Source organism: Peromyscus leucopus, chromosome 22 (assembly GCF_004664715.2).
Source record: "Peromyscus leucopus breed LL Stock chromosome 22, UCI_PerLeu_2.1, whole genome shotgun sequence".
In the NCBI taxonomy this organism is placed as follows: Eukaryota; Metazoa; Chordata; class Mammalia; order Rodentia; family Cricetidae; genus Peromyscus; species Peromyscus leucopus.
The window spans coordinates 23162876-23307054 of record NC_051081.1 but is presented as its reverse complement, the minus strand read 5'-3'; positions in this window follow the sequence as shown (position 1 = coordinate 23307054).

The following is a 144179-nucleotide window of genomic DNA, read 5'->3' as shown; positions in this document are numbered from 1 at the left end:
AAAGTCTAGGTGGTAGAAGCTTTCTAGTTAAGAGTATCATTTTAAAAGAAAACAGAACTGTTCACTGTTCTGATAACTGTGTCTTTTCCACTTGGCAGGGACCCTACGCCCCTTTCTGAGGTGTGTTATTATCTTGAATAAGTCATCTCTTGGCTTGTGGAATGGCAGCAGCTAGGAACAACAGTGGGGATAGTTCCTATGCATATATCTAAGTATGTGTTATTAAAAAACAGCACTTCATGTCTAACCTTAAGCTAAGTAATTTAAACCAAGTAAGTTGACTTCCCCTCATGTGTAATGTTAACTATAGAGTAAATACACAGGTTCTGAAAAAATATGTCTCTCTTAAATATTATATTTTAATGAGTTTTGGACTGAAATTTATCAATGCTTAAGGTATTAAAGAACTAATGAAATGCATTATTCTCAAATATTACAGTTTTCTGAGTATACTGTTTAGTTGGAAACAAACACACAACACGAAGAGGCTGAACATTGGTGCACACACCTGTAATCCCAGTACTTGACAGGCTAAGACAGAAGGATCCCCAGGTAGAAGATATCCTAGGCTATAATACAAAGAGCTGAACTCTAACAAACAAACAGCCACAATTCATGAGTCGAGTGTGTTGCTGAAGTTAGGATTTACAGTGATTTGGCTTCCTCTTTCTATCCCTTCTGGTATTTAGTTTCCCCATCTGAATCCTGGCAGGGTATTACCCTGTAGCTATCTTGGAAGGATACTGTTCCTCACTTTGGAGTGTACACGCATGCTCAGATGTCCATCAGTGTATCATTTTCACTGAGAGTCATGACTCCATGTGTGTATTGTCACTAGATTTTATTTATTGCAGAGATGTTTTTCCTGCTTACTTTCCAGTAATATATATTATATGTGTGTGTGTGCGTGTAAATATAAGGCATATATTACAATATTTTTTGTTGTTTTTAATAGAATTATAAGAACATTAATGATAACAGCATGTGGAATGAGCAGACAAGATTCTTAAGAGCATACTTAGATATTCATATATTATAATGAAGCCAATTCTGAGGCCATTTTTGTTTGGTAAAATCACAAGCCATTGCTACCCCATACATCTTTTCTTCAGATGATTAAAAAATAATAAAGATGATAGTCTGGCTTCACAGAATTAGACTGTGTTGGGAAAACTCCTTGTCTGACTTAAAAACTTCAGCAAATTTGTTAGGATCTAATGTTTTTAACCCGACCATGAGACAAGTAGTTTGTGTTGTTTGTGATCAAAGAGCCAGAAGTGACATGATGCTCAAGGCAAAAGGATGAATACCAACCTTTTTCTTCTCATAGTTTTCAGCTTGTAATTATCCCCAGAGCTTTAAAAAGTATATAATTGTGTGATTGCATAATAGCATAATTCCATTAAAAGTTACGAAAATCAAGCTTTGGTTTATTCACCGCTTTTTACATGAATATTGAAAGGAAGAAAAAGACCGCCATCTCAATCTCCCCTTCTCCACAGAATGGAAGTCACAATAAAGAGAATGACATTAAGTAAATGTGGCTGTTTGTGGCCCTTGCATATAAGGCCTTACCCTTTTGGAGTAGGGGGTGGGAGGGTGGGTCTGGGGTGGGGAGATGCTCAAGTGGAGTTGGAGGAGGGATGAGAAAGGGTTTGTGGTTGGTATGTAAAATGAATAAAAGATACTTAAATAAAAAAGTTTTTAAAAATGTAGTGGTTGGCCGGGCAGTGGTGGCACACGCCTTTAATCCCAGCACTCGGGAGGCAGAGGCAGGCGGATCTCTGTGAGTTCGAGGCCAGCCTGGGCTATCAAGTGAGTTCCAGGAAAGGCGCAAAGCTACACAAGAGAAACCCTGTCTCGAAAAAAAAAAAAATGTAGTGGCGCACACCTTTAATCCCAGCGCTGGGGAGGCAGACCTAGGTGGATCTCTGTTAGTTCGAGGCCAGCCTGGTCTACAGAGCAAATTGAGGAAAGGCACCAAAACGACGTGAGAGAGAGAGAGAGAGAGAGAGAGAGAGAGAGAGAGAGAGAGAGAGAGAGAGAGAGTATGTGTGTGTGTATTCCTTCAAATATTATTCTAAATATACAATGATTTCCTCCTAGGATCTGATTTTCACATGATCTCTACCTAAGCCCATACCCCATTTTGTTTTCAACAGCATTATCTCCTATTTCCTTTATGTAGAATATTAACAATAAGATCAATTCTGCTGGCAGCCTCTCTCCCATAACCGTCACAGTAAGTATTGCCAGGAGTATAACCAAAGAAAATATTATCCTGAGTACTTTTCTTATATTGAAGTTCTTTTTAGAAAAGACTGGAAAATTTCAAGTGTGTCAGGTCCCAAACTTATGTTTCTTGGGCGCATTTTTCTGGATAATAATGTAAGTTATAATGCATTCTCTTTCATTTTCAATTTACTTAGGATTATTTCTCCCTTTCCTTAATCTTGATAAATTTTATCAATTTTTATATTTAAAAATAACTTTAAATTTACTGATTTTTCTAATTTCTAATTTGTATCTGCTCTCATACTTATTTTATTCTTTGCTTCATTTGTTCTCAGATATTCATTTTTCTTTATCACTTTGAGATGTAAACTTATATTTGAGAGTTTATTCTTTATGTAGATATTTATCATTTTTGTCCTCTTTGAACTTTTTTCATAGATTTTGGTATTTTCTGTTTCCATCTTCATTCATTTCAGGAAATATTTTTTCCTTTTTTATTTCTTCTTAATTTTCACGTATTTTTATTTTCTTATTTCCTTCCTTTTATTGATTTATAATTTCATCCCTTTAGTTTCAGAAGAACACTAATATAATCAACATTTTTGAAAATTTAAAGCTGTGTTCTGTAGTCTGAAGTATCATCTGTCCCTGAGGACTTCAGAAGCCCTGGTATTTAACTATTGTTTTGATGAAAGTGCTCTATCTATCATCTATCTATTTATCTACCTATCTATCTATCTATCTACCTCTCTATCATCTGTATGTAAATATGTGTGTGTGCATGTATGCATGTTTGTGTGTGTGTATGTATATGTATGCAAGATCCATGTGGCCTAAAATATAATTTGTGTTTTCTTTTCAGTTTTAAGAGGAAAAACTATAGAACTTCATTGGATTTGGAATCTGTGATAGCTATAGAAGAATCTTGTATTTTAGTCTTAAAGTAAATTATATTTAATGTAATTTTGACTAAACTTCAAATTTTTGTACATTTCAGTTATAGGTCATTAAATAAATGATAATCAAGATACAACCCATAGACCAAGAGAAGTTAGGTATAGAGGAAGGAACTAGAGGGGCACATGGATCTCCCTGGGAGAGGGAAATAGAATAGATTTAATGGGTGGAAAGGGTTAACAGGATAGGACATGAATGGGAGGGTGAGGTAGGAAGTGGTGAGAAGATGGAATTGAGGGAGAGAATGCAGGGGGAGACAGCTAGAATTGAGGGACATTTGAAGGGTGGTATGGAAAACTGTACAGTAGAAACTTCCTAAAACATATGGAGGTAATCCTAAAGAAGTGTCCAAATAATGAGGGAGACAGAGCCCCAACAGGCCATCTTTTGTGACCAAATGAGGCTTCCAGTACTGGAACCAGGTTACATCCAAATGAGTTATTAACCAAAGGTGTACCATGAAGTGCCCCAAACAACCCATACTATTGCCAAGGCAATAGGTTGCTCTGTACAAAGTGACAGCAAGACTCCATTGCTGAAGACAACACCCACATAACTCATTGACATGGGGAGGTCAAACTGGTGCCTATACAGAACCTTCACCCCTATATTCTAGTGTCTTTGATGTGGGAAAGTACTCTGCAGACTACCTAAAGAGAAATGTAAACACCAACCCAGTCACAAATCCTTTGATTTAAAAATGGTGTCCTGAATGTAAAATATGCCAGAGCAACGGTGGCACAAAGCTTTGGAAGTAGCCAACCAGTACTGATTTGACTTAAGGCCCACTCTATGAGATGGAACACATACTTGATACTACTTGGGTGACCAAGAACCAGAGACTCAATAACCAAGGGGCCTTGGGTAAAACCAAATACTACTGGTCCAAAAAGAAAAATAAATTAACAATAAAATGACTCCTAATGATATTCTGCTATACTCATATGTCAGTGCTATATTCAGCCATCATCAGAGAATCTTCCAGCAGATGGGAACAAATGCAAAGACCCACAGCCAGGCATTTGAGAGAGAGAGAGAGAGAGAGAGAGAGAGAGAGAGAGAGAGAGAGAGAGAGAGAGAGAGAGCTTTGAACACATAGCTCAAAATAGGATGTTTCTATCAAATCCCTCCACTCAGAGCTCAGGGAACCCTATAGAAAAAGAGGCAGGAAGAATGTAAGAGCCAGAGGGGATATAGGACACCAGGAGAATAAAACCCTCTAAAAACTCATAGGAACTCATAGAAACTGAAGTATTAAGTGCAGGGCCAATACAGGTCTGCACCAGGTCCTCTGTGCATATATTATAGCTTTCAGTTTAGTATTTGTATGTAACTCTGGAGTGTGTTAATGAGTGGATCACCATTTTCCTTCTGTTGGTTTACCTTCCCCTACTTCAACATAATGGGTTTTGCTGTATCTTATAATATTTTATTTTGTTATGTTTGGCTGTTATTGCTTAGAAACTTGTTCTTCTCTAATGAGAGACAGAAAGACAGTTGATTCTGATGGGAGGGGAGGTAGGGAGGAGCAGAGGGAGGGGAAATTGTTATCAGGATCAGAATGAGATCAGAATTTTTTTTGTAAAGGGGGAAATGTGTACTCTAATGTTTGTTTAATAAACACTATTTTGTTTTTGTAATGTGTTCTGTAGCCCCATAAATCAATTTCAAAATGAGACTATCATATAATATATTAAACATCCCAAGGACCAGATATATGAATGTATTAAGATCTCCTCAACTGAAAGCCAATGACCCCTACAATTTTTTCTAAAATCATTGCGCATTAGTTATTTGTCAGGGAATAAATACTTACTGGTGAAAAAAAAAAAAAAACAAAGAAATTATGCTACTTGAGAAATTCAATTCTAGATGAACTGAAGGAATTAGTATATCTAGCCCATAAACATGGTCTGGATATACTTTTTATCCAAATACTTAATGATTCACCAGAGATTAATATAATATATACATCTTTATATTTATATTTGTGATCTTTGCTAAGCAAGAGTTAATTTACATGATTCCTTTCACATCCAAACCTGTAATTACTCAGTAACATAAGCTTCTACCTCCGGTCTTTTACCTAAATTTCTGTGGCTTTCATCATCTCATCATCTGTTATTAAATGCACAGAAAGAAGAAAATGAGTTATTTTATTTTATTTTATTTTACAATACAATTCAGTTCTACATATCAGTCACGGATTCCCTTGTTCTCCCCATCCTGCCCCCCTCCCCTTCCCACTCAGCCCACACCCCATTCCCACTCCTCCAGGGCAAATCCTCCCCCGAGGATTGAGATCAATCTGGTAGACTCAGTCCAGGCAGGTCCAGTCTCCTCCCAGGTCGCCAAGCGACCCTGCATAAGCCCCAGGTTTCAAACAGCCAACTCATGCAATGAGCACAGGACCCGGTCCCATTGCCTGGATGCCTCCCAAACAGATCAAGCCAATCAACTGTCTCACCCATTCAGAGGGCCTGATCCAGTTTGGGGGCCCCTCAGCCATTGGTTCATAGTTCATGTGTTTCCATTTGTTTGACTATTTGTCCCTGTGCTTTATCCAACCTTGGTCTCAACAATTCTCGTTCATATAAACCCTCCTCTTTCTCACTAATTGGACTCCTGTAGCTCCACCCGGGGCCTAGCCGTGGATCTCTGCATCCAGATCCCTCAGTCATTGGATGGGGTTTCTAGCACAACAATTAGGGTGTTTGGCCATCCCAACACCAGAGTAGGTCAGTCCCGGCTGTCTCTCGACCATTGCCAGCAGTCTATTGTGGGGGTAATTTGTGGATTTCTGTGGGCCTCTCTAGCACTTTGCTTCTTCCTATTCTTATGTGGTCTTCATTCACCATGGTCTCCCCCTATTCCTTGTTCTCCCTCTCTGTTCTTGATCCAGCTGGGATCTCCAGCTCCCCAAGCTTTCTTTTCCTCGAGTTTTGAAGTATTTGGAAAATGGCAAGGTTCTATGAATTTCTCCAACATCTTTGCATGAACAATTCAACTAAAATACTGCATGTAACTGGATATAGAACATCCACAGTGTGTGTTCTTGGCCAAAAGCCATCGTTCATCTATATTTTTCTCAGCTTTAAAACAGCTATGATAATTGTTTACCATTCTGTACCAATTATGAAAAATAGAGTGAGTATTAACATGCTTGATATTGAGGAGGAAGAGATGACTTGGCAGTTAAGAGCGTATATTGTGCTTACATAGGATCCAGATCCAGTTTTCAGCATCCATATGGGGGTTCACAAACACCCAAAAGTCCAGTTCTAGGGGGTTTTGATGTTCTCTTTGCTGTTCATCATAGGCAAGAAGTATACATGTGATGCACTTTCACACATAAAATAAAATGAATGAGTTAAATAAAAAAATTTAAATGCTTGATATTTTTAGATGGTCATTGCAATGCTTTTTTCTATTATCTTTCCCACCACAAATTATCCAATCCTTAGTATGACACTGCTGCATCTATCTATATCACACAATATATAAATTGTCTGTATTAACCAAACACCTTTCTCTGAAGTTGTTGTTTTTCTGCTTTGCTTCTAATATAATGTATCTATAACCAGGGAATAGTCTGTGCAAATTGGAAACATGATTGATAAGAAAAAATGCATATTGATAAGGACAAAATATACATGGCAAATATCCCATGACTGTAGTCTATCAAAAGATGCATTTGGACAAAGTCCCTAATTTTAAGAGTTTCATAACAAAACCAGTCATTCTTAATTTTCTAGTGAACATTACTGAAAATGGAGTGGTGCATAAGGGTGTCATGTCTATAAATGTAGGGCCATCAGTGTTTTCTCTCTTTCATGGAAATGTTCTACAGCTTGCGTGAGATAATCTTCCTAATAAAGTTGTTTTAAATAGCATAATGTTGGTTCAAAATTATGCCTTTTCTCTAATCAAAGCTGCATATTTTGTGCTGAAGCAACTTCTTCATCAGCTGATCCTGATAAACAACTTATCATTCAGATTAAGTGAGGGCTCTATATTAAAATTACAAAATTTTCCCAGAAGATGTAAAACTTTGCAATTTGGAGAAGGTTAATGTTGATTAGGTACAAAAAATGTTCTTGCTGATGTTATTTCTGTTACTTGTCCCAAACTGCAGCTTTTCTTAAAGCTTGTAGCTTGTGATTTTAGTCCTTGTTGAGCATATTGTCCACTGAATACTTTCCATTCATTTAACTAAGTCATTATTTCATTTAAACACAATATATTAAATGACTTGTTATCAAATCTCTTGATTGTTTCTTTTTTCTTTTTTTCTAAATACTAGATTATTCTTATATCTATTGAATATGTAATCACAACCATTCATTCAGGAGAAAGCCTTCAGACTGTAAAAATACATCAAATTTAAAGGAAGGCTCATTTTGACATTTAAACCTCAAGGAAAAATTAGTCTTTGCCAAGAATATTGAATTAGAAGCTTTCTTTAAAAAAAAAGTAATGCTGTTTGCTTTAAAAAAAGATACAAATCTGTATCTTTTATCTTTGTTTTATTTTGTATTGTATTAAAATTTTATTCTTATAACCCATCTGAATGTCGTATTGATAAAGCAAGTTCATTTCTGTTTCTGGTGTAAAAAAATTTTATGAGTCACCAAACAGTCTGAAAATCTTATTGACTATGTTTTCAATACAATTGTTCTTCCAAACTTTTTTCAGCAAGTAATTTTCTTGCAAATTTCACATATACATGGAAGTGTTTAAAATGATATAATACCAATGCATTCAAGACTACTTCTTACTTTCTCTTCTAGCAGGTTCTTATGTTGAGGTCCCTGATCCACTTGGACTTAAGTTTTGTGCACGGTGACAAATATGGATCTATTTGCAGCTTTCTACACATTGATATTCAGTTATGCCAGCACCATTTGCTGAAGATGCTTTCTTTTTTCCATTGTACACTTTTGGCTTCTTTGTCAAAAATTATATGTTCATAGGTGTGCGGGTTAATGTCAGGGTCTTCAATTCGATTCCATTGGTCCACATGTCGGTTTTTATGCCAATACCAAGCTGTTTTTTATTACTGTAGCTCTATAGTAGAGCTTGAAGTCAGGGATTGTGATGCCTCCAGAGGTTGTTTTATTGTACAGGATTCTTTTGGCTATCCTGGGTTTTTTGTTTTTCCATATGAAGTTGAGTATTATTCTTTCCAGGAATTTTTATATTCAGTATAAATATTCTGTATTTACTGATACATTTTATATATAATTTTTATATTCAGTATAAATAAATATTCAGTATAAAATGAAGCATTTTAAATATGCTTCACACTTAGCATTTTTGTGCATTATCGCTGGCATAGGTAGCAGCTCTACATCTTACTGACATAGAATCAGAAAGAACTGGTCAGAATTGAGTATATAAAACTCTAAAACAAGCTATTCATTCCAATAAAAGTCCAGTCATATTGCTTTAATTTTTAACTCTGGAAAAGGTTTAACAGTGACTCAGAACTTATTCAATATTTTTAAAAGTAAATTAATTTCTTCTTAAAATCTGTTAACAATTATATTTTTCTTAGATTAAATTTTAATTAAAGTCTCTTTTAAAATGAATTAGTTAATTTTATTATTGCTTTTTTGTAATTAAAGGAAAGTAATTATTTATGCAGATGTCTTACCTTATCTATCCAATTAAGAGAAATACATCTACTTACTAGATTAAAAGTTACATAGAGACACTTATGTCTCTAAGAAAAGTATAACTTGAAAATGTTCTGGGCTAGAATCTCAGTCTTCTATTAATTTAATAATACCTCAACTGTAATGTTAAATTTTTTATCTACACAAGAGATTTTAAATATAGCCACCTAGAAAATACAATTGAATTTTTGAAGATCATTACAATTTATAAGTTTCTAATAAATTAAAATATTCATTAGAAAGGGAGAGAATCATCAAAAATAACTGATAACATATTCTTGGAATGTGTAAAGTAGCAAGTATGTCTATGGATCATGAATTTTTTGGGCATTTATCTGGATGTTTTTAATCTCAGTGTTATCAATGTTTTACATTGAAGGTGTCAGTCAGGGCTTCAGTTAGCACCAAGCTTAATTGTTAAGGTTTGGATGTGAATTCTCCCCCAAAGAAACTTACGTGTTGAAGACTTGACCCCTGTTTTGGCTGCTATGGATATATAACTGGATCAGAAGGGACGTGGTTCATCAATAGATCAACCCATTGATCAGTTCATAATGAATAGACTATAAGAAAATGAGATTTATTGGAAGAAGTGGGTCATCTGGTGTGTATATTTGAAGAGTATATTTTGCTCTGCCTCCTTATTGTCTTTCTTTTGGCTTCCTAGATGACATGAGGTGATCAAGTTTAATTCGCCATGCCTTCTTCCCTCCATTATGCTCTGTCTCATTATCACCTTATTTGTAGTAAATGAAATCAGCAAGTCATGAACAGAAACCCCTGAAATCCAAATCTCAAATCAATCTTTCCCCCTGAAAGCATTTTTTTATTAAATCATCTTTACAACAATTCAGAGCAAATACTACAAATCTTTGAAACAACTGCCTGGATAATACTTAGATGTACTTTGAAATACTTCAGGTCTTCACCAGCCTCTACCTAGAATGACCAGTTTTTTTTTTTTTTTGCAGTGCCCCGGTGTACATGGGCAGCTGACAGCAGCAGTTTTATCTTCTCAAAGAGCAAGTCAGGAAGCGAGAGACAGTGTGCATGGATTTAAAATAAAGCATTGAGATTTTGCTTCAATTACCTCATCACAAAATGGCATCTCATTTATATCATTCTACATGTTTTTAATTTAAACTTAACTAATTTATTTATTATAAGCCACCCAACAAATTAGGTCCTGTACCACAGAAGCCATCAAGACAGGAGGTAGTGGAGTCAGAGATGACTATTAGGTATAAACAGAAGCAAGACAGTGAAGTCGGACCAAAAAGTGTTACACAAAGGGCAAAACTATCCATGATTTTAAGTTGTCATAATTACTGATCAGTGTTTTGGATTTATATAGGCACTTCTCTCATAACATTTTGGCTACTTCCCACCATCCAACGAAAAAAATATGATGAATTAAGAAAGTCAAATAATATGCTGCCAACTGTTCACTGTGAAAAATAATTATTTTATACTAATGTGGAATATAGATGATTACGTTGATGTTTTCCAAAAATCTGGTGCAAATCATTTAGTCCTTTGGATAAGATTCTTAGATCCTAGCCCCTATACTGCTCTATTTTATATTTGTTTCTGTTTTGATAAAGAAAACCATGGGGATTTTCCTATATGTTTCACATTTGAAATTCAGCTAGTGGGATTAGAATATCTTATGAAATAATTTGCGTCATAATTAGTTCTTATTATCTTACCTAGATAAAACAGAATATGAGTGGAGTTTGATGCCAATCACCTGTTCTACAATTTTAAAAATTCTATGGCAACATTTACATCCAAGCCCATATACATGCTTTCTGTGAGTTTCTATGTGCATTGTTGTTTATATTGCCTTGCGTTTGGAAAACAATGTTTCCTTCATGTTGTCATCTGCTTCTGGCTTGTACAGTCGTTCCACCCCATCTTGACAAAGATCCCTTTGCACTGGAGGGAGAAATGTGATATGAATGTCTCATTTAGGGCTGAGCACTCCCCAGATTTTTATTTTCTGCATGTCGATCAGTGGTGAGTCTCTCAGTGTTAATTACCATCTACTGCAAGGAGAAACTTCTCTGATGACAGATGAGAGATGTTCTGATCTATAGGTATAACAACAAGTCATTAGGAGTCATTTTAATATTACATCCTTCTTGGGGCCTAAGGCCTAGTTAGACACAGGTTCTTGACTCCTTTAACAGTGCCATGAATGAGTTCCATCTCATGGAGCAGGACTTAGATCCAATCAGAAAGTGGTTGGTTACTCCATGACATTTGTCCCACTATTGCACCAGTGAGCAAATCTTGTCAGGGTAGTTGGTTTTGTTGCCTCCAGGGTTCATATCTGGGTGAGACTGAAGGTTATTTTTTTCCTCTTGCAGGATGATTAATACCCTCTATGAACACTAGCCAGTACGATGAAGCTTCCAGTGAGTATCATCCAGCTTAATTTCTCCATGTGCAGTTCTCATAAAAACCTTAATACCATTCTTCACATAAAAATGTTAAAATTCATCATATGGAAGCACACACACACAAATGCAAACACACCACACATAAGAGAAAGTGAGAGAGAACCATGATTTTTATATATATATATATATATATATATATATATATATATATATAGAGAGAGAGAGAGAGAGAGAGAGAGAGAAGATAGATAGATAGATAGATAGATAGATAGATAGATAGATAGATAGATGATAGATAGATAGATAAACGTATATAACCCTGACAGCCACAGTAGTCCTAAGTAAAAAGAAGAATGCTAGAAATATTGCCAAACTCAATTTTAATTTATATACATAAGCAGTATAGCAAAGGCAACATGATATCAGCATAAAAGTAGACATCTAAATAACTAGAATACAAAGGGGTCCAGATACAGGTCTGCACAGTTATAGACACCTGGATGTTTAGCTTTACTAGAAGATGACAACCAGTAGACACTGACATTTTTATCTATCTATCTATCTATCTATCTATCTATCTATCTATCTATCTAATCCATCATCTATCTTCCAATCATCCATCATCTGTCTATATAAAGAGATAGAAATATCATCTATCAATCTATTAACATCTATCTATCACCTGTCTTTCTATCTATCTATTCATCCATTCATCACAGAGCCCTTCAAAATCGGGATTTTTATTTTGAGTGTCATTTTCGGTTCTCTAAACCTGCAGAGAATTGCTTGAAGCAGCAGTAGCCCACTTGCTCCCAGAAGTTCTGGTTCCTAACACCAGGAGAGGCCCCTTCTGCTAGCTCCAGTCCCTGGAGCTCATTGCTCACTGTACATATTCATATATCCTGGATTTGGGCCTAGGTTTTCTATAGATTACAACATTTCTGTGGGAAGGTAGAGTTAAGCAGAAGCTTTCTCTCTCAGTTTTAAACAGGATTGTACAAAATACTTAGATTTTCTACTCTCAGTATATCCATTTGATGCTGGCAAATGCCTGGACTCATAACCAAGCCTTCCTGACGGGGGCTTCCCCAACATTATTTTCATCTGTCCATGCATCTATTACCCCCCTTCTCTCCCTCTCTCTATCTGTCTCCTTCCCTCCCCTTCTCTTGCTGCAGCTTTTTTTGAAGTGTGATTGACACACATAAATTTAAGGGTATATTTCCTTCTAAGCACAATCTATCCCTGAATTTAAAAGTTCTGAATAAATTCAAAGCACTTATTTAAAAACTAGCAGTAATGCAGAACAAGGGCAGGAGATACTGTTAACAGCAGTATGCAGTTAATAAGCTCTGAGTGTTCACTATTGTTTCTTTACTTCGTTTCAATAGGAAGGAGACGAGAACTATGAAGGGAAAAATGCAGATCTTTTAGGTTTTGTGTGCCTGTTTGATTAGACGTTGTTTAAGAAAATGGAAGGTCTTGAAACTCACACTGCCTCTAAATCCATTTCCTTTCAGATGAAATCCTTTAATTTCCCATGTAATTGCTTGGAGTTAAACTGCATTTGTAAAACATATGACTTGGAAGAAGATTAGATTTTATTTTTGTGTAATCAGTTCCACCATGCCATCAGAGGAGGGTAAGAATTTAGACTCTGAAAAGTAATCATTTCAAATGGCACCATTAACTATATAAAATAATCAACACTACATATTCTTCACATCAGAGCTTCAAGACAAATCATTTTTTAATTCTGTAATGTACTTTATTTTGAGTCTCCAGGTGAATCTTTGCAACTTCCCATTCTTATACATATAGCTTTTCTCCATATAAAAGCTAGTTTTAAAGGTGCATGGTTCCTTCCTTACCTTGGGGAATAATATTTTAGGCTACATGAACATAAGGTCACATTCTAATTATGTAATTATTTGAAAAATTCAGAAAGAAGGGAGATGCATTAAATAGTGTACCATTAATTATGCCCATTTATCTTCACAAATCAATTTCCCAATCCTACATTTTGCTTTTAGTACAGGAAGATATCCAGTCATGTTTATATAAGTGCCCAGGTGTACTGTGGGTATGAATAAAAAGATAGATAGATAATAGATAAATAAATAGATAGATAGATAGATAGATAGATAGATAGATAGAAAGATAAAAATAGATACATACATACATACATACATACACACATAATACATACATAGCGGCGTTGGACACGCTTTAATAGCATCAGAGCAAGCAGCATCGTGATCGAGATAGACAATAGCTAGAAGAAAAAAAAAAAATTCGAAAAAAAAAAAAAAATAATAATAATAATATATACATGGATGGATGGATAGACAATAGATAGATAGATGATAGATAGATAGATGATAGATAGATAGATAGATAGATAGATAGATAGATAGATAGATGATACATAGTTACATATATGATAGATACATAGATACATATTAAAAGGATAGAGATATGCCTACTCTAAACTATGGTTCCTGACTTTCAGTAAATTGGTTTTGACCCTTACATTAATAAAGAGATACAGTCACCTTAGAAAAGACAAATACGGCCAGGCGGTGGTGGCACACGCCTTTAATCCCAGCACTCAGGAGGCAGAGGCAGGCATATCTCTGTCAGTTCAAGGCCAGCCTGGTCTACAAAGTGAGTTGCAGGAAAGGCACAAAGCTACAACCTGCCTCCTCAAAAAAAAAAAAGAAAGAAAGAAAGAAAGAAAGGAAGAAGGAAGGAAAGAAGGAAGGAAGGAAGGAAGGAAGAAAGGAAGAAAGAAAGAAAGACAAATATGAGTGGATAAAAGAAGCTGTATGACAAGATAAAGGACTACTTACTCAACATCTTATAAGATGATGAGTTTTAAGGTAGCACCTCAAATGCCCTCTGGTTGTATGAGTTGCTTTGGATGACGTCCTATTGCTGTGACAACATTACCCTGAGAAAATCAACTTGAGGAAGAGAGAGTTTATTCTGGCTCACGGTTCAAGGGTGCCCTCTGTCATGGCAGGAGCTTGGAGCATCTGCCCACATCACATTGACAAGTGGGAAGCAGGGAGCAATGAATGCATGCTGCTGCTTGGCTCCCTTTCTTTGATGACAAAATCCAGGATCCCAGCTGTGAAAAGAACCATACACAGTGGGCAGGTCATCCTGTCTCAATTAATGTAACCAACTTAATGCCCAACAGGAATTCTCAGAGACCAACCTAACCTTTATGGATGTGCCCCCAAAAACTGACTTATACGTCATTCCAGAATCTGTGAAGCTGACAATTATTGCTGACCATCATCAATAGGAAATCCATTTAAATGTTCATAAGAGTAAAACTCAAAATCCATTTTAAAACACTTTGTATTGAAATTCTGTCCAGAGGGAAGAATTTTAATGCAATCATGAGTCTATTGTAGTTTTAAAGAACACAAAACTTTCCTACAGAACTTAATTTTACCTGGTTATAAATCATAATGTTTAAATTTAGTAAATCAATGCAATGTCTCCAACCCAAAACTCAGTATTCCCAAACTACATCTGAGTGTTGCCTCTCTCCATCTCTATAAAATATGCATTCAGTAGCTAAAATCTCTCATTTATAGTTAGTTAATGTGCCTAGTTTGAAGCCTTTTCATATGAGAATTTGATTACAAATATACTTCAGTGTGGACAAATTGTAACTACTTTGCTTAAAGCAAGCAGGGGTAATGGTGAACCTTGTTGCATCCTACAAAGACAGTGTAGTGCAGAGAATCGGGCAATGGCTGATTAGCCTCTCATCTTGAGGTAAGAGCAGGAAAGACTTGGAGCCATTCTTTCAACAGTTCCAGTTTGTTTCAGAATTAGTCAATTAAAGAGCAATATTTTGAGTCCCCAGTGTTAATTTTATTCCTTAAATAAATGTTGACTTAGTTTCCACAGGACTTTAAGGTATCAGTGCCATCCTTACTCACATGACTGAAGTAAACACCCTATGAAATACTGTGATTTTTAGGATTTTTCAACTAGGAAGAGGTAAAACACAATCAAACTCAATCTCCCTGTTCAAATACATCTACTATTTCTGTGTCTCTTGCAATCCACCATAGAGATGGCATTAAGTGTGAATTAATTTAGAAATACACGAACTTCAATGTCACTTCTTCAACTCACTATTAATTGACTAACTGTAGGTGCAGTAGGTTGTGTTAAACTCTTTTTTTTCTGGTTTTCTTATGGTCTAAATAGACTCTGTTGATGAAAAGAATCACTACTCTAAGCTCAAAGAGGTTAAGGCATGGTTTATTCTAGAACCAAATAGACTGTGGCCAAGAAACACAAATTTACTCTGCTCCAAATTCTATGTTCCAACATGGTAATAATTTCAACAATATTTTGTAGGAACAGAACAAAGAAATGTATAAATCAAAACAACTTTAAAATATATTGATAGAAACATTACATAGGCAGGTACATCAAAGCAGGGAGTCTAACAATATTCTTAGCTTGGGGTTGGTGGCAGCTAGGGAGTCTGTTTGTACATTCCAAAGTGATTTACCTAATAGTCACAAGGCTGTTAAGTCACATGTATTAGTCTATACATTAGCTGACAATAAGTGCCCATTTAAGGGGTATGGCAGCCTTCAGTAATTTGTAATGAGCCTCTGGACCTTAAGCATCTTTGAACTTCTAATCATTCAATGATGCAATTTATAAAATTTGACTGGATTCTTTCCAGGAACCCTCATTCATAATGTGAATCTGTATTAACACCATTTCTTTGGTTGTGCCATGAATACTTTTCTCATAGGCAGGAAACACCATCTGTCTCCTGGTCTTCTGCTCATTGAACGTGAAGCCAGGACACGGGGGTCACTTGTTCTTGCTGCTTTAGCAATCACTCCCACAGAACGTATGACTACAGCTATCCTCGCCTCTGGAAAGTCAACTCCATGACTGGTGAATCATATCAAGTGGGAGACAGTAATGAGTGCACAATTACTGAAGATTCATGAGATTATTCATACAGATAGAACTTTTCAAATTCAAGCAGTGTAGATTAATTGAATCCTGCATTCAACCCTTGAACATCACTTTCACAATCTTGATGCCCTTCAACTGGACGCCTGGAGCTCGGCCTGGTGCTTGGCTGTGGATCTCTGCATCTGCTTCTGTCAGCTACTGGATGAAGGCTCTATGATGACAGTTAGGGTATTCACCGAAAGGTCATGATAGAGAAACCTACAGAGACAACCAATCCAATCTAGTGGGAACTCATGAACTTGAGTACAACAGCTGTGGAGCCTCTGTGGGACTGGACTAGGTCCTCTGCATAATCCAGACAATTGTGTAGCTTGATCTGCTTAAGGGGCCCCCAAGCAGTGGGATCAGGATCCATCCCTGGCGTATGACCTGGCTTTTTGGAGTGGGGTACCTTGCACAGCCTTGATGTAAGGGGAGGGGTTTGGACCTGCCTCTATTGAATGTAACAAGCTCTCCCCATGGGAGGCCATATCTTGTTGGAGGAGGGAATGGTGGGTGGGTTGGGGGAAAGCCTGTAGGGGCAGGAGGAGGGAGGAGAAGGGGATCTGTGGTTGGTTTGTAAAATGAATAAAAAAAATGCTTAATAAAAAACCATAAAGAAACAAAAGAGAAAATCACTTTCATATATGTATTAAACATAAATGTCATTTGCTAAAATCAATAAAGTAGTTTTTTTTTACCCCATTTGACCAATTTCAAGTTCATGTAAAGTACAGAGTTTGAAGCTATGATAGGTTTATGTTCTATGTAGACTCCACAAATACGTCTCATTAATGATCTGCTGGAAATTCTCCTTGCCCTTTACAAAACCTGAGCATTAAGAAAAAGAAAAAAGTGGGAGCAGTGTGCAAACCGCAGGTAAGCCAAATGCAATTTAACAGTGTGTGTTCGGCTTTTATGTTCTTAGTAAGCTAGAATTGATTTTAGCAATTATCCCAATTTTCCAGGATCCCTGACTTGAGGACTGTTTCTGCTCAAAACTGCCTTTCTTTGGTATTCTTTAAACATTAGCTATAAAATGTCAATAATATGACTCCCCCACCTAGACACAAAAGTTTCTGTCCATAGGTATCATATATTCCATTAGAAGGCTCTGCTTAGAAATGAAAATAAGGGTCTGGGTTTCATGTTGACTGAGAAGGGTTTTTTGGTTTTGTTTCGTTTTTTGAGAGTGATTGCCACCCAGACCCAAATTTAATCCATTGCTTGATCAAATTCATCAAACATAAGCAACTTGAAACCAGAAAATGATAACGGCTCACTTCAGACAGTAATTGTGCAGAACAAAGCTCTCCAGCTTCGCTCCTGCATTCATCAACACCCCCACAGACTTCCTGCCTCCTCCTGTCTACAAGGACACCCCACTCCTCCAAGCTCCACTGTCTTCATTCTTCCTGGGGTCTATTCCAGTTCAGTGCTCACAGCATCTGTCCTTCTCCAAGTACAGCTTAGCTTTACCTGGGTTTATCCTTGCTGACCATTGTGTCGGATTGTTTCCTCTTTGTTTTCTGATGTGAGTTTTTTTAGTCTCCAGTTTAAAGCTCTAAATTCCTTTTATGTTAAAGGTTAAGTGTTTCCAATCACAGGATTTATTTTTGCTTATATATGACGAGGTCAACAAATCAGGAGGCATAAGCCATTATGAAACAATTTGTTCTATAAATGGGCTTCCAGAGAAGAGGGCACACTGTACCATGGGGTCGCCCAGTAAGCCACGAGATCAGAAGGGACATAAGGAAGGAGAAAGAGATGAAGTGAACTGTGGCTGAATCTTTAATATGTTTCCATGGAAATGTAGGATAAAAGTATCCTTAACAATTGTGGCTCTGGAGATCAGTAAATTGTCCCTATTTGTCTGTACTTGTCCTTAAGGCAATTGGGACAAGGGAATATCGGCATAGAGTATGGAAGTTGAGAGAATTGCTTCATTGTCATACCAATCCATACTCTCCAGGTAGTTCCATGCTACTTCTGGAAATTAGCTAACTATGAGGATTATCCAATGAGGTCCCAATATATCAAAGCACCAGAAAATAAAATGTGTGTTTAGTTCACATATATTTCTGTTTTAATACTTTGCAGTGTTATGGAGCATTGTGAACAAACAGCACACCTGCAACAATAAAGTTAACTGCCTGTGGGGGAACACCTCTCTGCATATTGCTTTTGCTAGATGATTTTGAGACAGTTACCCGGCATGTTAACCTGGACAAATGCATCTATAAAACCAATAAAAACTACTACTACGTGCTTCTTATGTTAATGCTCCACCCCCAGCCAAAAAACCACCAAGAATACACATGTAAGTGAGCAAATGGCTTATTTAATCACTACAGTTACGGTTAACTCGGTGCTGAGAAACTGTGGGTTGTCATAGTGAGAGGGTATTAAAGAGCACTGATTACAGGTGTGGAGCTTGCTTTGGTCAAGTGATTTCGAAAAGTATCCAAACGTATGGCAGCTGGTATGAGTTTAGTGCTGTTGTAAAATGGCACCAATGTTACAATTGTGTATCTCGGGGGTTGGGAATTTAGCTCAGTGGTAGAGCACTTGCCTAGCAAGCACAAGGCCCTGGGTTTGGTCCTCAGCTCCAGGGGTGGGGGTGGGGGACAAAATAACAATTGTGTATCTCCATGACTCCTATCTATAGAGTAGGGGAAGAGAGTAACAGGAACATGAGAAGAAGCAGTGGCCACACACATTCACTGTGGGAGGGAGGTGTTTCCATATGTAAATATTTTTTTCTGTGTCTAACCATAGCCACAAAACAGTCCTACATTTTTGGTGATCCATCCTTGTCACAAAGGTTCCTTTGCTGTGAATCTGATTCTCAGGCAACACTGAAGCATTTGTAAGTGTTGTGTGACACAAACGAACATCTATTCCAACACAGATAGGGCACCAACAAAATGATGCCGTTCCACGATTGCTTTGAGGATCAATTAATTCAATGGGCTTGCTTATAGCAGTATAGGGGAGAACTTACTTGTGACAAAAATCTACTCTATCATGGGTGACAATGCACGAAGCTCACTCCACAGTTTCAGGAAGGTCAGTTGGCCAGAGTATCCTCACACGCAATTGATACTGACATTTTAACAGTGAAGAAGTGTTCTTGACCCTCAATAATTTACTTACCACTCTAAGTCTTAAGACCCTCTCTTTTCCCTCCAGGAGTAAATGCTTCAATTCCGGGGATGTAACCACACAGCTCCATGAGTGGTAGGCCAGCTCCTGGATTTCCGGGTAGAAGTAGATTCTTCTTTTTCACTATAATGTTTGAGGCACTAAACTTATGTATACATATGACATTTGGTGAATTCTTAGTATTGGTGGATATTGATATTCACACAGTCCCTATAAATATTGTATTACAGAGTTTCACAACTTGTCAAAGTGCAAAAAAATATGTGATAGTTGAGTGTTCAGCCAAAAATGGGATAACTACATAACCCTTCATCTCAAGACTCTGAGAACATCATAGAATAAGGGGTGGAAGGAATATAAGGGCAGAAGCATGAGAATGATTGTTTTTAAATGCTGTTTTTAAGGTTAAGATGTGGCCCTTGCCTCATGACCTTACTGCATCTGTGAGTATCTGCACAGAAACAGACCAGTCAACATTTAATTATGGGTGGGGGAGGGGTACCACCCTAGCTAAGGAGTTATTGACAGTTCATTGCTGCTGGGGAGTGGTAGAGCTGTCATTAATCCTAGATGTGGCTACTGGTAGGTTTTCTATGCTCAGTGGAACGCCCCACACCCATGAGCACTAACTAGACTCAAATGGTTTATAAAATAATATGAATATGGACTATATGGGATGTCTGGGTGAGTATGAGGAGAGAGTAAAGGGAAGACATCATCAACATACAGTGTATACATATACAAGATTTTCAAGCAGTAGATAAAATATCAAAACCTATAAATATTGTAGTAAGTAGTGCTGAAACATTCTTAAGGAAAATGCTGAGCTGTGTTCTTATGTCTGACCACAAAAACTCTGTCAATCAAATCATTTCATTTATATTTTTAGTACTTTAACATTAACTCATAGGTAAAAATACTACCAACGAAAAGATGAAAACTGTGGCCAGAGCCAGAAAGATAGAGCTCAACAAGCTCACCTTCAGTCATGACTGTAGACATTGACTGTCTTTCCTTCACACATACATTCCATGAAAAGGTAACAGTCTTGATTTGGGTATCACAAATAAATTCTATTAGAGAACTTCAAAATAGATAGTGCATATATATGGAGTTTGATAATACATATTATTGCTAATACTCTGAAGACTTCTTGAAAATAGCATTGTACCAAGACAAAATGGAATCCATCATTTGTTCATTTTTCTTATAGAAACCAAATTTGAACTCAGATCTATTAGATTTTTCAATTTTTTTTTTCAGATCAAACTTCACTTAAAATGAAAGTATGTTATTTTCACTTACTTAAGGGGCCTTTTCTTAAAATTGTGAAGGCGGAAGTAGATAATATCTCTAACATGTTAGAATGTACTCACATAACAAAGTAATTAAATGATAAGTGTAATGTTACTTTCTTAGAAATTATTAAGTAAATACAAACTATTGCAATTCAATCAGCATGCAATGGAATGCCTGCACATGTCTCTGATATTCTATAATTAAAGGATCTGTAATTATAGGAGTGACTAAGATATTTTCTTTTAGAAACTGCAGGAGGCCACTACCACTAATTCATTTAAGAGTTTATTGAATCTGGAAACAATATGGAAAGCTCTGGATTCTGAATGTTGGTTACTTTGTGAATTTGGGATACAAATACAGTACTGATGTTGCTCGAATTCTAAAATGGTATTTTAATAAAAAAACCTGGAGCCAGACATTGTGTAAATGCTGTAAGATCAGAGAGACAAAGGAACAAGCTACTGCCACATCTTACCTCTAAGACTCCTCAGGCTGAAAAAAAAACCTCAGTTTCTGTCTCCTCACACCTTATATACCTCTCTCTGTCCAGCCATCATTTCCTTCTTAGTACTGTGATTAAAGGCATGTGTGCTTCCCAAGCAAAGGCGTGAGATCTCAAGTGCTGGAATTAAAGGTGTGTGCCACCACTGCCTGGCTCTGTTTCTCTCCTAATCTGAATCAATCTCATGTAGTCCAGGGTGGCTTTGAACTCACAGAGATCCTAGTGACTTGTTCTGTTATCTGATCTTCAGGCAAATTTATTAAGGTACACCACATAGCACTACTAGTCAGAACAGGCACACTCTTGGTACTTGACTACCAATGGTAGTACTTCAAGTCCAGACACTGTTAAATTCTGATTATGTTGCCTTCTCACCTGTCATCCTGAGAAATACAAAGAACCACCTTTCAACATATGAATTAGCTAGAACTCAGGGTGCCCATTTTGACCTATGATGGACCTACATACACAACTTATGAATGCTATTCTTTGTCTCATTAGAGATTAGCTAAACATTTTTATCTCTACAAATAGATCCAGACCAAAGTCTGGTAAGCTTGATTTACAAATTCAGTAAATTTAAGCTTCTCTTGAGCATATCAGAGGTTCAACCTCAACCCTGAGCCAGAGTTACGAGAAACAATCTTCTTCATCATACATCCCTTACCTTGCTGATTATATACGTACATTCTACAATTAAGTGCCAGACACCAGGCTCTGTCAGAAAGGCTTTTTCTGCATGGCCTCTGAAACGCCTGGAGATAGGAAGGCTGAGCGTGTTCCCTGTATCATATGACCTCCTCTTGCTTGCAATAATCTTTTTAAAATTCCTTCCCTTTTTTCACCAAGTTGGGTTTGTTTTTCATTTGACATTTCCTATACTGTAACTTCCTGATGATAAAATAAGATTAAAAAACAGCACTTAGGAGTTAGAAGCAGGAATTGAAAGCCTGAGGCCAGTCTAGTTTACAAATTGAGACCTGTCCCAAAAGCACGCCAATGATTATCTTGGAAATATGTTATTTCCCTGCTGTAGTCTGGCATGATCATAAGACAAATGGGATTTTCTTAGAGTCATTTAATTCCTCTTAGCAAATTTGAATTTGAAAATTAAATTTATCCTTTCAAGCAACCGTCCATAAATCGCAGGAGGTTGCAGTATTGCATAATGTATTAGAATTTAATTCTTTGAAATTACAGCGAAGCAGACAACTTCATTTTATACCTCTTAAAGTGTAAACCAGAAAAAAAAAATAAACTGTTGAAATCATTTGAGAAAGTGAATGTGAGTGTTGGTATAAATTACATAAGGCTCAGCCTCTATAGATGTCCTTCTAAGTCATTACACTGTTAGGAACTGGCATTCATTCTTCAAGTGCTTGGTGCTGAGGACAAACTGAAACTTTGCTCACAAAAGCATAATAACAAAGTAGGCACCACTGATATAAGGGAGGAAGGAGATATTAACTGAACCCACAAAAATTCCAAATACTGGGCTAACTGCTCTCACGTAATTCCTTTTTATTTCTCTTAATCTTCCGAGACAGCAACTTTATTCTCCCAATTTCTGGACTATGAAGAATAAGAAGGAACCTACCACTAACTACCCTTTCTCACTAGCAAGAAGCAGAATTCAGATGTGAGACGTGTTAGGTTATTTGCTACAATTTGGATGAATTGCAGTTTTAAAATTTTCCGCAGTCACTCTCATCAAGAAAGGCTAATATTTCAGGTTGTAGAATATTGTTTTAAGATACGTTACATTTGTTTATGCTGTGGAACATTTCTTTTATGATGCAAACATGTGTTGCTTTCTTTTATGCTGCATTTGTTTAATTCTGTGAAGCTGTGTTACTTTGCCTGTCTAAAACACCTGATTGTTATAATAAAGAGCTGGATGGCCAATAGCAAGGCAGGAGAAAGGATAGGGGCTGGCAGCAGAGAGAAAAAATAGGAGAAATCTGGGAGGGGATATAGTAGCCTGAGAATGAGGAAGCCCCCCGGCCAGCCACCCAGCTACACAGAAAGACATGGAGTAAGAAGGAAAAAAAGATATATAGAATAAGAATAAAATCTCAGAGGTAAAACGTAGATGGGTAAATTAAGTAAGAAAAGCTGGCAAGAAACAAGCCAAGCTAATGCCAGACAGCCATAAGGAGCTGGATGTCAGGCCCCAAAAAGAGTAAAAAAAAAAAAAAAAAAAAAAAAAAAAAAAAAAAACTACAATTTTACACACAGATAAATTGATTTTAAGGAAATACACTGCAAACAAGAGGGCCTTGGCTAACAAATACAATTTGATTTTTGTTTACTTGAAGAAAAGAGTGCTATAAGTAGGAAAGGTATCTGTATTCAAAAATTATGTCAAATATTAAAATAATAAAAAGATGGACAGCTCATGAAGCCAGGGAGAAAGTATTGCTAGGACACTCTCCCTTGACATTTATTTGATGGAAGCTATCAAAATTATTTCTGTGGAAGTACAATTTCCTTCAAGCAAGGGGTGCTGTCTTTGTGACATAAAGAAAATTCTGTTTGTCATGACCTGTGTAGCTTTATTTAAAACAGTCATAAAATATTACAATAAAATATTTAAAAAATTAAAATAATCTAAGATGGATTTGATATGACCTTTGGTACTTATATATACATTTGCCTATATTAAATGTATTGTTTTAAGTATTAAATGTTTATAACTTCCTGAAAATATTACATGGTGGTATTTTATTTATACTGAAATGTGATTTTCATTGTATGTTAATAAATAAAGCTGCCTGAGAGTCAGAGCTATTAGAGCCATAGCAAGAGCGTGGTGGTGGCGGCGCGGCAGCTGCGGCGGCTGTGGCGGCTGCGGCGGTGCACACCTTTAATCCCAGCACTTGGTAGAAGAGCTAGGTAGATCTCTGTGTGTTCAGGGTTACAGCCAGCATTGGAGACATATGCCTTTAAGACCTGGAGGGCTGTCTTACAGGCAGTGATGAGGCAGTCACGTGTTTGGGTTTACAACCAATGAGAAGGCAGAACAGAAAGACTATTTAAAGACAGACACACAGGAAGTAGCTCTCTTTCGGACAAGTAGGAGCACTTCAGGAAGTAAGATTTTAGCTCTGAGCTCTGACCTCTCGGCTTTCTCTTTTACACTGGTTCTGTGGTTTTTTTTATTTTAATAAGACGGTTGGTTACATCTACAATATTACATTTTCTTCCCCTTTTCAGAAAATTGTGTTATATTAAAGAAAACTATTAAGACATTATGGGTAATGAAGGCTTGTTGATGAAATGGAACAAAAAAGAATAGAAATATAATGTTTAATTAAAAGCAGAAGGAATTTGTGAAATATTCACCAGCCTCTAGTTAATGTAAAAACAGGAGGATTAATGAGACATGGTCACATTTCATCTTCTAACGTTCAGGAACTATGTTCTTCCTACAAAATTTCAAGAATAAACTCTGAATTAATTACTAGACAAGAAGAAATTATTTGAACACCACATGCATAAATCACTTTGAAACTACACTATGTCAAGATGCTTTTAAAACTACATAAAATGCCAAGGATATCATATACTCTTGCTGTTTTTAGGTCAATATGCATGCTGTTATTCATATTTCATTCATACCTGACTTGAGCATGTTCATGGTCAGCTCGACATTGAAAAATCTTGTCCACGATATTACATAGCCTGAAAGTTACATAGTTCAAAACAACAGAAATTTTTTTCTTCCTCGTCTGCTTAACATCTTTATGCATCAAATTCCTGACATTCAGACAATGTTCAAAGATTGGAAGTATTAGAGATTGTGGAAATTTGTTCTTTATGTGCACAGTGGTGTACTTGTACTCTTGTTTAATAATTCTATGAGAATAAATATGGTCATTTTTTGATACTCAGGCCTTTCACAGGTAAGACAACACTCTATTGCTGAACTACACACAGTGTCAACAATACTTTTTAACTAAACTAAGGTTGTTTTGTCTATTCTATATTTCAACTCCTTCTCATAAATCAGCATTGTGGTATTTTTCTGGAGCAATGATGTACGAGTGTATACATATATAAGAATGTTTATAAAATACTTGAGACATTTAAAAAGGTCTCTGATATACAATGATGTCTTGGCTTTGTTTTTTATCCATTAACAATAGGAAAGTGCTATTCGTTTTGGTCTGCATCTTATCAATGAACTTAGAAATATGTGGGTTTTTTTTTGTTTTGTTTTTTTTTATATTTTATTTTATTTTTTATTTTATAATACTATTCAGTTCTACATAATAGCCACAGATTCCCTTCTTCTCTCCCTTCCTGCCCCCCTCCCCTTCCCCCGAGCCCAACCCCCATTCCCACCTCCTCCAGATCAAGGTCTCCCCTGAGGACTGGGATCAACCTGATAGACTCAATCCAGGCATGTCCAGTCCCCTCCTCCCAGATTGAGCCAAACGTTCCTGCATAAGTCCCAGGTTTCAAACTGCCAACTCATGCAACGAGCCCAGGACCCGGCACCACTGCCTAGATGCCTCCCAAACAGATCAAGCCAATCGACTGTCTCACCTATTCAGAGGCCCTGATCCAGTTGGGGGCCCCTCAGCCTTTGGTTCATAGTTCATGTGTTTCCATTCATTTGGTTATTTGTCCCTGTGCTTTATCCAACCTTGGTTTCAACAATTCTCGCTCATATAAACCCTCTTCTTTCTCACTAATTAGACTCCCAGCGCTCCACCAGGGGCCTAGCCGTGGATGTCTGCATCCAGATTCCTCAGTCCTTGGATGGGGTTTATGGCACAACCATTAGGGTGTTTGGCCATCCCATCACCAGAGTAGATCAGTCCCGGCTGTCTCTCGACCATTGCCAGCAGTCTTTTGTGGGGGTATCTTTGTGGATTTCTGTGGGCCTCTTTAGCTCTTTGTTTCTTCCTTTTCTCATGTGGTCTTCATTTACCATGGTCTCCTACTCCTTGTTCTCCCTCTCTTTTCTTGATCCAGCTAGGATCTCCCACTCTCTTTCCCTCAACCCTCGCCCTTCATTGCTCCCACTCATGTCTAGGCTGTTCGTGTAGATCTCATCCATTTCTCCGTGTCTTTTTTGGGGTTCTGTTTTCCAGGTAGCCTCACTGGTGATGTGAGTAGCAGTCCAGTCATCCTTGTTCCACATCTAGCATCCTCCTATGAGTGAGTACATACCATATTTGTCTTTCTGAGTCTGGGTTACCTCACTCAGGTTTTTTTTCTAGATCCATCCATTTACCTGCAAACCTCATGATGTCATTGTTTCTCTCTGCTGAGTAATATTCCACTGTGTATATGTGCCACAATTTATTTATCCATTCTTCAGTTGAAGGGCATCTAGGTTGTTTCCAGGTTTTGGCTATTACAAACAATGCTGATATATACATAGCTGAGCAAGTGCTCTTGTGGTATGATTGAGCATTTCTTGGGTATATGCCCAGGAGTGGTATAGCTGGATCTTGGGGGAGATTGATTCCCAATTTTCTAAGAAAGTGCCATATTGATTTCCAAAGTGGTTGTACAAGCTTGCATTCCCACCAGCAGTGGAGGAGAGTTCCCCCTAGTTCCACATCCTCTCCAGCGTAAAGTGTCTTCAGTGTTTTTGATCTTAGCCATTCTGACAGGCATAAGGTGGTATCTCAGAGTTGTTTTGATTTGCATTTCCCTGATGATTAGGGATGTTGAGCAATTCCTTAAATGTCTTTCAGCCATTTGAGTTTCCTCTGTTGAGAATTCTCTGTTTAGTTCTAAAGCCCATTTCTCAATTGGACTGTTGGTCGTTTCGATGTCTAATTTCTTGAGTTCCTTATATATTCTGGATATCAGTCCTCTGTCACATGTGGGGTTGGTAAAGATCTTTTCGGAAAAAAGAAAGCATCTTCAACAAATGATGCTGGCATAACTGGATATCAACATGTAGAAGGCTACAAATAGATCCATATCTGTCACCGTGCACAAAACTTAAGTCCAAGTGGATCAAGGACCTCAACATAAATCCAGCTACTCTGAACCTGCTAGAAGAGAAAGTAGGAAGGAGTCTTGAACGCATTGGCTTAGGAGATCACTTCCTAAATATAACATCAGTAGCACAGACACTGAGAGAAACAATCAATCAATGGGACCTCTTGAAACTGAGAAGCTTTTGTAGAGCAAAGGATACGGTCAACAAGGCAAAGCGACAGCCTACAGAAATATGTGTTTTATCTCACATAAGGAGGGAAATATTTTAAAAGATTGTGCCTTTGCTATATGGAGGTGTATTTCATAGAAAGTGAAAAAGGTGTATCCTACTGAAATATTTTATCCATTGATTACATTCAGTTGGCTTTTTAGATTATTGCTTTATGAGAATCTGCATAGTCTGATTACATGTTCTTTGTTTGAAATCAACATGGCAAATATAGTTATCAACCTTTTTAATTAATAGAAAATATTTATGTTTAATTCTTTGTTCAACGTAAGATGTATTTTTATATGGAATCTGGTACAAAGAATTAAAATTTACTCATTTTCCTCCATGAATGTACAATGTGCTTACATTAAAATAAATAAAATGAAAACCCCCAAACCCTGCACACCAGCTCAGTGCCTTCATTTTTATAAATCAAAGGACGACGTCTTGCATGCTCTGGACTTCCTGTATACTTCCTCTCAGTGTATGCCAATATATTCCAACAGCACACTGTTGTTAATCACTTTAGTTTTGTAGTACTTTGATATACTATGATGAAATGCCTTCAAATTGTTCTTTTAAATGTTGTTCATACATATTCCTTATACTAAGTAATGGTTTTCATAATGATCTTTTGATTCAAATGTATCATATTAATTGATAGTATTAACCACTCACTATCCTCTCCTGTCCCTCTCTACTTCTTCTGGTTAGTTTATACTGCCCATATGGTCTGCTCTTATGTCATATATATGAAATCTAGAGTTTTCATATGAGTAAAAACATAGTATTTGTCTTACTATGTTTAACTTATTGCAATTACTTTGATGATCATCATCTCTACCTATATTCCTAAAAATGGCATAATTACCTTTATTATGACTGAATAAATTCCGCTGTGTATGTATCTTCTCTTTTTATTCATTCATTTTTTTATGGACAACTAGGCTTTTGCTGTATTTTGGCTATTGTGAATGGTACAACAATGAACATGGTCATGTAGGAAGAACTAACATATTTACAAAATATATTTGGAAAATATAAAATGTTTTATTTCAGCTCACAATTTAAAGGCAGTCTATCATGAATGGACATAAGGGCTGCAGGAGCTTAAAACAAATGGTCTCACTACACACACTGTCCAAGAAAAGAGCAGTGAATGGATGTTGTTACTCAGCTCCCACTTGCCCATTCGTACAGTTCAAAATCCCAGATAGGGAATGGATTTTACCATGGGAGGTGGATATTCACACCTCAATGACTATAGTCCAGATGATACTCTACGAGCATGCCTAGAGGGTCGTTTCCCAGGCGATTCTAGATTCAGCCATGTTGACACTCTACATCAAAGATAAGAAGCCACTATAGAGTGTAACAAAGAAGACTTTACCGTACTTGAAAATATGAGAGCAAGCATGTGGGGGGCGGGGGGGGGGGGGAGGGAGAGAGCACAAGCCTGAGAGCAGAAGCAGCATACAGGAGGAATGGTACAAGACACTAGGTTTAATGACATGAGCCTGGGAATGCTTGTGTTCTGTTCACAGCTCTGCATTTCTGGCACCGAGATCATCAACACACACACACACACACACACACACACACACACACACACCACACACACCACACACACCACACACACACACCTGTTAAAGATACACGTTTTGATGAATTCTCAGGTCTTACTGTTTACTAGACTTATGATAACATATTTTATGAATGAGTATACAGCAATATTAATCAAAAAGTTCGCTGTTTAGGAAAGGTGGGTTGGCCAAAAAGATGACTAAGATTTGCCACATCTCTAAAACACTGGAGTTCAGTTGTGTTTTGATGGAATAAAATTATTTTTGGTTTCAGCCTTTAGGTAAGGCTTTTCTTTTCTTTCTCACTTTTCTGTGGTGAAATTATTATTTAAGAACCCTTTCTGTGGAAAACAATTGTGTCATGTGACGATATAAGATTTTAGAGATATCTGAACTTATTTTTAAAGATGAGAGTGTATTTCATTAGTTAATATAATAACTCACAATATAGTTTGAAAATACGAATAGCAAGTGATGCTTTATGTAACAAAATTTGGTGAAGTCCTGTGTATGTATTGGATTCCAGTTGGGGGTGCATTCACATTCTTGTCAGTGAATAGCAAGAAATAATTTCCCTGAATATTTGCCTTTGCATGACTCTCAAATTGTACATTTACACAGCAAAAAAAGTAAATATGGTAGGTAGTACTGAAAAGGAAAATTTCAAAACAAGATGAATTATCACTCACGTCTCCTAGTCTGTCAATTCCTACTGATCACTTCTGAGAACACAAAAGCATTTACAGTGAACAAGAAAAGTGGCTGAGCTCCAAGAGAACCTGTGTGCTTACTAGAAGACAAATGTTTTCCTAAAACTGACTCTCTCAGGGCAACTTTTCTGTACATGGTATCAGAATAATACTTCTGCTGTCGATGCTAACTATGTATAGGCATTTTCTTGTGAGAGATAAAGAAAGTCTATACTTCTCTTTAAAAACTGCAACAAACAAAATTGTTCAGAGGGTGGACTTCACTCTCTTATTTTTATTATTTAAAACTACTTTTATAGACCATCTGCACTGTACTATGCTTTTAATAAACATGGAATATGAAAGGTGTAAAATGTCATTGTTCTACCCGAAAGGAGTTTAAATGTTAAAGGTGAATGGGATGTGTAGCATGAAGGTAAAATTCTTCATAAAAGACAAGAGTGGATCTGTAAGATAGGAAGTGGTGTGGGAAGTACCACAAGGATAAAACCTAATCACCAAGACTCTAACACACATCACAATTTCTTATATTTCCTTTGTTTCACTATTTATTCCAATATACATCAATAATTTCTAGATTCAACTAGAATCAAATGGCATATCTATAAATATGAAACAATTCTGTAATTTAACTATAAAAATACTCTGCAGTCTTTACATTTTATTCTGTTGTAGTTTTTAATATTCCTATTCCTGTTTTCTGTTTTTAGGGGCATTTAAAAAAATGGGTTCTTCTCTCATACAATACATCTCCACCACAGTTTCCCCTCCCTCCTCTCCTCCCAGCTTCTGCCTACCTCCCTTCTCCCCCAGATCCATTCCTCCTCTGTTTCCCTTCAGAAAAGAGCTGCTGTCCATGAGACTATAACCAAACACAACAAGACATGATACATAAGACAAGGCAAAAGCCCTCATATCGAGGCTGGACAAGGCAACACAATAGGAGGAAGAGAGTCCCAAGAGCAGGCAAAAGAGTCAAAGACAACCTGCTCCCAGTGTTAGGAGGCCCACAAAACCACCAAGGCACAACATCTACACATCTACACAGAGGATTCCGTGCAGGTCCATGTAGGCCCCAATGCTTACCGCTTCAGTCTCTATGAGCCTGCTTACTTGACTAGGAGGGCCACATTCTCTTGTTTTCCATTCCCTCTGACTCCCATAATATTTCCTCCTTCTCTTCTGTGGAGGTTCTGAGCTCTGAGGGGAGGGACCTGACGGAGACCTCTAATTTAGACTCTTTCTGTGAATAATGTCTGGCTGTGGTTCTCTATACCCACTCCCATCTGATGCTAGAGGAAGCCTCTCTGATGACTACAGGACAAGCACTGGTCTATAAGCATAGCAGAATATCCATAGGAACCAATTCATTATATATTTTTTCTATTCTAGGTCTCTGGGCTATCCAGTCTCCAGTGCCTAAGCCATCCAAGCAGTGCTGGTCATGGGCTCCCTCTCGTGGCAAGGCCTCAAGTTAAACCAGGCACTGGTTGACCACTCCTGCAAGTTCTGCACCACCATCTGGCCCAGCACATGTGTGGCGAGATTGGTGTCCAGATTTCTCTTTCCATAGCCTGCAAAGTAACTTACCATGCTCAAAAGATTAGAATGTAGGGGTGAAGACTCCATGCAGGCACCAGCTCAACCTCTCTACATTCAGTGAACTGTATGGATGTTGTCTTAGAAATTCCCTGCCCTGACATAGGCTTGGATTGTTTGGGGATCTCCACAGGACCCATCTCAGCCAACAACTCAACCAAATGTAACCCAGTCCCACCAACAGAAGCCTTGCCTGACAGCAAAAGATGGCCAGTTCAGACTGCTTATCCTCTATTACTAGGAGTCCTCACCAGGGTCATTCTCATAGATTCCAGGAAGTTTTCATCTGACTAGGTTTATTTTTTAGTGGGAGATATGTGTTACAAATCTGTCTATTCTACTGTCCTTTAGCACAGTCTCAGATGACATATTCCTGGGAAGATATGAACAGACACCTACTTAGCCATACAGAGGGAGTATTCTCAGGTAAGGACAGCAGAAAGACCATTAAGTGGGTCTTTAACTTAAATAAAATTAGAGAGCTGTTGGTTATAGCCATAATATGTATCATTTCTGTAACCTTAGTGTTATTATGCTAACCTGGTTATTGCTGTGGCTCATCAGTTTCATAGCTGGGTGGAGCTTCTGGTTGATTCCCTGTTTTGGAGGCTTTCCTGGCACCTTCTGGGAGCACAGAAGCTAGTCCTCAGAGAGGAGACTTTCAAGTCTGCCTCAGATTAGGGCCCTTCAGACCCTGTGGCTTCAGTGCACAGTGTCTTCAGTACTTGATGAATCTTAATGAGCCTCCTTCAGTAACATCATGAGTCTCAAGGAACTTCCCTTAAGGACAGAATGTATCAAACCCAACTCAGAGGAAATTGCTACATAGCAGAGCAGTACTCAGAATCAATGAACTGTGGATTCTCTCCGACTCTCACTCTTCACCATTCCTTTGAAGGAATACTCAACAGTTCTTTGATAAACCCTCTCAATTGATTGTAGGAAAAGTATATTGCTCTTTCCTATTTCTCCTTCTTCTACATCCCCTTCCAATTTATGAAGATACTGCTGATGTTAATATGCTTACTTGCTGGATGACTATGGAATTATGAACTTATACACTTCATTACTTGAAAGTGAAACTATCAGTTCTAAAAATATCTATAAGATAGGGAGCAGAGAGACTTCCAAATATAAATTTACAGTTTGAATATTTGAACTCTCATTATGCTATGCTTTAATATGATAGTTATAAGAATTTACAGTCTTAATATTGTTGATGGATTCAACAAATAACTGATTTTGACATGTTGATAGCCTCATCAGGACATGAAGTGGCAAATTTTACACTTTGTGATTTCTGAGATTATGAATGTTTTGCTTATTTCATGCTAAAAGTGTGTAAATTGTTTATTATATGGTACAGTCTCACGATAACTGAAAAAGTCTCAAATAAATCAGTAACTATCTAGGCTATCTATACAAAATAAAAAATACAGTTATACATACCTTTGTACAAAAATATATATAAATACATACATATGACTGCATGTCCATTTATATCTATAATGTGTATGTGTGTGATTGATGGGCACATTTTAGTATGAACATAAACTCTGGTGCTCTGAGTTACTTAGACTCAATCATTTTCACAGATTTTTATTGTTTCTTTTTTATTTCTTAAGATAGTTTATTATTTTAATAAGGGTAGATGAAATTCATTTAGTAATTATATAAAACCCTAGAACATTGATCTTACATGTTCTCCCAGAATATGGAAATAAGAATTTTGATTTCTATTACTCTCTCAAAACAAATCTGTGAGGGCTTGCCTTTTCATGTTTTATAGCTTTTTCCAGAATTTGTGACTGGAACACCATGTAAGACACCCTCATGAATTCAAAACCCCTGCATTTAGAACCTCAGGGCTGAATCATTCTTTGTAGTTTGTAGTATCCCTGTGCACATGGGATTGATATCTACTAGGTACCAATAACATCACAGCTACAGTCATTGATAAATTCCTCCAGACATCACCAAATATACAAACCAGATCTTTTTGCTGCAGTGAGTGTTCAGCTTGACAGTTTAGTGAAGTTGGTACCTGCTGTGGGATGTCTTTCTGTACAGTGTGAATATGTGTTGCTCTGATTGGTTGATAAAGCTGCATTGGCCTATGGCAGGGCAGGATGGAGCCAGGCAGGAAAATCCAAGAGAGATAGTGAAAGGAGAAAGGAGAGGAAGGGGAGATGCCAACCTCCACCCAAAGAGCAGCAAGATGCCAACAGACTGGTAATGCCACAGCTGCATGGCAGCATATAGATTAATAGAAATGGGTTAAGTTATAAGAGCTAGCTAGCAAAAAATTGAGCCATAGGCTGTCCAGTTCCTAATTAATATAAGCCTCTATGTGTTTACTTGGGTCTGAATGGCTGTGGAACCAGGCAGGACACAGGAAAACTTCCAAGTACAGGTACCTGTCATGAAATTACCCTGGGAAAGTCATCAAGACTCTTGTCTTCAATAATGAGTCTATTACGTTTAATGACTGCATTTTACCATGGAAGTGACGATAAAAAAGTAGGTATCATAACAAAGACACACATTAATACAAAGCCTATATTTATACTTCCTAAAACAAAAGGGGTATATTAATTTGATATTGAATGAATTCTAAACAAATAATTCAAGTCAAATAATTAATTTTTCCTGAAATATATGTGATGTAAAGATGCATCCATTCAAGCCCTCAGGCTCCATAATTCTAAGATACTGCACAAGGCTGGCTTCCTGCCCTCCTAGAGAGGGTGATGACAGCATGGAATTTCATTGCTGTAGCTGCCCTTATTTCACAGTTGAAGACAAGAAGCACATGCACTCAGATCACTTAGGCTGCATGTAGACGCCACATGGTCCAGCCTGAAGGAATTACATATTTCTGGCCCATCATCCAGTCTACTAAAGTCCCTTTCACATCTGACTTCTGGCATGGCTGGCAGCCTCTGAATTAAGTTAACAAATCAATTTCAAGCTACAAATGCTTTTGGTAACTAGAACAAACCTCTGCCAGTTGACTGGCTCTGTGACGTGCCACAACATGACAGGCATGGTAATGTTGCCATCGGTGAGACAGGAAAGAGTTCACAGCGTTGAAACCCTTCGTAACTCTAATCACAACTGAGGAAATTTCTCTTCTATGCATTATTCTAGTTTCTCTGATCTGGAATATTCAAACAGTAAGCAAGCAAACCAACCAAAATCCCCCTTCTTCCCAAAACATTTAAGCTTCCATGTTCTCTGTTCAGAAAAAAATATAACTAAATGGCTCTGTTTGAATTGGTAACTTTTCCCCTTAAGTATACATCTCTGCTCTGGGAGAAAGTCTTGTGACATCATCATTACTGTTCTTATTTCTTAAGTAAGAAATCCAAGCACTGTCCTCAAAAATATCCTTCCTTCCTTCCCCTTATCACTTAGTGCAAGAATCCAACAGCCATAAAGAACTTCCCATTCCAATATTTAAATATTTACAAAATCTGTCTCATCCCTTTTTCTATACTGCTATTCCTTTCTTTGTCTTCTATCATAAACATCTTGACAATTATATTATTCTCTGTTATTGGTTGGTGTCTAGTTGGCTTTCCAACGCCATAAAACAAAAAAAAACTGAGTTCAACATACATATAAAAAAGACAAACTCAAAGCAGGAACTGAAGCAGAGGCCATGGAGGTACACTGCCCACTGGCTTACTCTCCTTCAATGGCTCAGCCTGCTTTCTTATACAACCCAAGTTCAACTTCCCCAGTTGTGGCACAGAACCTAATGGTCTGGGCCCTCCCACATCAGTCAGGAATCAAGAAAATGTTACATAGACGTGCCTACAGACAATCTGAATGAGACAAGTGCTCAGTTAAGGTGTTCATTCCCTAGTTGATAAAAAAAAACTAACCAGCACACTTAGCTATACACCATCCATCTGCTAGTCTGTGCTCTAAATAAGGACCATGTTTTAATTCTGATGAAGTGGATGAAGTGGTGTCTGTGAAGATCAAGACTTGTTAATTGAGAAACTGAAGGAGACCAGGTGCTTTTATCTCCTTATTCCACTGGAATGTCCACTAAGTAGCTGCTGAGTGAAAGCCTTTTTGGAGTATCTACACTGTGTGATGGCTTTTCAGTAGAGGACAAGTTCTTACCTAGTCTTCTCCCAAGCATGAGCTATGTGTGTGAAAGAGTTGTATATGCAAGAGCTGTGTGCTTGCAAGAGCTTGTGCATGTATGCAAGAGTGGTATGTCTGCAAGAGCTGAGTGTGTGTGCAAGAGCTATGTGCAAGAGTTGTGTTTGTGTATATGTATGCAAAAGCTGTGTGTGTAAGATCTCTGTGTGTAAAAGAGCTATGTGTGTACAACAGTTGTGTGTAAGAGCTGTATTTTTGTGTATGTATGCAAACATTGTGTGTATACAAGGGCTATATCTGTGAAAGAGCTGTTTGTGTGAAAGAGCTCTCTGTGTGTGTGTGTGTGTGTGTGCATGCACGCATGTGTGTGTGTGTGTGTGTGTGTGTGTGTGTGTGTGTGTGTGTGTTTAGATGCTAGCTTTGTTCAGGTGGTCCATATTCAAAGGGGACAGTCTTGGAGAAACAAACAAGGAATAGCCACAGAATCCATGCAACAATGTGTTTTACATAACTGAATTTTTCTTCTTATTCTTCAAAAACTGCATCCATTGAAATTGTAGGTCTGAGAACATGTCTGGCATAATGGAAGAATATAAGTAAACTGAGTCCTGAGACCCAGAATCTATTTCAGATAATTATTATCTGCTCTTAGCTGTTTAATCTCTAAGTAAAAATTGTACCCCCACTTAGAGATATAAGGAAATGTCAGAATCCAAATAAGCATCAACTGAATATGGCATATAATTATGCTTATTTTCTACTCTCTTAGAATTTGTTATGAACTGTGTGAGTTTTGAAATAGACAGTTTGAATTTGGATTTCAGATTCAAATCTCAAGTCAGAAGCATTTCCTAATATTTTCAGTGTATTTTCCCATTCAATATATCATTTAACTTTATAAAAATAGCAGTAGTATACACTTTTTATTCTTTTCAATAGTATGAAAATGGACTAGCACATAGCTGTTATATCATTTTATTCAGTTCCTATTGAATAAAGTGGTAAGAAATGACCAATACTGAAAAATACACTTTTGACAAAAACATCTGAGAGGCATTATGAGTAGTAATGGTTTATCCCAAATGGAAAATAGAATCATTTTCCATTTTTCTGCTGACACAGTTACCTCAAATTACCACTTCATGGAAGCAAGTCTTGGAAATGCTGAGTTTTACAGAAAAGGCCTTTAACTACAAAGGCATCATCCAGGGTCAAATACAGAATGTACAACATTCCCCTTGGAGCTGTGCAAATCATATCAGCTAAAGTTTTAATCCAAGAAGTTGAAAATCCTCCCAACTAGGTCTTTTATGCTTGAGGCAGTTCTGTACTTTGATTGACTGTACTGATAGTCTGCTCTCTCTGTTCTGTGTAGAAAGATGTGCAATGGGTAACGATCAGAGCCACCGCTGCCTTTCCTGACACATATGCTAAGTATATTAAGACTCATGTTTCACTTAAGGTGCATTGCCTGAAATTAACTGAATTAGAGATTCCATTATAGCATGTTTGGGCAAAGTTAGATACTGCATTGTATCATTGTTTTCAATTTCTCCAATACATTCACCATGCATTTCTGCTTATTTCTAGACATTTATGTTAGTCTCTTTTTTTTCAAAAACCATGTCAGCATATTCTGTTATATATGTATACTCTTGCATTAGGAATAATTTGTGAGAATTTGAAAGTCAGGAAGCTGAATGTAAGAAAACTTGCCTTTTAATTATTTCCTTCTAGTCCTGAACCCAAATCAGAATAATTTTTTCCTACTTACTAAGTCTATTTAATGTATTGGAGAGAATGAAAGAACTGAAAGTGTCACAAAGATTATAGAATACTATGCAGATCTAAACAGTATTTTTAATCAATATATTTATTCTACAGAGTGAAGATGGAATCATTCCTGGATGAGCAGATGAAATTATAGGGTAGAGAACAAGTGATTTACTTATGAGAAGACAAACATCACTGTGTGTCATGGTTACCATGGCTATGATGCTTGATCTCAGTGAACTTTTAACCCAACAGGACACAGACTGGTGTTGCCTTGTGTTTGTCACTACACATCTATGTATCTTGTCTATCTTTACTTAGCTTCTCATTTGAACCATATTATACACTTGTCTAATAACCATTTGGCTCTTGGTTTTGTATGGATGAAGAAAAGAGACGGCTGCTCTTCTAAAACTGTCTTTATGGAGTGAAAATGTTCTAAAGATATAGATAGTACAGAAACATGAGAAGATTCCCATTCTCCTACCTCGGCCTGCTTAGAGACAGTTTCTCAAAGCCCTCCCAGTATCCTGATCATTATCCTCATGGTTGCCCTGTTAATGACCACCAAGAAACTGGAAATTGGATAGCAGAGTCCTATGTTTATCCATCCAGATTGTTTGCACTGTCCAGGCTGACATTTCTTCACACACATTTTTAACTTTCTACATTAGAAGATAAGTACTGCCATCAGTAATCTAACTCTTTAACCACATACTCTATAACATACAAGAGTCTGATTTCTTAGCAAACTACCATGGATGTTTTTAATCATCATTCAATATGTTTTACTGACTGAACTCTGTAGCTAGAGTTTTCCTGCCTTGCCCACAGTCAGGACAAATCTGTCACCTGCCAGTCCCACAGCTGCTCAGACCCAACCAAGTAAACACAGAAACTTATATTGCTTACAAACTGTATGGCCATGGCAGGTTTCTTGCTAACTGTTCTTATATCTTAAATTAATCCATTTCCATAAATCTATATTTTGCCACGTAGCTTACTGGCATCTTCACATGCAGCTTGTCATGGTGGCAGCTGGCAGTGACTCCTTCTGCCTTCCTGTTCTTTCTTTGCTCCTCTCTGTTAGTCCCACCTATACTTCCTGCCTAGCCACTGGCCAATCAGTGTTTTATTTATTGACCAATCAGAGCAACAGATTTGACATACAGACCATCCCACAGCAGAACTCTAGATAAAAATATTGCATTCCTTCATAGAAATCTCTAGAACAAGGTGTTTCATTTTAATCTATACATCTCAGTTTCCTGCACTTAGTTTCATTTTAATGTAAAACAGTCTCTTTGTCATCACATTCTGTTCAGATTCTCTTTGAAACAGGAAAACAAAAGTCATTGGGAGGTTAGTTAGGAAAAAAAGTATTTTGTCTCAACATAGTCACAAATAATTAGACAGCTGAATAAATTCACCATGTGATCTGTGGCAACCTTGGCCTGAAAGCACAAGTCACCTGGAAGTTCTGACAGTCAGGGTTCAGGGTCAACGCTGCTATGGGTGTAAATGTGGTTTCCTCAAACTCATGTGCAAAACCCAAGGTCCTGAAGGATTGGTGTTTGCAGACACCTTCTGGGAACATTAGGCTCATAAGAGCAAACAAAGTCTTCATAAGTAGTTTGCATGTGATTCAAGGAGAAACAACAGTCTGAAAATCAAAAAGTGTCCTTGGGAGACCCCACATCTGCCAGTGTCTTTTATCTTGGAATTTCCAGCTCAGGCTAATGAGAAATGAATGTCTACTCTTCAAGCCATCTAGTCTACTATGCACTGTGATGGCAATCCAAGACATCCAAGAACAATAAAATTCCTCAAGCCCATCTTCTGCACAATGATAGCTTTCAAACCAGAGTGACATCACAGATTCCTGTCACTTTTAATTTCTCGAGGGTAGAACGAAAATTTCAAGGCATATTGAGTATTCAAAGAGAATAAATGTGCAGTGAATTTTGGTAACTCTGTACTCTGAACTGCAATCCAAAACAAGAATTAACATTTTTTTTCTGTAATTAGTCTACAAACCTTAGCAGAGGCAATTATTCCTCATGTGTATTGCCAGAGATTTTTAACCTCTAAGTAGGATTTAATAATGTTGAGTCTTTTGCTTGTTGTTTGTTTTCCTCAGTTTCTAAATCAACACAGTGACACATTATTTTATGTTTCAAAATCAGTATTTGGGGATTTTCTTCAAAATTGCTAAGCAGTGGTTCAGTGCATGGATATGTCAAAATTTCACGTCATCTTATTCTACCAAAGAGCAGTTGGCTCTCTTCCAGTTTCATGTTTATTATTAAGGGGCTTGCTGTCAATGTTGTTGAACATGTCATTTTGTGGACACAGGTTTTCATTTATGCTCAGACTAGGAATTCCTCTAGTGGGAAGTTATCACTCAAAGTAGGGTTCTCTAAGTCATTATTCCTCTGGGAGTGGGTTTGGCCAAGTCATTGAGTAGATGCTGTCATGAGTGTGACATGTTATATTGACAGTGAAATCTTTCATGTGGTATTTTATAAAATTGCATAAATATGTAACCTAGATAACATGTGATCTATATGATATAGACTTTTTAGAAAACTACAAACTCTTCTTTTAAATGCCCCATATGCTACCATTTATCGGAACTGTCAGTGCCATGAATTTATTGATCAAACAGAATTTTTACAGACTTTGATGAATTCATGTTAGCACTTGTTAAGTCTTACCTAAAAAAATCACTGCTTAATTTAAAGTAACAACAATGCTCAGCTAAATCCTTACTTAAATCTCCCACTTGTATAATTATTTCACAGCAATTAGTATAGAGGACAAAGTTGATCTTCTTTTCATGTGGATACCTATATGTTAGACTGTTGTTTGTTAAAATGCTTTCATTCCCCATTTAGTCTTGGAACCTAGTCATGTATGTATATTTGTGCACCTCAGTTCAATTCTTCTCAATTCTGTTTATCCTTTATGAATGTGCCTCTTCTTAGGCAACTTCCAAACATCCTTGCTGTTGTAGTTTTGGGCATCATGAAATCAGAAGTCAGGCATACAAAAAACTTTTAAATATTTTTAAATACTGTTTAGACTTTTCACATTCAGGTGCACATTTTACAATAAATTAGACAATGTCTTTAAATATTTAACCACTATGATTTGAGATTGTATTAAATATAAATATTAACTAGGAAAAATGGAGCTCTTAATAATATGGAGTTCAGCAATTTCTGTTCATTCTGGATTCATTTATTTAGGAGTGTGTGTGTGTGTGTGTGTGTGTGTGTGTGTGTGTGTGTGTGCAGACACATGTGCAGATTAATTTGCACATGAATCTGGAGATTAGAGGGAAGTCTTAGGTTTTGGCCTTCAGTGTAGCAAGCTTTCTTTTCAGACTATCTTTGGATTGCCAATCCCCACATAATGACACAGAGACTATTATTAATTATGTAAGCTTAGTCTTTAGTTTAGGCTTGTTTCCAACTAGCTCTTATAACTCAATTAACCCATATTTTTAAATCTAGATCTGCCATGTGGCTCAGTTACCTCTCCTCATGACAACTTACTCCAAGTCTGCTGGCAAAATTTGCTTGCCTAGATTCATCCCCTCAATTTGTCTATCTGCCTGAAATCACACCTATCCTCTCTGCCTATCTATTGACCATTCAGCTTTTTATTAAACCAATCAGAAGGCACCTTAGGCAAAGAAACATCTTTACAAGTGCACAAAAATATTATTTCACAACATTTCCCCTTTTTGTCTAAATAAAAAAGAAGGGGTTTAACTTTAACAGTAGTGTTATATATAATAAGAACAATTATCAAGTAAGAATTACATTTATACTCACAATGTCCAGTCCATATGCATTTGGTAAATTCATAGGAAGTACTGTATTATCCATCTTATCTTAGTGAGTCTAAAGTTTTATACCTAAACTACTTTCTTTCATTAACTTGTATTACCATCCCAAAAGTATCATTTTAGACCTTAAAAAAAAACTAAAGCTTTTATGTTTTTCAATGTTATAAACTTTACATCTCTTATGTAAGCTTCTTTTCTGAATCTGGTAAAAAGGAAAACTGTAAAACTAGAACTATCTATTCTTCAACACCATCAGAGACCCAAGAAGAATATAATATTACCTGAATAAACAAGAAATGCAGAGCAAGCACTTTCCAAAATTATAGAAATGACAGAAACAGCTGGCTGATTGGACACTCACCCAAGGTTCCTCTGCAATATATGATATCCTTCTTTGGCCTACAGCCATAGAATATCTGACAGACTTTTCCATGAATCAGGAATTTTGAAGGATTCTCCTACCTGTCTTGACAAAGTTTAGCAGTTGCTTTCCTTTGTGTCCTGCTTGTGCAATTTGGACAGCACACTGTCAGCAGTCAAGGAAAGGCAGCCTCTTTGCCCAGTGGCTATTTTTTTTTCACAAAGAAAACAAACTGCATGTGGAGGTTCTTTGGTGCCCATCATCCTTTCTTTGAAGTAGATTGGTGCTATCAGGAGCAGACATGTCTCACTATCATGAAAAGCCTTATGTTATTAAAACATCTTAAATGCCATATTCTGTAGGTCTCTAAAGTGCTTGAAGACCATTTATCCATATCTCTGTTTGACCTTGAAAACATATCTAAAGGACTACAAGTTTGATTGTTGCAGTTGACTAACTGCTAATCTGCATTTTTAATCATCCTAAATAGTTTTCAAAGATTAGAACTTTAAATCACATTTTTAATGAGCTGTATAGGTATAATACCTTAACAAAAATAACCTTAAGTTTGTATCAGTACACAAAAATCTATAACAACACAAAATATTTAAGACTAGCAGTTGCCTTTTTAGTTTAATAGTATATCCAATAACCTACTCTTTTATCCTATCATTCCCATATCCCCCTTTTCTTCTTCTTAGAATGATATCGCTGAATCTAACCCCCTTTGCTTAGTTTTTTTCCTGATCATGACCAATAACAACTTGCAACTAACCCTCCCCCCAAAAAATGGCAAAAATCCATAGCCCACCAAATGCCCAAAAACCACCTATCCAGCTTCTTGGGAATGTGGACATTATGTTCTCTGTTGTTTCCTGTTCTATAGGGGCAATAGAATATTTATGGGACCCTGAGAAAATTGGGATAATGGTCAAGTCCATGGAAAGCTAGCTGCATTATTTTTTATTTAGTCTCTGTGTTATGGGAAACTGTAGAGCTTATCTGAAGTCCTGGCTAGAGTAGTCTGTGAGGCTGGACCATCTCAGTCAACAGTTTTGAAGGTGTTCTGGATGCAGAATTTTGAGGAGACAGTAACAGAGGCATTCTGAGATGCTGAATTACCTGGGCTATTTTTTTCATTGATGTCTGATCTTTTTTTTTTTTTTTTGAAAACACACAAACTTTTAAAGGTAACATACATATTAGCATTAACATAAGTATGGAATGTGCAATGTGCTCAAGTCAGCTAAAGATGATTTTTCATTCTATTTTTGAGCAGGTAAAAGGCATCTGTCGACTTAATAAGTCCATTTGGACTGCATAACCAAACTACAATATAAATCTCTACCCATGCCATATGAAAGGATGCTGTGTAATAATAAGTCACGAGGACTCTGTAGCCAACAAGGTTTACATGTCTCATCCAGTCTCAAAGCTGTTCCCATGTTGAGGGATCAACATATAAGTTACTAGTCTTGTAGTTTTTTTTGTTTGGATTTGGCTTTGGATTTTGTTTGTTTGTTTGGTGTCTTCCCTCATGTTTGTGTCCAAGATTTTCATGAGCTCTCCCCAAATAAAATCTGATAGTTTAATTTTGAAGAAATCCATAGCTTTTTGCTTCCTGTAGGAACAAAGGCATAACCTCTCCCCCAGTGCAATGTATTTTCTGACTTCCATTCTGAAGTTAAGACAATCATAAAATGTATGTTGGTTTAATTTACTAGTTTTTTTTCTACATCCAATGATTCTCAGCAGCTTTTGCCCTTCACTCATCAGCATTCAAAAAATTTAAAGTCAACAAAACAACATACAGAATCCAGGGACCCAATATAGTTCCTATGTTTGGGAGGCATTATTATTATTATTTACTCTTTCTTTAAAGACTTTACTTTTATTATTTGTAAACTTTTTCCCCCTATAACTGTCTGTACCCATTTTCTTTTCTTTCTTCAGCATCTAAGTACACTTTTCACCAATTTGTACCTGTTTAAAGGTATGGATTTTTTTTGGTTGAGACCTGAATTTTTGTGCATCTGCATTCTTCTCTAACTGCATAAGCCAAGGCTTAAATAGCTAGGACATCCACCACGAGGCTCCACTTAGTACATGCCCCTAGCAGCTGGTTCTGCCCACTTCAGGTCCAGAGGCAGAGGCAACAGCCATGCCTAAGGGTCCCAGCTGTGCCTAAATGTCCCAGTTTCTGAGAAGTTGTTGTGTCTGCTTTCCAGAGCAACCCCAAATGTAGATGTATTTTCTCCTTGGGACCACCAGCCTACAAATAACAACACAGAGACTTATTACTAATTATGAAACCTTGGCCTTTAGCTTAGGCTTGTTTCCAACTGGCTCTTATAAATTAATTAACCCATATTTTTTTCATCTATGTTCTGCTACAAAGACTATTTACCTCTCCTCAGTATGGCACATCTGACTTTCTCTGAGTCTGCTGGTGAAATTCAGGTGTCTAGATTCCTCCTCTCAGTTTCTCCCTGTGCCTGGAAGTCCCGCCTATCCTCTCCTGCTCAGCAAATAGCCATTCAGCTTTCTATTAAACCAATCAGAAGGCACCTAAGGCAGAGACATATCTTTAAAGTGTAAAAAAAAGATTATCTTACAACACCTCAGGAGCTGTATACCTTGTATTTCTTGCCAGAGTTTCGCAATGGATATGGGGTTTAGCAATTAGCCTAAGCTGGATGGCCTGTGAGATCCAGGGAGCCTCCTGTTACTACCATCTCAGCACTGCAACTACAAATTTGTGTCACTATGAGTCTATTTTAGTGTATTTTCTTGGGATCAAACTCAGGCCCCATGCTTGGGTCCTGAGCACTTTACCAACTAATATAGGTCTCCAGTCTAGTTAGACATGATTATCGTAGCAGTTTTTAATTGTTTTTACTCTAATACATAGATCTTTTTCCATATTTTATACTTATTTACTTTGTGTGTTAGATTTAAATTTCTGTTTCTAAGTATTTACTTTTAATATACAAAATTGTTGTTCAAATGAACATGGCGCCCCTAGGCCCATAGGGAGTGGCACTATTAGGAGGTATGGCCTTGTTGGAGTAGGTGTGGCTTTGAGAAGGAAGTGTTTCACTGAGGGTGGGCTTTGAGGTCTCAGATGCTGAAGTCAGGCCCAGTGTCTCACTCTCTCTTCCTGCTGCTTGCTGATCCAGATGCAGAACTCTCGGTATCTTCTCTACCATGATGTCTGTGTGCACACCATCATGCTTCCTGACATAATGACAGTTGACTAAATCTCTAAACTGTAAGCCAGCCCCAATTAAAGGTTTTCCTTTCTAAAAGTTGACATGGTCATGGTGTCTCTTCACAGTGATAGAAAACCTAAGACAAACATTTCATATTCTGCATCATTGATTGTGCTAAATAACTCTATTGATTGTGTACAACTCTCACTTTGGGATAAAACCTCCAGGTGATGTTTGTTCAAATTACCAGTGGATATCCCTGAGCACCCAAAGAGGGAGAAAAACTGTAGCAGCACCCTTCACTGTAACAGTCCAATCATGCATCAGGATAGCTGTAGAAATGATAAACACCACAGATCAGTGAAATACAATCCAGGTGTTGAAAAACGAATGTTTTCCAATATTTTTCTCTTTAATACAGCTTATTAAAGTGTAAGCTTAATTTTTTATTGATTTATGTGTTTTATAACCTGTGTGTAATATTCTAAAAGTTTAAAAACATGGATAAAAGAGGTATTAAGAACTGCCTTGTAGCTCAAACCTAAAACCCCAAAGAGTGACTGAAGGAAGTCACATCTAACCAATGATGCTGCTCCTTGGAAACCGTGGGTTATGGAACAAAATTTCTAGTTCCAGGTATGAGATACTTCCATGGGAATGGCTCATGAAGAGTTCCCCTGCCCCAAACAATATATGCTTTTGTCAATCCTTTTGACTGTTTACCACAACTAAAGGATGAGATCATACAACATATACACCACTCGCCTTGGATGGAAGATGTAGAGAAAATAGGCTGGCACTGAGTAGATAACACTTCCATGCTGGTGAGCATTCAAAACACTGAGAGGGCTGAGCTGCCTTCCTGAGGAGGAAGGGTCCCATTTGTCTTGGCCAAATATGAACTTCATGAACCAGAAATGTACCTTCCAGGCAACATATTCCCACAATATTGAATATTATGATCCCCTTACTTGCTCCATTTCTAGTTGTGTGTTTCTTACCATGGTAGTTCTTCTTTATTTATGTAGAATATTTTATACAACATCCCCTTATCTGCGAATAATACATTTACTTCTTTAAATTCCATGCCTTTCATTTCTACTTTCTGGTTAGGAATCCCAGAGAATGTTTAACGGAAGTACTGGGAAAAGAATACTTCCCCTGTGTCCCAGCATAAAATCTTCCCATCTCTTACAGCCCACTTACTGCTTTCTGGGAGTGATGATGTAATGTGTCTTGCTTTGTAAACTGCACCCAGTAGCACTGCCAGTTTCCTGCATATTGAAGGATTCCTCTGCATGCTGAAGCTTGGACACTAGCCTTTGAGTTTCTCTGCCTCTAATGAAGGACTCTGGGCCCTAAGGGATTTCTCCTAGGCCTGGGATCTGCACCCAGCCTTTAGTAGTGCCCACCTTCCACTCTTTGAAACTTCAGAGATCTTCAGATAAAATGCAACTTTGCTTTATTTATTTCTTTTTTTTAATTGAAAATAGATTCTTCTCTCTGACCTCCCTACCACAGTTTCCTCTCCCTCCATTCCTCCAAGCTCTCCTCTACCTCCCTCTCCCCCAGATCCACTCCCCTCCATTTTCCTTCAGAAAAAAGCAAGGCTCCAAGAGATGACAGCCAAAAAGGACAAAAGAAGATACAATAAGACAAGCCAAAAGCCCTCGTATCAACACTGGACAACACAACCCAATTGGAGGAAATGAGTCTTAAGAGCAGGCAAAAGAAACAGAGATACACCTGCTCCCAGTGTTAGGAGTCCCACGTGAGCTAACAGCCAAAGCATATGCACACAGGACCCTGACACCATTCCTATTTGCCTTTTAACTTTACTTTCAAAACTTCTAAGCAAGATATGTTCTCCTTCCCTAACCTCAGTCTTAACAGCCAATGCCTTGTAGGTAAGGATGTCCTAGGAACCACAGAGGAGCTTCCTCTCAGCAATCAAACCCGTTCCTGTCAGTCTTCACTCTTTCTTGCTGTATTGTTCAAAGGCCCAAAGGGAATCACAGACAAGTGGAAGCAGCTTCCTCTTTACTTAGGGTTCCTCAGGAATTTCTCCACCAAGCCAGTCACACATAGCTGTTAAGAGTTTGACTCCTTTCTCCTCATTCCTGTCTATAGTGGGTCTTTCCTGTTCTTACTGATCTACAATGAAAAGGGCAGAGTTAAGTTTCCTGCCTTAGAAAAGCACTCATTACTTCCAGTAATTTAGTTCATTTGAATCTTTTGTTTAATCAGCTCTCTGCTGTACTTAACAACAGCATGGCTTGTTGGTTTACCAATCTTTCTCCTGTTACATGATAACAGAAAAAGAACAATCCTGTAAATTTTAGTGTCTGACCTGAACAATAGTTTTAAATGATTCATTCAACTTCTGAGCATATTCAAATAGGATTTGAGAAAGCACTCACTGTTTCTTTGGCAATTCAGAGGACCTTGAATCAAAAACAGGGACATGGGAAGAAGTTAAAAATCACATCATTCATTCGTTTCTAAATGCAAGCTTATGATCCCTAAAATAGGTGCTGCCCAGAACTGAAACACACCGTATTTTGCTTAAGAAGAACATCTTCAAAGTTGGAAGAGTTTCTACACTACTATGATTTAATAACTGTGTGATTGATTGTCACTAATTAACAATAATCCGATCCACATACATCCTGTAGAATGTTAAATGGTCTGACATTTCAATAAATGATTAATCCTTGGTTCTTCTTTTATATTTTCGTGTGTACACTACTACAAGTGCCAATCCTTTGGGGAAATGCAGGTTTGTTATCCACGAACTACAGAGGTCAAATCCAACAGCTAACATTGAAATAGAGTTCCACAGAAAGATAGCTAAAATACTAAGACACTGGTTTATGGGATTTCTTTTCTGGATAATTTCATATGTGATATCTTTGCCCATTATGGGATCTCAACCTTAGACAAAGAACTATAGGCAACAAAGTATTACTGAGAGAGAGAGGAAAGTAGCCTCCCCTTTCCAGGGATGAGCCCCCAACTAGTTACCTAATGCAAAGTGTTCAGCCCTGAAACTGTATGCAGAGAAACAAACAAAGGGAAAAATAAACTCAGCAGGTTAAGTTCACATGATTTGCATACGTTTGTGCATGCAACAATAATATCAAAGAAAAAGCAGCTGTCAATTTAGGAATGAGGAAGGGACCATCAAGGGGTTTGGAGGGAGAGTGCATGGGAAGGATTGGAAGAAGGAAGAAGAAAGGTGGATCTTTTCATTTAAAAAGGAATTTTATAAAGGAACCCTAAATATAGTGTAAGATATCGCCATGCCCTAATGTATGATGATGGGAATAATGAGAGGGCAGAAGTCAAACATTTGCCCTTCTTTCTGAGAATGGAGAAAGATGGAGAATAAGGCATAAGACAGACACACAGATGGTGTTGGCGAATAAGCCTGCGGTGTAGAAATGGTTTGTAGTCAGTGCTGCTCAATTTAGGGTATCTGCCATGCTTCCCAATATCACCATGTTATTGTACAAAAGCAAAAGCAAAACCACCCTGTCAGGCTTCCTCCCTCCTTCCTTCCCCACCACTTCTCTACTCGGAGTGTGTGTGTGTGTGTGTGTGTGTGTGTGTGTGTGTGTGTGAGAGAGAGAGAGAGAGAGAGAGAGAGCGGGGGGGGGGGAGTTTCTTCAAAATAAAAGGAGATAAACAAGAGTCTGTGCAGTCTGTCAGCATATTTTTATGCTATTATGTAGTAATTGCTACAGGCAAGACTTTTCAAGCTATCATAAACTGTAATTCATCACTAGGCAGACCTCAAAGGCACCTATAGTAGACGTTAAGATGGAAGTTACTTTTCAGTCTGCCCTCACTCTGCGTTTCTAGATTTGCTCAGGACAGTTCCATCTTTACACCGTAGAACACATAAACACAAACAGTGGTCACACAAGTATCAGTGCCCATGGACTAGAGCATCAGAAGACACCATGGATGAGCACCTGTATCCTGCTCTGTGATGTAGGTATTTGAGTCTGTCTTGGCCTCTCCTATAAACACTGACTTCATTATAAGAACAAAAGCATGGAGCAATGGTCCTTGAGATATTAAAAAATGTCATCAAAATATGTACGAAATACAACTAAGACTAATCATCTATAGTTTTTCTCCGAAAAAATTAACTTATTTTTTTCTATATATATGAGTTATATTTTGCCCTTTGAATTCTGATTGTGTGTTTTATGGAAAATACATTACATATTTATATAATTCATATAATTATAAGTACATATGAGATGCATTATTCCGAAGATCCTATTGATATCATTTTATGGAATGTATACATGATATCTAAATGATTATTACATGCTACCTGTATTCAAAGTAAATATCTGAAATAAGCATATAACATGTGACATGCATGATAAGTGCTTTATGAATACACTTTTTAATTGCCTGTGTATATGTAGTGTGATCCTAATTAGTCTTTTGGGTGCCATGTATACTACTTTATTTATTCAGATATGACAAAAATAAAACCTGTAGATTTGATTTAAATCTAAAGTCAACTGGGGCACAGTCTGATACGCACTGTCCCCTGTCAGTGAGTGGAGTAATTACCAGCTCACAAAGAAATCAGCTACAGTTCTGTAAATGTCTGTTCTTGTCATTACTATGAGATCTAAAAAACATAAAAATCCCAGAGCTTCTTTCTTCTTCTAGATCAAGGACTTGCTTGCTGCCTGTTTTGTCTTAATTTGCTTAATCTTTCTGATTTCCATGAGATAAATTGAAGTCAGTCACACTGAGAATTAAAAGAGTCTGATCTATGCAAATGGCTGTTTCTCTTTTGCTTACAAACAGTGACAGGTCTGATTTGGCTGTGTACATTATGTGGCAGACGCCATCTGCAGCTCCCAGTCATGTCACTTGCTTGATCCACAGGATTGAAGGTGTTTCTTTTGGCTGTTTTCTACCTTCAGGCCCAAATTCTGAGGATACAAATGTAAAGGCAAAGAATCAACGCAGCTTTGGATGCCTGGCTCATCTGTCATTTTATAATTCTGCTTCTACTTCTCAATTCTTTTTCTATGAAAATTATTTATTTGTGCTTCAGATGAAGTGTTTTGGAAGTCCCTAAGAGAACTGTAGGCTCTGTGTGCCTGCACGGCACTTTGTAACAATGTGAGCTTATCTCATGAAGTCATACCTCCTTAGTCCACACATTTGGTTTAATGTAACTCTGGCTGGAGAAATGGAAATAATATCTTACAATTCCCTTCCTGGATAAAGTAACATGCTATAAATCCTTTAACAAATCTCAAACCTTTTATGTAGTAAAGGATTGTCATAAGATCCTTAAAGTGTCCCAGTTCAGTTCCGAGAGAGTTCCTGTTTCAAGTGTGCATCCTCTCGAAAGCATGGCGCAGGGAAGGTCCTTGGTTTCCAGATGGCGATGCTTTCCTAGCTGAGTTGTGTATTCCTCATCATTTCTATACTGATCATCAATACTTCCAGCCTTGTCTGCAATAACAGTACCTATAAAGACAATACATTCCACACTGAGTCAGATGTCAGGGAAGAATCAATGGAGAGGGGAAGGAGGGAGGGAGGAAGGGAGAAAATAAAATAATTAGCTCATATTTCAAAAAGAGAAAGTTGATGGGTCCCTAAGTTTCCTAAACTCTGTGATTTCTTTTTGCAAAAATACTCATTTTCTTTTCTTTTCTTCAGAGTTTACTCTACTATGGCTTTAAAACCCATTTGAGGGACTCAGATACAAAGGAAGAGGCAGAATTAACTCTTACCTTAGAACATCTTAGGAAAAAAGTTTTAACTTTTAAGAGTGTTTCAGATCTCTGGATGAAATCACATTCTGTTCTCTGAAAATGCAGATTTGAACTTTTGATGAGAAGGCCATGGGGAAGATCTTCCCCAGGAACTCTCTTCAAGCAGTCTGTAAAAAAATGAGTTACATTTGCTTTAAACATGATCATAATACCAATGTAGCTCTCTTCTCTTCCAGCTTGGAATCACTTAATGTTCTTTCACACTGGCCTTAAATACAGAACTGCAGAAATTCCCTTGTAGAACCCTGTCCTCCCACTGGAACCAGTGCTCGTCTTAAAATTGGAGGTGGATAAATGAGTGAGGAGTTTTTACCAAGCAGCCAAATGATGAAGTATCCACCACTTGAAGACACATATAGGTTTTGTTGTTGTTGTTTGTTGTTTTTCTGTTTTCAAACTTCATGAGAAACACACAAGTCAGAAATCAAATCTGTGACCTCAGGTGATAGAGTTGATTGTAATCGGATAATGGAATGCAACCTCAGTCTTACACTGCACTAGGAGTTTGTCTTAGAGACTCAGATGACTACTGCTACCTCACACCATTCCTCTGGCTGGGGAGCAGATTCAGGAACAGATTCAATGTGATCTCTCTTCATATGTAGCCCAGCTGACCCTCAGTGTCAAGAACTCTGTTTTCTCTTTGTTTTTAGTTCTTTTGTGGTGTTTAACCCTAGATCCCATAACTAAAATCAATCTATCCACTATCACTTTCCCTCGAAGAGTTCTGTTTCAATTCCTTCATGACCACTTAACTACTAAATTGAAGGAAGATTTGAATTATCTCCAACATTGACTACCAGTTCCTCCCTTCCAACAGAGAGACAAACAGCAATAATTTTTTATTTCTTTAGAGAAAGATGTTTACTTCTTACGAACAAGGCCTGACTCCACTTCTGGGATAGGACTAAGAGTAGCTATTATCTTGGGATGGGAGTGCACTTTATAGTACTTTTTAAAAGATCTGGTTTACTGCATCAGTAGTTTATGTAACTATTTCCAGTTAAGTTATTCTGATAGTAGCCAAACCTAAAACAACAGGATATAGTGGCTTTATGGGCATGATTAATGTGGCACTGAAACACAACTATGAGTTTGGGCCTTGATTGTAACTGAAAGCATGAGGTTCAGTGTGCTTATATGTCCAAGTCACACAGTAAACAACAGAGCCAGAATTCAAACCTGGTTGCTGTAACTTAAGACTCTATCCACACATTGTCCTCCTAAGTTTTCTGAAACGCCTCAAGAGTAGCAACTTCCTGACAACAACCTCAAGTATCACTAGATCCTTTTTGCTCCACTTAATATAGACCTGTACATCTAAGATTTGAAAAATAAGATTTTAAGAAAACAATGCCCTTCTCCTATGAGGCAGGCCTATGACTGTTGATAAAGTAAGGCAAGGAAAGGTGCATGGTTCTGATTATTAATAGTTTATGAATTTTCTTTTTCAAGTGTGTGTTTATGAGCTGGTAGGACCCTCCACATTGTCATAAATAATACCACAGCCTCACTCTGCAAGCCTGCACCTTTGATTCTCATTCCCCTGTAACTTTAAAGCAGCTACTAAGAGAGCTCTGCAGTGCTAGGTTTCTGATTCATTTCAGGAGAACAGCTGGAGTCAACAACTCGAAGAGGCTTCCTTTCTTTTTCTTCCAGAATTACTTCTGTAATTATCGCTGTCTACTGTGGGCTGTGGAATATGTCTTTTTTACTCAGAATTGTAGGGGATTTTGCACAAGGTCACCATGTACCTAATTTAAGAAGTAATTACTAACCTCAATTTCTTCTTTTGTTCATACTCCTTAGGAAAATGTGCTCAAATGAAGTTATGTGATTGGCTTGCTAGAATCAGCCCTGATTCTCAGTCACCATTAAGCTGTGGATTCTTCTAAATTTCCTACTGAGCCATGGGGCTCAAAGAAAGAAAATATGAAATACTCGGTTGGTAAGGCAGCTCTCCATCCAAGTCCACTGTGACTGCCTCAGACACAATTGAGATATTTTAACTATAATAAAACACTTTTGCATAAGACAATATATTCAGACTCAAGAACTAATTGACAAGAAAATATTTATTATTCACTTATTAGAGCCTAACATTGTTAAAACTCACTATTCTTGTGTAATATCAGATTTTACAGTATGAACAGTCCCTGGAGGACTCGGGGCTTCTTCCCCACTAAATGAGAGTATGAGCTCAGAAAAAAAAAATAACTGAGCATCAATGTCTGCCCTTGATCCATACTACGGAAAAGCCCCTAGTGTGTAGAAAGAAATAGAGGGCTAGTAAACACCATTTGAACGAAGCCGGTAAGATAGGACATGAGTGTAGTCCTAGCTATTTTGAGACTCTAAATCATGAGGATCCCTGAAGTGTAGAAGGCTAGTGTGGGCCACATAACTCAATACAAACAGCAATAAACCATCTCTGAAGGTTTATGATCAGAATATGGACAAAAGCCCTGTAATCACATGAAATATTCCAGCATTCCGAAATGCCCTGGTTTGGAAGGTTTCTCCACTTAGTGTTTCAGACAACATGAAGTCACAAAGCCCACTGACATCATTCTCAAGGACCAGGAATCCCATGTTCTACCTTCATTCTTGTAGAATGAAGTCTGGGTGGTAAAGATGATCCATGTCTTAGGGACATTTGTTCCAGGGCTTTTCTTAAGTAACTTAAAAAAAAAAAAAACAGAGCCAGGAGGATTGAATTAAAATAATCTCTGTAGCCCAAAACTCCATGTGTATGTACATGCATCACTTCTGTGTGTGTGAAGAGGTGTGATATGTAGAAAAATGCTAATGCTGAATTACTGTTAATAACAGGAGAAAAGTAGCAGTCAAGTGATGATTTAGGACAAACATATATCAAAAACTTCTTGCCAATAATTGACTTTACATATTTTCAGATTTACATACACAGGGCATGGGGTGGGAAACAGACATATTGAAGGCTTTGATTGAGTTTTACTATTTATGTAAATCTATTTGCTTGCTCAATTATATGGAATTCTTACTTTCTAAATGTTAAACTAATGCTTATTAAAGTCATCCGGGTGTTTCCTGATTCTGCCTGTGTCATGTGTATGAAAGGAATATGATGCTAACAGTGTTTCAATCTACCCTACAGCCTCTCACCGCTCTCTTTGAAGTCATATAGACAGAGAGGAATCCTGCTATGTAAGGAGAACATGTGCAGGGTTGAGGTCACCTCTTTGTTTATTAGTGTGGGTTGGCTGAAGAGACTGGGTAGGTCCTGACATGAGAAAATCAGCTGTCCTTTGAGTACAGGACAGAGGAAAGGACTACCACTCCACAAGAGTAGCAGTGATTTCTGTGTAGGTTGTTGAGGGAACTCTTCTCTGCAAGAAAACAAAAATGGATTGCCAACACTGAATTCAGTCATACATCATCAACAAAGCTATTGATTATAAACAAGTCAGGCCATTGAGTATAGACTGAGAGCAGATGTCTAACAAATTCTGAACTCAAGAAATGCTGGCATGGTAAAATAAGTGAGGGGTTTTACTTTTTGTTAGTTTGTAAGTAGTTTTCAATGACAACTTATGTCAAGGTCTACTGTTTTCCCTACCTGGAGAGTCACCACAGGCTATCTTTGTCCATAGCAATTTAGAGACCAGGCCAATGGAGGAACTTTTACTCTGTTGCACTTTACCCCAAGGTCAAGTGAGCTAGCTGCCTGTCAGAGGAATTTGGAAAATTCCTTCCAATTTCTTAGAATTGCTACCACTGAACCTATTACAATCATTTTCCAAAACCAATATAGTTTTGAAGTCCTAGCTCTATTTCTAATCCCTACAGACTGCCGATAACTTACACTTTCTGTGTTCCCATCAAGCCCTACTGCTCTCACCAGATCCCTCAGATTCTACCGTTGCTATGTGCTGACCTATGCACGCACGCACACACACACACACACACACACACACACACACACACACACACACACACACAAGATGCTCTCCCCAAGAAAAAATGTAATAGCTAATAAAAACCCCAGTATAAGACATTAGAAAACTCCCTTCAACTTGTTGGTCAATGGAGTCAAAGAGACTCTCAAAATAATATATATAATAATATATATTTATATTAATAATATAATATCCATTGCCCCTGTTGTCTTCCAGAACTTGAAGACAAGAACTTTATGTTGACACCACACACTTTAGACACAGGACTTGGAAGAATGGGGACAGAAATGATCAGAAAGCCTCCTCCATGTGGGCTGGATCCCATTGTATCTGAAAGTAATCTGCAAGCAACCAAGGGAGAAAGGTAACCAGTAGACCTATACCACTGAAAAGCCTAAGAACCACAACAACTTGACTGCCAACATAACCCTTTTAGGCAATAGCAGGACCTCTAGCTCAGGGTTAATCAACAACCATCTAATTAGATTAAAGAGCTACACAATGGAGGGACTTCATGTCTGGTTTTGTAAACCTAGCCAACTAGTTATAGCTGGAGGAGTCACAGGCTACAGAAGAACCTACTACTATCATTTTCCAAAATCAATATAATTTCTAGTCATGTTCTACATACATATATCTTTAGACCCACAGATTTGTCTAGGTCTCACCTCTCATCAAGGAAGGTTCTTTTCTGCATCAGATGGAGAATATTAGTATTATCCACAACTAGAAAACACTATGGAAAATAAGAGGCTGTGGGCTGTCTAGCCCCAGCTAATACATTTGCAATGCAGCACATATTCCCAAGGCTCAGGGGAAACTATGGGAAAGGTTATAAGAAAGATTATAAGAGCCTCACAAAATGGTTGCCAGAACAGGACTCTCAAGACAACATCAGTTGGCAAGCCAATGGGAACAGGAAAAATTCACCTAAACCACTCCTAGATAAAGAAAGCCTCATGTGATCACTGGCTGCTGAGAGAGGGAGAATTAATCCCCTTTTAGGGATGCACTCCTACATAAGATGTTCAATCCCATATGGTCAATCATATATATCCATACAAAAAAAATCTGTGTAGATTCAGTTGGTTGTATATACATATAACAACAGTAATTAAAGGAAAGATATAAATTTTGGAAGGAGATCATATGGGGAGTTTGATCATATAGGTTGGGTGAGAGTGATATAGATATATTCTTCATGTATGACTTTCTCACAAAATACAATTAATACAATCATGTTGAGCTTGCAGTATAATTTGGATTTTGAATGTCTTCCCAGTCTCATATATTGAAGACATGATTCTTGGTGATATTGACAGATGATGAAATCTTTAGGACATTGGGCTTAATGAAAGGAAGTTAGGTCATTGGATGTGTGCCTTTGAAGGAGAGACTGGACTCTGCCATTTCCTGTGCCTTTTTCTGTTTTCTAATGGGCATGAGGTGAGTATGTTCCCTTGCTTAGTGTTTCTACCATTAAATTCTGACTAATCACAGGCAATGGGGCCAAGCACCAGTGGAGTGAATATGCTGAAACCATGAGTCTCAGAATTTCCATGTTGTAACTGATAATCCCAGGTATCTTTTCATAGTGACAGAAATCTGGTAGCAGCATGAAAAGTCTGGCTGTGGATACACGTAAAACATGCTGAGGATGTTTTCAGTGTAGACCAAAGTGATTTCGTTACCTTGGCAACAGAGTGTGCTGCAACAGCATTTGCGGAGAGATTAGTGTTAGGGTACATTTTCCCAATGTCCTTTGCCCATCAAAAACCCTAAGACATTGAAATGTCACTGAGTGAAGCTGATAGAAGCCCTGGTCTAGTAGTGTGAATGGTGGACTTAGCAGCTTAGCCTGAAATGAAGAACACAGGCAAGCACAAGAAGTAAGCTGCCTGGATTTGAATTTTAAATGACTTTGAATTTGAATTTTCAAAGAAAATGTTTTGAAATTACAGTATAATTCTAACATGTAACTTTTCTACTTTAATGGGTCTACAGGGATATATAATTCATGTATTTATTCTTTCGAGACAAAACAGTCAGTTCATCTCAGTGTTCCCTTTTTCAATGATACAGTCAATATATAGTCATTCCTTTCAGAATGAATTGTCAACAAATTTAGCCCCTGCTTTCTCCTGTTAAGCTTTTGCACACTGTGATGAAGAAAGGAACTCATTTATCCAGTTGGGAGTGGGGAGCACATTTGAAAGAAAAGGCAAAGTTTTAAATTCAGATTTGCATACCTCTTATACCACTTCCCTAACATTCAACCACCCTGTCTCTCCTGAGCAATTAGCCTCTCTTAATTGCTATTGGGCTTCAAAAAATAGTGGTTTTTACAGCAGGTTCCATGCTGTTATTGAGGAACAAAGACAGATTTAAAAGTATCTAAATCATTGAGTGTGCACACACGTACAGAGATGGACTCTGCATGACTTTCTTACTCTTAAAATAGCACTTCCTATTTTGCACTCGACACACCAACCATCTTTTCAGAGAAAATTTAAATACTACCAAACATGTTCATTTATAAATCTGTGCAATAAGTGGTGGGATTGTGTGATATCGCCACTCAAACTAGTGTGGAGAATTAGGTGAGGTTTTGCCACGGGTTCTGCAAAGGAAGTGACCTTCAAGTGCTTACACTAGTTCACATCGCAAAATGAAGATTAATCAATAAAGAAATGGCTTCTGGATTTTAATAATAAAATTCTGAGTCCAGCAAAAGGCCTTAGTGGGTAAAGGTGGCTTACTGCCTGACTACGAATCTGTCCATTAGAGTTCAATACCCAGATCCCATGTAAATGTAGAAGGAGAAGGACTCTACATAGTTTTCTTCTGATATCACACAGATACCATGATCTCACCCTTGCCTCTATCATGTACATACAAAAATACTAATAATGAATATAAATCAAGTTTAAAAAATTATAACATTCTTTTAGAAAAACCCAATAATAGTCAAACAACTGGCTAAAAGCTATGAAAACATACACATATGAGAACATTTGATCATGTTCCATAAGGATTTCATTATGATCTCTTTTGCATAGCACACACTCAGTAATGCCCAGGGAACATGAGTAGGATAGATAGTATCTTTCTGGAGTCATTGAAAGAAAAACAACATAAAAGGAAAATCTTTGCACTTGTGTTTAAGAAAAAGTGTCTAAAAATGGGCCATTTATTTGCCCATTAACTTTGTTAAAGTTATTTAGATGATTTCACAGGTCTAATCTGACCTTAGATATTAAACCATTTATTACTCCAGTCTTACTGAAGCATCCCATTTTTAAAATTCTTATTACACTATTTATATATACCCCAAAGTAGTCATTATTCACTCATTTATACACTTCTCTGCCTCAAGTAAGGAAACAGGCTACTTCTTTCCATTTTAACCTCTAGCTTTCTTTGTGTTTCGATCATATAAACTACCAGGTAGACCATTGAATATATTCTTAAATATTTAGATAAGTCAGTTTTCCTGATAGGGAAATACTTTTTTGCCAGCTTTCCATTACCAGAATGATAGAAAAGGATTTTCTAGGAACATACAGTAAACACAGATATAAGTCAATCATGCTATTACAACTTAACATAATGGTTGGACAGACAACACAATATTTGTAAGTATTAGAAAAAAAACTTAGCTGATGGTCAGTTTCTCCTAAAACCTAAAATAAATCTCAGAAACATTTCCTGCTCAAGATTTTTATTAGGCTCTTGGAGAAGGGCATTAGCTGAATGTCCTGTAAATCTTTCTGTAACTTAGAAATACTCAATACACTTACTGACTGGTAAAGTTAACTACCATTCAATGGTAAGGCTAAAAGCCTCTGCATGCATTCACATTTGAATCCAGTTTGACTTATTTTATTAAGAACATTTTTCTGCAGAGCTAGGGAATAGTTGTGTGGTTAAGAGAGCTTGCTGCCAAGTCATGAGGACTTGAGTTCAAATCTTCAGCACTGACATAGAAGTCTATGCACTGCCATGCAACTGTAACCCCACAAGCAATGTTGGGAGAGATAGGAGGAAAGCAGGCAGACTCAGTGAAATAGCCTGTCTCAAGTGACAGATGAGGACATTATTTATGTGCATACACACACACACACACACACATTCTCACACATTCATACAGTCATACACACTCATGCACATGTACACTCACACAGACTCAAGCACATGCACACACACACATGCTGCAGAGACAGCACGAACGCAACAGCTACATACTGCTAGAGAAGTTAGAACCAAAGCTAATTTAAGGGCAGAAAGAACTTTCAAATCAACAAACCAGGACATCTCTAGCAGCCACATTCATGTTTTTTGAAAATACTCATGAATAATAAAAAAAAAATTCCTCAAAGGCAGAGCTATATAGTACTTACAGGAAGTTGCCACCTCAGATTGTGTGTGTTGTGTGTGTGTGTGTGTGTGTGTTAATTTAATTTTTGCTTCCTCACTTGCCTTTTCTTCTTTACTTTGCAAGACACTCAAATCATTGAAAATTATAACCAGCATTTTCCAGTCCATTAAAATGAAAACAAATAATACACTCCTGATATTTTCAAAAGCATTTACATAATAAATCACTTTGTGTCTTATAATGTGTAATATAGTTCCTGTCAGTTTCGAAGGATTATCCAATTGAGAGAAAAAGAGGAAAATATAAATGAAACAACAAAAAAAGTAAATCTGTAACTTAAACCAAGATAAGAGACATCTGAGGGTCAGATAACATTCTTTATAATTTCTTTTGTATTACAAGTAAAATTAATCAAATTATTACCTCAAGTCAAAGGAAAACAACCTGAGATCCCACATTCAAACACAACTGTGAGTATTTTGCTGATTCATTGTAGTTCTTCTCAAAGTACCCTTTCAGCTACCATTACGTAGGATTGTAATCGTGCTTTTATTTTTACACAAAAGCAAGCCTTGTCATATGAATTTTAAGACAAAAGTCCTATAAAGAACCAAAATGGTGGTTACTTTACTTTGTGCGTTTCTTAGTTTTCAGTTTTCTATGGAAATGTAAAGGGGAAGAAGAAAAGGAAAGCAGCTGTGCTCTATTTTTTGCCCATGTCTGATAAAAGGAACCGTGTGATGTCAGTGGGAGAAGTTATGCTTCCCTAGAACTAATCTAATGGAAAGTCATGGGATACATTTTACAAGGACAGATAGGAAATCACACTGAGTAGCCACGCTGGCTTCCAAGTTGTAATGAATTCTCCCAGAAAAGCAAGAATAAATGCAGAGCTTACCCTGACCGTATTGATTAAATGAGTCTTCGTTATGGGACCGCTACTACAGCAGTGATAATTTCACTCAAAGGGGAACGGCACTGTAGGAGCCTAACTGACCACTAATCTCCTGACAGTTGTCATTTCCATACGGGAAATCATCAGTGCCAGCACTTACCTGTACAGCACTGTGCAGTGGGCTACCAATCTCTGCTGTAGATGTAGGAAGCAAATCCAGCTGCAGAAGTCTAATGATGCTTGAGAGTTAAGAAGGGTTTCTGAGGTCTTACAGTCTCAGGTGTTTATAAACATAGAATCAGAAACAAGGGTCAGACCAATGAGACTCTGAGTAACTTGCCTCTGAAGTGCTTAATCCTGCAGCATAGGTGGCCTCCCAGCTGACCCCACTTCCAGTGTTCTACATCTTTCTAGCATCGCCAACATTTCAGCATCCCCAGTGCAAGCTAGGGTTTACGTTCACAGTGTCACATACTGGCTTCACCTGCTCTCTGCAGGACCATCAATGCTATCCATTGTCTGACCCCATAGGCAATAGACCTTTGGCCTTGGACTCCATGATCTGCATTCTTAGACTCTGCATGCCGGAAAAGCAGCATATTGTTGTAAATGCCAAGTTTCAATGGCAGTGAGCTGTAGCATGATCCCTTAGACTTCTGCAAGAGAGGCCTCTGAAGGTATTTATGGCCCAACCAGGGAAAAGTGTTTCCTAGGTGATGCTGTTTACATAGGAAACTCCTGAAGAAATACTCCCTTTTCAGATTAACATACCTTTTTTATGTCCTGGAACCTCTAAAAATATAATTTATCTTTTAAACTTTAGTTTTGGAGATTTTGTTTTATGACTACCGTATTTATATCATCTCAACTCATCTCTCTCCAGCCTCTGACTCCCCCTGTGTTTTTCTCCTCTCTCAAATTGATGACTGTCTCTTCTGTGATAATTATTATGAATATGATGAAGTCTTGCCTTCTAGGTACCTAAAGTCCCTTTACAACAAAGCTCCCCATTTTTCTTAAATGACATGGATGTCTAACAGTTCTAGCCAGCTTGTCCACATCTGCCCATCTGCAAGGTCAAGATCACATGCATTGTTTCCCTCAGCACACTTCACATTTTTCAAGTTTTCATGCTCTGTTTTTTTATTTTATTTTTTTTTTGTTGTTTTGTTTTTTTGCTCAGAGTTATTACTGTGAGCCTGGATACACACACTGAGCAGCATCTATGCTATAATCTGAATGCTATACATCTTGATAGTCCTTCCACCAAATAAATTAGGGCATGGCTTTTGAATTTAGTCTCATTTAGGCATTTAGGATGTGAAGAGAATACAGCTCAGTTATTTGCCAGAGTGTAATATAAATGACCTCTTGTTAAATTTCCGAGAGCGTCTCTGTTCACCTCTGAAGCTTCCAGAACAGTCTTTGCCATTTGCATTCCTACCACATTCTAGTCTACTAAACCCATAGCAAGATGGCACGTTAGACTCTGCTTACCCCACTAGTCTAAGCACTTCTCTGACAAGAGGCTGTAAAGTCTCCCACAGTTCTTATCTGTTTGTCCTTGAGCAACATGGTCAGGTTTGCAACAGAAACGGTCCATATTTTCTCATCAGTAATTTTCTGTACTTTTTACCTATCTCTGTATTGTTTTGGGTGAGTCTGCAGAATGTCTGGGCAATAACTCACAGGGAGAGAGCCTCTACTTGACACTGAGATTTTCATTCATAACTCATGTCGTCTGGGAGCAGCATTTTCACCAATGTGGGATACTTCTGTTCAATATGTATAGTGGGATCTCATAAAGTTTCTTCATACATTGTTCATCTTAGTTTTCACTTCCCCAGACCCTACCTACATCCTTCATAAATCTTTAGCTTCCCAGTATCCACCTCCCTATTCTTTTTGCCTATATTCTACTATCTATTCTTGCAGTATCTTTTTCTTTACTTGGATTGTAAGATAATAGGTTTGTCCTAAGTCCTTGTCTGGCACTTAATTTACCCATCCCTGTTACTACACTACCCGAATGAATGCTATTATCCCCTCCCTAAATTAGTCTCCCCCACAAATAGCCTGTTTCCGAGGTTCCACATGTCCCCAGTGTTAGAAAGATTTATAGCTAGAACCCTCATGTGAGAGAAGACATATGGCGTTCTGTCTTTTTAGGTCTGGATAACCTCACTCGGTATATTTTTTTGTTCTGTCTTCATTTTGATTTGTGATGTTTACCTTTGTTTTAGATCTCCTTTTCTGTTTCCTAATATCCTTGACCGTCCCTAATGACGTTGAACTTTGATATTGATCCATCATCATCTAAATACCCTCCCCTCCGTAAGTTAACCATGTACTATCTTTGTATCTTTGTTGTCCTTGTCACAAATGCAATGTCATCATGAATGGAATTCAGAACTGGTTTGTTATTTCTTAATTTTATCCTTCCAAAGCCTACATAAAGTTTGATATTGAAGGTTTTTATTTTACTTTATTTTGTGTGTCTGTGGGTGTCCTTGTGAGTTTATGCGCACCTCGTGTGTGCTTGCCTTCAGAGTCCAAAGTGCATTGAACTGAGGGTACAGATGGTTATGAGCTCCTGATGCAGGAATCACACCTGGGACTCCCAGCATTTGAAACAGCATTAAGTTCTCTTAACAGCCTAACCAGCTCTCCAGCCACTACATTCATTTTGTTATCTTCAGTTCTTGCTGCAGTGAATTATGGTTAAATGATTATCTCGAATGGGAACACATTGGAATCTCATTTCATCCTTATCACATAGGCTCACCATGTGACCTTGTTCAACTTTTCTAAAACCTCTTGGTGGCATTTCAAAGGTAGTTATGAGAATAAAGAAAAGATTTCTTGATAAAATATCTAATGCGAAATGGGCAATCAAGGTATGTCAATCCACAAGCTAAGGTAGCACAAAAAAGGAATTTCAGATCAAGCACCTCTTACAGACTTCTGTGAAATCCACTTCAGAAGGGTCTCCAAGAGGCAAGCATTCTAAACTAGAATAATGCCTTTGGCACCACTTGAACTTGCCAAAAATCTATAAAATCACAGCAACAATTTGAAAGGAAAGCCCTTCAAAAACAGACTTCAAAGAATTGTTCATTTTATTTTACTGTTTTTGAAAGTAACAATAATATAATATTGACACAATAATAATAACAATAATGTTTATTAAGAACTGTAGCCGGGCGTTGGTGGCACGCTTAATCCAGCAACGAAGGCCAGACCAGCGGATCTCTTGAGTTCGAGGCCAACCTGGTACATGAGTCCAGAAGGCGCAAAAGCTACACGAGAAACTGTCTCGAAAACAAAAAAAAAAAAAAAAAAAAAAAAAAAAAAAAAAAAAAAGAACTGTGCCTACTACTAGAAAGATAAAAGCATTGTGATGGTTTTAATTGCCCACTTTGCACAATCTTAAATAACCTAGGAAGAAAGTCTAACTGAAAAAGAGTTTGGATCAGGGTGCCTTATGGGCATAGCTGTGGTATTGCCTTGATTGTGTTCATTGGTGTGCAAAGACCAAGCCCAGGATCCCAGCATGAATGATGGCACCATTCTGTGGACTATAGGAGTGTATATATATATGTATATAGAGAGGGCTGAGCAAGAGTAAATTTCCATGCATTCTCTCTCCTCTGTCTTTCTCTCTGTCTCTGTCTCTGTCTCTCTCTGTCTCTCTCTCTCTCTCTCTGTCTCTCTCTCTCTCTCTCTCTCTCTCTCTCTCTCTCTCTCTCTCTCTCCTCCACATCTCTTTTGTTCCCTCCCTCCCCCTCCTCTCTCCTCTTGACTGGATGCAACAAGCATCTTCAAGTCCCACCCTTGATCTCTCCACAATGATGGACTTTAACCTGTAATTGTAAGCCACAGTTGCATAACCCCCTTCTCCTTCAATGTTGCTTTTGTCAGGGTATGTTATCACAACAGAAATGAATCTAGAACACTACAGAATACCTCAACCTTATACATAGGTTTAAATGTAATGAAGTCCAGGGATATGAGTGGAATTCTGAAGGAGAATTCAGCTATCACTAGGTATGGTCATATTAAAAATGCTTTGTTCATGGCCTTGCTGCAGTCAGGGTCTATGTTGGTGTCTGAGGCTTTATCAAGGGCCATGTGGATGCCAGGAATCTGGGCCACCACTTGGGGCCATGCTGCCACTGGGTCCATGACAATCTGAGTGACCTGCACTGCTAACCAGGACCACAGTGACATCTGGGCCTAGGCTGCTGTCAAGGACCATGTCTGGGGACATGGCCCAACCACAGCCAGGGTTTATGTTGATATCAGTGGCCCTTGTTGCCACCAAGGGCCACTAGGATATCTGGGGCTTGGGCCACTACTAGTGGCCATGTTAGTGTCCCAGGGCTGTGCTGCTGCCAAAGTCATACAGATCTGTGTAGTCTGCACTGCCACCAGGGGCCATGGTGTCATCTAGGCTTGGAATGCTGCCAAGGGTCATGTTTGAGTCTGTGGCCCTGCTGCAAACTCACTCTGTGTTGATGTTCAGGGCTCCTTTTACCACTGATGGAAGTGAGGATAGGGCTGCACAGAGTTGGCCCTACTCGTCACTGGCTGCAGCACTGGGGAGAACTGGTCACTGCACCTCTCCTGGGCAGCACAGTAGAGCTGACCCCATTGACTAGGGTGCAGCTGGTCCAGCCCTGAAGGCATAAGAATGGCAGAGCTAGCCCCACTATCTGTCTGTCATGAAGTGGTGTGGGAAATGGGGAGATGCCCCGCCTCACCCCTTGCCATGCAGGCAGGCGTGAGAACAGGAGAGTTGACCCCGCCCCACTTCATCTGCCATAGGGTGGCATGGGTGAGGGAAAGATGCCCTCCTCCTCCTCACCCCTTGCCACCTGCAGCAGTTGGGATAGCTGCCTTGGGGACACAAAAGCAGGAGAGCCACCCTTCCTTCCCTCACCAACTGCAGTACCCGGGAGAGCAGGACCCTGCACCTTGCCTGGGCAGCACAGTAGAGCTGACCCCACTGACAGGGATGCAGATGAGCCTGCACCAAGGGCATGCAAGCAGAAGAACTGGCCCTACCCTTGCTGCCTGCTGCATTGTTGAACTAGCAGTGAAGTGCTGGAGAGCTCTCCCTGCTGGTGATGATGGGGAAAAGCTGGTGGGCTGGCCAACTCAGCTACCACCCAGGCCTGCTCCAACATCTACCCCATCTATGAACTGCTGGAACACGTAAAGGGGCTGGACCTGCAGAACCAAAGCTGCAGGATCTCAATGACACAAAGCAACAGGATGTCCAAAAGGAGTCCCAGTGAGAGCCCAGTACTGATACTGTAGCAGAAATCAGAGGTCTCAAACCAGAACAATGACTCATTGCAGTGAACACTTACCAAGTAAGGATGTATGGACCAAAGGGTATACTGAGTGACTCACTGGGCCACATCAAGATTTTTGTTTGTTTGTTTTGCTTTATTGTTTTTGCTTTTTGTTTTTCTTTTAAATTTTATTTTATTTTATTTAAGGGGGAAGTTTGAAAAGTGGATGTGAAGGGACAGAGAGATTAGTGGGATTGGGATGCTTGTTTTGAAATCCACAGTCAATTAAAAGTTATAAAAAATAGGAATATTTTGTTGATCAGGCATTGGTAGGAGATTAATAGTCTATTCATCTCTCAAGCCCCAAGGATACCTATGTCTTAACACCCCCCCCAAGGAATATTGTATTGAATATCAAAGAAAATGATGATTATATAGGAATTATGCTTGCCAGCCAGTTGATTTAATTTGGGGAAATTATCCAGTTGAGCCCAATGTAACAGCAGAAATTATTACTAGAGTGAGACAGACCATGGTTGTGAGACTCAGATGAGAATGGAAGATGCTCACTTTTAAGACAAAAGTGGGGCCATGAAAGAAGGAGCAACGTAGAAGGCAGACACGTCAACATGGCTTCATCCTTATGTGGAAGGCAGACACGTCAACATGCCTTCATCCTTACGTCATTCAGAAAGGATCTCAGCCCTTCAGCCCGACACATGTTGGTATTTGTCCTGTGTTTGTGCTGGTAAAACCAACAAGTTTGTCACCTTTGTTGTATCAGTAAGAAGCTAATCCAGCTCGTCCTTGAAGCAATTCTCTTGAGATACAACAAATAAGAACTGAAATTTCTCTAGGAAACAATAATATATTTTTTTAAATGATACCCCCCCTGGAATAAAGCCAAACAATAAGAAAATTAAATCCCCAAAACAAAACAAAGATATTTCAAACTGACATTTTTAAAGACTCATTCAAAGAGCTAGAATCAAATTTGAGTAGATGCAGTTTAGGAAAGTACTTTTCTTCATATAACAATCAACAACACATGCATACATGCACATACATATGCACCACACACACAAACATATATATTCACATACATTCATACACACACACACACACACATTGTCAGGACTAAATCAAAATCATTTATTTTATGTTTTAGAAAGTAGCACTTTCAAAAGTTTGGGAACAAGAAAAAAGCCCAGCCTTTTAAACTATATTTTATACTGTCACCTTACATCCCAGTGAAAGTAAACATCACAGATAAAGATATATAGGAAGCCTGGTGTCATTTTAATTTATCTCAATATCAGCCAGTGTCTTTGTTTTTAGGTTGATAGGTCTGTAAGCAAAAACAAAGACTAGTGATTGACTTCTCCATAATGACATTCAGGATATTTACAATATATTCCTAATTGCATTTGCTAGCTATACCATTACACTTAATTTTGCCTCAGCTCAGATCTCTTAGGAGTGGAGACATGCAAAATTATGAGAAAAATATGGTTGAGAATAACATTGGAAAGAGATGGCATACTATTTGATTTAAATATTACCTCATGTATGTCCTTTAGTTGAAGGTTGTAACAAGTGGTCACTAGAGTGGCAGGTTCTTAGGTAGAGAGCACCTTGAAATGGTTTAAAAATTAGTTTCATCTTCTGGTTCCAGGAGGCTACCTCTTTTCAGTCTTATGATGTTCAAAGTTGAAGTGAGATGAGTATAATACTTATATTCAGACATCCACCTTTGGAAAAAAAAAATCTCTAAAATATGTTATTTTGTGGTGAACACTGCTATGAGCAATTAACCAGGCGGCCACATGAAAAGATTATAAAGGGAAATGTGCACACCATCTGAACATCTGGAACCAGTTTGTTTTCCTTGCTTGTGGAAAGTTGTGAGCTAAAACTGGGCAGTATTTCACTCTTGTCTCCCGTGCAGTCTCAATTTACAAATTTCATGTTTCGTACCTTTGGTGGTTTTTGCGGTTTGGGCACTGCCTGCCCATTTGGAGTTGGATCTGTTTCTGAAGCTACAGCTGTTTTCACTTCAGAGAATGACAACCAGCGGAAACACACCAACCTCCCTGCGTTTATTGAGCGCTGCTGATTTATGACTCTACTTTAGCACTTACTTTGGGTGACCTGCTCTAGATTAATCCGAACTCATTCCTTCCGTGCGCTGAGTTTACTGTCAAAATGGATAAAGTACGAGTTGCCAGTGCATCTGGAAGTTCTATTCATTCGAAAATACATTTGACTCTCTTGCACATGTAAGGTTTCCATGACACCTTTCAAAAATGAGGATGACAAAGTCTGGTGCTTCTGCCCAAATGCTGACATCCACATCTCTGATGCACGTATTATCAAATTGGCAGGCTTTGATCTCTCATGTCTCCCCCAATCTTAGTGTGTTATGACAGGATACATTTTTATGATGGCAAAAAGTTGACAGTGGCACAATCATAAAAAATAAGCAATTTCATGAAATAATTTAGAAAATCATTTTATAATTATTTTCTTCATTAGTAATAATAGAGAGGATCTAATTGATGACATTCCACATTAGACCTTAGATAATAATTCCCAAAGAATGTTCATAGAAGCAATGGTAATAATATTAATAATAAATGAACAAAGTGATTTAGTTCTTTATTTAGAATTCAAAACTTTGAAAAACAAGAAAAAATAAAGTCTAAGGAAATTAAATATCACATGTGAGGTAATACTTTGGTGAAGTGGAAAATCCAGACTTCATGCACTTGGCCCTTTGGTCTTCACTGTCAGTAATTTTCTTTAACTACTTTTTCTTTTGACTAAAAAATGATTTGGACACCCTTTTACCAAATGGTCCTGGAAAACACATTCATAAACCCGTGGGAGACTGCTGAACAGTGTTATTCAGGAACTCCATTAGCTTATGATATCTGCATAAGTTCCTGTAGTCGATGGAGCAAAACTAAGCATGAACAAAGGTCTGGATGGTGTTCAGTAATCATTTAGAAAACTCATCTAGAATCTTATTCTTCTTGTCTGTGCATGCATAACCAAGGAAAAATGAGAAGGCTAGTGTGGGAACACAATAGACAGGATTATTTCAGGTGAAAAAGAGAGAGAGAGAAAGGAAACAACCTAGGGGTTTGGTGCTTCCAAGTTCACCAGAAACAAGTCTCATATGTTTTTCAGGATAAGTTCTTACTTTCCTTTATGTCTATTTGCTTGGTCTAGGAAAAGTAGTGACAATAATGAATGACAAAATGTGAACTAATAAATCTACCATTAAAGTTATTAGTAAAATTCACAGTGGTACACTTGCACTTTCAGATCACTGCTTACAACTTAAAAGCTAATATATCTATACATATATACTGTATATATATTCATATATATATTCCATATATATTCATATGGTTTGATTAATTGCAATTGCTCAATTTGTAAGATAAATGCTATTGCTAAACCTCCTTATTTGAGCTTTGTCAGCATTTACATAGTTCAGCCCACGTAACATGAAAGCTCTGCTTGTGAAAAGCCAATAGTAACGATAGCCCATTGAAGTACTGTGGCAATGTACATCACATTCCCAAGAGATTATTCCAATGCCTCTATCAACCACTTACCATTTCCTACTCCTCCTCTCCTTGATGATCCAAGAGTTGCAGGGTATCATTTTGGTGAAAAGAAATCCCTGTGACATCTGCCACTACTCCTCTAGAGTAAGTTGTGGGAAATCATTTCCCCCATTTCAATGCCAAGATGTAGGGCTTTAGCTGGGAACCTCAGATCACCCTTTTTGGCCCCATTTCTAGTTAATTGAACATCATGAATAGGTATCTAACATACGACAAAGAAATATGAAGGTGGACTGCGTGATTCTTGGGCCCTTGTGCTGCTAAAGAAGAATAACAACTCTCATTCCATGACCTGGTCAGTGCTCATGAGTTTCCAGGGTATTAGGAGATAAGGATTTCCTTTGGCACTTGTACATAAACAGATAGGTAGACTAAAAGAAAACAAAAAAAAATATTTCAGCATTTGGGTGTTTGGAGCATACCCAAGATCTCATCAGAAAGAGTCCCAGGGCTTCATAAAGGCTATCGAGGGAAAAGGATAAAAGGAGATTAATTCAGTTCACAATGGAAACTTGGTGGGATAATGGAAATGATGGGATGGTTTAGTGAGACAGAGCTGAAACATCTGCCAAACCCAGCGCCTTCTAAATCTCCACTGTGACACCAGTCATTGGCAATTTTCTGCATCCATTCCCACTCCTGTCTCTCATCGTTCCCATTTATGACGACAGAAATACAACCAACAAGATGGGTGATGACAAGTCAAGGCATTGGTCCAACTGGGATAAGGATGTGCATGCCCCTTTCTAGCTTCCAGATCTCACATACAGTAAACAAATCAGGCAAGGAGTTTCAACTTGAAAGCAGCATCAGAGTTGGCTTTTACAAAGACTTCAACTATTAATTCCTAAGTGGAGGCTATGTTGTTGAACTGAAGAGACTGGAGATCAGTATGTACTAATCAAGTTTAATCAGAGAAGCAGTAAGAGCTTACCACAGGTTTCATCCAGGGTAGAAGAATGCATTGACCTTCAGAGTAAATGTAACTGGACTGTGGGGACACCAGCTCCATTTTTCAATCTCATGGCTGATCACAATAAAGTTACTCACAACCATCACCAAGAGCATGGCAGACATTTGAATAGCCTATAATACAATATACTTAACATTTTCCAGCCTTGCTCCAACATCCAATCTTCATTTGTATTCCCTGGTTTCCATTCTTTTCCAAACTAGTTTTCTGCTTAGTGTTCCAAAGTGAAACCATTTTGAACCATGTATGAAAAGAAATGAAAAAAAATTAATCTAAGCTGAATTTAAGCTACAGCATTCAATGTCAGCATGTTCTCATCTTTTAAATAAGACTGCACATTGACAGAAGGACTTGTTGAAAATTAGTACCCAGCAGTATTGGGAAGTAATATCTCTTCCCCATTGCATTGTAATTTGTGCTCATTAAGCCTGTTTTCCTGCATGCTTCTAATAATCAACTATACATTAAGTAGCCACATAAAAAGACTTCCACACTTTATAGAAACTAAGAATCCTGCTATCCATAATTAAAGCCAATACTTGGAAAGAGGGGGAAAGTCTTAATTTTCTTAATGTTTTCATGCATGGAAAAACAATCAAGCTTCCCTTTGTATTTGTAATTGCATTGACTGGCCCTAGCTGGGTTTACTTTTCCAAATTACAAGCAAGCCAGACCATTGAAATGCTACAGCTCCTCGTTATTTATTTTCTGTAGCACTAAAGGGCCATGATAAGAATCTTCTCAAGTTACATTTATCTTATGCAATCACTCCCTCAAGGACCAGGCTGGACTCTCTATTCATTGACCTTAAATCTTGATTAAGATTTGGCTGGAAACTAATAAAGCTGGGAACTAGAAAATGGAATAGTCCATCATTTATGGAATCTTGCCTGAAGACGCAGTGTAGGGAGGAATAACAAATGTTCTTTTATTAAGGCTCGGCCAAGTTAATGGGTCCAACTTTTTCAAGTTACAAATAGGATTTAGGGATGTTGAAAACTGTGTCCACAGAGTTAAAGAGGTATGGAAAGATGGCAGGGATGTTTCAAATAATTGATTTTGAAACCTTGTTAACTAATATTACTGAGTGAAATATAGCTACTCCAAACCAGATGTCTAACAAGTGACAATTCTGATTATTGTCTATTCTGTACCATGATCTAAATAGCACATAGTATGTATAATAACACAGCTTCATGTTTATCAGCATGTAGTACATCAATGAGGATTTTGGAAGAATTCTGCCCACTAGAAATATCAACATGTTCTTACATATTATGCTCATATTATATTGACATTTCTATCTTCCCTATAAAATGTTGTCTGAGGTTAGATCAAATTTTCTGCAACAATTAAAGTTACCAATATTTCCCCACAGATCTCTTTTGGTTTGTTTCTACATTCATAAACCATGATATTTGTTATGTATTCATGTGCAGTGGTTCCACTCAGAGGGCAAACTGTTTTCCTCAAAGAGACTGCTTCTCTTCTTTCTTTTCTGCCCTGAAGAATAACACACCACATGTACCCACAGTTTCACAACCTTTCTTCTTGATATAACTTATGAAGTGTTTCTTTGTAACTCATATTCTACTTTTTCATATGAAGCGTTTCATATGTGTCATTTTTTAGATTTTTAAACCTTGAAATAAAAGTTGTATCATTTATATTTTAATTACAGCATCCAGTAGAGTTTCACTTAATTTAATTATCAATACATTTGAAATTGTGTTTAAAATTTAAACTTCACTTTTTCAAATAATATTTAGAAACGAAATAAGAAAACTTGGGTATGTAAGTATAAATGTACACATGTAAGTAGGCATCCATGTGTGGGTCTAGATATGTGCTTATGTGTATACATATGTAAATGTGTATATGCATATATGTTTTTATACATGTATGTAGATGTATGTGTGTTTATGCATATGAATATGAATGTATGTGTACATGTACATATGATGCACATATGTATGTATACAAGTATGTGTGTATGGATGCATGTATGTAGCTATCTATATATACATGTATTAATATAAGTGTGTACATGAATATATTTCCACATATATGTATGAATACATATATGTCTGCATGTGTATGTCTGTATTCATATGTGTATGTACATATGTATATATATATATATATCCATGTATACCTGTGTGTATTCATATTTTAGTGTATGCATGTAGTTTTTGTATATGATGCATGTATATGTGTACACATGTATCCGTGTATATATACATGCATGCATGCACGTGTATATTCATATATGTATGTGTGTATCTGTGTGAGTGTTTGTGTGTATGTGTATATATATATGGATGGATGGATCTGTGTATGTGATATATATAAAACCACAGAGATTGACTAAAATATCTTTTGAGATATTGCTTCATAACATGTAAGCAAACAGAAATGTGCAATCAATAATTTTCAACAGCTCTGCATTGGGCTGTGAATAAAGCCAAGTGCATAAGGAAGCAGGGAGGGCTTGGCACGTTGCCGCCCATCTCCGAATCGAGATGTCTGTACGGAAAATTTCCAGGCCTCTTTTGGTTTTGGTTTGGTTAAACACTCTGAGTTTCCTAGTTTGGTTGTATTTGTAGTTAGAAGAGAGAGATCAGAAGTTATGAAGGAATATACAAACAGACAGTCACGTCCACTTCTCCTTGGTGGCTGTAAATGGTAATAAAAGCGATGCAGCTTCAAAAGTGCACACTTTATTCTTGCGTTTTAAGCAGATCAGTACTGCATCAGAGAGGTTTGACTGCATAGCCTGTCTAATATTTATAGTCCAGAATCATTTCTCTTTTGGTAAATCCTATTTTCCTTAACTTTTCATGTCATTATTTATTTATGAGAAGCAATAAGTTTTGCTTTAGGCAGTTTCTCAAAGAGAAATGTAAACAGAGGACTGTGGAAGCCCCTGTAATTAAAGAACAACATGTGTTCACTTTACCTCATACTTGAAACCTAATATAACTGCATACAATTCTTCTTAAGAACTTGTATCTATCTATGGAGAAATTTAAAAAGAAATAGATTCAAGTTAGCTTTGCAGGTTTATTTTTGCTTATTTGTATTCATTTTTCTTAAAGTTTGTCAACAGAGTAAACATAGAATTGATCAATGGAGAATTATCGTCATTACACTCACTCTATGTGCAGTGTTTTTAAATTACTCTTTTTATTGAAACACAGTTTTTTCATACAATATATTTTGGGTATGGTTCCCCTCCCCTGACTCCTTCCAGATCCTCCCTGAACTCTAAACCTTTTATTTCTCACTGTCTTTGGAAAACACACAAATACACAAATAAGGAAACTAACAAACCAGAATAAATGAAAGAAAGACACACAAACCAAAACCCATAAAAACACAAAGCTGGGAATCATAATATACAAGCAAAAGATCAGTAAGACAAAGAACAGGAGGAGGAGAAGGGGGAGGAGGAGGAGGAAGAAAGAAAATGCCCAAACAAAGCATTAAGAGACAAAGGTCTCCTAAAATGCCATTGAGTTTGGTTTGTTCTGGCTTACCACCGCTGGGCATGGCACCTACCCTTAAATAAGGTTAATATACACAGTGAAAATATTATCCATAATATTTTTTGAGAATTATGCACTTTGTAACCTCATATTAGTTTGGATCTTTGACTCAAAACATACCAATATTACCCCCATTAATTTAATTATGTTAAAAAAAATTCTTCAAATGAGCTGTTTTGTGGCTCTTCTGTTATAATCTAGGAACAACTCCACATCATTGAAATGTGCTCTCAGCAAGACAAGATGGGGGAGAAACATGGCAAGATCTCCAAATATGTAACAAAGTTTGATTCTAGCATCAAATCTTATATATAAAAAAGTGAGAAATAATTACTACGTAATGTGTTTCTACTTCTCAAAGTATTTTCAAAGTGGTATCTTTTGTTATTGCTGAAAAATCAATTAAAAATATGAAAAATACAAACATCAATATCATGCTGTATAATCAATTTGACCCAATCCAATAGTATGCCAAGTGGCCACTCATTCTTTTGGATTCCTCTTGCCATCCTTAAACTATAAACATGATCTACTACAGAGAATTTTAAAGTAGTTTGGAGACAGAGCTTTCCTTTTTTATTTCTTTATATGGACAATGGCACTTAAAATACTTTTAAAAACTTGTAAACAGTGAATGACCCAGAGATATTAGTTTAATTGATCTGCTAAGACCAGAAATTCTAAGAAAGGGTTTTAGAAATAGATTCAAATAGCACAACTCTGACAATGTGAATGGCTATATCCCAATGCTGGTGTGTGTTTGAATGTTTACAGACTTGCAAGTGGAGTTGAAATGGTGACAGTGACCAGCGACCTGAAAAATAGGTGTATCACACACTAATGACAAGAGCTGTGGGAAGTGCACTGAGATGAAGAGTTTTGGGAGGTTTTAATGGGGTTCAGAATTCCAGATGACTTTGAATGATCGGGTGACCTGAGCAGCAGGCTGTGTTGTATTGTGCTGGCTCTGGAAATGGTCAGGAAATGTTTGTAGAGAGGATGAAAGCTTCACAACCAGTGTACCCCTGAAGCTAACACATGCCTCTGTGCACCCTTAAATGCATCCTAATGCGAATATAATTTGCAAGATAAAAACTAAATGGGTACAACTTGCAAATTTAATAATTTTAAGTCTCCATAGTAATGGTTGGTACTATCCTGTGGACTGATAGTAACGCTTTTTGCATTCTAGACCAGCTGTCCATCACTACTATCTTAGCGTTTTAAATTGATCTTAACATTAGTATTAGAGAAAATATCAGTCTTGGTAGGATAAAGTAGGAGGAAAGGTGTGCAGATCCTACAATCAAGTTGCATACATCTGAATTCAGGCTCTGGAAATACCTGTCATTGCCAACCTGATCACTTACATCACCTCACAGCACTGTTCCAGCTGTTTTCCCATGTGGACTGAGCAGAATGAGCATTCTTTCAAGACATGCATGTCAAAACTGTGATATAAAATCCCCCTTGTAATAATTTTTGTCCTAAGGGCTTCATACATAGCATACACTCTTAAAACAACATTTTAAAAAATGAAACCACATTTCACACAATTACTTAAAGAGTAATAAACTTGAATATTTCCTTGACAAATTAAATCTATTGTTTTCAATTTAATGTCACATGAGCAGCTTGATAGTAATATGATTGATACACAATAAAAAGAATAGTTTAAGGTATGCTGTTGGATGACATCTGAGCTGTATGCTATTGCATAATCGTTATCATAATCAAGATATCAAAGCCATTCTTCACCTTCAACACTTTCCTCCTGCCATTTTATAATCTGTTTTCTTTGTCTTCCTCTTCCCATGTCCCATAAGATGGTTGAACTGTATCCTTTATTTCCATTTTAATTTATCAAGAGAAATTTTGAGTATATCTTTTCCTTCTGTGAGTCACTGTATTTAGTCATTAGTAATACATAACTCATTTTACTTGACTCATACTGACATTTTACAACTTTATGTGAAGTATAGAAACCTATATGTCATTTTACCTTCCCTTAAATGCAATTCTCTGACTGTTTTCCCTACATGTGCTGAGAATTAAATCCATCATGAAGTATTATAATTTGTGTTTCAAGTACTTCCCTTTACTTAGGACATGCTAGAGAAAGGCCTATAAAGAAATCTATTCCCTCTCACCAGAGCATTGCTCTTCATTATTTCCTTGTGATTCACACAATTTCCTTCATCCATTATTTTAGGTCTGGACTCATGCTATTAAATCCTATCAATTCTACATTTGAATTATTTTAGACTGTCTCATTTGAGAGTATCTTGATTTCCACTTTGCTCCTGGGTATAAAATGCTGATTAAGTAATTCCCCATTTTCAAACTTGAAAAACTAAAGTAACTGCCTTCTTTCCTCTACAGCTTATTGTGTGAATTCTATCATTTGTGGTTTTTTTCTTTGCAGCTAAGATAGTACTGGCCATTTTCACTCATTGCTTTCTTTATTATGGGTTTTCAATAATAGATTTATAACTTTATTTAATTTTAAAATTTTCTGTTTAAAAAATATTTTATTAATTCTTTAAAAGTTTCATACAAGCCAAGCAGTGGTGGCGCACACCTTTAATCCCAGCACTGGGAGGCAGAACCAGGTGGATCTCTGTGAGTTCGAGGCCAGCCTGGGCTACAGAGTGAGTTCCAGGAAAGGCGCAAAGCTACACAGAGAAACCCTGTCTCAAAAAACAAAAACAAAACAAACAAACAAAAAAAAGTTGCTTTAATGCTATGTCCATTTTGCAGAATAAAAGTAGCAGATTCTCCTTTGGGGCCTGTGACCTATGTAGCCAAAGGTTCTTGGCCCTGATAATGGTACCGAAATATGACTTCTATTTCATACATAAGGCTTTAAATCATCAAATAAATCCTTATTTTAAATAGTTGTGGATTACTCCAATTGCATCCACACCACTATTGCATCTGTGGCCACATCTTACCATGACAGGAATTGTTGTAGTTTACAAGGTTCAAGATAGGTAAGACTAAGGATTACTGACTTCTCTGCTAGCATGCACAACACCTTCCAGCATTATGAAAGCTAATTAATAGAAATGAAAGCTCCATGTCAGCACCAGTTTGAGTTCTCCATGTATTATGACCCAAGTATATGGTGCTGAACTTTTCATTTAAGAAAATGGCAGTAGTAGGTTCTCCTCACAGCAAACCTTTTTATCCATGTATCTTTGCTTGCAAATGTCCATTGCAAAGAGTCACTGGTCTGGTTGGAGGCCTCTGGTTACTGGTACACTGTCAATACTGGACCCTCATTGGGACTCCTCTTGGTTATCCTGTTGTTGGGGCAAGGAATTCTTGTGGTTTGCAGGCTTTACTGTGAGGTGGAACTATTGATTACTTTTCTGTCTTTGCAGCTTTCACAATACCTCGACTAGCCCTCACGAAGGAGGGATCTATGTCAAGGACAGTTTGATTACTTCCAATCCTGTGTCCAAAATATGGACAAACTTCAGCAATGGAGTCTTACTCTCGAGTTGTTGAAGGCAAACACAAAGGCAATAACAACAGCTTTTATTGATTGAGGGGTTTCTTGGACCCCTGATCAACAATGCAAGAGAGGTTTCCCTTGTGTGTGTGTGTGTGTGTGTGTGTGTGTGTGTGTGTGTGTGTGTGTGTGTTGTATGAATCAGTCCTTAATAAATTTTTCCTACATATTTTTATATATGCTGTGCTTTTCTTTCTTTCTACTTTACCTTCTGTATTACCCTCCCTCCTCTCCCCACCCCAGTGAAAACCTCCCTATTTGATAGAAACGTTTCAAAATTTTTATAAGAGCAAGATATCATTAATATAGAAAGCAGAAGAGGCAACACAGTAACCTAACTTCATCCAGACATGAAGTGAAGCCTTTCTACTCTGAAGTCTTCCAGTTATATTCTAATTGCAACTAGAATTTTATAACATTGTTTGGGGCAACAAACTTCATTTCACCTTATCAATAAGCTTAGAAGTATCATTGGATTTTGTTTGGTTTGGTTTTGTCTTGATTTGTCTCTTTTTTGTAGTATATTGCACACTAACACTATAAGACTATATAGAAATTATCAAACTGATAAAAAATGATTAAGCATAATTAGCTCCTTCTAAGAGAACGATTCTCACTGATTATGAAAAATGGAGTAACTTCCATTGACAGTACTAGTTAGTATATAGCCTTGTAATATCATTTTCAGTCTTATATAAGCAGCAAAATGGAAAATGTAGTCTGTTCTCATTTCTTTGGTTTTATGGAAGTCTGAGGAGGCACAGATGTGTATTTGTATTTAAATAACATTTGAGATAACATTGTCTCCAATAAAGCTATTCCATTCTCAACTCATCTTTATTTCATGTCACAAGTTATGTCATGTGTTTAAATTGAACTAATGGCTCTGACATTGCTTTGAAAGCCAGCCTAAGAAAAATCTCTCATTTTATTGATTGAAAAGTGTTTCTACTGACATCTAAGTACAATTTTTATTGAAGAACCTCCAAGTAATACTGCCAAGGAATTAATGTTGCCATTCTGTATACATAGACTTATTTATTTCAATAATAGTTTGATATTGTTAATTGTTATATTTACTCATCATCATCAAAAAAGATGCAATTCAGTTTTTGTATATAATATTCTAGTTCTTAGATATTGACTCCTAACTTTGTTTATTGATGATGTTCTGATCTGCAAGTCATCAATCTATCTCACAATGAATAGACAATGCAATATGCACAGGATCTTTATTTGTCATGACATAAATATTGCTCAGTTTTTCTTAGTCAAATATTCCTATTGCAGTATTCGTGACTCTTTACAATCACACCTTACTCTGATCCAAAGATAGAGGCTCTGTTCTCTTGAATTGGCCCTCATTCATTCTGAACACTAGAATAATGTATCATAAGGAATTCTACATGAAGATCACAAGATGACCTTAAGACACTTTGTTCATCCACCTAGAACATGGTTTTGAAGTTAACACACACAAGAGAACTAATAAAGCTATAACTGTGTAAGTGAGGCCATCTTGAGCCATCCAATCCAGTTCACTTTGTAGTTGAATTCTGTTGTGTAAGTCCAAAGAAATATAGCAAGCACCTCTTATCTGAAAAATAATATCATCTTAGGATGTAATTACTAGATGTTTTAAGCTATTATGTTTTATAACATAACCAAGATCATCCCATAAAGTATTCACATAATTGTGGTCTTTTGTGATCAATATTTGTACTTCTTTGAGAGGTAGAGCATCAAAAAACTGAGTTTTTTCAGACTACAGAAATCACAGGAAAGTGATGGGAATATCAAATGGTTGTAGACTACCTACACATCCCCCTCAACCCTAAGTAAAGATGGGTCCTTGTCAAGAACTAATGGAAGATGGAGAAACATAGGAACAGATGTTCTTCTTGGGGTATAGTCGTAGAATGATGGAGGTTTACTTATGAAGACACTGAATAAAGGATATCCCATTTTTAAATACTATGGGAAAGCAGAGAGCTTGTTCCCTTTGAAAGCTGCAGGCTTGTAGATGATGTGAGGTTGTGGTACAAACAAGAGACTTGTCTTTTTATCTGCACTTGTTTTTGTGAGGTTCATTATCTCAGAGTCTGTATATCTCAGAGTTCCAGAATTAACATATCTTGTGAAGCTAAAAAAAATGTCTTGTACTTGTTATGTCCTTTTCTACTCGTGGGGGAAAAAAGAACTGTTCACCTCGTACAGGGACATTATCTATCACATATTCTGGGACGTCATTAATATTACCAAAAGAATTGTCACTAAATGAACTGTGAGAATTAATGGCCCTCAAAATGGTCAGAAAGCCCATCCTTCTACTAACACATAGAATGTAATATAGAGCAATGACAAATGCCAGTGAAGTGAAGACCATATTGTACAGACTACTAAGTATGCTGGCAGGCAGAAATGTTATGAATTACTGTAGTAATAGGAGCCAATGTGGCATATGGTACATGACATATTTTAAAAATGTTACACTTTCTAATTTTGGGCAAAAGTTCATTGCTGTACTTATTTCTTCATGCCTCCTTTCTTCCCCCTTCAAAACAGATGAAAGTCAGTTAAAGGATGTCAATATAATGTCACATTAATTAGCATTCTTATAAATGTCTTAACTTACTTACAGAACTGGAGTACATTCAAGACTTGCTAACTTATCAAAGGCTCTGAATGTGTTGATTATGTACATGTATATGCCACACACAGGTATGCATATCACATGCCTGTGGATATACAGTATTATATGTCCCACGTGATAGAACAGTAGCATTATTTCAATTTGGTTTTAGCTGCATAACATACTATGACAAAACATAATGATTTAAAGCAAAATACATTAGTAATATTTCTCATGATTCTGCAAACCATCTGAAAAGCTCATCTGGTCTATGCCAGCTTGTGTGATATTTATGGTTCCCAGGAGTCTCAGCTGGGACTACATAGTTAGGATGGTCTCGCTGACTGTCTGATGCTGACAGACTTGTCATTCCAGGGAGTTTGGGTTCTGATGTCGTATGCAGCAGCATATAATCTATTGTATTTTGGAAGGCTAGCCTGAACTTCTTTACATGATACTTTCCAAAGACCACCAAAAAGAAAAAAAAATCAAGTCCAACCATGTTCAAATGATTTTAACTTCTGGTCACCTAATATTTGTCAATATTCTATTTTCAGAGCAAGTTCTTTGGCCAAGGCTAAATCCTGCATTTTTGAGGAGAAATATACTCTGTGTATAGTAATCACTATTCTTTCTATATAAATATAGACATATCATGAAGAGAACATATTTCATTTGTTTTAATTCTTTTTAAAGGGGTGATGTACTATCTCCCTTTGTTATTGCTGTGTGGCAAGATTTTTCCTTAGGATGAAACAAATACATCTACTCATCTCAGATAGAGAGCCAATGACAGAACAAAGAACAGATACCACCAAAGTCCAACTTGGTGAACCTGAAAGGAGAAGTATCAGTATCGGTTCAGGACTCCCAAGGCCAAGTTCTCAACACAAAGAAGATTTCTTTGCCCCAGAGGGACAGAGGACGGGAATAAGAGACAAAGAATAGAGACAGAAGATGAGGGAGAAGGGGAAGGGAAAGGGGAAAGGGATATTTGCCCCGGAGGGATAAAGGACTGCCTCTGGATAGAGAGAGGGGACAGACATGGACCATAGGAAATGGGTAGTTTATAAAGGTAAAAAAATGGTAAGCTCCATGTCAGGATGAGATGTTAAATTTTAATTGGCCATGTCAATTATTAGGATAACTGGTTTTTGATTCCTAAACTTCAATACTTTGATAACTGGACTTTGGTAGTCAGCCTCAGGAGGAATAAGTGTTCAAATAAAGGAATAGAACTCAGCGACTAGCTTCACAAATGTAATCTAACCATTTTTAGCAGGGGAGAGGGGAATCAGGGAGAAGGGCAAGGCCTGCCAGAGCCCTATTTGCCATGTTAGAGCTGGCCAGAGTCCCTTCAGAACCAATGTGTTTTATTGGGATTACTTACAAGAATATGAGATAAGGGTTAATTTCAAGAGGAGAAATGACTCAAAACCAGAAATGGCTCAAATGTCATCAAAGCCCACCCTAGCATGGGTGACAGCTCATAGACTGGAAATCTAGAGCACACTTTGACGTGTTCGGACAGCCCAACAGGCCGGACAATGTCGCTTTGAAGTCACTAAGTCTAAACCTCTTCTAGACAGCTGTGCTGGCTTCTGCTTCTCTAGACTCAGAGTCTCCTCTGCAGATTGGCTTGTCTGTGAGGAACTCTCCGTCGCTTGGCCTCCTCACTCTTGGAAAGAATGAACCTAGTGAACCTGGTCAGTTTCAGGGACTTCCTGAAGGCATTCTGAGTTGTTTAAAGTGCAGCTTAAAAAAGCTTCCCTGCAGGGTATAATGCCACACAACAGTTATCTTGGCACCACATTTAATGCTTGGAACTTGTTACTTCATAAAAAGTATTTGTTGGATAAGTAAGTCCATAAATGAAGACCTGGATACCTGAGAAATTGTTTGCCTATCCATAATTAAATAATGGTAGAGCATAAGAAAGAGACTGCATATTTTATATACTTGATTTCAAATTTCTTATTACAAATGTTCTCTTTTTTATGTCTTCTCTTCCTCATTTGAAATATCAGTATCATCTATCATTTACACTTAGATTTTCCCCATAACCATGGCATTTGTTCTATATAGTTATATACGCTATAAAATTCAATTTCTGAAATAAGTCCACAAAATGGGCATTTTTAAAACATGATTTTACATCAGTTAATACCACAAATTAGATTTTAAATAATTTCTCTCACTCTGTATGCAGGGCTGGTAGCTGGTGTGTAGAATTACGAGTAGAAATCAGAATTCACTAAGTGATTCCCCATGACAACCAAAGGGAAGCGGGTGACAGGCAATTCACCAGTCATGGGTTTTGTTATTGTTGTTGCTGCTGGCTGTTGTTTGTTTATTTTTCTTTTATAAAGGATATTGTCTTCAAACCAGACCTGGTAGCAAACATTTATGATCCCAGTTCTCAATGAAGCAGGAAGATCATGTGTTCCATGTTTGCCTGGGTTACTAAGGACAACCTGAAATTACATCTTCTACATTCTACAGGGAAATTCTAAAAGTAAGAAAGAAAAATGATGTGACTAGAAGAGAGTAATTATCTATGAAATCAAATGAAAGATTGCAGTCTATAAAACAAGATGTGTTACACATTTAGCACAAATCAAGGCACTACAGTCAATTTTTGATGTTGAGTGTTGAGCACCCAATATGCAGTGTAAGGATTGTGTCTGCCAGTGTTTCCAAATATTTCCTCATTCAGAGGGAGAAAGGAAATATTCTTAAGCTGACGTCCTCCATGTTGAAGATTAATGTATGAAGATTAATCCTAATAAATAATTCTCAGCACTGATGGAATTCACCTCTCTCAGTCTGCTCATGTAAGTAGGAGAAACAAATAAAAATTAAGTTCTTAAAACAAAGGTTAACAGAAAAGATATAGAAAGAGTGATGAACTCAGGCCCAGAATCAGGGCTATGAGTTGGCCCACCCCAACATCCACTGCTGAATCATGGGAAGGGACCAGATCTGAAGATCCAAAGCTGCAGGATTTCCATGACACAAGTCAACAACAGGATATTCAAGAGGAATCCCAGTGAGGGAGAGTATCGAGGGTATAGCAGAAGCCAGAGGCCTCGAACCAGACCAATGACTCATTCCAATGAGCACTTACAGGTAAAGATGGATGGAGTAAAGGTTTACTGTGTTATAGCTTCCATAACGAGACTTTTTTGTCTTTTTGTATGTTAGTTTGTTAGTTTGATATTTATTTCAGTTTTTGTTTTTCTTTTAAACTTTATTTTATTTGGCGAGAGGGAGGTGTTGCAAGGGCAGAGGGTGGTTATGAAGGGATGGGGAGATGAATGGGATTGGGATGCATGATGTGAAATCCACAATGAATCAATAAAAAAAGAAAAAGAGATGAAATAGATACAACTAATTTGGTTGTAAATAACCAAAGTGTCATAGTAGCAGTAAATAATCCATGTCACCATATACTCTAGTTTTAACTTTCTAACCCCTTATTAAAGAGTATGAGGTGATTAACAACACATTGAAATAACATATGTATAAAAGTGGAAATTTCCCTTAACTAAAATCATTACATTAAAATTACACGGAGCAGAAATATTTTTTAATAGTAGCTTAGTGTAATAAAATTTTACATAACATATATGAATTATGTAAAAGGCAAGTAAAAAACAGATTTTTTAAAAAATTTGAATATGGAGCAAGAAAACGTTCTTTCTTTGTGGAGGCTAAGGGAGTAGGCTGTTTTTTTTTTTGTATCGATCAAGCCATTATATAGCTCAGGTTGAACTTGAACTGTCAATCTCTCTACCTCAACTTCCCAAGTTCTGGGACTGCAGTTATTCACCACCATTTCTGTGTACTAACTTAGTAACTTAGGTGATGTGATCTTATTTATTTTTCAATATTTTTTTCAATTGATCAAGCTAGGTAAAAGAATAAGAAACACTGACCTAGGTCCTCTGCACATATGTTATGGCTGTGTAGCTTGCTGTCCCTGTGGGACTCCTAACAGTGGGAGCAGGAGCTGTCTCTGACTTTTTTGCCTGCTTTGGGGACCCTTGATATGAGGGTATGTGCCTAGTCTTATTATAACTTGTTATGACATGTTTGGTTGACCTTTCTTTCTGTCTTTAGAAAACAAGCAGGCAAAATCAAATCAACCAACCAAGATTTAAAGAAAATAAAACACTAGACACACAAAGACACTCACTCACATACACGCACTCGTGTGCACGCGCACACACACACACACACACACACACATACATACACATACACACAGACATGCACACTACACACACCCATACACACCACACATATACACACAGTACCCCATAAAAACACAAAATAGAAACAAAAGATCATTCAGACAAAAAAATGCCCAAACAAAGCAATATGAGAAAAAATGGCCTACAAAAATATCTTTCAGTTCGTCTTGTGTTGGCCATCTACCACTGGATCTGAGGCCCACCCTCAAGTACCTGTATGTGGGCATTCTCTAGTGAAGCAAAGTTTCTTCAGATACCTTAGGTGTATTGTATTCAATGATAACATATTTCTAAGCAATTTTTCTTTTTTTCTTTTTTTTTTTTTTTTTTTTTTTGGTTTTTCAGACAGGGTTTTTCTGTGTAGCTTTGCGCCTTTCCTGGAGCTCACTTGGTAGCCCAGGCTGGCCTCGAACTCACAGAGACCCGCCTGGCTCTGCCTCCCAAGTGCTGGGATTAAAGGCGTGCGCCACCAACGCCCGGCCTAAGCAATTTTTCTTACAAAAACATTTACTTTACACATCTCATTAATTGCATTTTCAACTCTATCATCTTTTTCAATGAGTAAAATATTTATATGGTAAAAGTTTTATATTGATACTTGTTCTAAAATGTGTACTTTGACCTTGTATTCCCCTGGTTTCATTTATGACAGTGGTACCCAACCTCCTACTGCTGTGACCCTTTAGTACAGTCCCTTAGGTTATGGTGACCCCCCCCCAACCATAAAATTATTTTTGTTGCTACTTCATAATTGTAATTTTGCAACTGTTATGAATTGCAATGTAAATATCTATGTTTCCCAATGGTCTTAGGTGATCTCTGTAAAAAGATCATTCAACGTCCAAAGGGGTCATGACCCACAGGTTGAGAAATCACTTGTTTGTGAACTTCATCTATAGTCTATTTAGCCATTATTGGCAGGCTTACCCAAGACCAGGCACCCTTGCATCACTGACCAACTACTCTCTCTACAATTGACCTGCCTCCCTCTTAACTTGTTTATCACTGCTGTGTAAATAAGCAACATATAACTCACCTAATTTCCCCCAATTCTAGAATCAATATATTCCAAATTTCGAAAATCAGTTAACAAAATCTTATTAATGTTGAAGTTTCCCTTTGAAATTAGATTACTCTTTGCTTTATTTCCCACATGTTCCCAAGACGGGCATATTTAAGCTTAGCTTCATGGTGGTTCTTGTGACTGTTCCTGTAATCATTCTTAGGTCTGTCTTTCTTCCCAGCATGTTGCTCACTGCACATATAGACTGACAAGACGTCCCATTCAAACAGCATCCCTCTTACTGCCCATCATTCCACACTCACGTTGAAGGCAATGCGCCTTTTACATGACTTTCTGTGCTTTGCCAAGGAATAATGTTGAGTATGTTCTGATAACAAAACCCCACAAATCCTGTTGTTAACAGCTGTTCTGTGAATGGAGAAAAGCAAGCAGGAGGAAATGGCAACTCTTACAAAATTAAGTCCTGTTCTCAATCCAAGAACGGATTGCATTTGGTTTGTGAGCTTCCTGAGAGTGAAAAGCAATTTGGATACTGCTTTAAGAATTCTTGTTGTGTTTGAGCTATGGGACTAACTTTAAATGAACATTCCCTGTAAAACTTTGGTGTAAGGCATGTCATATAACTTATAAAATAACTGCCAAGATGAGACATTGTCTCCACTGGATAACTTATGCAAGGCAGTAAATGAAGCTAGAACTTGCTACCAAGGTCAGTGGTGGGATGTGAGTTTTCTCCGTCTTGTATATAAAGTCCTTAAATTGAAAGTAGTAGATTAATGTCTTCCTGCCAGGATGAAGGTGTTTTACAGAACAACGCGCAAACTCTCTGCCCTGATGCACACACAGTCCTTCTTAAGATGTGTTACTGCGGCATGTGATATAGCATGCTGTAAAAGATATGCTCATCTAAGGACCAGATGACATAAAACATCAGAGGATCTTGTCTGACTATATGACTCAGGAGGGTGAATGATGCTGCCTGCTCCCATCTGTACCTCTCAGGATGAAAGCCTAGTAGACGTACTGCTGCTTCATCATGTCAGTTTAGCAACTGATGTAGTTACATGATGTGGTTCTACATTATAGTTATTTCCTTATGGCTGTGTCAGTGGCCAGTTGAAAAGTTCCCAAAAATTATTTGAGTGAAACTTTCTAAGGCATATTCGATATTTATACATTTTTAACATGTTCTATCGTGAAGCTTACATTTTAACTCTTATTTCAGAAAAAAATACATTTTTTTTTAAAACTGCAGCTGATAGAATATCAGATATTTCAGGCTGAACCCTATGGCTAGGTAAAAAAATGTGACCTGTCTTTGAGAATTTTTTGTGTTTTACCAGTAGGTTACTTAATATAAAGAAGCGAATGGTGGTATTATTTAAGACTGTTTTGGTTTGTTTCCTTGATGTGTGTATAACGGCTCATAGATAGACTGTTTCTAGTGTGCTTCCCATGCCTCTATTTTCTCTTACACAGATATAATTAATCAAATGATAATCTTTTCCAAACTTCTCAAGTCTAAAATTTAAGTCACTTATCCAAGGCTAGCAGCATTCATTAAGTTACATATATCAAGGCAATTCAACAATGACCTCAATGATATTCTGAATAAATAAATCAACTGGCAGTTCTGAGGAGTTTCTATAAAATGACTAATATGCTAGGGGACTTAGAAGTATTTGAATACTTAAATTCTTCCTCCTATGTAGCGTCATTCATTTTATCTGCACAGGGATTCATGAACAAAAAAAAATAGATTTATCCAATGTTACACAGCTAAAATACACAGCCCCTACTATATTCAGATAAATTCTTTGACACAAACCCCCTCCTTAAGTTATGAACATTGGAAGAGCAGCACCTTCTGTATGCAAAATAGTTATAGGTAAGAGATAAATCAATACACCCGAATATATATATATGAGCAAAGACAGATCATAGAGAAATGTAGAAAACTGTATTCCAGGAAAGAGAAAAATTCATCAAAGTAAAAGATGCAATGGAGTAACTCTGATGAGAAAAGACAAAGAAAGTGAAGTCTCTTTTCTTACAGGCACTCTTTGGAAAGCATGGTTCTGGGTTCGCTGCTCATAGGACATGGATGTAAGAGCAAGTGCACACTGACACTTTGTGATTGCAAATGGTGTGTCCAAAAAGCACCAATTGAGCCATTGCCTTCCCGAGTCTTTGGATAACTATGACCACACAATGGACATCAGTTAATTACCAATGAAATTCACAAAACAAATTCATACATGTTCTATACAGCAGGCTTCCATGAGAGGCAGGCATTATATAATGTGACTACTTTGACTATGACCAGTTACATCTACCAGGATTTTTTGTTTTGTTTTGTTTTTCTCACATTTATTTTCTAGCTACCTGTTCTGGATATCTAAGAAGAGAAGTTGGTAGTATCAAGATTAGAAGAGTCTGAACTTTAGAATGACCACTTTTCATTAAAAGAAGGTCAGTTTTTGTCAGCTTTATATATTTAGGGTTTATGTAAGTGATATGATGAAAAGCTATCAAAGTTATACTCAATTAATAAACATTTGAAATGGATGGCTGGTTTTCAAAGAGTTGTGTGATTCAAGAACAGAACATGTGGTTGCAATACTGTACTTCAGGATTTCACACTCACTGTGCTGAGGCATGTCCATAATATCTGATTTATAACACATTTAGAAAGGGAAGGAGGAATTACTGAAAATAGCCTTAATGGCTAGCCATTTCCGTTAGTGCATATAATTATCCACACAAAGCAAAAAAAAAAAAATTCTTCTCCTGTCTCAAGAAAGGAAAGCATATTGGGTCTGACTTTTATCAGGAAATAAGTATCTGAAGTAACTTTTGAGCATTTGCATCCTGAAGTAGAAAAGAATGAATGCAAGTTCTATAATAGCAAAGGAAAAGCAGAAAGATTGGGGTAAAACAGGCATGGCCAGCCAAAACAGAACTGGCCAAGATAAGATTGATCCCTCAGTCCCAGGAGGAGAGCTGCGGGATATAACTTCCTTGAGGGATGCACATTCTGCAATCTCTTATTCTCTGAACTTTGGACAGTTGCAGAGAATCTGTTACAATTAAATCTATTATAATTAGAAGTCTCTTAGGTAAGGGATGAGAGATACATCAAATCATTAGAAGTCACTTGAATACTATCCATTTATCAGAGGGGATAGATAGAATGTAAAAGCCTGAGGCAGTGGATGACTACAAGTAAACACTATCTTTGGTCCACAACAGGACTTTAACAACAATAAACAAACAAATAATAACAACAACAATTAAAAAAAGAGGAAAGGAAAATTCTCTCTTCTGGAGATAAAACATTCCTATTCTAATCTTGGACACTTAAACTCCAGATTCTCTTGCCTTTCAACTCTAAAAGGTAGGCCACCTGCTCCCATGATCTAGGTCTTCAGCCTCAGACTGTTATAGCATTAGCTCCTGAAATTCTTCAGCTTTGGGCAAAAATTTAACAATGCCATTGTTGTCCCTATTTATTCAGGCTTTGGAGAGTCACTAAACTTCTCAGACTTCATACCATATGAGACATTTTCCTGAATAAATCATCTCTCAATGCTATGTTATTAATTAATTTTTGAGCTGGAGTTTGACCTCAGAGCACTATACTTGCAAGATAACCTATATATGATATGAGTCCTCCAGCCTTTACAAGGGTTCTTAAAAGAGAGAACAATTCTCGGCCATGGCAAAAGAGAGAATGACAATCGAAAGAAGCTTTAGGAAAATGGGATGCATCTACCTGAATGGTACAATCACATAAGGAACTCTTATAGAAACAGTAAATGGATGGATTTTTTCCCCCAAAGCCTCAATAGGAACCAGATATGATGGTATCAACCCTTTGGGACTTGTGTCTCACTTTGACTTACAGAATTATTAGATGATCAGTTTGTCTTATTTTGTTCTACAACCTATCAGACATATAAAAAACAAATATATTATGTATATGACATTCCAAAATTGTCTACAATATGTTTTGTAAACAGTGATGTTTATATGATAAATTTACATTTTTGGTTGACTAGAAGGAAGCTCAGAACTGAATTTTGCAGTAGAAATTTTATCTTGTTGTAGAACAAACTACATGCAAAGGAAACCACTTTTTCAAAAAAAATTGGAACATGAACAAAATTATTCTTAAAAAAAATCATATCACAAAGTAATGACAAAGAATATTTGCTTATTTCAATGGTTGATAAATACTCTGTATCATTCATTTTTGCCATAGTATAAAAGGGTTTTATAACTCCTATCTGAACATATAAGAGTTATGTTAGTATCTCAATGGCTTGATTCATTGTTTTATTGTAATCAAATATATTTTCTTTTTAAAGTGTGTTCTAGTTTCCTCTACATTGCTGTGATAAAACTCTATGACATAAGGCAACTTAGGGTAGGAAAGAATTTACTTGACTTATATTCACTACCAGGTGACAGTTCATCACTGAGTGAATCCAGGGCAGATACTCAAGCAAGAATGTGAAGCAGAGACCATGGAGGAACGATGCTTATTGGATTTCTTTCAGGCTCATGCCATTCTACCTTTCTTATACATCCAAGTGTAAGACGAATTGCTAAGTGATCTTAATAATAATAATAATAATAATAATAATAATAATAATAAACAAACACCTGGAGCCAGATATAGAGGTGAACACTGAAAGATCAGAGAAACAGAACAAGCCACAGCTAACCTCACCTTGCCAACTCCTCAGCCAATTCTGTTTCCACGAATCCTCAGACTGGATGCCTCTGAGTACTCACCCCTGAGTGTCCAGTTGAACTGCTTAAAAGCCTCTAGTTCCTGGTCCTCATGCCTTAAGAGAGTGTATTGGTGAAATTATTAAGGTCACTCCACATAGTTAAAAAGGAAGATTTATTTAGTGGGTAACTTACAAATGAAGGGATAGGTAGGTCGCAGGGTCTGGGGAAGGTGTATCACAGTTCAGCGGTGTTCTCTGGAGCTCTACTCAGTCAACCTCCACCGTCTAGGTCCAGGAACAGAGAGAGTGCTGGCCCATCCAGATCTGGGTCTCTTAGCACCTCCCTTGGCCCCGACTTGTAGGTGTGACAGTTGCTGAAGCCTCAATGGGGGTTGGAACTTCCAGATCAAAGCTGGAATGGCTACACACTACAGAATGAGTTCCTGTTTTCTCACACTTTATACACCTTTCTGTGTCCTGCTATATTACTTCCTGGGATTAAAGGCATATGTCCTTCCCAAGCAAAGACATGAGATCTCAAGTGCTGGGATTAAAGGCATGTGTCACCATGCCTGGCTCTGTTCCCAGTGTGGCCTTGAATTCACAGAGATCCAAGCAGATCTCTGCCTCCCAAATGCTAGGATTAAAGGCATGTGCACCACTGCCTAACCTCTATGTTTAATATAGTAGATGTTCTGTTCTCTGACCTCTAGATAAGTTTATTGGGGTACATAATGTATCAACCACATCTTAGAACCACCAGACCAGGGAATGGTGCTGCCCATGATAGGCTTGTCCCTCTTACTACAATTAACATTCAAGACAATCCCCCATAGACATGCCCATAAGCCAACCATTCATTTGAGACTTTCTTTCCAGATAACTTTAGTCTGTATCTTGAAGACAGTTAAACCAATCAAGGACATAGGGAAATCTGTGTATCTGATTTTTTTCTTTTCCCTTAGAGAAATTTGTCTTAATTGCTTATTTCATGCTTCCTAAAGCACACCAGATTGTGTGTAGTTCACCAAGATGAGCACTGTACATGAGTGACTCTTTGAAAGTTTTCTCTTCCTTTATCCATCATTTCAGCTCTTTCTGTGTTTAGGACTCCTTATGATTATTGCTATTTTTGTTTTTGTTCTTAGTATGCTCTCTATGAGTGTGTCCAATGTTGATAAATGCTAAATCTATATGATTATTCAGCTTGTACATTTTTAAAATGATGTTTCTTTTGTGATAAAATGACAAAGCACAAAGACCTAGTACCTCCTCTAGTAATGATGGTAAAAATGCCTTCTTGGGTTCTAAAGCTATAAGCATTAGCTCGTTTTCCTTTACCTAACCTGCTTTTCGCCTGGCTCCTAATTTCTGCTAAATGTAGCATAATTTTCTATATATTCTTTTGCACACTCCATTTTGAATGAGTCGCCATCTTATTTACTATTACTTATGAATGGCTTTCCAAATATGTCTAGTAAGAATTTCATTTCTAATACATTCCCAGTGTTGTGCACTCCAGTCATCTAGTACCTTAACCAACCCCCTTTACTTTCAAATATCCCCGACTTATTTCCAGACCCAGCGGGGCTTGTTATCTGTCTGCCCACAGTTCTGCTGGGCATGCTTGGAGTGTCCTGTCCAGATCATTTCTAGGGGTTCATCCCTTCTGTGCATCCTTTCTATGCTGTTCTTGTGGCCTGATGTCCCCTTCCCTGGAAATTTATCTCATTCACACAGGAAACCCATGCGCACATCTTAGCCAACACATGGCTGACAGTGATGACTCTTGGACTCTGTAGTTGGAGTAAGAGTACTTGACCCTTCTCTGAGGAATAAGAGAAGCAGAATCCACATTTTATATTAGTTTATTTGTGCTCTTACTTGTTTGACCAATTACATTTACCTCAATCCATCTTAGGGAGTTTTCTTCAAATAAATACCTTGGAAAAGAACCCCCCCCAATACATGACAGGCTTTGCCTCTATGTTTCCAGCATTACATACTTATTACCTATCCATTCATTACCATGACACAGGTCATCTGACCCCTGAGTGCTGAATATTCCAAACTCCAATGCCATCCATATAAAATGGAATTAGACATGGAAATTCTTACTGGAATGTATAGAGTGAAATGGTATCTGTACTTCCTGTCATGTAGAGATGCTTCCTTTCTACAGTAACTGCATCACCTCTTGTAGGCATTCTTCATCTCCTGGTCCTTTCATTACCTCACATGGTTCTCCCAAACTATCTGCTATGAGGCTGTTTCTTTATGTATTTCTAGGTGGTGTGGTGTTTCTAAAGCTAAGACATAAGAAGCAAATGAGCTTGAATGGCTTCACAACTGTTGGAGTTTAGAATTAAACTTAGATAACAGCAGCCCCCACATGTGACCTTCAGGCATGGCATCCTTCTATCCCATCTTTGGTTTCTTAATCTTCCATTACATGTGTGACTTATCAGCAATATTATATTCATCCCATTTTTCTGTTACTAACTCTCCAGAGAAAATGGATTCTGAAAAGGCATCATTCATCCCAATGAATTTTTGTATTGATATTTTCTACAATTCAGTCTTTAAAGTTCACTCACAAACTCCTTATTCTCTCAAATAGGAATGGTCCCATTTTTTTCTTGTAAAACTCATTTTTAAAGAAACTGCCAAACAGTACATAGAAAGTGAGACAGAAAGCTACTCTTCTGAAAAACAAGCAACATTTTGGGAAAATAGTAACCCCAAACAGTGGATGGATATCTAGGGGTTGCATTTAAACATGCACAGGGATACTGGATTGGAGAGTGATGTCAAATTAGAGTCTATGAAGGATAGAAGTAGATTTAGTCACCAATCAACAAAGCCTTCTTGGGCTGATGATCTGACTCAGTAGAGAGAGTACTTGCTGTGCAAGTATGGGAATGCCTGGCCTTGAATGTAGCCTTCACAGGGGTGCAGATGGGCAAACACAGCTGTACACAAATGTGCACACACAGAGATAAATAAGCAAGGAAGTAAGGTTTAAAAACACGGTCTTATTCCACTGTGAGCTATTGAAAATGAATATCTGTGGGTCCCATGTTGGGTTAATCTTCTCTGCTCATTCTTCTCTTTATGTAGAAAAGAAAAATGTCACCCCAGAACATGTCACAATTCTGGGATGGACGTGCACAAAGTATCTAAATTTTTATGATTACTTCAAGAGAAATAGATTTATGGCATTGAAGTCTCTAAATATCTCACATTTTAAAAAAAATTCTTATCAACATGTGAAGATGTGACACCTTTGAACACATTTCTTTAAATAATATCTTTGGTTCCCTGCAGAATATGAATCAGTGTAGCAGCAAAGGTTTTTTATCAGCATCAGGGAGACAAACAAGATCTATTTTTTCTACCAGAAAACAGGAAGTCTTCCCAGTATTGCAACATGCAGAATTTAACTGAATCCTCCTTTACCTGGGCCTTTTAAAAGTAGTGCATAAAAATTCAGTTTTGACAGTGTGGATGTATAGTCATTATTTCCATTGTACACATGACAAAATATACATGTTTTCTCTAAAAATTAAAGGCTGTCTGTGGGGTCATGTGGAAACCTACCAAAGTAGAAATGTGTGTGTGTGTGTGTGTGTGTGTGTGTGTGTGTGTGTGTGTGTGTGTACATAAATGAAAGAAATATAAATGGAAACATACAATAATAAGGGAGAGATAAAGCCCCAACTGGATATCTCTCACCCTCAAACAATTCAGGCCATTGGATCATGTCCACAAATTGATAACAAGACTCTGTTGCTGAAGACAACACTTACATATCTCATTCAACACAGAAACTTTGAACTGGTGCCTAACTAGAGCCTTCACCACTAATGACTAATGTTCATGGTACTGGAAGGTCCTCTGCATGCCACCAGAGGAAAAAGCTAAATACCAACCCAGCTAGCTACAAACCCCTTAACACTAAATGGGGAGAATCTGGGAGGAGATAAGAGAAGGGGAATCATGACCAGAATATAGTGTATGAAAAAATATCAATTTTCATTTTAAAAAAAGATGACTTTGTATTTGAAATTATCCTAAGTTATAGTTAATCTTGACTGTCACCTTGATGGTATTTTGATTGTATAGAATACACATCTCTGCTCATGTATGTTGGGGTGTCTCTGAGGAACAGAGACTTACCCCGAAGGTGGTTGGCATCATCCTACTGGCTGGAGGTACAGACTGAATTAGAATAAAGTGCATAGAAGACGAGCATTCATCTTTCTCTGATCTCAGATCATGAATGTGAAGTGACCAGTTGTCTCACTCTCCTAATATTATACTCCCTCACTACGATGGACTAGGCCATCAAACCATGAAGAAAAATAAAATCCTACTGTCTTTACTTGTTTTTTTGTCAGGTGTTTTTGTCAAATACTATTGAAAAAAGTACTTTGCTGGAGTCCAGCTCAGGATGTGGGAAGGGTCTGAAGATGGGTGGATGCAAGAGCGGTAATGTGAGGAACCATACACAGGATACTTCTTAGTTTCATTTTAGGAGAGATTGACAGGAAGAAACACATCTTTGTGTGGCTTGTCCTACTCTGACAGGAGCCATCCTCAGTGGAATAGGTCTCAGCAGAAGGTGAAAGGGGGAAGGAAGTGAGTCAGGCCATAATGGTCAGGAGAATTTTGCAGCCTAACTGACTAGCAGCCAGAGTGGTTCTTTATTTACACAGAATTTAGTAAGCAGGGATATACCCATGATGTTCCAAAACATAGATCATACCATTTTGGATTTGGACATGTGTTTTACTTCCTTTTGCTCATCTTTTAGTCATCATTAATAAACTATGACAGAACAAAGTTATCATTTCCAATCATTTTCCCTCAAGTTTTGACATCATTAATAAACAGAGTTATCATTCTTACTCATTAACCCCATAACCCAAAATTTAAGAATCTAGAGGCATATTACAGCCTATTCTCAGGCTCATAGCTTTGGTTGCTTCAAGGACACTAGACCAAAACAAAATCTTCAAGCCACCCTGGGCATTTTACTATGTCCCAAGCAGTGTATTATTAATTCTTAGTGGTCAGAGTGCCCAGGAATAATCCTCAGGCAGTTATTATTCAAATTCTGACATAATACAATATTCATATTTATATCTTATAGAATTTGTCTATACATAAATCCTGGCATTCTGTTGTTCTTTTGTCATACTGACATTATATGGCTCTGCATGAGCTAACTGTTCTAAGAAAAGGGGGTCCTGACATCTCATTTTTTTTTATCATCTTTCCACTCCATACTTTACTCATCAATATGTCTCTGTGTAGGGCAGAAGTATATGTCATGTAATTGTCTGAGTGTACAGTAGTTAGAGGCTTGTAATCTGAACTGTGGAAAATTCCTCTACTCACCAAATCTTGTTGACCTTTTTAAAGTTTACTTTGTTTTGAATATCTTGTTCCTGTGTAAGTACAGGGACAGATGTTTCAAAAATGCCTTATAGCCTCATGAAGAGACCTCTGGCTTCTTTATGTGTCACAACCTTCAAGGAAGACCTTTAAGTAGATAAGGATATCTCTCCTAAAAGCGGAAGGGGTAATATGTTCAAGAGTATCCTGGGGAAGCTCAGAAGCAATACTCCTTGAATAAGGCATAAATAATTCATATGAAATTTTCCATCAATCTAATATCCCCAAATTATACAAATATTAAAAGTCTCTCAAGTATGTAATGGGTGGAGATGAAAACCAAAGATGATATGGTGGCCATCATGAGACCCAGCTTTGTTAGATCTTTGTCAAGCAGCTGTGCTGGCTTTATGACTTCTGTCATTCCATTCAGATATGGCTGTGCCAGTACTTAGTGAGACTTTTATTATTTTTTCAATTCGATTTATATATTGATACTCAGCAAAAATTTAAATATTCTAAATTAAGCTGTCAAAGTCATAACTGTCTTTTTTGTTTGTTTGTTTGTTTGTTTTATTTGGCAAGAAAATGGGGGATTCTTTTCCTTTAAACATTTGCTTCTATTATGATGTCAACAGATATACCATATCTTAGCATGCAAAATCTACTGTGTTAACTGTAGTTTTAATTCATAATTGAGTCCTCTACATTGTGAAAATCTGAAGAATTGAGAGGAAATGTGTCCTGGTTAGTAATTTGTCAACTTTATACAATCTAGAGTTATCTGGAATAAGGAATCCTCACTTTAAAAAATGTCCCCATCAGACTGGCCTGTGAGCAAGTCTTTGAAGAATTCTCTTGATTGATGATTAATGTAGAAGTATTAGCACACTGTGAGCAATGTCACTCCTGGGCAGTGGTACTGATTTCTATAAGAAAGCAGACTGAGAAAACAATAAAGATCAATCCAATAAGCATCACTTCTCCACAGCTTCTGCTTTAGTTCTTGCCATGGTTTTTCTCAGTTATGGCTTATTACCTGCAAACATAAAGATAAATAAACAGTTTGCATTCTGAGTTGCTTTTGGCCATGGTGTTGTATCACAACAATAAAAACCCTATCTAAGATAGATGGAGACACACATAAGAAGGGTGTGGCTGGTTGGAGAAACTGCTCATTGGTTAAGATGATTTTGTTGCTCAATTATTAAGATCTGAGCTCAGATCCCAGCACCTGTATCTGAAAACTCACAGATTCCTATAACCCTGGCTTTGAGGCATCCATCTCCCTCTTATGGACACAACAGTCATCTACACACACAGGTTCACATATACACAACATGCATGCATACACATATACATGAAATAAATATTCTCAAAAGGGTATGCTATTGTAGAATGACTTTGAAGTATGGGATCTTGGCAGAAATGGTATTTAAAATCCAACCTATCCTGAGTCTGTTAATTTTCAAAGGTCTCTTAAAGGTGGCCAGTCTCCTTTCTTACATGACTGTGATAAATATGCCTATCAGACCAACCTAATAGGAAAGGCCATTAGAATCAACATGCATTGCTATTAGCAGCTAAGAACAAAAGTGTGGGCTAGTTCAAGAAAAATAAATGAAAACATCTGTAAATGTCAAAGAGTTTCACCTGTGTGAGTTATGAGGCTGCAGAGTACTGTGGGAGCATATTTGTCAAATTTGGTTGAGTAAACGTTCAACAGAGGTGGTTGGAGCTCTCCAGACTATCAGAAAATGCAACTAATTTTATGCCTCTGCCGTACTCACTGATTCAATATGCATATATACCTTCTGGTGTGCTCCATCATTGTTTTCTAAGAACTACATAACAAAGAAAATAGATAAAGTTTATTGCTAGCCTGATCTGGGGTGACTCAGATTTGACCAGGGGTGTTGTGTGTGTAGGGGGATGGGTAGAATCTTATTTTCTCAATTGCAAATGATGTAAGGTCCACCATGCTCTGTCCTCTCTTGTATTCTCTGTTTTCTCATTCTTCTTTCTCCAGGCTAACATCACTGAAATTAAGTCCTCAGATATCCCTGGTACCTTATGTTTTTGGTACTTCACATGGATTATTCTTTGGTGGAATTCGTCTTAAACTTCCATTGTGTTGTCTGTCTTCCTGGTTCTAAATCTTCACATCCCAGTTCAGATGTTTCTTCTTGTAATGGGTAATCTTGGTTGTCAACATAAGACACCTGGAAAGAGGGAAACCTCAATGAGGAATGGCCTCCATCAGATTGCCCTGTGGGTGTGTCTATGAAGCCTTTTCTTAATTACTAAAGAATAAAATAGGTACAAAAGATTTGGATCTTGATGTGGTAGACCTGACTATGATCCTTTATGTGTAGGGAGGTGAAGACTGTGGGAGCGTTTGGAACTTCGGGCTAGAATTGTACTGCATTTATCATATTCTTTTGAGAACTTAGATGATAATCTGAGACTAATGCTGATAATGGAGGCCCAGGATGGGGCATTTCAGAGGGAAGTTTGAGAATCCCCCCCCAAAAAAAATCAAGAATCTGTGATTTCTCTTCAGCTGTAACTGAAAAAATGATCTATGATTAACAAAGACGAGAATCACTAAGGTTAAAAAAAATCTTCGAAGATTTTCTTTGGGTCAACACATAGAAATTATGTTCCTGAGATATCCAAGGACACATATACAGTGGAAGTAAAATTGGGTACGAATCTCGTGTAGCCATATGTAAGAATCTCCCTCCTGCATGAAGGTGTCATGGAGAGCAGCTGAGCCTTCGCACTGTGTGCCTCCATAGGAGTCTCCCTAAAGAGAAACTAGGAGAGGCAAGGGTGACAGTCTCTTCCAGTGAAGGCTGCACTTACTGTAGTTGTTCAGACTGTGGGGCTAAAACCAAGGTGTAGTGTGGAGCTGCCCTGAGCCCAACAGATGAGCTGCATTTGTTATGGATCTCAGGGACAGATAAGTGGGACTGCCCAAGCCTTTTGGAACCAAAAGATCATTATAATATCCAGATAGCAGGCATTGAACTACAAGATATTGGAGCTACCATGCTGAACTTCATTTTTGTTTAAATATGATTATTTTCATACTCTGGTTCTTTCCTTTGTAATAAAGTTTATAACTCCTTTTGGATTTTTGAGGAACCCACAGCTAAGAGACTGTGGAGTCTTAAAGGGAACTTAGACTTTTAAATCATTAGAAAATTTAAAAGACCCTGAATTTTAAAAATAGGGATAGAAAAATAACACAATTCTTTTTGCTTATCTTTTCTTTTTTTACTGTTTCTTTTTGTTTATCTTTGTTTCCTCTTGAACAAACGATATTTTCTTCTGGGAGGCCAGATTTACCCCTAATCCTAAGTAGTTTCCAATTGTCAAAGCTGAATATGAGGATTGTTATACAAGTAATTTATTAAAGGGGTAATTTGAAAAGAACGTTCAGTGGGGAAATGAAATGAAGAACCTGGAGGTAACTGCTCAGATGAAGCCCAGGTTCAATTTTACCTGTGGTGAGCACCGAAGACAATACAGTGCTCACCCCAAGGAAAAGCTAATCTTTTATGGTGAGTCATTAATATATAGAAAGAAGGTAAGTTTCCAATCATTGCAAGCCAGATAGCATTTCTTAGGAGACAAGTGAATCTTGGTATTTCAGCAAGTACACCAGTGGGCTAGAAAACAGAACAGAGGCACTAAACACATGGCACCTGTCAACCTCAGAAATAAATGTCTCAGAACTATGTCATTTATTTGCAAAAATTGAGTTAAAATTTTGTGATACAATATAATGCCTGAGCACAGTTCCTTTTTCGACTGTCATCTAGTATACATGATACTATGGAGGAAGAGAATGAAGAGTCAAAATAATTTAATGTTCCTTGAAAAATGGATACTTTTGCCACCTGAAAATCCATGAAAATAGTTCTATAAAAATCATCTCTATGGGATTTTTCTCATACTACCCTACAAAGAATATTGGGGAAAAGTTCAGTTTATCTCAAATAAGATTTTAGTTTGACATTTTAAAAACGGAGTATATATTAAGCCAGGACTTCCTCATTCTAATGTTGTGGAATTGTGGTTCTTGGGAATATTTTCTGGAAAATAGAAAATAGCTGCTTTCAGAACTGTGAGTTTAATTAGCTTTTGATTTAATTCTCATATTTTGTATCGATGGATATATGAAATTGTTAGATATAAATCTGAGTCTAATAGGTGTTACAAGAATTTAGCTCTCCTGGGAAGTGTGCAATATATGGAGAGCAAGCATCTAGTTGGATCCTCAGGTTCCAGCTCTTAGTTAAGTAATTGTCCAAAAGTTTCTTTCTTTATCTTTTCAGCTTTTTGACAGAAACTAACCCTTGTACAATTTATCTCCTTCTACTGTGAGGTGATAAAAATGAAAAAAAAAAATATCATCTTCCAGGTTCTTTAATAGCCTGTGATTTTGTTTATCTGGTAAACACAAAGCATTCATTAAAAATGAATTGGAGATGGTTGCCTCTAATACTGCACACACTATATTTCTCCAGGAAAATAATAGGTTATCTTATCAATGCTTAATAAATAATTTTTCAATTCCTTGTTTGAAACATGATAATTCCTACGGAATACATATTTATAAATTTCCTAGTGGCCGGAGCTTTCATTATTCATCAATTAATCTGTCCATTCATTGTAAGACTATTTCTCAAGTACCTTTTGTGTATGCCTCCCAGTTCTAGAGGCTACTTGATCTGTCAGTGACTATAGCTGTACAACAGTGTTTCAGTTATTTCACAGCACAGTTTTCAGGAAGAACCACTTCTCCGTGATGATACTTCATTTCCCATATTTTACTGACCAATCATCTACTTATTACAAATGAAGTGTTATTTGTCAATCTCCAAAACCATAGCCAAAGTTTCACTGAACTTCAAACATAGTTCCCTAGAAAATTCTTAATTCTCAGGTTTGGAAGGGAAGAGCTAATAACAGGAGTTTTAGAATAGATGTTTGTGTTATATTTCAAAATTACATATTGTATAGCTACAAAACAGTGGTACAAGGTTGCCACCATTTGGGACCTTCACACCTGGTTTATTTGTGTTCATTTCAGTATGACTGAGCAGCAGTGTGTAAATACACATTTAATTGACACCTCTTCTTGGGAGGATATTCATTTGAGGTCTGCTGGTTAGGAATATGTTATTATAAAGGCAGCTGAGATTTTTTTAAGTATTTCATTTTTATCAAACAAAATAATAGGCTGTTGAAATCAATTTCATTTTCTTCCTGAGATGAGGTTGGGATCATTGTTCCCACAGTGTTAACAAAAATATACAATGGTTAACCTAAGCATTTGCGAAGGCTTGTGTCCTCTTCCCATTTTCTTTCTTTTATTTCTTTCATGTATTTTTTTCTTTGAGAATTTCATACATACGTACAATGTATTTTGAGTAAATTCACTCAACATTTACTACTCCTTCCTGACTCCCACCCCATTATCCTCCTCCCAACTTCCATGTTTTATATTATATAAATATATAACTTATATATACATATATTGACTCCAATCAGCACTGCCCATATGCATATCTATAGGGCCATCTAGGGTAGCATGGCTGCCTACTAGGGGGTAGATTCCTGAAGAAAACTGGCTCCCTCCCTCCACAACCATCAACTGCTGATAGTTACTCAGCAAGCTTTGAGGCCTCATGAACTCTCCCTTATCCATGCTGGCATGTGAAATGTCTTGATCCTGTGCAGGCTGTCAAAATGGCTATGAGTCCATAGTTACACCAAGCCTCTCATTTCCAGAAAATGCTATTTTTGCACCAATCTTCCTTATCCTCTGACTCTTGCAAACTCCCCATAATATCTCTTCTGAGGCTTACAGGGAGGAGATGTAGCATATTTAGGGCTGAGAATTCCAAGGTCATTTGTTTTCTGAACTTTGACTAGTATGGGTTACAGCAAAGAAAACAGTTAACTCAGTGAAAAGGAAACTCACAAAAGTCTAGAAAATCTTCGCCAGCTGCACATTCAATAGAGGATTGATACACAGAATACACAAAGAACTCAAGACACCAATTATCAAGAAAAATACACAATCCTATAAGAATAAACCAATCTTATTAAATATTAAATATTAAAATGTGAAAAATTTCACCTTAAATTTGATAAAATAGAGTCTGTTGTGTATTAGTTTTCATGGTTAACAAAATTCATCAGCTGAAAGAATACTGAGGATACTAATTGGAGGGAGCTTGCTGAGGAATATAAATCAATTGTTATGTGATTAGCTAGCCTGCAAGAAGCCCTGGATTTTATCCCTAAATTGGATGGGGTGACACATACTTATACTCCAGGCTGTTGAATGGAGGCAGGAAAATCAGAAATGCATGGTCATCCTTGGCTATATAGGGAGTTTGAGTTCATCCTAACATATATGAGATCCTGACTCAAAAAAAGTAAAGATGATCATGACAATGAAAAAGGGGGAAATGTTATGTTGCAGATATTCATTCATACTGTAAAGATGTGTCTCTGCCTATTATGCCTTCTGATTGGTTTAATAAGAAGCTGAATGGTCAATAGCTACACAGGAAAGTATAGACGGGAGTTCTGGGAAGAGAGACAACCCTGGGAAGAAGACAGGTGGATTATGCCAGGGAGACACAGAGAAGAAGCAGGAAAACTGTATGGAAGAGACATAATGAGTCACATATCAGAACACAGATTAAAAAATATGGGATAATTTAATAAGAGATAGTTAGGAACAAGCCTAAGCTAAGGTGGAGCATTCATAATTAATAATAAATCTCCGTGTCATTTGGGAGTTGCCTGGCAGTGCAAAGAAAGACTCACTACTCAACAACAAAGAAAAAGAAGAAGAAAGAAGAAAACAGTGTTATATTGTTATATTACCATAAAAAGATATTTAATAGTTTGATAAATACAATGACTGTCTAGCATAAAGGATTATTTATAATAATCCAAATAAAAAGTGAAAGTAAGAACAAATTAATAAGGAACCAGAAATTAATAGATACATTTTCCAGGAATCCCATCTATCTTCCTGAATTTAAAGCTTCTTCCTGCTGCATTGTGCACTCTTGAACACAGCCTATGTTCAACTCCATCTAGTGCCCACCCACTGGCTTGGCTTCCAGCTCATCCTCCCCTTTGGAGGATTACTCACATCAAGTCACATTGCAGATTGAACCATTGCCATCCCCAGGATTTCATATGGCGGAAGACCCAGACTGTAAATTTCCAAATTGGTTTGTGCTGATTTGCTGACATGTATTTCATTTCTAACTTGAGAGTTCTCTTTTATCGTTGACTTAGTTGTAAAAGAAAATGAAAATTTCAAGTGAAGCAGATATGAAGAGTTCTACAGGTTTCAACATTTGAAAACTGATTTTACCTTTTAGTTTTTCTGTTATAAATTAGCATACAAAGGGATATGTTTGAGTTTTTGTACGCTTGTTTTATCCTTTCCCCATCAGTCCATGCACCATTCCAACCTCCAGCTCGTCCCCTTCTCCTAATGGCCTTTATTCCTCACCATAGTAACCTCTATGCTTCCACCATGTCACGTGTATTTTATTACCCCCATTTTCTTGCCATCCACTGCTCCTTTAAGACTTCTCCCCCCTCCACATAGTCTCCTTTCTAGTTCCATGCATTATACCCCACACACAGATATATACATACAGTAACACAAAAGCCCAGGCTCTGCATATGAGAGAAAATGAAGTCTATAGCCTACCAATTTCTCCCACCTTCCTGATACATCCAAGTTTCTAGCTGCAGGGTGCCTCCCAAGTTCATTTAGAATTAAAGAAACAACCACAGCACTGAGCATAGGAAGATCTCTCTCTCTCTCTCTCTCTCTCTCTCTCTCTCTCTCTCTCTCTCTCTCTCTCTCTCTCTCTCTCTCTCTCTCTCTCTCTCTCTCTCTCTCTCTCTCTCTGTCTCTCCTTTGAAATGAATCTAAGCATAAATCACCTGGTTGGACAGATGTGGCTGCAGATATGAAACAGCCTCTGCCATAGGTTCATATTTCTTAGATCTATGCATTAACAGAGAAGTGGCACCAGAGTTTGATCTACCACTGACTTCAGGCCAAGGCTATCAAATTCCAGAAGTATTCTCGGTTGATGAGGCCACTGAAGATGATGCTATCTTTCTTTGTACCCTTTCCTTTCTAAGCAGAGCTCTCTACTCAACTTAGATTTCTGTTTGTCACTCTCTACTCAACCTTCATTGACTCAACTGTTTCTTCATGCTACTGTCTCTCAGCCTGGCTCTCTGTTGGTTGGATTCAGGCCTTTTTATGTCCTTGAGTCAAGATCTCATGTACTCACGCTGGCTTCAGTGTGTGACAGAGAGCTTTGAACTCTTGGTCTTCCTGCACACACATCCTGAACACAGGAATTTCAGCCATGACCTACCACATGCGACAAATACCACTCAACAATAGTTCCTCTCATGAGGTTCACAAAAGCTCTCCCCACACACCCTAAGTTACACCACAACTTTACCTCTCAATGCCAGAGGACATTTCAGATGCTATTTCTTTGCAGTTTTACAAATATTAAACAGAAATAAAATACTGTCAGCTTGTGTGTATGAGTGGCAGTCTAAGCTTCCAGCTGAGTGGCCATTAATCCCATGCAAAAGTTTATCACAGACTGTTTTGGTAATATCAATACTAATATAATAACTTCAGTATGATGTAGAATGAGCTGATATACATGATGTTAGATAGTATGAGGAATGAACTCGTTGCCCACGCCCATGTGGAGAAACTATGCCAAAGGCAAAGGACAGTAGCAAGTCTGAACATGTATTACTATAATTCTAGGAATCTGGAAATAAAAGGAGCAGATATCATATATAAAAATGTGCATGGAATGCCTATGTGTTAACCTTCTCTCCTCTGATTCTACAGAAAGGTCAGGTATTCTGGCTCTAGTGAAGGTTTAGCTCTGTCACAGCCTCATCATCTTCCTTTCTGCTGACTGATAACTCAGCCCATTAGCCAATAGATTTCAGTTTATCGACTGGACCTGGTATTTCCTTGTGATTATTTCCAAAAGGTTCCATAATTAAAATGTTATGCCTTGGAAAGATCATGGCAGTCTCTGTGCTGTTTTTGTATTTGGGTAAACACAATAAAGAAATCATTCATACTTTTATCCCATATAATTAACCAAGTAAATCCAAAAGCCACATTATAAGACCTATTTCTTCTTTCAGACAATTATGTTGTTAGTAGTATCTCAGAATATTATCTTCATAAATAATATCTTATGATAAAAAACTTTATATACCAAATTTACTCCTCCAAAGTAATTCATATTCAAGAATTAAAAAGTATATGCCCAAATGCCATATGATATCTGGTACCATCTATATTCAACATCAACTTGATTTTAAGTACTACCACAGATATTTGCACCAAATGTTCTATATGATTAACTCAGTCATCATACACACCTCCTGAATTCTAAAAGAATATGAAAGACAGTGACTAACCATGTATTATGCAGTCAGTAAGTGACAGATAATCTCAGATACTGGTCTATATGTTTCCAGGATAGGCTGTCTTATCCATTAAGCTGCAGATGTCTATTTCTAAACAATCTTAAGTTGAGCAATGCATGGTAAGTCTACTAAAACAAGGACCAGAGTTCAGATTTTAAATTGCTACCTCTAAAATTAATTTGAAAGGGCTAATAGCTAGATTTAATATAAAACAGTGTGTGAGAATGTATACATCTTTGTGGAAATAAGCAGCAGAATTTAGTAGCTTAGTACTCATCTTTGTCAAGAGACTTTCCTAATGTATACAGATAGATCTCACCCTTTCAACTCTCATATATATATATATATATATATATATATATATATATATATATATACTTTAACTATACTAATGGAACCTTTTCAGCTCTCTGTAGCAATGGAAATGTTTTCAAGTGTGTTCTTACTTCAGCCTTGCTGGTGTCATTTGGTGGCTATCACTCTGAATTATTTTCTTTGAGTATTTCTCCTATCCCAAGAGATGCCTAAAGATAGCTGGAGCAATACATAATATGATTAAAGCTTTCCCTGTTGAACCTCTCTCCGTGTATGCATCTCAGAGCAGCGTGGTATTTACACTGGACAGAAGATATGTCTGTACATTTTAGTACTGGTGTCAAAAGCAATGCATGTCAGAGGAGAAATCAAACTCTTGAATTTTTATATTTCTGAAAAGCTTGCTCTCTGTGGAGCATTTCCTGAAAGTGTATGACATGAGATTTTGAAGACACACTAGCATTTCTTCTATTATCTCCCTTGTGTTCACAGATCCATAGTAGAGCAATAAAGAAATGACTCCAAATGTACCTTCTCATCCTGAATTCAAATCTCTGACAGCTCTATACTTAATTTAGTTCAATGGTAGCTTTAGAAGTCCAAATAGGTTTCTCAATGAAAGCCGTCTAAAAGGAGAAGCAGCATGTGGAGGTGCATTCTTAGATAAAGTTTCTTCATCACTCATGAGATCCATCAATGCAGAATGGATAAGGAGAAAACAGCTAACAAGAACTGCAACTCAGCAGCTGCATGCTAGTTTCCAAATGAACAGGCCACAGTATATTTCACTGCGTTTCTTCAATGAATCATACATGGACATGGGCAAATCACATCTGATTAATTTCTCCTCTGTGTGAGAACAGAAGTATCTGAGAACACGTGAGGAAGGTTGCGTCACGAAATCAATAATGAACTCTTCAGACATGGCATGTCACTAAAGCAAAATACACTGTATCAATAGCACATTGGAGTAGATGAAGCAGTTGATTTTTAATAACCTGCTTTCAAATAGAACAGTGGGTAAATTCAAGTCAACACAAAGAGATTAGCTTGGCAATGGTATTCTCTCATTAGAAAAGTTTATGGACCCAGCTGGCCTGAGTAAGAATTGCAGGATGATACTGCATACCCACATACAACAATAACACAACAAACTCAAACTCCCTGCACCTCTACCAGAAGATGGCTTAGCTGAGAAAAAATAGCTGCTGCCAAACCTGAGGGTCTGAGGTCAATCAGTTGGAATCACATGATGGGAAGAGAGAACCAACTCTTTCAAGTTGTTCTCTGACCTCCATACCTGCATCATGTTATGAGTACACATGGACACAGACACAGACACAGGCTCAGGCACATGTGCACACGTACACGTACACGCACACACACACACACACACACACACACAATACATAAATAAACAAACAAACAAATAAATAAATGCACAATTGACAAAAAAACTCCCTATTTGGAGAGCATGCTCCATTCCTGTCTGCCTGTGCCTCGACTTCATGATGTGATCTCAGCCAATCAACTCCTGTACCACAGTGGGTGCTCTCTCAGTGCCTCAAGAATTCTCACTTAGCCTGTCTCTTCCAATATCTCTTTGAGCAGTGTTTCTCAACCTTCCTAATGCTGCTACCCTTTAATACAGTTCTCGTGTTGTGCTGACCCCAATCATAAAATTATTTTCGTGGCTACTTCATAATTGCAATTTTCCTACTGCTAGGAATCATAATATAAATATCTGTGTTTTCTGATGGTCCTAGGCGACCCCTGTGAGAGGAACATTCACTTCTCAAAGGGATTGTGTACTGCTGTTTTTAAGGAACAAGGCATTTACATCTCTATCTCATTCCCTGAACTATAAGTTCTTTGGTAGCTAACATTTTGTTTCAATTTTCTTTCTAAAACTAACTCATATACACACATCCAAATGTATAATAGATAGGTATTGATTAAAATATGTGGAAACAGGAAGATGGCGAGGGAAGAGCAAGGACTGAAAGGAAAAAGAAGAAATCTATTAAAGGGTCTTGGCACAGTGAAAAAGATTCACCTTGAGCTTGGATTTTCTGCTCATAGCTGTAGACCTTTTCAAGTAAAAGGAGAAAATTTTCTCTTGGAAAAAGCCTTCCAAGACTTATCTTCAATACAGCTAATAAGATATATGATATAAACCTATATAATTATATAAATACATAATGTAAATTATATTTTACTGTATTAGTTTATATGTTAACATATAATATATAAGACTACAGTGTGAGTCTATAATATAAATATAAATATATAGCACATTATCCAGATATATTATAATCCAGCCTTAGTGTTAACACAGCTTTATGTAGCTTCAGTGTTGTTTCTCAAACCAAGATCAGAGTATATCAAACAGAAATAATATTTGGTAAGATTTACCTTCTGGAGTGCCTTGTGGGGTATTATCACATCTCAGGCCATTCTGCTTCAGCCTACCATGATTATGAGATTGACTATTACAGCATTGCAGCATTTCTACTCAGGTAATATTTATGTTGCTTAATAATAATCCTAAATCACAAGAATAAGAGTACATACTACATTAGCTAAACATGAAGTCAGCTTATGTAGCCATCAAGACTCCCCTCTCTCTGTCTGTCTGTCTCTGTTTCTTTCTGTATGTCTCTCTACCTCTCTTCATTTCTATGAATCTCTATCTTTATAATGGAATGATATTTAACAATGGTCTTGATTATGATTACACACACATACACACACACACACACACACACACACACACACACACACACACACACCTAAATCAAAAACAAAACATTAAAAAGAAAAGACCTATTCTTTGTAAGGCAGATGCCTATTTGTTCTGTAGAAGAAGATGCTACACTGTGACTGTGAATAATTACCCATATATGAGCCAGCAGCAAAACTGTTTTCGAAGAGATTGTATGCTTGTTTTCTTCATCAATTTAGTTTGGTATTTTATTTGTATTTGGTATTATTATTATAATATAAATAAATAATATATATAGTTATATATATATAGTTTATATATATATATATATATAATACAAATAAATATATAAGGGCAGTAGAGAATTTGGTATAGGTAAAATGCAGTCCTGCATTTCAGATCATTTACTTTTTTCAAAATCTATTAGTAATATGTGAATAAATTCATATAAAGCTTTGATCCCCGCCTGAATATTCTTGCTTCCATAGGTGAACAATTTCTACTGATAATAAAATAACAAAATATCAGAAATCTTTGTTAGCAATGTATGGCTTCTTCAAAACTAGAAATGATTATGCAAAATACAAAATGACAAGAAACTATAACCTTTTTGATAAATATCTAAGCAGCACTCCATCAGGATATAATTGTCCATCAATACCAATAATCAGTTTTTAAATTTTTCCAAGAGGCTTCCTTAAAACTTTTATTTAATGAATTTTAATATTTGTGAATTAAATGGTATATTTTCTGCTGCTTTTTAATATTTTAAATTTAAATTATTTTAAATGTAAATAATATCAAAACTAAACATCATTTCTAATCTCTTTAAATCAGATAGCCAGGAAAGTAAACTTAAGTATTATTCAGAATAATTACAGCTTGTACATGTGGGTTATGTATATTTATCATCACTAAGAATAATCAAAACTTATCTGGACTCTCCACTGAGTATGAACTGGCAAGAGTATCTCATATTTACATTGTTGAAACATACGTGCACAAAAGTTAATTTTAATTTAGCTATTTTTAAATGGCTTGCAGAGCAAAAGTACAGATATTTTTATTTTGGTTTAGCTAAATAATTTTCCAACTTTTAAACTGGATCACAAAGAACAGTCCCAGTCTATTTGTGTGTATTTATATGTGAAGAAAGATTCAATAATACATAATTAGGGTGAAAATATCTATTCCTAATTGTAGTTCAAATATGTATGAAAATGCTTAATGGGTTTTAATTCTAGCTTGTATTATTTAGGTTTAAGATGGGCATATGTACTAGCTTAAATACATTTATTAATTAGTATTAATGAATTAATCCAATGAGTATCCACAGAAGAGAACACCTCTGCTTAGGTTTTCTTGGATGAAGTAACTATTTTACTAATCTTAATATCAATGTTGTTCTATTAGGTACAGGGTACTGCTAGTTAATAACTCAGGGAAAGCCACAGTGTCACTAACATGTCTTCTTAGATTAACCTGGCAACAGTAACTGATGCCTACTTTCTAAGAGAATGTGAAAAGAAAATCATAGTTATATGCTTCTCTTTGTCATTTTTCTCCTACTTTACAGAAGGAGTTTCTATTTAATAGCACAAACTGAACAGGCAAAAAATAAAAATATTTATTAGAGTACATATGTAAGTGGGAAACGTCATCTCCCCCATGTCAACTCTGATTGGTCGCTTTGTCCTTTCTCAGCCTTGCTATAAGCCAGCATTTTTGCTGTGGATATCAACAGCTCTACAATACATGTAACTTAGAGTTTAGAAATGATGGAAGTAGAGATGAGTTTAGATGTCACTGGATGACAATTAAGGCAGATATTCCTAATTCACATTGATGTTTCTTGTAGAGCTGGCCAAATAACAACAAAAAAAGATAATAGGATGTAAAGGAAAGTATTCTGAAAGGCTTTATGAAAGGAATTAATCCAGCTTCTATATATTTTCACATTTTTCTCCTTTGCAATTTACCTGCTTATTTCAGTGACAGGGATACAACACCTGTAGAAGGAGCCGCTATATTGTGATCACAAGAGCAAATGACATAAGCGATCAATTAAAAGAGACAAATAAATTAATAAATAGGTTAAACTAGAAACTTTAACAGCCTATGTGTGGGGGCAGTTACAGTCATCCTGAAGCCTAACACTAAACTTCTTGTTACTTGATAAAAACACATTGCCACTGGTATCAATTTAAAACCAATTATTTAAGCTATCTGCTTGAATTTACTTTCTAGATAAGAAAATATGAAAATATACAAAAAATGGAAAATTATTTCCAATATATTTAAGTAACTATTGTGAAAATTTTGGGATAACTTTTACTATTATCATTATTTTAGTATGAAAGTCAAAATAATTCATCTGTTGATCTTGCCTTATTGATACATCAGAAAGTCTTAATTATTATTATTATTTATCAGTAATGGACCCAGCTTAAGAAATAAATTTAATATGTTCAAAGCTCATTAAAATCTGGGCACTAACAAAGACTGAAAGGTACTTTGCTGATCTATTTTGTTTTCAACTGCTTATTTCTGGAAACTATTCCATGATCTGCAAAAAGATACATTGCTTAAAGTTTCAAAGGGGTTAACTAAAGGAGAAGGATAAGTGAATTGTCCCAGGAAGAAAGATGTTGGAGTTGATGGTAATTATATGATGCAAGAACAAAGAATATGGATCTGGGAAGACTGGTCATGGAGAAAAGTTCTGGAAATGTAGAGAGTAATTTTAAGATATGAATAAAGGTGCTTCATGCACTACTTAAATTGAATACAATGAAAAATATTTTATTTCAATATTATTCACTAATTTTATAGACAATTTGATATGAAGCTTACAATGAAGGAAAAGATGATTGAGTTTGGAAGAGAGAATAAATGGATAGAGCACTAACAGATTAAAACAGCTGTAAGAGGTATAGCTAAGTGTCTGCAGAGCTCTAGGTAGACAAGTGCTTGTATCTACTGAGAGTCATACTGTGTTTAACTAGATGAGAGAAAGGAGGTAGAGTCTCTTGAGCAGAAAAGCCATGTTTTCATCTATGGTCTAGGTATTTGCCCCTTTTAATACATATGTTCAAGTTTTATGCCAAAACATGCCAACAGCATTTGAGGGTGGTACTAATGAGAAATATTGATGACTAGATGATTATGAGGATGACCCTCCCCATCACTGGATGATACTTTGTTAAAGGGGTTACAGAGGCCCAGGGTGCACATTTTTGTAATGTCTCCTATGGTGTAACCTATTCTGCCTTGAGATTCTGCAGAATTCCTACCAGCAAGCAGACCTTCAGTTAGACGTGACCTTTGACCTTAGGCATGCCTCCTTCCAGAAGCATGACCTGATCAATGCTTGTTCCTTTCTAGATTACACAGATCCTGCCATTCACACAAAATGGCAGAAAATGGCCTAAGATGCCCTCTAACACCCCAACAGTAGAACTTGGTCTCCTCTGTTCTAGAATATGTAGTTCACGTCAAATTTGCATCTCCTCAGGGCTTCCGGCTCACCAAATCAAAACTAGAGATTAGCAGGGAGAGTATCTGGGTGGAACAGACCCAGAGCACCAGAAGTCACAAGGACAACACAAAGACAAATGTGTTTTTCTTTTGGGCAAAGACCAGAACTCTCCCCAGGGGTTGAACTGGCACCCGCAGCAGAAGAAGGGCAGCTGCAGAAGTTGCTTGCGACTCTCTTACAGATCAAAATCATGAATCACCCCAAGCCACCAGTCTGCGCCTGTCAGGACAACTTTTTACGGGAATGAAATCCATTTAAAGAGAAATGGCAATGTACCATGCTATCGTTTTGTCACTAATGTTGACAGGGTGGCTATAAAACTTGAACTTGATCTGGGTCTGGCATCTTCTGAAAGACATACAAAATATCAGTGAGTGAATAGACAGGGCTGTGTTTCACACTGAGCAATATAATTTACTCTGTGGGAGTCATGAAAGCAAAATTAGAAAGCAATGAAGTCTGTGGCTGGTCACAGAGGCCTGTCTATCCTTCTGTTTGATTGGCTTGCTTTTCATTTGCTGAAATATAACCTAGGGCCTTATAACCAACTGTCTCCTCAATAGAAATACACTCTTGTCAAAGGCAAATGCATTTCCTTTTCCTAAACAGAAAATGCTGGACAGCCATACAGTCCAATGCCAATGCAACAGATACATTGAAATGCTAGACATTGAAAGACATGTATTTTATACCTTTGACAATAAAATAGAATTAAAAGGAAATATGGCCAAATGCCTATACAGACCTACACATAAGTGTAAGGTAGAAATTGTATCCTTTCCACAAAAGTTACCTTAGTGCAACAGGTTCAGAAATTACCTTTTTCCCCCTAGAGAGAGCTGTATTGCTTTGTGAAATTCCTGCACTTTGATATTTTGGAGAAAAAATAAAATAGTTTTATATTATACATATTCAATAGCTGTAGTTTCCTGGCTTTGGAGATGAATTCAAGTGGTATAAACACAGATTTTGCCGGGCAGTGGTGGCGCACGCCTTTAATCCCAGCACTCGGGAGGCAGAGGCAGGCGGATCTCTGTGAGTTCGAGGCCAGCCTGGTCTACAAAGTGAGTTCCAGGAAAGGCACAAAACTACACAGAGAAACCCTGTCTCAAAAAAACAACAAAAAAAATTCCACAGATTTCAGTTCATTGATTTCTAAAAAACATTGACATAATTGCCAAAGCTTTTGAAAATACCCATCAATGTTTCTGTCAGCTGATCCAAGTGAGAAACAAGTGTGTAAGCCATAGCAGGGAATCGAGGTACAGGACTGTACTCTCGGTGTTCAGGGGTGGATAAAAGAGCTGAAAATTTGTGAACAGGCCTACATTATGTCTCTTGAAAACATCTGTAAGTCAGGTTCCCTGGATATATAATATAGAGCTACTGTATGAGAAGAAATGATATGATGTTATACTATGGTGAAAATGGACTATAACATCAGTTGTCTGCCTCCTTTTAATATATAATCCCAGTCCAGTCATAAGAAAAATATCAGCTGAGTCCCTGTTGAGAGCTTTTCTACAAAATACCTGATCACTACTTCTCAAAAGTAGGAGACCCAGGAAAAGCAAGAAAAGCCTCCGAAACCGACATTACAAAGAGAAACCATAGAGGAGGTAAGGTAATGAAGTGCGGCAGCCATGTGCTGGAATTCTGGGGCAGAAGTATGTGAGGTAAGAACTAAAGACACCTACACAGAGTCTGGGCTTAGGTTAATAATAACACATCAATGTCAACTACTTAACTGTGGCAAATATATAAATATAAAAGATAACAGGAGAAATTGGAGATGGAATTCATAAGACCTCTCGGGGCCATCTTTTCAGCTCTTCTATAAGTCTAAATGTATTCTAAAATTAATACTATTAATGTGAAGCTGTCGGTCTATGCATGTACTATGAGGCTCATATTTTATGGTTAATTTGCAGATGAGAAAAAATGAGAGTCAATAGGATCTAAGTGGTTTGAGAATCTGACTCTGTTTGTAAAGTGGAAGGTTAAACACCTAGACCAAGCCTCTTAACTTCCAGGACTATAGTTGTTTGTCAAGAGGATCTGATGATATGTTCTGACTGTCAGTTTAACCAGAAAGTAGCTTCATTCACTTTCTTCGAATGTGTGCTGAAACTATTTCCTTAATGGACTTACTCTAGCTACTGTGTTTAATGTAACACAGAACTCCTGAGCCTGCTTGCTCTGCTGCCTTCTAACAGCTGTCCTTCTCCAGGGTACCACACAGTGTCTATTAACACCACTGTGATAAAAGATCTAGGATGTCCGAGACCTATTCTGTTATATTCTCTGATCTGTTTCTCAAGCATGTAAAGCAATGATTCTCACACAAATGCATCTTTATAAATATCTGTCAAACAACAAAATAAGGCCTGTGTCACCGGAACCATAACATCTAGGAAAATACTATTTTCTTTTAGAAGTAAGGATTTTTCGTGAAGCTGAGTCATCATTGATACTATGGAGGTACAGTCTCTTTTTGTAGCCACCTAATGTTAACTAACCTGCTTCAGATTATGGAACATGAAACCAACAATCTTTGCAGTATCTGTTTTTTACTACTTTCCAATGCTCTAAGACTTTCTCCTGAATTCACAGTTTTAGAATTAACCGCAGTATCATTAATCATTTATGTGCGGTTATCTCAGTTTATCTGTTGTTATTATTTGATATATTCCTATAATAGTAAACATCTTCAGTTTTTCAAAGAACATATAGAAACCATAAAAATCAGTCTCAATTTGTTTTTCTATTTTCTAAATACTTACCAGCAGGCAAAGATATTTTTACAGAATTACTGTAAGGCAGTGGTTCTCAACCTTACTAATGCAGTGACCTTTTAATATAGTTCCACATGTTATGGTAAACCCCCAACCATGAAATTATTTGTTTCTACTTCATAACTGTAATTTTGCCACCATTATGCACCATAATGTAAATATCTGTGTTTTGCAATGGTCTTAGGCAACCCCTGTGGAAGGGTCCTTCCTATCCCCACCAAAGGGGTCATGACCCACAGGTTGAGAACAACTGTTTTAAAGGGTGTTCTGTTTCTCTTCCTTCATGCACAATGCTGTCTTTTTTCTACTGTTGAAATTACAGAAAATTTCTCACAAGCGTGTCAGCATTTATTATGCTGATCTTTTCCTTGGTGTGTGTGTGTGTGTGTGTGTGTGTGTGTGTGTGTGTGTGTGTGTGTTCGTGTATGAGTATGTCTGCATGTCATATGTTCAGGCTGCCTCTGGAGTTAAGAAAAAAGCATTGGAGTCCCCAGCACTGGAGTTACAGATGATTGTGACATCTGTAGGTACTAAGAACCAAACCCATGTCTTCTGCAAGACACAAACATTCTTTACTGCAGATCCATTCCATCACCCTACTCCTCTTTACTCGATGCATGCTTATCAGTAAAATATAAGTACAGTTAAACAAAAGTGGTCCCTAATCCACTGAAGCATGAGGAGTCCTAGACCCATGTATCAAGGATCATGAGTTCTACCATGTAATCCCAAATGACAATGAACTATACTATCTCAATCTGTGTTACAAAATTAAATCTGTCCTTCCTTGAGTGGCTTCACTGGGTATTCTGGCACAGTGACCAGAAAAGACTTTAAAATGCTGCCAGGGGAATGAGACTACAGAAAGAGAAAGTATAAAACTAAAACATCAAAGGAGAATGACATTAAAGAAGCTTGAGAGAGCACACTTTGCTTCCTTGGAAGTAAGATTGTCATTTAAGGATGTTCAGAGAAGGGACAATGATAATTAGAGAGTCCCATGCAGATTACCTCCATCATCTCTGAGGGGAAAAGCAAAAAGCCTTTCATGTGTGCATGAGAGAAAAAGAGTTCTAAAAGGCAGGAAGAAGTAAAAAACGATAATCCTTCATCAAACTCTGTGACTAAAGCAAAGGAGGCAGAGAACAAGTCCAAGGTGCTGTGACTTTGACCAATGCGAGCGTCAGGAAGATGCCTTCCAAAGGATGTCGCTCAGCATGACGTGAATAGAGAGCGACACTAAAGGGTGACTGGCAGGTTAGAAAACTACTTAAACAGTTCATGAAACTGCAATGAGTACTTTATTTGGAAGTTTTCGTTGTAATATTAATGTTAGCATGAAGTAGGAAGTCCAGGAACCTACCCATATCAGAAGCACAACCTGTACAGATTCCTACATCAAGTAGTACAGGAGGACCCAGAATACCCCTGGCTTAGGCCAAACTATTCAGGGCAAAGAGCCATATCTCCATTTCAGATTTAAACTTAAACTTCAAAGGTATAGTAATAAAAATACCGTGGACATAGCACAAAAATAGACACATTGACCAATGAAATCAATGTGAGGGCCCAGATAAAAGCCAATGTCCTTACAGCCAACTCATTTTTGACAGAGGGCAAAAATACACATTAGAGAAAGAGAGTATCTATGACTAATCATGAAAGAATGAAATTAGATCCTTATCTGTCACTCTGCACAAAGCCTAATTCCAAATAGATCAAATAACTAAATATAACACATGATAGCCTAAATATTTTAGAAGAGAACATAGGGAATTCACTTTAATATATAGACAAAGGAAAGGACTTTCTGAACATATGCTTGACAATATAGACATTAATGTCAACAATTAGCAACTGGTAACTCAAGGAATTAAAATGTTCCTGTAAAACAAAGGATACCATCATTCAAGGTAAAAATCAGCCTACAGAATGGGGGAAAAATCTTTACCAGCCATGCATATGATTACTGCCTAGGATACACAAAGAACTCAAAAACTAAACACCAAAAAAATCAGGACCTATTATATGAGAAAAAAATTATTTTCAATAAAAGAAAAAAAAAACCTGGGAATGGAAATAAACAGGGAGTTCTCAAAAGAGGAAGTATGAATGACTGCAAAATATTTTTTAAATATCCAACATCTTTAGCCATCAGGATAAATTTAAATTAAAACTATTTTGAGATTTCATCTTAACCAAGGAGAAAAGCTAAGATCACAAAAGTAAATGACAGCAAATGCTACTGTGGATGTGAGAAGTGGGAAAACTTAATCACTGCTGGTGAAAGTGCAGACAAAGGCAAACACATAAAATTGGTGTGGCACATCCTCAAAAGTCTAGAAATAGGTCTACCAAATGAACCAGCGGCAGTACTCATTGTCACATTCCCAGAGGACTCCATATCCTCCCACAGAGATACTTGCTCATCCATGTTCACTGCTGCTTTATTCACAGTAGTCAGGAAATGAAAGTAGTCAGGATATCCTTCAACTGGTGAACGGACAATAAAAAACGTGTTCATATACAAAATGAATTGTTATTTAGCTGTAAAGAAAAATGAAATTTGCGAGTAAATGGATAGAACTCCACACAATCATTCTGAATGTGTTAACCCAGATCCAGAAAGACAAAAAAACCTCATTTTCTGTCTTATATGTGGATGCTAGCCTGCACCTTTAAATATATGTGTTTAAATTTCATTGCCAATTCTGAGACAGGAAATTAGGGTTCATGAAGGTGATGGATTTCAAGGGAAGGAGCATGGAACATAGTTTTTTGAAGGGAAAGTGAATATTGAGATAGAGCGAGTTAAATGGGATAGGGGATGGGAGATCAGGGGAAAAGAATGAGCATGGGGAGTGAAAACCTTTGAAAAATGTGCATAGAATATTACTACTGTAGATAGTTTCTAAACAAATACACAAACATATGAATGTGTAGAAAGAGTTTAAATGAGTTAACCTATAATTGAAAGAAAATGCTCTCCTAGATACAGTAGGCTACTAAATAAAAAAGTCCAGTGCCAGATATGGGTTACCTCTTTTTGAGCTGTTGATAAGTGGAGATGTATACTCTTCCCAACCATCTCAAACTCACAGACCATTGTCATTTCTCTTGGTTACTCTCCAGAATTTGTTAATAATATTCTGTTGCTGAAGACACCAGTTACTCAAGTCATAGGAAAAGGAAAATTTTACCTGTTGACATCCTGGAAATTTCATTCCTATTTGCTAATTTTCATTATGCTGAAAAGTTCTATGTATGCTACCGAGGTAGAAAAATCATCAATCTACCTCAAGACCCAATGATACCACTCTTGGACGTATACCCAGGGATGCTCAATTTTACCACAAGGACACTTGCTCAACTATGTTCATAGCAGCATTATTTGTAATAGCCACAACATGGAAACAACTTAGATGACCCTCAACTGAAGAATGAATAAAGAAAATGTAGTACATATACACAATGAAAAATAATCAATAGAGTAAGTAAATTTGTTGCAACTCTGTGGGTTTGGTTCCAGGTTTTGGCACCAAGATGTGAGTTTTGCAACTCAGGAGAAAGGTGTCCTGACTACCTGGGAAGTCAGGCAACACCTTGACCTGCTTATCCTGCCTATACTTCCTGCCTGGTTGCTGTGGGATGTTCTGTATGCTGTGAATATGTGCTGCTCTAATTGGTTGTTAAATAAAATGCTGGTTGGCCAGTAGCCAGGCAGGAAGTATAGGTGGAAAAAGCAAAGAGGAGAATTCTGGGGAAGAGGAAAGCTGAGTCAGGAAATGCCAGCCCACCTTCCAGGGAGCAACATGTATTGGCACACAGGTAAAGCCAGGGAACACATGGCAACATATAGATTAACAGAAATGGGCTGAGTTTAAGTGTAAGAGCTAGTCAGTGGTAAGCCTGAGCTAATGGCGGAGGACTTTTAATTAATATAAGCCTCTGTGTACTTGGGTCCGAGCGGCTGTATGACTGGTGGGTGAGAGAGATTTGTCCTGACCGCAGCCCAGGCAGGACACAGTAAAACTCTGGCTACACCTGGCTACTGGCTAATTAGTGTTTTATTAAACCAGTGTGCAAAAGCATTATCCCACAGCAAGACTGTAAATTCTAAGAGATAGTAGATGAATGAAGAAAAATGTTTGGACATGAGAGAACTGTTGTACACATAAACTTTCAGTGGCTCTAAATGAATTCAAAAGATCTGCACAAGACCATGTCAGAGAAAGCTCAAGCATGGGTGGGGTCAGAGTCATGAAGTCCCTCCTCTATCTGAGTACCTATTGGCAACTGATGACTGCTGGGGAAGTGGAGAGACAATTTCATTCAGAGCGGCGGCCCAGGGTAGGCTGTCCAAGCTCCAGCAGATTTAGCTACACACATGAACATTCCCAGGTAGACTCAGAGGATTAAAAAATATAAAAGAATACATGATGTTTGGAGAGAATAATTGTGAGGGGACTAGGTGGGGAGTTGGAGGGGGGGATAATGGTGGATGGAGTGGATTTGATAATTCACATTTTTACATAAAAATTAAATATTTTAAAAAGTTCAGATCTTATTGGTGGATTGTGTGCAATTTTATTTTTTCAGCATACAAACAAATCTTACTTTCAAATACGTTCTAGTTATGATTGATCTCTTAATCAAAGATAGCAGCAGACCTATTGGTTGATTCTTAATTCTATTTTCAACACCCATGAGTGTGTGATCATTGATTTATAACAAATATGTTTGAATGGTTGATAAATTGAACATTTCTTCAATACTTATTGTCAGTCTCTAGCCGCATCACCCAATGTCAAAAATGCACCAGTGAGGGCTGGAGAGATGGCTCAGCGGTTAAGAGCACTGGCTGTTCTTCCAGAGGTCCTGAGTTCAATTCCCAGCAACCACATGGTGGCTCACAACTATCTGTAATGAACCCTGGTACCCTCTTCTGGCCTTTGGGATACATGCAGATGGAACACAGTATACATAATAAATAAATAATTTTTTTTTTTTAAAAAAGAAGAAGAACCAATAAAAATGCACCAGTGAAAAACACTTTTGAGGTACTGAATGACATTTTTATACTTGCAGGAAATAGAATTCCAATAATAGACCCTAAATATACTAGATCAATGTCATCTTAGGTAGAACTGGAAAAAAAAAAAAAACAACTTTCAAATGGTCCTTTCTGTTATGATTTACTGCCTAAGGAAAGTGGTGATAAATTCACTAAAATTTAAGTGGTAATTTCATTTTAATTCCTCCTGGTACTACTCACTGCTTCAGAACATGGGTTTTTAAGATGGATAGATGATATAGATCTGAACTGCACCTCCTATCAGTTCTAATGCTCAAAGTATTTAATATTCTCAGTTCTAATTTGATCTCTGTCAAAGGACATAATTATAGAGAGCATCACTCTTGGATTTTTATTAGTTGGCTAGAGTCAGTGATCTAGATCTCTAGAGTATTTCATTTGCTATATGGTAGTTAATAAATATATCTACTGTTTTGTATTGTTAATTATGGTGATTGTTACTAGTATTGTTGGTAACAAAAGTGGAGAAAGCCTGTTGTTACAAATGTTGTCATAGCTACATAGAGATGATGCAGCTTTGTGTCAGTAATTATGACAAAGAGCATCTCCTTGACATCAGAAACATTCCTGAAATGAAACATAACCAAACATTACAGACTACTCACTTAAGATTTCTAGTACTGTGAAAATAAGTATCCTGTGAACTGAACCTCTCTATATATTTTTAAATGAATTCTGTCCATTTAAAAACAGTGAGAGCTGCCTGTTTTTTTGTTTTGTTTGGTTTTGTTTTCTGATTTGTGTGAATTCTCTATATATACTTCACATGAGCATTTTTAAAGAGTTCGGTAAGTGCTTTCTCTGAATCTGTGATTTTCATATTTAGCATCTCAAGGCCATCCTTAGAAGAAGGGAGATCTTAATTTTACTGAACACAATTGGCCAATCTTTTCCTGCGGTATTATCACCCTCTGTATTCTGTTTACAAAGTCTTTCCCTACCATAAAAACCTACCTTAAAGAAGGCTTGTTGTTTAAATATTTCCTCATCTTCTGATGTTCAACTAGAACTGGTTTTTATTTGTTTGGTTGGTTTATTTTGTTTTGAGTTTTGTTGTTTTGTTGGGGTTTTTTTTTTTGTACATGTGTGCGCGTGATGTTTAAGATTAGATTTATTCACCTCTTATCCATATTGGTATATCATTGCTTAATACCATTTACTAAAAGACTTTCTTTCCACAAAGTATTACAATGGAGATTCAGTTGTAAACCATAAAATTGCATAAATATGGACTCATTTCTGGGGTCTGTATTGAGCTGTGTAATTCTATATGCCATTTTTTGTGGTAATATAATTTTACACTATCTCATTAATACACTTTTAGAATACTTTGTCATCTGGTAGTATCTATATAGTTGTACTCATCAAAATTTTTCTCTGTTATTCTTGAATATTTAGATTTATACTTAAATATTTAAGGAGATCATTAAGTTACTAAAAACTGCATGGGGATAGGCCACAACTACAAAGAATCTGTGAGCAACCTTTGAGACTTGTTACCATAGTGTTGTGTCAGCTTATAAATTTGTTGATAAATGTCTTGAATACCATTTATCAATTTATTTCTATACATTTGATTTTACTAATGTTAACATCAATAATCATTTTTTAAAAATCTATTCATAATTATTTACCACTGCCAAATTTAAGTCTATTTTTGTACTGACCTTGTAAAATTGAAGTTTAGTGAAATTGAAACTCATTTATGAATATTATTATTATGGTTATGAATTTGCTGTAAGAGAGAAAAGTTTCTAATTCAGTTCTATGTGAATGTGAAGTGAAAGACAGAGGACTTTGTGAAGTCTGAAACTCAAATTCCACTTCCTGTTTATTGTTAATTCCCTCCCCCTGGAGTAATACCGTCAAGCAGAAACATTAGTTACCCAAGATTCTGCTTTCTTCTGATCTGTCTGTTCAATCACCAAATTATGTAGATTGGACTTTCCTTAATTAAGCCAGTACTATATCTTCAATCATTTGCTATATTCACAATTCCGTAATCGAATCCTTTAAAAAGGGCTCCAACTTAGCTCCTTTTTCCATGCTCCCTCATGGGGATATTGTCACAGCATTCTCTTCATGAAAGACCTCTGACTTCATGTTTAATTTTACATTAATTACATGAATTTGTATGTATAGTCTCAAATGATGACTTATTTCCTCACTTAGAATACTGTTTCCTACTAGACACTACTCAGGGTACTGACCTGAGACTATGTCCATGAGCAAGTATGTACTACTCAGTCTACTGACCTGAGACTATGTCCCCACACAAACGTGTAGTGTTACTTTGCTTTTGCTTTGGTTTGTGTGAGTTTGAATAATCTAGAAGATCAAGTCACCCTACATTTCATATTACATTGATAGAAACTCAAATTTGGCACTTTGTTTTTTTTTTACAGTCCCAGAAAAAGGTGGATAAAATTATCAATATTAATCTTTAAAATGACATTCTAATTATTTTTTGCAGCTTGGTAATAAATTGCTTTGCCAGACTACTAAGCAATGTAAAGTTTTTTTTAATCAGCAAACTGGTTTGAAAGCTTTGCAATAACCCATATTTGTACTGAAGGGCAGAGACCCGACAATTGCATCTAAAAGCATAAGTGCCCTCAGAATGCTGAGCCATAATCATGATCTGTTTTCTGTATAGACAATATTATCAATGTCCTTGACAGTTATGTAGAGGAGACATATTGAGGAGTGTAGCTAGAGTTCGCCTGCCTTGCCCACAGTCAGGACAAATCTTTGTCACCAGCCAGTCCCACAGCCGCTCAGACCCAACCAAGTAAACACAGAGACTTATATTGCTTACAAACTGTATGGCCATGGCAGGCTTCTTGCTAACTGTTCTTATAGCTTAAATTAATCCATTTCCTATACCTTGCCATGTGGCTCGTGGCTTACCGGCATCTTCACATACTGCTTGTCCTGGCTGCGGCTGGCAGTTACTCCTTCTGCCTTCCGGTTCTTTATTTTCTCCTCTCTGTTAGTCCCACCTATACTTCCTGCCTATCCACTGGTCAATCAGTGTTTTATTTCTTAACCAATCAGAGCAACACATTTGTCATACAGAACATCCCACAGCAGAGGAGAGATAATATTTTTAATGGGTTGTTTTTCTGCAGTAACCACATTCCTAACTAGCAAATTCTGAATAGTTACCTAAGGCAAAATTATCTAATGTAGATACAACGGTGTTAACTGATAACTACATAAATAATGCTTTATAATCCTTAGCACACAGTATAATATGACTCAAATAAAGTAATCTGATGGAAATGTTTATTGTTTTTTTCTTTTGGGGTCTCTGCTAGTAATTGAATAATGAACTGACCAAAATTAAAATATTTTTCAATGAGAAGAGTTCATGTTTGATGAAAGCAGACCTGACATATTTATGGGAACATCAATTTTTTATTGATTCATTTATTCCTTTGCAATGGCTGAAATCCATAATGATACAGGGAGTTATTTGTGTATTTACACAGGTATTCCTGTTACATGTGCAATTTAGTATATTTCTATTCAATTAGTGTTTCCTTCCTGAGAAGAACAATAAATGCATGAGTTCACAGTTAAAGGCACTCAAGGAAAACAGTGTTGCAAACAGAAAAATCCCCTTACACTATTTCATTGACCATAATCTTCAAATTGAAAGCAGATGTCCCCTATGCTCCTGTCAAATCACTTGGAACTACATTGAAAGCCCAAATTGAAGTTCATATACTCAACAAATCAAAGGAGAAATGAGCTGTCTAAAAATCTAGTGGAGCATGATGAGCAGCAGTGTAATTTTTCATGTAAGTCAGTCAAGTTTCCCTGGCATGAGGCTCTGCCCTGGCTGCAGTGATTCCTGGTGTCTTCCCCTACTTCCTGGTGTCCTCCAATGCTTCTTGTCCTTCCAAAGCTTCCTCTTTACTTCCCACTGCTTCCTTTTGTCCTCCTACTGCTTCCTAGTATTCTGCCACAGCTTCCTGGTGTCCTCCCACTGCTTACTGGTGTCCTCCCACTGCTTCCTGATGTCCTCCCACTCTTACCTGGTGACTGGAAAATGTTGTGTATCCTCTTCGGTAACAGTAGAACTGAACATAAAATGCACATCCTTGATTTGCATGTAAAATGCCCATCCTTGATTTGAGTGACTGCATATGCTGTTAAATATATAATATAAAGTTCACATACAGTTAGAAACCCTAATTAGATGCCTCTCTGTTATAATAAGCATTAAATCATCTTAGTATGATAGACATGTGATGTTTGTGTTGTTCTTTTGTTTCATTTGACAATCATTCATGGTGACAGTCTTTCACAGGTCACTCAAAGCTCCTGAGTATTCTCTTACTTCATATGAATTCAAATTTAGTAGATTTTTTTAAATCTTTATTTTTGTGTTATTCATATCAAGGTCTAGGTTGCCTATTGTTACATCATTTTCCCAAAACAAATTTAAATCATTTTATATAACTCTAAGAACAACAATTAAGAGGGTTGGAGAGATGACTTGGTGGTTAAGAACTCTGGCTACTCTTCCATAGGACCTGGGTTCAATTCTCAGCATTTACATGGCAGCTCACAACTGTCTGTAACTCCATTTCCAGGGGATCTGATACCTTCACACCAAAGCACATAAAATAAATTTAAATAAATTATTAAGAAATAACAATTAATACTAAAGAAGTAATGATGTGAAAATAACTATATTACAAAAATTAATTTATAGACTTAATGCAATGCCTATCAAAACTATGATGCTGTATCACACGTTTAGAAAAAATACAAAAATTCATATGAAACCACAAATGATCATGGTTAGCCAAAGCAATTCTAGGGTTTAATAACACTGCTGGAGGTATCAGAATACCTGTCCTCAAATTATATTCTAAAGGTATAAAGAATCGGACCTGTCCTTGGTGCTTAGCTGACTTTTGGGAACCTGTTTCCCATGCTGGATTCCATAGCCAAGTTTCTACTTAGGGGAAAGAGCTCAGTCCTTCCTCAAGTTGATGTGCCATGCTTTGTTCAAGCCCATGGAGGTCTGCCCCTTTCTGAATGAAGACAGAGGAGAAATGAATGGGGAGGGGAGAGGTGGAGGGAGTTAGAGGGATGGGACAGAGGAGAGGAGGGAGGGGAAACTGTGGTCAGTATGTAAAATAAGCGAAAAAGATGTTAATTAAATAAAAAAAATTTAAAACATATACAGGGTAGACGACCAATGGAATAGAATACATGATATGAAAATTAGACAGCCAAGTTATGCCTAGTTAATAATTGACAAAGGAGGCATAAACATACATTGGGAAAAAAAAGCCAATTCAACAGTGGTGCTGGAAAAACTGGGTATCTACTTGCAGAAGGATGAAATTAGGTTCATACCTTTCCCCTTGTACAAACATCAATTTAAAATTGATCAAGCAACCTTAATTTAAAAGCCAAAATACAGAAACTTCTAGAAAGAAAGAGGAAATGTTCTTCAAGATATTGTGGTAAGTAGGAATTCTTTGAATAAAACACCAATAGCTTAGAAAGTAACCCAAAGAGTCAGCAGATGGAACTACATGGAAATAAAAGTTGCCATATAACTAAAGAAGCAATCAGTAGAGCAAACAGCTCACAGAATGGGAGGAAATATTTGCCATCTATACTCAGACAAGAAGTTAATATCTAGAACATATGAAAAATTGAAGAAATTAAATATCAATAGACAGTGCTGGTGAACAGATAGGCAAATGAACTGAATGGATAGGTTTCAAATGAAAGAATGAAAGAAAGAAAGAAAGGAAGAAAGAAAGGAAGGAAGGAAGGAAGGAAGGAAGGAAGGAAGGAAGGAAGGAAGGAAGGAAGGAAGAAAGAAAGAAAAGAAAAGAAAAGAAATACAAATGACCAATAGGTATTTTTAAAAGTGTTCAATGTCAGTTCCGGCTGTCTCTTGACCATTGCCAGCAGTCTATTGTGGGGGTATCTTTGTGGATTTCTGTGGACCACTTTAGCACTTTGCTTCTTCCTATTCTCATGTGGTCTTCATTACCATGGTCTCCTATTCCTTGTTCTCTCTCTCTGTTCTTGATGCAGCTGGGATCTTCCGCTCCCCCAAGCTCTCTTTCCCTCGACCCTCACTCTTCATTACCCCGACTCACGTCCAGGCTGTTCATGTAGATCTCATCCATTTCTCCGTCATTGGGTGATCCCAGTGTCTTTCTTGGGGTCCTATTTTCCAGGTAGCCTCCCTGGTAATGTGAGTAGCAGTCCACTCATCCTTATTCTACATCTAATATCCTCCTATGAGTGAGTACATACCATGTTTGTCTTTCTGAGTCTGAGTTAACTCACTCAGCATGATTTTTTTCTAGATACATCCATTTGCCTGCAAACCTCATGATGTCATTGTTTTTCTCTGTTGAGTAGTGTTCCATTGTGTATATGTACCACATTTTATTTATCCATTCTTCAGTTGAAGGGCATCTAGGTTGTTTCCAGGTTCTGGCTATTACAAACAATGCTGATATGAACATAGCTGAGCAAGTGCCCTTGTGGTATGATTGAGCGTTCCTTGGGTATATGCCCAAGAGTGGTATAGCTGGATCTTGGGGGAGATTGATTCCCAATTTTCTAAGAAAGCGCCATGGCCAAACACCTTAATTGTCGTGCTAGAAACCCCATCCAATGACTGAGGGAACTGGATGCAGAGATCCATGGCTAGGCCCCGGCTGGAGCTCTGGGAGTCCAACTATCGAGAAAGAGGAGAATTAATATGAGCGAGAATTATTGAGACCAAGGTTGGATAAAGCACAGGGACAAATAGCCAAACGAATGGAAATATATAAACTATGAACCAATGGCTGAGGGGCCCCCAACTGGATCAGGCCCTCTGAATGGGTGAGACAGTTGATTGCCTTGATCTGTTTGGGAGGCATCTAGGCAGTGGTACCGGGTCCTGTGCTCGTTGCATAAGTTCGCTGTTTGAAACCTGGGGCTTACGCAGTGATGCTTGGCTCAGCCTGGGAGGAGGGGACTGGACCTGCCTGGACTGAGTCTTCTGGGTTGATCTTAATCCTCGGGGGAGTCTTTGCCCTGGAGGAGATAGGAATGGGGAATGGGCTGGGGGGAAGGGGAGGGGGAGGGAGGGGGAGAACAAGGGAATCCGTGGCTGATATGTAGAACTAAATTATATTGTAAAATAAAATTAAATTAAATTAAAAAAAAAGTGTTCAATGTCCCTACCCATCAGGAAACAGAAATTAACATGACTTTGAGGTACTGTCTCACACCAGTCAGTATGGCTATCTCCTACAAGTCTGCCAAAAAAAAAAAAAAAAAAAAAAAAAAAACAGAAGATTTTGAGATGGAGAAACCCTTGCTCACTGTTGGTAACAGTGCAAATCAATATAGCTATTGTGGAAATTAGTTTGAGAAATTTGAGCATTTCTCGAACAACTCAAAATAAAACTACCATATGACCCAACTATTTCACTGCTAGGCATGAACCAGAGACTCCATACCCTACCATATACATGCTTGAACATAGATGATTATTGCTTCATTATTCACTATAGCAAAGAATTGAATCAACCTAGGTAGGCATTCACAAAAGAATGGGCAATGAAAATTTGGGATATTTATAAATTTAAATATTATTCATCTTTAAAGAAAAATGTAACAACAAAAGTTTGCAGGAAAAGGAAAAGACTTAAAATGTATAATATTCCAGGAGACCACATGCATCCCAGAAAATAAAAATCCAGAAATGGTCTTCCTCATATGCAGAATCTAGACGTGTGTGTGTGTGTGTGTGTGTGTGTGTGTGTGTGTGTGTGTGTGTAAACAAATGTGTATATGAGCACCGATTAACATGTAGATGACAAACAGGATAAGAAGGACTAAATATCAGGACATAAGGAAAGACTCAGTGCAGGTAATGGGCACAAGTTAGATAAGAGGATAGAAAGCTAATTGTTTTTCTAGTTCTAACTCTGTTATGACTGGGTTTTGATGATGTATAAATCTATAAAAATATATTAGATAGGGAAAGACTAAAATCCAATGAGAAGCTACACAGACTCAGAATGACTATTCTAACCGTGTAGAAGTTCATTGATATACAAAGGTTTGGGTCTGACTATTTTCAGTATTGGCTTTTGTTGTTGTTGTTATTGTTGTTGTTTGCAAGGTTTTTACAATAAAGTTTATCTTTAAAATAATAACAATAAATAGGGAAGCAAGGAAGATGTTCAAGGTCTAATGAGTATAATTATACCTCACAAATGTCCCCTTCATCTTTCAGTATCATTCTTTAGGAACCATATAACAAAGTAGATATAGTAGACCAGATGTCATATGGTCAAAGACAAAAGATGAAAAATTTTTCTTTCTGGTTTAATAATTTCAATTCAGCCTAAGATTTAAGATTTTTAACAGCTTTATTGGAAAATGAAACAATTTTTCATTCACCTATGAAAAATGTGTATTATAAATATTAATTTTTCTTTGTAACTAAATCAAGCAGTAAAGATATTTAATTGTACAATGTCAGATTTATATTTCAGAATTATTAGAAATAATCTAAGTGCTTTCTGCGGAACCTATATACAGTGGGATACTATTGAGCCATGAACAAATGAAATCCCATCATTTTCAGTAACATGGAGAGAGTAGGGATCACTATTTTCAAGGAAGTGGCTCTGGCATAGAAACACACGTCCTATCCTTTCTCACGAGGAGGAATCTAAAGAGCTGATCACATCGTAACAGAGAGTAGACGGGGAAGCAATGGCTAAAAGATACAAGAAGTTAGAAGCAAGAAAGTTTCCTGTGATGTTGCTCAGCATGGTGACTGCTGGTAACATTCATAGGCTGCTCATTTCAAAAAGCATCAGAGGGAATTTGAATTTTGACCATAAAACATGGTAAATATTTGAGGAGACGAATATGTTTAACATTAATTGAATATTATGTAATATAAGACATATCAAAACACCAAGTGGAACCCCCCTTATATGTACAATTTTCCTATGTTATATGCCAGCTAAAATATAAAAATGTGAAGCCGAGAAAATACATATTTTTCAATAAAGTCATCTTTTACATCAAGAAAAAGACTTTTATTTATAGGGTTCCGTATTTATTCCTATTAAAGTTTCTATACTCTAGAAAGGTATAGCACGGGGTGTTGGGAAAGACAGAGATGGAATAACTTTTCTTCAACATTGGTTGAATTTTGAAAGTTTTATTTTCTATTTTTTTTAAGAGGGAAAAGCAACTTATATCATGATTTTTCTTTAAAGGTTTTTATTGTTTGCTGTGTCCGTGTTGCTTTCAATATATCTTTATCCACCCGCCTCCAATTCCCTCTGCTTTGGCTTCTCGCCTGTGTCCCCACAACTTCTTTCCAATTTCATGTGCTCTGTTTTAAAACCCACTGAGTACACTTTCTGCTGCCCGGATGTGAAAGTGTGTTAGACCATATACTGGAGCATGGGGAGTTTTTCCTTGAACCACATTCTTGAAGACAATAGACTCTCCTCCAGTAGCCATCAATTGCCAGTAATTCCCAGCCATGGATCAGATTTCATGACTCCTTTCCCCATCCATTCTCAGATTTTCTTCTCTTGAAAATCTTGTGTATGTCATGTGTGCAATGGTTGGGTCATGTCCAGCTCTGCCTGTTGACTAGTTGTACCTTTCTGTATTAACCACTGTCTATATTTTAAAAAGAAGTTTTTCTGGTGAAGATAGAGAGATGGATGAAACAATGCACACAAAAATAAGAACTTAGAAAGAAGTTTGTTACGATGCCCATTTTATCAAAATAATAGTATAAATTTTTGTGTCATGCTTTCCCATTCTCTACCACATTTAATCCTTTCTAGTCCATTACTCCCATTTCCCTCTTCAAATTACTCACACGAAGGAGCTTCAAGGCAAGGGGGATATAACATTGGTAGTACATACTTAATTTTTAAAGATAAACCCCTCAGTTCTTTGCTATGTATAATAATCAGATGAAATGATGATTATGAAGATGTCTTGACAACACATAGGAGGAAGCAGTAAAGTAAAATGTGATTAGTGTTTCTACCTGATATTTTCGAACAATAATTGAATCATCCTGTGTAAGAAATAGCCTCCTCGTATAGTTTTAGCCACACATTTCATAAATGTGCTTTATTTTAAATGTAATTTAAAATACTAATAAAAATGTTAGGAGACAAACTCACTTTAATAAAGACCTCATTCTATGATGACATCTGTTAATTCATTAATAATTGATCTATCTATTGGAACCAGTTAAAAACTACTCAAATGCCAGGTGGTGGTGGTGCACGCCTTTAATCCCAGCACTTGGGAGGCAGAGGCAGGTGGATCTTTGTGAGTTCAAGGCCAGCCTTGTCTACAGAGCAGGATCCAGGAAAGGCACAAAGCTACACAGAGAAACCCTGTCTTGAAAAACCAAAAAAAAAAAAAAAAAAAAAAAAAAAAAACAAACAAAAAAGAGAACTACTCAAATATAGAGGCCTTTTAACTTAGTATTGCATACAAGGTATCAAAAATAACTTTACCAAAGTCACTGCTTAAATACATACAGATGTGTATGCACGAACACACACACACACACACACACACACTCACTCACACCACTAACATTGGTATTCACATACTAACTTCAAGATCAACCCCAAATCATTCTAGTAAGTCTTACTATCAGTGAGTCTATTAATTCCCAATAATTTCCGTATCTGTCACCGATTTCTCACAAAATATTTACTCAGCCAGTTCAATGAATTTATTTTTGTATTCCACATTTTTATTATATTTTGATTAAATAAAACATTTTTCTCACTTTACTTATTTAATCTCTACAGTACTTCTGTGATAATATCTTCAATATGTAATTTCTAGAAAGATTCTAACACACTGGTCCCTAGAGTTAAACTAATATAAAGGATCTTGTCAGCCTCCTTCATCTCCCACAATATATAATCTTGTCTGCACACCTTCACTTATATCATTTGTAGCTCTATTATTATTTGTTTGCCTTTCATTTAGCACATTGAATAACAACTACAGAGGTTGGTTATATCTTATAATTCAGAACTATTCTGCTAATTTACATCATTCATTTTGTGTAAATTATACAAATTATTGCATAACATATTAACTTGTCTTCTGAATGTCTTATATTTAACTTTAGTATTACCCACTGTCCCTTGAGTACAAACTATTACAAAGGAAGTAATAGAGCACAGTGTGTAGGGGCAATACTTGTGCTTTCTCTAGGGAGATGAGATCATGTGCTCAATCACTCCAGAAAAAGAACAAAAGATAAGCCACCGAAGTCCAACTTAGCAAGTCAATGAGTTTACTGGGCTTACTTGCAGAGAACAGGTAAGCAATTAAGTACAGGAGCATGGGGAAAACCAAGCAGCCATGCCACTGAAATGCCTCATGCCAGCATGGATGGCAACTTCCCCATACGTGCCTGGCTGGAGTCCCCCTTTCAGTTAGCCTTGCACAGTCTCTAGACTCCTGGAACTGTCAGACCATGTGCACACAAAGAAACATTGCATACAGACGGAGGGAGCTACAAGGTGGAACAGCTGAGTTCTGTCTCTGTCTCTGTCTCTGTCTCTGTCTCTGTCTCTCTCTCTCTCTCTCTCTCTCTCTCTCTCTCTCTCTGTTTCTCTCTGTGTCTCTCTCTCTTTCTCAAGTGAGGGTCTGATGATTTTCCTTACCCGCTCCTTCTGTGAAGGATTGTTGATGGGATCAAGATGGTGGGCAGCTTTGACGATCGTAGCTGCTTCTGATGACGGGGGTACATGATGACTGCCATGCTTACATGTACAAGTAGAAAGGCTGCTGCATTGTGAAGAAGGCAACAGAGATCCAGGCTTTCTTCTTTCTTTGTAGAAAAACCGCTCTACAGTGGTGATGAACACTCTTGAGTTTCTCCAGAGTAGCGTGTGTAAAAAAGCTTATCTCCACAATGAAGTATTGGGAGAATCTGAAAACCCTTAAAGCAATGGACCTAGGGTACTTTGGTTATTTGGGGTGTTTGGCATGTGAGTTTGGAGGTGGCTGTGGGACACATTCCCTCTCCCTTCTGTACTCCAATTCTCTGTGACCATTTGCTTCCTTGCATACTTCCTTAATGGTGTGCTGCCTTCACCAGAGGCCAAGCGCACAGGGCCATCCACTATTGGTCTTCAAGCTTTGAAAACCATGAGCTACGAAAACTTCCCTATTGTGTTAAGTAGCCCATGTCACACACTTCGTTGTAGCAATGCAGAACTGACAAAACCACGACACATCTCTGCGCATCATCTTCCTGATTTGTAAAATGTTAAAGTTAGAACTCATACATATCAAATATCTCTTTACATTTAAAAAAAGTGATTGATGTAGTAGCCTCTGGGGTCTGTAGAGTACAAGACATATGCAGTCTGTTCACTATTAATTTCCCAGTTATTTGATATACTGAAGAGCATATTTATTCATTCCCTCGATCAATTTTCATTATGTGTAAGCCACTCATCAAGACATTTATTTATTTATTTAGTAAATAAATAAATCAGTTCTATCATAGATTTTTCCAACAAGGAGATACATATAAATAATATGCTAGCATTTATTAGTACTGGAAAGAAAATAAAGCCAAGTAGGGAATCAGGGGTTCCAGAGTGGGATGTGCAAGTTTCAGTGTCTTGGCTAGTACAGACCTTTCAGTGAAAACCACATTTAAGCAAAGACCAAAGGCCAAGGGCTTGTGACACACAGACATGTAGAAAGAAAACATCTCTCTGGAGCAGTAAGATCCAGTTCAATTCCTGAGAGTTTAATCACACAGTTAGCCAGATGAGAATCAGAGTGGCGAGTCACAGAAAAGACATCAGAAAAGCAACTGGGAATCACTGTGAAGAACTCTGTTGGCCACTGTTACCAGACTGGCCTTGATGCTGGCAATGGGAAGGCAAACATCTCATGTGCTGTCATTATGAGTCTGACTCTTCTATTTTCCTTCCAAAATCAAGGAACTTTGTGATTAACTGGGACAGCCCATAAGACACACAACAGACCTTGTCTTCAAGTCAACTGGTTAGCCACCTTAATTCCACCAGCATCCTGCCTTTCTCTGTGCTAGGTGATGCGCATATTCTTACATTCCAGGGAGAGTGCTGCTGTGCTCACCACAATGCCTAAAGAAAGATAAGTAAGTAGCAGAAGAAAGGTGCTTTGCAGGCAGTGGAAGAACCATCAGTTTTTATCTAACACATACTCCAGGCAGAGAAACTGGCTCAGAGCAGTGAAAACTCTCCCATACAATACATGAAAAGCATATTATGATAGAGATCACCCTGATTTTCCATGACCCAAAACAGTATCTCTCAACTGAATTCCTCTGTTCTATTTTCCAACAATAAATAATCCTCACCTTTTGACTTCAAGTACCTAGAAATTATGATTTCAGTAAAATCAGTGCCTTGTCTGATAGTGAAATATAATCAAGCAGAAAGAATATGCCCACCACAGCGTGTTTTCTGTATTGCCTAGCACACCAATCTCCTGTAAAACATAGTCTAGTTAATTTTGATTATGCTTAGCAAGGGTGATTTTTTTTTTTTACAACTTCAGGCCCAGGATTGGAGGCTGAAACAAAGATACAGTCTAAGAAATAAGATAGTGCAAAGACCAAGTTAGTAATTTGTCTTTCACTGTCTCAGAGTTTGGTGGAAGGAAAGCCTCTGTTATTTCCATTCTACTGAATAAACTAAGACCAAATCCAATACATTCATCCCAATTAAAAGTTGGTGATTAAAATCAATCAGAAAAAGTAAAGTCCAGTTGAAATCAAGTACAAATCAAAGAGAAAAATAACCTGGTACAATCATGCTTTACTTAGGCTGAACTTTAAAGACCTACAATGCCGATGGGAAGCAAACTGCACTTGTATTGACTGTGAACTCAACTGTCAAAGGAGCAAAATGTCCTGTTTTTAATTTAAAAGATTGTTTCTGGACAAAATATCCTACCTCATTTTAAAAATAGTCTAATTAAATGCTCCAATTAAGCTATCTAGACTACAAAGATTAGACTTAGAAGTTAGCTCTGTATTTGATCTGTTTTTTTTTTTTAATATAAACCAAGGGATTTTTAAAATGTGGCCTTTAATTTTGCAACTTTAGTCATTTTAATGTATTTAATTTTTCCACTGTATGGTAGCCAAAGAAAAACAATGCAAGGATTTCCATTGTATCCACTATAAATGATAATGTTTGGAATTCAGTGATCACTGCTGCTCATGGACCTACAGGATCCAATTCCTTCAGGGACCCTTGAAGTGTAGGAAGTGCTTTTGTCATTTGATATATTTTTTTTATCTTCTGTACTTCGCCATGAGCAGAAGCTTCTAGGTACACATCCCAAACCAGTAGTTGGAATAGAGATATTGTGCATAGCTGTTTACCGTACATGTTATGAAAAAGCTGTTTTCATAAGCCTTAGGTTATTAAACAAAAACTGGAGTTTCAAGCTTAGGATACCATCTTATTACTTGTTGGTAGGAAGGCCTCAGAGCCTCCCAAATAATACAGGATCTTACCATTCCTTGGGTTTGCCCACCAGAACTAGATTATAAGACCTTGTTATTGAAGATATCACATACATTGGATACATGATAAGGAGATAACAAGCTGGAACTGAACTGGAAGAGTACTCCCTACTGGCTGATTTTTTTCAGTCCAAGAAGGTGGTCCATAGGCTGCTGGAGAGAAAGGGTGTCAATGGTCTTACTCAGCTGTGAATCTTACAATCTATGAGACCAACTTGTCGAGAAAGACGTGCCCATGTGGGCAACAGAGTCACTCAATGTTATGAAGATGAACAGCTGTCCTCTGATTGGATTTGAAACATATTCCACCAATGGAAATACATGTCTGTAACTATAAACTTGGTCAAAACCCTCTGTTGGAGGAGATCATAGGCCCTAACCAGGAAAACTCAATACTTGTTTAGCTGAATTGGCAGGCCATCAAACTGCCTTCTAAATATATGTTTATACCTAATATAAATGCTACTCTCAGCCTTAATGAGAAAACCCTTTCTTTCTAGTCAGCAGTTGTGAATCTAGGGTTTATGAGTACACAAGATGCAGAGAATAAGTGCTAGATGAGTGATCAGCCTTGAAGTCATTTACACCATCCTTCGAAGGATCAGTGAACAACACAGAAGAGAAAGTTGGGGAAAGTGCAAGAGTCAGAAAATAATGAGAAAAGTTGTGAGATGTCATGTTCTAAATAAGACACAGTGATTGTAATAACAAACAGCAACCACAGACACATACACTGTGTCCTTATAAGAATGTACCCAACAAAAGCCAGAGTGAACTATTAACTATTGATGGATTCAAGAAGGAAATAATTGTATATATACTAATGACTCCATCAAGCTCCAATGCGTAGTCACACAGATGACCCTGGGTAAATTAACTGAGTTGCAAAACAAATTGAAAAGCAATTTAATTGTAAAAGATACTGATAGGAATGGGGTGTGCTGATAGGCATGGGAGGGATAGACAATTTAAAGCATGAGTGGGTAATCATAACATTATATACATGTGTGAAATTTTCAAATAACAAAATTAATGAAAACAATACAAAAAAGGAAAAGAAGGGTAGATATATAGCATATCTTCTTCTAGGAATGTAGCTCTGTCAGGTGAAATAGTAGGTAATTATCTTGATGCATAAACTATTATTAATATCTATCCACAGAATAGAGAGTTCCCAACCACTAAAGTTCACTGAAGAAAGTAATTGTTGCCAGGCAGTAATAGCACACACCTTTAATATCAGCATTCAGGAGGCAGAGGCAGGTGATCTCTGTGAGTTTGAGGCCAGCCTGGGCCACTGAAAAAAGTTCCAGGAGAGGCTCCAAAGCTATAGAGAAAAACAAAAACAAGAAAGTAATTGTCTATCATCCAGAGACATGGTAGAAAATTGATGGAGACCTTCCAACTCTCTCTAACCCTTAAAATTATGTGGTCCCACATCTTTGTGCTTTAAAACTTGTACACCACAATCTATTACTAACATTTTATATGCTACAGAAGACTGATGTAAATTCAATACAATAATATTCAGATAAATTATTGTTTGAAGAATTCTTTTCTCCTTAAAAATGATGGGTGTTTACTATACAAAGTACTGAGTTTCTTTAAGGCATGTTTTTATTTTTTTTTAACAACTTTCACTTTGTAGGCTTGAATGATCTAGAACTCCCTATGTAGACCAGGCTTGCCTCAAACTTGCAGAGATTTTCTTACCTCTGCCTCCTTGGTGCTGGTATTAAAGATGTGTGCTTTCACACCTGGCCCCATTTTCATATGTACTTTGTTTTTATTAATACTCCCCCTCATTTCCCTCCCCTCACACCCTCTCCCACTCTTGCTGTTCCAATTCCTCTCCACGGTAATCTCCCATCTGCTTCCATGCTGCTTGGATTCTGTTACCCACCTCCCTTAAGATCCTTTTCTTTCTCACATGGACCCCTGAGAATTTCATAACCTGCACACCTATACACCCACATGTATCCATGCATACAAAAATTAAAATCTACCATATGGTTGCATATCTTCGGTGTGGCAGACTGGCAGTTATTACAGCTAAACTTTTTCTTCTATTTTCCATTCTCTTTCCCTAGAAGCTGCTGATATATATGTTGCCTTCCTTAGGACTTTTCTTTTAAACTCTAATATAATTGTCCTTGAGTTTTAATAAGTTAAACACTATACTGCATATCAGAGAAGTATTTAATATTTGCCTCCCTAAGCCTACCTTATTTTGCTTAATGTCATTTCCAATTCCATCTGTTTTCCTGTTGACAGAATGCTTTCATTTTTCTATACAAAAGAATAAAATTCCATTGTACTTTTGTACCACATTTTCTTTATTCATTTGTCTATTGATGGATTTCCAAGCTGGGTATATTTCTTCACTGTTATAAATACTGCAGCAACAAAGATTAATATCCAAGTATCTCTATAAGATTTACAATCCTTTGGTTACACTTCCAGGGAAATTATACCTGTATCATACCAGAATTTTGATTTTAGTTTTTCTTTAGAGGCTTCCATCCTGATTTCCATTGTTTTATAGAACTTTACATTCCTATTTTTCTTTTTAGGGTACACAAATGTGTGTGAAGACAAGTAATCTTCAAATTTTTAGTTGACAATACTTCACAAGAAGTAAAATAACCCCACTTGTAAAAATTAAACAGAAAGAAGATCTAAAGTAAAGTTCCAATAAAGTGTGAGACAATATGAGATTAATTAATAAAAACAATAAATCTTGTTCATATTTTGCTTAGCTATACCTTCAACCCTTACCAATGAAGTTGTCTGAGTTGGAGTCATTTATTGCCTTTTGCCTCAAGAATAACTTTATTAGCTATCTATCACCCAGTTAAAGGAGAGTCCAGTTAATATGGTATTGTTCTAATGTCTTACACAGACAGTTTAATTCATTATTTTTGTTGTTGCATTTCCCTTACTAAAAAAATTCTAGACAATTATAGCTTTTATTTTTACAATCTCATCTTCATTTTACAAAATTGGTTTAAATGGAACTATTTTTTATTTTATAATTTAATTTTATATATCAGCCATGGATTCCCTTGTTCTACCCCCCTCCTTTCGCCGCCCCCTCCCCACCGCCGCCTTCCCTCCAGCCCACCTCTCATTCCCAATGGAACTATGTTTTAATTGCTTATGAAATTCTGTTTCTTTCGTCAATAAATAAAGAATATGTATGAGGTTCATAAGTAAGTTTTTGCTGTTTTTCTCTGTCTGATTAACCACCTTGCTTCCTTTGTGCTCAATAGTTAATTTCCTTTCACTAGTTACTATCATCCATTGTCTTCTAAGTTTATATTTTCCAGTTGAGCTAAACATGACACCACTCCCCTTCCTGCAGGTGATGTATACAACTTGTTTTTCTATCAGACATTTGGGTGCTTATCGATTCTACTTTATGAGTGGTACTGTGATAGGCTGGATAATGACAAGATTGTTTTCACAGATATCTCACATTCATTTATGTATCGTCTTTAAATAATAAGATCAGTCAATATATGGCAGACAGTTGAAAATGTAAAGACAAAGAATATTAATTATTCAATCTATCATTGGTATCTGTAGGAACACATGTAAGAGTAGCAGCAGAAATCAAAGGAAGAATTCAAAGGCAGTGCCTGAAAGTTTGAGGACATGATTGTGAGTTGTTTTATGCCCCCTCCAAATTACACATTAGTAGATAGAAATGGCCCACTGAGTTTCTGCAGAGACTGAGATTAGAGCACACCAATTGGTTGGTTGCTCAGTGCCAAATGATCCATCCTCAAAACATGCATACAAGTAGCATTGTACAGATTGAACAGACTATTTAGGAATACTATTTAGGAGTACATATATATCTACATATATGCATGTAGTAACAACTGGTGAAAAAAGAGGACATGGATGTGAAGGAAAGTAGGAAAGGGTACATGAGAGGGTTTGTAGAGAGGAAAGGAGAAGGAAAAATGTTGTAATTATAATCTCAAAATCAAAAAATAAAAGCAAAACAAACAAAAATTCTGGCCGTCCCCAACACCACACTAAGCACTGTGGACTGCTCCTGTTGACATCATATTTCAGCTTCTTCCAAGATCAAATCTTAGTTCTCCTAATAGCATTCCTAATCCAGAGTTGACTAGATCTGAGATGCCGTTATAGACATATGTCTTTTCACTGTTTTTCTGTGTCTTCCTGTGGTGGTTTGAATCAGAATAGCCCCTATAGCCTCATATGCTTGAATGCTTGGTCTGCAATTGATGGAACTGTTTTGGACCAATTAGGAGGTGTGGCCTTGTTGGAGGAGGATGGCTTTGTTAGAGGAGGTGTGGCTTTGTTGGAGGAAGTGTGGCCCTGTTAAAGGAAGTATGTCACTGTGAATGAGCTTTGAGGTTTCAAAAGCCCACTCCAGGCCCAGTCTCCCTAAGTCTGCTGCCTTGGGATGAGGATGTAAAACTTTCAGCTACTGTTCCAGAGCCATGACTCTCTGGTTCCCGCCATGATGATCATGGTCCAACCCTCTGAAAATGTAAGCAAGCTCCCAGTTAAATGCTTCCTATTATAAGAATTGCCTTGGTCATGATGTCTTTTTCATAGCAATGGGACTGTTACTAAGACACTTGAATTTTGTCCTACATCTCAGCCTTCACATTAGTTTTAAATTCTCTTTTGTTCATCTTATTGATAGAGATTTGATTATCTGTCCAAAAATCAAATTTTAGAAAGTTGTGAAAAGCACTCCATGCTTCTATTTTGAGTAGACAGGGCACTTTAATATACTAAATTCCTTTAATTAATGGATATTTAAAATGCCAATTTATTTATATTTATTTATGTTTATTTATATTTATTTATGCCAATAAACTATAAGTATATGCATAACTACTGATGATATTTTAGAGGACATGTTTAATAAACTTATCAACACATTACCACATTCCCCAGTTGGCTTGTCAAGTTGACATGGTCTACCTACACTTCCCTGGAAAGGGAATCTCAATTGAGGATTTTCCATGTCACATTATCCTCTAGGCATGCCTGTGAGATTGTCATCTTAGTTATCAATGTAAGGCCCACCCCACTGTGGATAGCACTATTCCCTGGGTCAGTGGTCCTGAACTATATAAGAAATCTAGTTTAGAACTGGTCTGTGAGGGAGCCAGCTAGGGAGCCATAGCCTGCTTGATTCCTGCTGTATTTCTTAGCTGTGACCTGAATCCTTCTAATGCTTTGCAGGCAGCAAGTAGGCCTTCCTTGAGTTTCTGCTCTGACTTCTCTCTGCGGTGGACTATAACCAAAATTGAAATAAATTCTTTCCACCACCAATTCACTGTGGTCATGGCACTGGTCACAACAAAAGAATGAAACTAGAACACTACACAATCACCAAAAAGTAATGGATAGCATTCAAGAATTTCTACATGAGGAAGAAAATAATATCTGTAGTGGTGTTAGGGTCCGAGAGAAGACACCAAGAAAGACCATCAGTCACATATGCAATCAGAAAGAGCATTTATTATTTACAACATGTTGGGGTGGCAAATAGCAACCCCAAAGGGAGGTTGAAAGCTTCTTTTAAGCAAAGTTAGAGGAATTCCATGGAGTTGGGATTAATCTGGTGCTGATTGGTAGAGGAAAGATTAGTCGGGGAGCTGATTGGTTGGAGGTTCTAGTGGTTAGCGACCTTCCAGCTTCAAGGTAGGAAAAGCTATCTTTAGCTAGCAGAAGGCAGTGAGGTTCCTGTTTAGCCAGCAGAAGGCTGTGGGGCACCTGCTGATTGGTTGCCCCTGAGTTGTGGTCTTCCTGAAAACTGCTTGTTCAGCTCCAGCCAGTTCCAGTAAACCAAAACTAAGGCCAGTTCCCTGGCAGGGCTATTAGAAACCTGTCATGGCTCTGGTCTGGCTCCCCAGCCCTCTCAGTGGTTAGTTATTTCTAGGACAAAACACCTGTGCTGTGTGACAAAATGGTTATTGAAGAGATGCTCCACACTTCTAGTTAAACCAACTAGGCCAAAGTACGGATACTTCCAAAGTCCAACTTGGTAAACTAATGAGTGTTATTGGGGTTACTTATGGAAAAATGCAAGAGGGATCACTTACAGGAGTAGAAATGACTCAAAAGACAGCTGCATCACCAAAGCCCACCCAGTGTGGGTGAGAGCTCACACAACCTGGGAATCCAGAGCACACTGCACAACCTGCAGGCAGTCCAACAGATGAGTTCCAGGTTCTTCAGCTGGTCTAAACCGCTTCCAGGAAGCTTGGCAGGGTCTGCTTCTTTCAGGCAACTGGTCTGGTCTTAGAGTCTTCTTTGCAGCCTGCCTGGTCTTACTCTGGCAAGGAGAGACCTAGGGAATCTGATAATCTGATCAGTTTCAGGGACTTCCTGGAACTGTTGGTTTACCCTCCTGCTTCAGGAGCTTCCCTGTGGGATTGAATGTCTAAATCTGGGAGGAAACTTACACAACAGCCTAACAAGAAACAACTTGATGAACGTTTTCTTTGGTTTACAGGTTCTGATATAATCCTTCACTGTGGGCCAGCATGGTGTTTAGAGCAGCTCTGGACTGTGTTGACAGGAGAACAAGGGTATGACTCCATTTCAGAAACAGAGAATGAGTGGTGATCTTCAGTCCACTTTCTTTTGCGGGGGGACCTGATTCAGTGCAAGACAATGACACATGGGATGATATAGTCCACTTTTAGAGTGTGTCTTCTTCCCTCACTTAAACTCTTCTGAAAACTCTCTCACAGACATACACAGAGGTATCTTCTAGTTGATTTCAAATCTAGTCCCATTGACAAACAATAATGGTTACATAATCTTAAAAGAAAAGATGGTCAAGAGACGGATATTTTAAAAAAAAAAATAGGCACAGGTATTTTCCTCAAGGGAAAAAAAACCCAGAGTGACAGGCTAGCTTCTTAACCCATTCTCAGTAAAGTGAATTCAACCAGGACTTAAATTGTAAGCACCAAGAGTACTATATTAAGCAGCATGAACTCCTAAGCTTGGCCAAACCACTCAGCTATGGAAACAGTTGGGATGACTTTCACAGTACCAACCAAAGGTGCAGTGTGGAACAGAGGACTCGTTATGTTTAAGGAAGCCAGACTCAGCTGACCTCGAAGTTACCATACATAGAATGTCAACCCTGTTCATCACTAGGTGTTGGTATGGCACAATGGTTCCCATGCCACTTAAGAAAGAAGCCCAAGTAGTTTCTGAATGTTGAAGAAACAGAGTACAAAAACTAGTATCCTTGATACATTACTGGTGACAGCAAGGTAATGAAGAAAATGCACAATTGAGATACTCCTGATTTTAATGACTGAGTGCTGCATTCCAACCACAACGTGGCTTTGCTGCTAATTGATGTATTCTGAGATCTCATCTTGTCATTGACTATCAGGGTCAAATAATTTTCTCTCTCTTTATGAATTTATTTATTTTATGTATCTCAGTCTTTTACTTACATCTATTTATGTGTATCACATGCATGTCTAGTGCCCATGGAGGTTAGAAGAGGGCATGGGATTCTCCTGAAATTGAAGTTATGGATGGTTGTGAGCATTCACATGGGTGCTAGGAACAGAACCCCTGTCTTCTGCAAGAGGTACAAGTACTCTTAACCACTCAGACATCTCTCCAGGCCACAATCATTCTCTTAATTGGGTGATAGTCATGAGATTTTTTTTTCAAATGCACTGTAAGACATTTTTAAATAGTTATCATCTTAACCACAATTTCAATTTATCTATTATGATATAATTTTTAAAGTTCAGCAAATTGAGGCTGGAATCAGCATGCAGTTTAGCTTCTTAGAATATTTACATATTTAGACATTAAAATCAGGAGAAAGGTTTGAAACCCAGCTGCCACTTTCTTTGTCTTATCTGTGCATTGACTTTCTAAGCTTTCAGATCATCATCTATTTAATAGAAACAAAAACAATTTAGCTCATGAGGTTATGGTTAATATTTAATAAGGCTATAGTTCAGAGTGCACAAACGGTGGTATTTGAAACTGGTTTAATGATTCATCAACTAGGTCATGGCGCAGTTCATTGAGACACTGGTAAAAAGGGAAAACATAATAGGTATTGAAATTTGAAAACCCTGTCAAATATTTCACTTTTATGTAAACATCAAATATATCACAGTTTTAAACCTATTTTCTTGCACTTTTCTACTTGAAAAATTAATTTTCTGCTTCAAACCTTGTGGTCACCATAATTTCTACCATCTCTGGGCCCTTCCCATGACATTCATGAGTAGAGCTTGGATTTTAATGAATATGACTTGTCAGTGATATTCAAAGGATCCTCACAAACACCCTTTGAATATATATAGTCAGAACATTCTGAGAACAATACATTTGTTGTTTTTTTTCAGGTGGGAATTCTCAGTATTCTTAGAATTATTTTAAAATCACATTTGAAGCAGTTTTTATTTATATTTGTTTTAATTTTCTTGTGCTAAAAATATAAGGGACAGCTGTATAAAATTTTACCACTATGTGACCATACAGTCCTATTTTTTAATTTTATTTATTTCATTAGTTTATTTATGTGTCTGTGTGGATTAATTCCACGTGTGCACAAGTGGAGTCCTGAATAGAAGAAGGCACAGGACACCTTGGAGCTTCACGAGGTGACAATCTTGAGTACAATGTATGTGTTGACTCTGACTGATTTTCTTTGTTGACAGAACAGATGTGAATGTGTGAACCTTAATCTCTGTTGAGATGGAACTACCATGGACTTTTATACCTGAGGCTTGATGCATGCCCCTAGATGAAAGCTATTCTGTAATTATAGTTTTTCAAAGTAAAATGCCCACGTTACTTCAATTAAATGCTACACTCATCATTTTGAGATTTTATTTGTACATTTTCTTTCCATTTCATTTCATATTTGACATAAAATTAAGTATGCTATTTACTTGGTAACTGGTAACATCATTTCATCTATGGCAAAAATAATGTCTATGATGTTGATTTGAAATCTGAAGATGGACTAAGATGTCGAAAGATTGTTTTAAAGATCAGTGAGAATAGAGATCAAGAACTCTGAGCAAGATTATAACATTTAGTCTATTTAAAAATATTTTAATCGGTTATTTGATACCAAGTGGTCAGCTGTGAGGCGGAAAATATTTGTTTGTGTGTGTGTGTGTGTGTGTGTGTGTGTGTGTGTGAATGGAAATGGACTAAACAGCATATATTTATAAGTGTGTATATATGTATGTATGTAAATGGACTGAACAGCTTTACTTATAGGTGTGTGTATTGTGTGTGTGTGTGTGTGTGTGTGTGTGTGTGTGTGTGTGTGTGTGTGCTAGCAGGTTATATGAGAGGCTTTGGGGAAAAAGGGATGGAGCAAAATGATGTAATTATATTTCAGTTAAAGAAATAAAAATTTGAAAGCTACTTCAGTTTAACATCACTGAAGCTGAAGAAAATATATCATGTACTTTACTAACATGGTCAGCAAAACTTTCAGGGCCAGATAGCAATCATGTGAGGTTTGTGGGCCATATGGTTTCGTTTTCAACTGTCCATTACAGAAGGAAAACAGCCATAGATAATTTATAAAGGGATGAATATAGCTGGGTCCCTGTAAAATTATAGCAGGAGGTGGACCACAGATTGCAGATCTTCATGTAACATAATGTCTTTATTTTAGGCAAGAAAAAGATCAGGTTCAGAGACATTAAGTGACATATTTAGTCAAATACCCCAAAACCAATCATCAAATCCCAATTTCAACTGAAGGTTAAGAATAAGCCCCATTTAAGAAAAAAACTATTTTATTCTCTTATAAAACAGCCCAAACAAGCCTTGAACATTCACTCTAGGGTTTTTTTTTATCTAATTTCTGCATGCTGAGGTCCTTTTGCAGTCCATTTTTATATTATTAATGATCTAACTGTACTGATTGGGTATGCTATTTTTTAAAGTTGATTTTGTTTTCTAGTTCTAGCCTGAAGTTGGGGGGTGAGGACATCTAGTGATGATCCTCTTAGCTGAGTAGTGAGCTAGCACTGGGAATCATACATCAAGAGTCAGTGAATATGCACATGTGGTGTGTCTCATCTGGCCTGTCTTTAAAAGGCAACCAGTATTCAATAATGGAGGCTTCATCTTTATTAGTCATAATTATATCCTGAAGGCCCTACCTTGAACCACAATAGTCAGATTGAATTTGTACCATCTTAATAAGTCACAGTGGGGGACAAATTCCAACAACACAAGTTTTAGAGAAGACAAACCGTCTTAAAACCGTATGGACTGAGACTCGTTAGTTAAAGGGTCTGCCAGCAACAACTTCAAATTTTTGCACAACTCACTATTTTTAAAATGACACAGATAAGCAAAAGTTTAGCTATTTATAGCCTGTCTTTGCAAACAGCCATGAACCTGCACCCAATGACTGTCTATTGAGATAACAGGGCCTTGCAGTAATAAATCCCAGGAAATTGCTGCCATAATGCTGACCAAGTCTGTACCTGGTTTTCCCTTTGGGCCACTGGTTGGTCCCAAAATCCCAAATCATGACATGGAGACTTCTTTTTAGTTTTGAATGCTAGGCCTAGCTTAGGTTCATTTCTGGCCAGCTCTTTTAACTTCAATTAACCTGTTTCTCTTCATCTGCCTTTACCTCGGAGCTTTTAACCTTTTCTTTCCTTCTGTGTACCTTACTTTCACTGTTTCTCATGTTTGACTGGCTGGTGGCTGCCTGGTTTCTTGCCCTAGGCTTGACTCCCTGTTTTTCCTCATTCTCTTCTCCTTCTTTCTCTTCTTCCTCTCTCCAGCCTAAATTTCTCCTCCTATTTAGTCTCACTGCCTA